The following is a 144,179-nucleotide window of genomic DNA, read 5'->3' as shown; positions in this document are numbered from 1 at the left end:
AGGGAAATCCACTTCCCAAGAAAACAGGACTTGACACAGGTGATTGATTGACTCTGGGCTGTAAATCCTGGGAATCCTGCACTGCTCTGTTGCTTCAGCTTGAGCACTAACCTAGAAATTCAAGTGATTTATGGCAGTTTCCTGCCCAAGGCAGGGACAGGGGCTGAGGAGCCCCTCTCAAAGGAAGCTGGGCTGAATGCAAAGCTGCTGGGGGTGCTGACTTGTTCAGAGCAGATGTTCATAATGCCCCCTCACAGCACTACTGATCCTCAAGCTTTTGTTCACACATCATGTGGTCTTCATGACATTTTTACTTTGTGTTATCTCTTCCTGGAAAACGGAGCTCTAAAAGCCTCTCTTGTTGTAAGCAGCTGCCCTGGGTTACTGTGGAGAGAACCCCTTGAGAAAGAGCAGCGCATGATCTCTGCTCTGGGCAGATGTGAGGGTCCCAAATCTGCGCCTGCTGCCACCACAGCTGTGCTGCAGCTGCTGCCACCAGCATCCAGCACTGCTGTCTGCAGCACACCAAAAGGGACTTGTCAGGTAGGATTGAGTACGGCTCGATTTTAGCTGACAGCAACATCTTGGACAGGCTGAGAGGGTGCTTTGCTTCAAAAATTCCTGTTGAAGAAACTTGCTACTCCCTTCACTACATGTGCAGTCAGTTCTCATGCTTCTATTTCCAGCAGGCAGCTCCCAGTGCCAGCCCAGTGCTGCTGAGCAGAGCCTGCCACCCCACAGAACCAGAGCTGCATAGTCTGCTAGTCAGAGAGGAGCCAAGGCCTGGCTGGCCATGGAAATTGAATTGTTTCATCATGCCTGAAGCATGGAGAGCTCTCTCAAAGGCATGATGTGGGGAAGAAGGCCTCTGCCCCTGGGAATCTCTGGCTGCTGCCTATTCATAAGGAATCTTTCTTCATTTTTCTTTTTTTTTTTTTTTCTTTTAAAAAGGAAAAAACTACAGAGCAGCATATGCATTTCTACAGTATAAATCACAGAACCACAAAAAGGCTGAGGCTGCAGGGGACTTTGGGAGGTCATCCAGCCCAAACCCTTTGCTCAGGCAGGGCCACCTACAGCAGCTCCTGAGAACCATCTCCAAATGACTCTTAAGTATCTCCAGTGAGGAAAACTGTCAGATCAGCCTGGGTGATCTGTGCCAGCATTCAGTCAGCCTTGCAGTAAGGAACTGTTTCCTGGTCTTCACAGGGAGCCTCCTCTGTTTCAGTCTTTGCCCATTGCCTCTGGTCCTAGCACTGGGCACTATGGAAAAGAATCTGGCTCCATCTAATCAGCACCCTGCCTTCAGGTATTAATCTGTATTTATAAGATCCTTTCAAGCCTTCTCTTCTCCAGGCTGAATAGTCACAGTTCTCTCAGCCTTTCTGTGTTGTTTTTGTGGGGATTGTCCCAACAAAGGCAGGAGTGATGCATCTGACTCCATGTTCTCAGAAGGCTAATTTATTACTTTATGGTACTATATTATATATTAAAGAATACTAAACTATACTATACTAAAGAATACAGAAAGGATACTTACTGAATGCTAAAAGGATAACAATGAAAGCTCATGACTCTTTCTAGAGTCTCAACACAGCTTTGCACTAATTGGCCAATGAGTGAAAACAACTCACACCAGAATCCAATGAAACAATCACCTGTGAGTAAACAATCTCCAAACACACTCCACATGAGCAAAACAGAGGAGAAGCAAATGAGATAAGAATTCTTTCCCTTTTCTCTGAAGCCTCTCAGCTTCCCAGGAGAAAAATCCTGGGCGAAGGGATTTTTTCAGAGAATGTGAATGCCACATTTCTGCCTATCAAAAATGCTGCATTGTTTTAGTCATCTTCATGGCCTTTTGTTGGACTCTCTCATTATGTCCATGTTTGGCAGCTCAGCTCTGGATACAACATTGCAGATGTGTCTCAACCAGTGCTCAGTAGAAAAGAAGAGTCACATCTCTCATCCTGCTGGCAGTGCTCTGCCTGAGCAGGCCCAGGACACCATTGTCCTCTCTGTCGCAAGCACACATTGATGGCTCATGTTTAACTTGGTGCCCACCAGGACCCCCCTGTAGTGCACAGGTGATTTCCATCTGTGGTTTCCATGGTGTTTTCCACCAGCTTTGGTGCATGAGGTTGTTCCTACCTTTTGTAGAATAGCTGATCCCATCTTTCAGAAATAAGTCCTTTAAGTAACCTTAAAACAGAGAAGAAACTCAACAAGAGGCAGAAATACATGCCAAAGCGTGGGAATAAATCACTGAGGGCATCCCTGCTGGGGAACTGAGAGTGAGGAGCACAGAGGAAGAGGAGCTGTGTCCCTTTCCCTCCCCTGCCTGGGTCCTTTCCTTGCTCTATTAAGGCTGCAGCCAGACCACACCATCACAAGAAATGACATGAGGTTTGCTCCAGGACAGAAAACTTGAATGTAGTGAAAGTTATTGAGCACCCTTCCACTACTTGCTGGGATTTGCAGGGAGAGAGCTGCCACCAGGCATGCAGCCAGATGGAAAAATCCAGGGAGAGCCATGAATACTGTCATGGCTATTTTTGCCTAGGAAAGTCCCCCTTGGAGCTGACTCTGGTGGAGTTGGGACAGTACAACTTCCCTGTCAGAAAAGGTCTTGCTTTGTCAATAAAATATTTCACAAGTGGTCATCAGTTTACTACATTACCAATTCTGAAGGCATTTTTAATGTGAGAAAAATAGAAACAACTTTTAACTTTCCAGTACTTAGTCATCCAGTGTTGACAGATTAGATGAGTTTATATCATATTTTATTGTGCTGTGTATATGTTATTGCAGTAATCTGGGCTATAAACCATTTGCTTTATCTTGTTTAATGTCCTACATCTTTGGGAGTAGAACTGTCATTTTAGACCAGTCCAGAACATTTCCCATTAGTCTCAGTCCATCCTCTGGGAATGTTAAATGGAGTCATGGGAGAGAGAGGGAAAAGAGCACAGACCCAGTTATAAATATAGGACATTCTTTCTTTCTTTAACTGCGGACTCTTACACAATAAATGATGTCTTCTGAGTCTGGTGTGGTTTATATTGAGCACATATATTGTCAGTAAGAGGAACTCAGGAGTTTTCTGCAGGGATTTCCTCTGCTTTTATTATGATTAAAAGAAATTCACTTACAAATACGCTTAATTGCCTGCTGCCTTGACATAACCTTTGAGAAGAGTGAGGGTTCCTCTTGCTTTCCAATAGCAGAGCATCCCCAGAGACCCTACTACCACGTTTTCCTTCATCTGCAGAGGTGCACTGAAAATTGAGGATAAGAGCTTTCAGAGTCAAGCTATGCTATAAAGAAGTTGAAAGCTGAAGACTAATGAGGTTTAGGGAGAAAACCCTGTGCCTTGGTCCATAGATCTGAAGGCTAAAGAGATCTAAATTTCTTCACTAAGGGGGAAAATTATGCCTGACCTGTCTAGTGACATTATATGATGGAGTGACTGCAGGAGGCAAGAGGGAAGACTGATTGATGCCACCTGCCAAGAGCTCTGTAAGGCCTTTGACACAACATGACATGATTATCTCCAAGTGGAGAGACATGCATTTGATGTGGATAAGGAATTGTCTGGATGGAGGCAGCCAGAGAGTTGTGGTCAATGGCTCCTGTGTCCTGGTAGAGTCTGGTGAGGAGTGGTGTCCCTCAGGGTGTGTCTTGGGACTCTTCCACACCTTCATCAGTGACACAGAAAGGGAAATAGGGTGTGCCTTCAGCAGATTTGCAGGTGACACCAAGCTGAGCAGAGCAGCTGACACAACAGAAGGATGGGATGAACATCCAGATGCACCTGGACAAACCTGGGATGTGGGCCCTCATGAAGAACCTCATGAAGTTCAACAAGTCCAAGTGCAAAGTGCTGCCATCCCAGACACAAGTTCAGACTGGGAGGAGAACTCATTGAGAGCAGTCCTACAGAGAGGTTTTGGGGTTCCTTTCAGGTGAAAAGCTGAACATGACCTGGCAATGTGTGCTGGCAGTCCAGAAAGCCAACAACATCCTGGGCTGCATCCAAAGCACCAAGGGAGGGGATTCTGTCCCTCTCCTCTGCCCTTGTGAGACCTTCCTCTGGACCTGCTCTTACAGCTCCTCAGCACAAGACATGGACCTGTTAGAGCAGGTCCAGAGGAAGGCTGCAGCACCTCCCCTGTGAAGACAGGCTGAGAGAGTTGGGGTTATTCAGCCTGGAGAAGGATCAAGGGAGACCTTATGGTAGCTTTCCAGTATCTAAAGGAAACTACTAAAATGATGGAGGGAAACTCTTTACATGAGCAGATAGAGACATGACAAGGGGAAACAATTTTAAACTTAAAAAGGAGAGATTAGATTGGATTAGATGTTAGGAAAAAAAATGTTTACTGTGAGGCTGATGAGACACTGGATCAGGTTGCCCAGAGCAGTGGGCATCCCTGGAAGTGTTTAAGACCAGGTTGGATGGGGCTCTGAGCCGCCTGGTGTGGTGTCCTTGCCCTTGGCAAAGAGGTTATAAGTAGCTGATCTTTAAGTTTCCTTCCAACCCAAACCATTCTGTGATTGTAGCTGAGCAGGTAAATGAGGCTCACCTGGAGAGGCAGAGGGCCCAGGGATGCCTGAGAGACACAAAGCAGCTGTAATTTCATCAGTTTTCCTCCAATCCAATAAATGCACTGCCTCAGTGGCTTTCTGTAAGTGTTGTACCCCTTGGTCTCCTGCAGAGACTTTTCCCCAGAGCTCTCTTCATGTGCATGCCCTTTCACGCTGTGAAAATGTTGATTTTCCAGGACACCTCCTGCTCAGGAAAGCTCTTTGCCATACCCAGGTATTCTTCTGCAGCATGCCCCTCTCTGGTGAGTGTCTTCATGGAGAGCCAGGCAGACTAAAACTCCCTTCAGATGTCTCCTTTTCCTCCTGATGATCCAGGTATTGAAGGAAGTAGGCTGCGCCTACCCACAACTCACAGGGAAAGAGAGAACAGGCTGAAAAATCTGAAGCTATAGATGAGACAAGGAGAACTGCAGTAGTTAACTGAATACCTCTGGTGACATCTTAAGTGACCCAGAGAGACAGGTCTCCAGAGGCAATTGAAGTGTCTGCTGTCACAAGTGAAACATCTAAGTCTTGAGATGTCTCTTGCATCAAACTTGGATCTCTGGTTCCTCTATGGAGAGGTCAGCTGGTTTCAAGCTACCAGAGAAGCTGCAGCAGCAGACAGTGATCTGCACCAGGAGAGGCTGGGAACAGTGAACAAGGAAAGAAGCAGAGAAGGGGATTGTGCAGAAGACAAAGTTGATAAAGAGAGATGGAAGATCAAAGTGAAAGGACAGAGGGAGGAGGACAGCAAACCAGGGCAAGAGACAAAGAGGCAGATTGGGAGAAAAATGGGAGGAGACTGAAAGAAGATAGAAATTGGGGCAAGAGAGAGGGGTAGGGAAATTAACTGGAAAAGAGTATGAAAAAGTGCTGCCTGAAAAAGGAGATGGAGAAAGGAGGAGAACACAGTGGACCAGAGAAGAAAACAAACAATACTTCCAGAACAGCAAACGTTTCCATGGAAATAAGATGTAATTGGAGAGGGGTATGGACCCTTACTTCTCCCCAAGTTGAATGAATAGAAGGATATTCCCTTCCCAGCAACAGCCCATCAGCAGCAAAAAGATATCTCAGACCAAATCATCATAAATGCTTCTCTTGTTCTCTTGTGCTGCAGGAGAGGCACTGCCTCTCCTGGGAACAAAACAGTCAAAGAAGCCTCTTCGAGACTTGAGAACACATTTCAGCCTCATATTTCTAAGCATCCAAGAAGGAAGGACAGACTGAAATTAAAGCCCCTTCTGCCCTCAGCAGGAACTAACAGACAATTTTTCCTGTAGGGGCTTGGTTTCCTTCTAGCTCCTACACCCAGCTGGCCTCATAGTGGCAGCAGGATGATTACAGTTGATTGAACCCATTGCTATTCTGTGTCAGAGATGGTTTAAGGTCTTGCAATCATTTGACTCAGCAGTTAGGAGGTGAATTACTCCAGAGTGGGATTCCTTGATAGTTTCAGTAGCTTGAATTTTAGTAAGAATCTCTCTTCCGTATGACAGATGCTGTTTCTGTTCTTTGTTCTTGTGAGCAAACCCTTGCCATCTTCTTGCCCCTCCCCTTTCTTTGTAGTCCTGGTCAGAAAGTTGAAGTAAAAACCTCCCTCTCTGGCTCTGGTTGCATTTCTCCAATCCATCCTTGCTACAGTCAAAAGATACAGCATCCCAAAGCTGGTTTCTCTCTATCTAACAAATCTCACACATCAGTCAGGTGTGCCAACCTCCCATCTCCATTTCCTGATGGCTTTATGCCCTTTTGCTCTTCTTCCCTTTGAATTTTTCTGCCAGGTACAGGAACCAAGTCATGGCTGGTACCTGGAGCTTGGTGCCCCAAGCTTGGCAGATCTGTCCTCTTCCCTGTGGTGCCCAGCTCTGTGGCTTGAGGCAGAGCACATCCCTGCAGCACAAGTCAAGAAACATCCTCCACTGTTGATTACCTGGTTAGAACTACACAGCACCAAGAAGTAAAGCAGTGATGGCTACTCACTTCATAGTTCAGACTCTCCCATACCATTTTTTTTTTCAGGCTATCTAATTATGTGTGTTTTCCATTTTCTGAGTTCACTCCCTTCACCCCATGACTGCAGTAGCAGCTTGAGACACACATGAGCGAAGCACATAATTTTCCAGTAAAAGCAATTCCTCCGTTCCATTATCCTCTTTCATACTGCATCATTGTAGTCCAGAAATCCACCTTGCTGACTGTCTTTCTACAGATATCACCCAACTGAGTAGAACCTATAGAAAAAATGTCAGCCTGTCATTTCAGTCTAGTTGAGGAATCAATTAAAATTTGGATGACAGCTGCAAGCAGCAAAGAGCACTGCTCAAAACTCCACCTGCAAACAAGGCTGAGCCAGAGCATGGCCTACGAGTTGTGTGGTTCATTCAGGCCTGGTACAGCAAATTTAGGATGCATAAACATATTGCAGAGCAATAAAGCCTTTAATCCCAAATGCTACTATCAAGAAAGATGGCAAGACAGTGAGGCCACAAAGAAGGAGGGAATTTCAGGATGAAGAATGGGATTGCAATGAGCTACTGCTTTCTTGCTCACTCCCCCAAGTCAGTTAAAACCAAGCAGAAATGCCTACCTGCACAAACACCCTGGAAATCAGGTTTAGCTTTTCAACCCAACTCTCTTATTTGCTGGATCTAGTTTCAGACACTGACAAAATTTCTCAACCATGTTTTCCCTCTCCATCTGTATAATTATTCAGGCTACTAGATGTATGTGGACCTAGTCTTGTAATTATTAATACTTAAACATATTCTCTTCACTATATAGAACTTTTTGAAATTTAAATTTACAATCAGTTTAGATTCGGTGCTTTAAGATGAAAAATCTTAAGTACATTGAAAATTCTATCCTTCCATCTCTCTACAACTACAGTTATGAGGACTGTTTACTGATGGAGATGAATCCACATGCATCCTGGAATGTGCAACAATAGAAATTAAATTAAATACATCTCAAAATAGGTCATTCAGGAAGTGGCCATTATTTTATTTTAAACAGACAAACACCACTGCCCCACCAAAGGCAAGTCAACAACAACCACCTCAAAAATCGAAGTACAACAACAAAAAAAAACAAAAACAAAACCAAACAAGCTACTAAAAAGTTTGCAGATCCTAAATAGAATTCTTTGTTTTGCTGCCAGTTCAGAGTAGCTGGGTGGCAATAACCAGTGCATCCAGCTTGCTGAAACCTACAAAACTAGATCCATTTTCTATGTGAGGACACTGAAGAATACATCAGATTTATAGTGCTTTGAAAGCACACACAGGAGACTTTTAATTACCAAGATATAATTGGTTTCAGAATTTATGTGCAATAAATCCTTCTGCTTGGTTATTTGTTAATAAGTTCTGTTGATAATACTTTGCAGTGCCTTTAGTGCCTCCCCTGTGTGTTGTGGTGATGGAAGTCCAAGTTTTGTGTGTTGGACAGTTGGGGCATCAGTGACCCTGCAAACCTAGGTATGAAAAGGGTGATATCTCATGCTGAGGCCAGAAAATAGTGGGGGGGAGGAGGAGGGGGGCAGTCAGGAAAAGTCCTGCAGCTCTGCACCTCTCTGCTGTGCCATGGTCTGTACAAATGGTGAGGGAAAGGAGCAGGGGTTTCTTATTTTGGGAAGGCACTTGAGTAGGCAGTGTTGGAAACATCCAGCTGTAGGAGGAATGGCTTGTATTTCTGATTTGCTAGTATTTCTACTGCCTAGCAAAGTAGATCTGTAAAACAAGTCCCATTTTTGCACCCCTATATCTGTTCTACCATTTAGGCTGCATGAACTTCTCCAAGCAAGTCCATCTCACAAGCAACGGCTCTCCATGAGCTGCGGCAAGGTGAGTCCATCCCACAAGTCTCTTAACACCTTGGTGTCTCCCAGACACTGATAGTGTGTCCAAGCACACCTGTCCCCTCCCAAAGACATTCTGAACCCCAGGAGAACAAACAGTGCTGTTCGCATGTCACTGAGCCCCCCAGGTGGGGTGAAGAGCACACAGGTCATTCCCTGGCTGCTCTCTCTGTGAGGGTTAGACAGACCCACTATCACAGAACAAAACCATAACAATCACAGGTAATTTCCAGGTGAAGAATGCTGTGGTTCATCGCCATCATTACATCAGCAGGAAACCCCCTTGGGGATCAGACGTGAGCAGAACACAATTAGATGACAAGGAAATCCTTTACCCAAAAAAGGATTTAGTTTAGGGTTGGTTTAAAAAAGAAGGTGCAATGAATTCTAAGGTTACATTCAAGAATGTTTTCCTGAAAGCTGATTCCACAGAGGTTTTGATTATTGTCTGTTACCAAATCACTTCTTATTTGTAACCTTTTATGTCTATAGCATGCCCTTGCCAAATTTAGAGTGGAAGATCACTTATATTTTATAAGAAGATATGACAGGGCAGGCAAAAACTGGATTTTTATGGTGAGCTGCAGCCTTAAAACATTGGAAAATAAATGGATGATAAAACCCTACCACTGCACATCTATCACTGCCACCCAGCCTCGGAAAAGGATCTCACTGCCTTGACATTGTTCCCTGAAGCTCTTTCTCCAAACAGCCCTTTGTACAACAGGAACCATACTCACTGATACAACAGCAAGAATTTGACTTTTCAGAATCTAATTTATGGCTGCCAGTAGTGCTCCGTCACTAGTGAGGGAAGGGAAGGGAAGGGAAGGGAAGGGAAGGGAAGGGAAGGGAAGGGAAGGGAAGGGAAGGGAAGGGAAGGGAAGGGAAGGGAAGGGAAGGGAAGGGAAGGGAAGGGAAGGGAAGGGAAGGGAAGGGAAGGGAAGGGAAGGGAAGGGAAGGGAATCAGCAGAAATTTCATTTTTGCAGAAGGTATATTAGGGAAATAGTCCCTCCAAATAAAACCTGTGAGACCTTATTGGGGTATTATGAAGGACATGCCTCTCTCATTGCCCAGCTGTGTGGGGTCCCTTAGTCTCCTTTGCCCATTCATTTTTAGAGGTGACATATGGCAGCAGTCACAGACTCTCCTTCAGTATCAAATGCTGCTTTTCCTTTCGTCCTAGAGATACATATTTTGAAATTGTTTCCAATATATAAATGAAATGACTGAAATGTCATCTGTCACTTCAGTGTGAATTGGGCTGGAAAGACAGCCTTCAATCACACCAGTGACAATGAAGAGGGAAGGAGGAAGTGCAGAAGGCTCCCATTAAAAGGCCCTCATACCATTCCTTGTAGTGCAGCTTTGCAATACATTTGGAGGTGAGCTGGAGATGAGACAGAAAGGTTCTGACAGGATTTATCTTCAGCCCAGAGAGGAGACAGTCTCAGAGACCTGTTTCTGAGCTGGTAACATGAGAGCCTTGTTGTCATAGGTATGAACATTAGCAATGGCAAAGGCTCACAAGGGCCTAAGCCAGATCCAGTGATCACGTTTTTCAGCTGCACCCACTGACTTCTTCAAACAAAACCTAAGCTACCTCCAATACTTGGTCAAAAGAGGGCACAGGAAGAAGATAAAATGAATCTTGCTTAAGTAAAGTAGAATGTAAAGAAAACAAACTCTGAAAGTTTAGTCAAACAGAAAGGAGAGGGGCTTTTTCTGGACAGTTGTCAAATCCTGAGCCTCTTTCACATCTACAGCAGCAAAGGAATTGCCAGCTGCTCTGACCTGCACCCTGAACCACATCAGTGGGCATCACTCACAGTGTGTGCCTCCAGCACCTGGACCACGCTGATCTGCAGGAAGGTGAAGTTTAATCCTCTGTCTAATGAGCTGAAACAGCAGAGTGCTCAATTTCCTTCAGCCATAATCCAATTTCCACATATGGAATAATCCACTTTGCCTTCAGACAATAATTTTATCCATCAAGGGTGAAAGAATGAAGCAGATCATCACTTTACTGAATGAAACAACCTATTGGTCCCTAAAAAAGCCCATGTCCACGTGTGGCTCTAGCTGTTGGCTGCTAACAGAGAATGACTCTCTGTCACTGTTGCTGTCCTTTAATGCATGTCTGTATTCCTGCTCCACTGTGATGTCACTGTCATGTATTTCCCAGACTCCCTTTTAATCTTATTGTCAAGAAAGAAGTTTGATCACAACCCCCTAAAGTAGATTCTGGCTCCTCACTCAACAGAAATCAGGATGTGGTTTTATCTAGTTTTGCTCAAGACAACTGGCAGAACTTTGTTTACATATTGGCTAAGAAGCTCAGAACCCCCCCGGATGTCTGAGGTTAAGGATGGAGTGAGTCAGTGCTCACAGCTAACAAGATTATTTTATCCACCTGCCGTTCTCAAGGTGCAGACAATGAGAAGACCAGATTACTGTGTGTCCTAGAGTTTATCTACTGCTATGGTATAGAATTTGTACTGTGCATCAGAGACTACTTAGAATAAAATAGAGGCACTCCTGGCCTCCTTTTGCTGAACAGGATAAATCACTAGGGTGTGGGGAGTGATCCAGGACCTTCACAGGACCTGCCAGGACTTTCCCCTTCAGAGAGTGACAATTGTTTTGCAACTTCAAAGAACTGTCTCCAAGAGGCTTTGCTGCAATTGCTACAGCAATTAAGACAAGGAGCTGCACCACAGTTTTCTTTTTGGAAACAAACATAGACACATTTGTGGGGTGTGCTTTAAGGTGTCCAGGGAGAACTACATCTGGACTAGTTCAGGCATTGCTTCTAGTTATCTAGATGTATACTATGGTTTTGAAATCCATGCAATACTTCTCCTTTGTGTATAACAACCTGAGTGCAAGAAATGGGTCGCTGAACTTTGATTAAAATGGAGCATAAAACACATTAAACTTGGTTTGGGGAGCTTTGGCATGAAAGTCTGTCACACAGTTGTTCAGATTCTTGCACCAAGTCTCGGCTGTTGATCAGAAAGTCACTGTGTTATTTTAAAACAGTCAATTGATGTCCTTTGAAGGAAGGGAATGACTCATAAGCTTGGTCTGGGCTCTGATGCTACCTACTATGAATTTTTTTAATATTGAAACAACCCATAAGTTCTAGACAGGATGCCTGGAGATATAGACTGAATCATGAACAGATATACAGAGATATGAGCTGCATATATGTACACATACTGGTATTTTTTCTTCCATAATGCTCATTACTTCAGTATCAAAGCATGCATTTGCTTAGCAGCAATTCAAAGACCTGGAAGATCTTTGAAGGAAGCAGGGAAGAGAAAATTTAAGAAACTCCATTGCTGGAGGACATGGAGAGAGCTGGTAACAGTCACCTACTTCTCACAGGAAGGAGCATGAGGAGAATCATCTTAATAATGAACCTATATAGTTTGCATTTTATATTAGTGAAATTACACTGCAGTTGGAGTAAGTTAACCCTGTCCTGACCCAGTGTTGGTGAGTATGAGCAGTGTGGCACACCAACTTAAATAACAAGTGAGAAAATTCCTCCTCACTCCATTGTGCCTTTTCCTTTTCACACAGGAACCTGGTCCACACAGAGTCAGCTGGTCCCAAAGCAGCAGTGGAGGAAACCCTGGCAAGAGTTGCAAGCTGAAGATTAGATTTAATTGAACGACATTTTGATTTGTAAAGATCACACAGATGGAGAAGCCTGATTTAAAGGAAAGCTAAAGGTCATGCACTACTTAGGCAGCAGTGGAATTTGTCCATCTTGCTAACTCTAAAAATAAACTTTTAAGAATGTAATAAAATTGGACTTAGGACTAGAGGCATTTTGTGTATTTTGAAATGCTTATGTATGAGCCATGTGGGATAGATGTGCCTAATGAAGGGAACAGGGAATTTGCATAGTGATTAAAAACATGGGCATGAACACTGTAAGTCTGCAAGATGGAAACCACATTGCTGTCCCAAGTTCACCTATAAACTAAGAAAATTATTTCACTGCCCCTGATTTGAGACCTCTCAGCACCAGATCTGCAGCAATGTTTGTAACTTTTGTGTTGCAGTGTGTGTTTTTGATTATAATGCAGTTCTAGTAGTCAGTTTTATAATCCTTCCTATTTTGTATTGTTATAGCATATTTTGTTACTAATGGTTGTTCCTTCCTCCCCCTGTGCTGTAGGTTTTGCCCTGGTTGCCATCTCCCCAAAGACCTGCCCTTTTTTTCCTGTTCCTCCTCCCATTGAATGTCAAGCCCTCCCCAAGCCTGCCCCTTTCTCTAGAAACTTCCTTATCAATTTTGTATCCTTCGAAACCCATTGGTTTTTTTAAGTTATTCTTCTCCCCTTATTGGTTTAAACATTGTATTACCAGCCTTGTGTTCCACCCCCAGTTTCTCCCAATTGGCTAAAGATTGAATCCTCCTCTGGGACCTCCCCTGTTTATAAGCTGGTGTGTGCCTTTGATTCAGTGTCTTTCTGTTCCTCACCCTCTGGAGAATAAGCAGCTTTGGAAAACATACGGAAGACCTTGCCCTGTCTCTTGTCCCTGCTCTCAGCACAGTCTATCCCCAATGCAGTCCACCCATGCCATAGAACAGCTGTGCCCTACAGCTGCACCCCAGATTTGACAGCTGTCTGGGGGCGGCCCACTCTTGCTGACGGTGTCGGGAGACAGCTGGGCTGAAGAAATCCAGCACCGCAGCACTTTGAGCAGTGGGTGCATATGATCCAATGACTGACACTGGGAAGAGTTATAGAATCTCATCCATTGACTTCAAAGGGCTTAGGAAAAACCCTTCTCAGCTTTTGTATGATTTTTTCCTCCTAATTGAATTCCATGATAGATAAGATTTGGGATAATGAAAAATCTCAGTCTTCCACCCCCAAAGGACAATATATGACCCTCACATCAGTTTCAATTAGTGTTACCAGGAAAGGCAAATGCTTCTGAAAACCTGGCTCAGGAATACTGATTTCTTTTTAATGGGTAATGACCATGAAAGGGTGGGAATACAGCTGGAGAGCAGACTCAGGGCGCTGCTCAGCTCGTGACTGAGGTGGATGTGCTAAGTCTAGGGAGCCACAAACCCTGGCAAGTTAAGGCAGAGCCCTGAATGAGGAAGCAAAATGTGTGCTTGGCATGCTTTGAAGAAATGTGATTGTTGCTAATTTTAGCTACAGCTGAAAAGGTATATATTGAGCTTTTGGAATTAATAAAATTGGCTTCATGCATCCAAACCATGGAGTCCATGTCTCTATGAATCGCCGTCATGAAAGAGCTCAGAGCTCACATAATTAAAACAGCTCTTTTTCCAAGAGAAATATTTACAAAATTTCTGCAGCTTTTAAGCCATGCATGCATTGAGTGATAGTATGGATATCTCAATTTCTCATGCCTGCTAATCTTGCTTGCCTCCTCCTCAGCCCCAAGATTATTACCAAAGGCACCAATGACACAAGGTTTGGTGGGAGAGTTGCCTGAGCCACCAGGGACCTACCTCCTTGTAGGTCCTGTAGGTGATGAGAAAGGAGGAGAGCTTAAATTCTCACTGTCATGATAAAATACAGAGCAGTCATCACACACAGTACAACCTTTCCTTGAAGGTTATCAATCCAATGTGATATTTTGAGAAGACCAGCTGCTACAGAGAAACCTTAGATAGATTATATCATCAGAACAGACTTCCACCCTAAGGGAGGCATATTGTTACCAGTTGTTTGAGGAAAGAATAGCTTAATGCAAAAATAAATACTCTAAGGCCTTTTAATATACAAGCATGAAGTGAGGCTTCATCCTACAATACTCCAAGTAAACACCAAAGCATTTTCATTCCCTGTGCCCTCCGGTGAGAACTGAGGGCCTCAATTTCCTTGAGAAGCTTAGTGTGCATACAGGGGAAGGTTGCCAGTGTGAGGATGGACATGTGTTCAAAACTGAATTTTGTTTCTGAGAAGCAGAAGGACTTTTGCTACTCAAGTAGGATTTACCCTGATCATGATTTGAAACCCAGAAAGCAAATGCCAGTGAGATAAACTGGCAAGTGCTGTCTTTCAGTGGGACTTGCACACATCACTGTGGGAAGAAGGGTGATATTTTGAGTGGCATAAAACTGCCTACAGGCCTCAAATATACTTCTTTTTCATGACATTATAATTTGTCTAGAACTGTTCAATTCAAGGAGTCACTTCACCATGCATGAGAACAGAGTGGTATAAATCAGGCTGCTTCAGGAGCAGGTCTGATGTGAAACTATGCTTCAGATCTGGGCAACAGAAAAGATGGCTTCTTAAAGCAATTGCAAATACTTAGAAGCTATCCAAAGAAAAAAGAAATTACACTGGTCAGTGTGGGTTTGCTGCATAACTGTCTTATTGCAGGTCTTTCTGTACAGAGCCCAGGCATTCAATGAAATGCAGATGTACCTGAAAACATCTGGCATCTGAGAAGAAACCTGCAGTAATCCAAGGCAGGAGATCAGCCAAGTGGGTCTTCTCTATGACCTGTGACTCTGGACACACAAAGCTCCCTTTCACTGCATCTCATCTTTGCTGTGAACCTCACAAAGACATCAGTCTGGTGGCAAGCAAGAGATTGGAAGGCTTCCAGATTCAGAAATCATGCTTTTCATCCTGCCAGGAGCCAAACACCGTAAAAGCAGGCCCAAAGAAATTATAGCCAAGAGGAAATTCCAATCATCCTTTGGCTATATCTATCAGTTCCTCAGGCTCATAACCCCAACCCTTGTGTGTATGTAACAACTCTAGCTGTCATCTTCCAAATAATTAGCACAGACAGGATTCATGTGTTTTGCTGATTATGGGGACTTGCATTTCATGATAAGCATTTTATAGGCTCTTAGACTTCTAACTAGCAAATTCAGAACTGAATTTAAGTTAATTCAAGACTGAAGGTTCCTTATATAGTCCAATTGTTTTAGGGTCTGTATCTGTCTGATTTTAATACAAATGACTCCCTTTGGATTTGCTCTCAGTGACACTTTTAGTGCCAGAATCACAGCAGACTCTAAGGAATTCAGAGGGTGAACTCCTCATTCTGTTCTGTTAACAGTGTCCCTACAAACACGCAAAAGGAATGTAGAATGGAAAAGTAAGATGCATTCCTGTCTTCACCACTCATTAGTGCTGCTTTGGGGTGAGAATAGCACCTCACTTGTGCTATGCCATAGCAAGGTATGAAGCAATTACCAAAAGAAAGATCTTCTTGTAAAATAGGGCCATCCCATCTCCCTGCTAACAGCTCCCCAAAAATCTCTTCCCGTGGTCTCATTGCTTGGAATCAACTGGCAACCTATTTACTTGGGACTGGCCGCTTAATCCCCTTTTCCCTCTATTCTCCCACCTTTGTTCCTTTCTACACCAGTCATATCCTTCCCTTTCCCTGTCTTTGGTTTCTCCCCCAGCCTATCCCATACCAGGTCTTGTGGAATCCCCAGATGCTCTTCCTCCACATCCTCTCATGTGTCCCATTCCCAGGCAGGATGCCTCTCCCAGCTGTGAGGTGAGCTGGGCAGCTATTTCCCCTGGAAGGGTGTTACCTCCTGCCCATGAAGCTGAGGCTCTCCTGGAACAGCCTCTGCCCTCTCTCTGAGTGGGATATTGTGGTTCCATGGCTTGTCCTTCTGCCTGTGTGTGTGGAGATGAGCCTTCAATCACACAACACAATAGAGTTGTTCCAAAATACATCACATCACACCAAAGAAGATCCCAAGGACAACCCTCTGGCTCTGCATCTGTAGGTGCAACTTTTCTGCATGGCTTTGAATAAAACACTTTCTCAGTCTGTACCATGGGACATAACACACTGGGTGAAGAGGAGGAGGGTGATGATGTTAGGCACTTTTTTAATGGTTGGGAGATACTGCCAAAGACTTGGTTGAGAAAAGGTTTAAAGAGGGGAACACAGAGGGCTGTGCTTCATCTGGACTATGTTAGAAACAAGAAGGGAAGAGAGAAACGCGACTGAGAGAAGGATACTTTGTGGGCACTTGGGACATCCGTATTAATTTAAAGAGCACTGGAAAATCTTGGCTGTATGGAAGTGATTTGCACTCTCTGCATCATGGAATAAGCCTCCATGGGGACATGGGACAGGAGAAGACCAGAACTCTGGACCTGTGCTACCTTGTGCTATCACACATCCTTTATCCCATACTGCACAATTTCCAATACCAGCCTTGCTGCCCTAGAGGGCTGTGGTCTGTCCATCTCCCTCATTTGGGGCATTAAATGCAGATATTGATGCTTGTTTCTTCTTCTCCCTTGAGCCCAAGGTAAAGCACTACTACACTTGCTGAATTCATCACTTCGTGCAAACTACATTTATATGACAGCAAATCTATAAACTTTCCTGTGTCCATTTACTCTGTTGTTCAGCTGTCAAGAAAAGGCAGCCCATCAGGTCCTCGCCAAAGGGCACAGCAGCTGCATCTTTCTCCTGGCTCAGTAGGATCCTCTGCCCTACATGAAGCCAGACACTAGAGCAGAAGACTCCTTGGGGGAAAAAAAAACAAACGCCAAAGCCCGAATTTCTATTCTAATAAATTATTTGGGTTATTCCCTTTCAGTAGTTCATCTTTAACTTTTGATAATCAGTCTGGTTCTCCTTTATATTTCCTGTTTTCCATAAGCCATAAACATGCATAAACAAGGAAAATAAAAGGAATGGAAGAGGAAGATAAGAACAGGTACCAATGTGAGGGAGGGAAAATCTTAGTCTATCTGTGCCTTGTTATCAGTCATGAGATGATGAAAAAACATCACTGTAAAAACAGGCTTTGAGTGTAATATTGTCTTTAAAGGGCAATGGAAATGAAAGCTGCTCCAGAATAGAAATCTGAGATTTCCTAATAGGTTTAGATTGAAAATAGGTCTGGTGGATCTCATATTACACTGAAGATATTTCTGCTCTAGGGGATTCACAATACCCTAGATGATTTTCTAATTTCTGTAGTTGTTGGTCACTTTGGTCTTTCCATACCATAACAGAAGAACACTGGTTTAGTGTTTCAAATTGAGTACAACCAGAAGAAAATAAAGATGATGCTGTTTGTAGAACTGAGTTTTGTTTGAAAATGTTGATTTGAAATATCCATGGGAATGGATTCATTGCAGCAATCTTCCATTAAACTCTAAACTTGATGGTACCTTTGAATTTAGAAGCCATAGGGGGTTCCAAGGCTCACCCCTCTACTATTAGGTATTAGGGTCTGTAACCAAGTATCAGTTCCCAAGTAGTCCCAAATCCTTAAAAACTTCATCCTGGATTTTGGTACCATTCCCAGTTCTATCACAAAAGTTTGGAAATCATGGGCACCCCAGGTTGATTTTCAGACCTTCTGTGTTATCTGAGGTGGATGGAGGAATCTGGAAACTAAGAGGCAATATTCCAATGGGAAAGATCAGCAGCAAATCCAATCAGGCTGAAGTTGATTAACTTGAGCATTACCCTAATATTTACATTTTTTATGAGGCATAACATTGCTGGACCCTGCATTGCTAAATCCATCCTATGCACAGATTGGAGTTATTTGAAACAATTAATTTTAATTAGAATTTAGTAAGCATATCTTCACAATTTTCACAATTTTTCTAGTACCACTTTAAGGAAGATTCTGGCAGGACACTAGATGTTTGGTTGTGGATTGAAAACCAACAGATGTGACCCAGCAGGCTGCTGGTCCCTTTTTCCACTCCTTGTTATCTTGCCCATGTCTCACAGCTCAGCAAAGAAATTCCACATGGATGGAATGAGGCAGAATTTTACTGGTGGCCAAAGCTCTTCTTATGCAGTGAAGACTCAGCGACAGCTTTTTAAAGTCATTTTTTCAGTGAAAGTTTAATATGTAAACATCCTGAAAATTAGTCCTAAGCTAGTGTGAAAAATGAGCCTTAGTCAACCCAAGTGTTAACTTTGGCTTGCTGCAGCATACAAGGGAATAGTTGTAGGCTCCAGTTTTAAACAAAACAATAGAGGAGTCCCCAAACTTTGGCTCTGCTCAGTGTCCTCTTTAGTCCTGGGATTCCCAATCTGCCCATTTTCATGATTAATTTTCTCCACCCACCTCACAGCAGCAGCACTGTCAGGTGTTGGGAGGACGCACATTTGCACAAAGGCTGCCCAGCACTGAAGGATGACAGCCCTTGTCACCTGAGACCAAGCAGGAGGGTGGAGGCTCAGTGGGTTAGGACAGTCAGACCCTTCCCTAAAGCCCTTATGATTAATGAAACAATTTTAGAAGTGTGCAAGCATGTTTTTGTTGTTGTTGTTGTTGTTGTTGCTGGTTTTGATTATTTTTTAGAGGTTTTGGTTCTTTGTACTTCATCTTGGATATGCTATTATGGTGACCCATGAGCAGTGCAGAACCCCCGTGCTAGAACATTCCATTCTTGCCTTCTTCCATCCCCTCCTTGCAACTGCTCATCACAAAAAGCTCATCTCCACACCCACAGGAGGCACAAGGGATGTGGGGGAGTCCCAGTAGCCCAGCCAGGGGCACAAACACCTGCCAGGGCTCTCCAAAAGGAGCTTTGGCTCCATAGATTGGCACCCCTGCTGTGGGCAGCACCTCTCTGAGTCTCCTAATTGATTGAGGAGGGTCTCATGCATGGGAACAACATCTTTGGATTGTGCAAGACTTATTAAGGGGTGCTAAGAGGGGTAACCAAGGCAGGGAAAAGAAAGCATTGCAAGGATTAGGGAAGAACGAGCATTGGAAAATAGATGGATATGGGGATAAAGTGGCTGGTCAAGTGTAAACAGGCTGCTGGACACTGTGCTTGCCTGGCCATGCTCTGTGCCTCATGAATGCTATCTGTCCTGTCTTCTCCATTTCAAAACTCATTGAAACCCCCTTTTTCTGCATGAGAGACTCTCTGCTTGTATATGGGGACAGCTCCAAGTGGAACAGGACCAGGAGCCATGGGATCTCCATGTTGGTGGTGCAGGGGTCAGAGTCTGTGGTCACCAGGGAAACTGGAGCTGGACCAGCCAGGGAGCAGGTGACATGGCCTGGGAGCAGGGGCGTCAGCAAGCCTCTGAGTCAAGACTGGAGACTGAGGCTGGAGAGACCAGGGGAGAGTCTGAGGCTGGAAAGACCAGGGGAGTCCCAGAGAGCTTTCTGTGTGAGCAAACTGGTCTGTGATAACAACTGAACTGGGGCTGTGATCCCAGGGACTGGTGTCTCCAGGTGCCAGCACTGGTGGTTACTGTGTTCATGTGTGCTCTCTGTGTGTCTGGGTGTCCAGGATTTATGTACATGTATAAATATGTGGTGTGTAGGTGTGCCCTGTGTGTGTGTGTGTGTGTGCCTGCAGGGAGTACGTGCTCAGGGATGCTGCTGGGACCTGGGGCACGGAGCTGTGCCAGTGAGACATAAATTTAAGGAATTTAGAGATTTTAGAGGAGCTAAGATTTTAGTTAGAGATAAGCTTTATTGAAGTTAATTAAAATAAATGGGTAGGCCTTGATGAACTTAAGAGTTAGTAGTTAACTAATAATTGATTGCTTGTCAACACAATGTTTGGTTAGCTGGGTTTATAATGAAGAATATAGAAATTGATAAATAGCTTTTAGGAGCTATTTATAAGACAATTGTAGGCCTCCTCTGTTCTGAAACCAATTGAAGACAGGGGATGGGAGTTCTACCAAGGGTTCATTTGTCATACTTGCATTGAAAATGTAGAAAGGTCATAATGAGGAAGACTTCATTTACTTCCTCATTTTGGGACCCCTCTCCATGCAAAGGATCACCAACCCATTTCAAGGAACAAACTGCACATGATTAATGGCTTTTGAACTAATTATCTTACGAAGCAGGGAATGGGATGTACCAAAGTTATGAATATGTAATTGTATTTTGGGTATTCAATACTTGTATAGATAAAAGGCCTCTGTAATCATCTGTAAATTGTGGTGTGCATTTGTGAGCTATCCCACAATAAACTTACACTTTCTAAGTCTAAACTGTTAGAGAATCTTTGTCCGTCACAGTTCGATATCAGTACTAGATCAATATCCATAATTTTTTAATAAATCACCAGACTCTCCTCCCCCTAACTGCTGGAGCCAGCCTCCCCCAGCAGCAGCCACTACCACTGCCATGACACCTCCAGGCACAGATGGGAAGTGATTTCCAACTCTGTCAGCCCAACATCACTGCCTTGGCAGAAAAGGCCAAGGAAAGAAGGAAAAGGAGAGCACAGCTATAAGCCCCAGGATGCTGTAGCAGCTGTATCCATCAGTCCTGAGTCTGTCTGATCTGTGGATTCCATAGTCCCTCTTCCCTTTCTCTCTCCTCCATTTGCATCCCACCAATCTCCTCTCTTCTGAAGGAAGAATGTGTAATTACTCCTCAAATCTAGCCAACGTTTTGCTGCCTCCCTCCTTCCTGCCTTCTCAAACCTAGCCTGTGATCAAATCCACCCACCAAAGTCAAATATCTTTCCAGGGATGAATTTTCACACAATCTTGGGAGCAGTTTTCTAGTTTTGTGGTTGGTGAGAATAAAAAATTAATGTGTTTTTTTTCCGTGTAGAAGCATCAGTCACGCATTGTGTGTACACTAAATTCACAGGGTCATAGAAATTAGAGACTGGAGAGCCCAGGGGAGAGAACTGCTCCAGCTAAGGAGCTGTGCAAAATTGTACTCTGCATTGCATTAAGGTGAGGAAGGTCTTTGCGCATTCCTGAACTGTCATATCATCCTTGTTTTCTTGTCACCTTCTTCCTGAAACACAGGTGTGGGCATTGTCTTTCCCAGAGAAAGTAGCTTATTAATTTTAATGAGCAAGGAAGATGTGTGCTGTTGAGGAACAAGCTCAAATTAAAATATTATTAATATGCAATCAAATATGGGCCTTTCACAGTGACATTTAAAGATCCATGTCCTTATTTTTAGTGAAAACCTGCACTAAACTGGCTTATGATCCATCAACATCCCTGTCTGAGGATCTGACCCAGATTGGATTTATTTGATTCTATTCTCAGGCTATTATATACTCTCCCATTATGGATTGAGCCCTCATGCCAATCAAATGGCATTGGGAAACTTCCAAATGGTTTCAGCTGAGTGGGAATGGCCCTGTTCAGACCATGTGCTTAAGGTCAGTGTCTGCTCTCAGGTATAAATCCAGCAGAATGTCACTGAAATCAATTGAGATATAGCTGATTTATAGAGATGACATTGGCAGTAGCAATTGACTGCCTCCAAGAACCTGTCTGTGGCCTCAGCTCAGCCCTGAGCTCTCAGGATGCTCACACAGGTGCTGAAGTCAATGCACTAGAGGACATGCTGTCTAGTTATCTTCTGACTCTCCTTTGAGCTCTTTTGGTTTAATTTTCTGAAAAAACAGACATTGGGTGCACTGATTCTGGGGTGGAACATCATGATGTGATTGCAAAATTTTTGCTGTAAATTCATTGTCATATGTTTCCCTATCCCTGTGCAAGTGGGAGCAACAAGAAGAAAGTGCCCTCCTTTCCTCTGCCACGTCAGCTGAGGGGCAAAACATCCCTGAATTTCTGTGTGGAAATGGGGACTTGTCCTGTGCTGTGCTGCTCCCACCATCCCACACCCTCATTCTCATCCTCCAGCCCCTGCAGAGATCCTGGAGATGCCCTCAGAAATTCCCTCTCTTGCATGATGCCTCCTCCAGACTTCCCAACATGGAGTGTGACTTTGCTGCTCACCTTGTTCACGTCCTGAATTCACCACCACTTTGTGGATTTAAAAGTTCAGCAAAAGGGCAGCCCCATGAAAAGATTTAGAGGGTTCCTAAGATACAGCTGCAACAAATCTTTTCCTCCCACTCCAAGCAGCAGAGGTCTGGACATAAGAAGAAATGCACAAGGAGGAAGAAAAAACCATTTTCATTAGCAGTGACTTGCTGACAATGTGGTTTCTCTGTCAAAACCTGTGACCTGAATTATCACTGCCTGTGCTGCTGGAGGGTTTATTGGAAAATGGATAGCTTTGCAGGGAAAAGAAATCAGACTGGTGCACATGACATTTTTCAAAACAAAAGGCAAAAAACCACTTCCTTATATTGCATATAAGCGAAGAGGACATGATCAGAATACTCTTGATGAAGAATTGGGCTGCAGAGTCCTTCTGGTCCATGTGAATCACAGGTCAGGGATGTTCCAAACTATCTTTGTGCCCTTTGCAGCTAAAGCCCCCCAAAATGCATTCTCCAACCTGTAGTTATTTAGATGCTGATCGAGTTTCCAATAACCTGAAAGAAAAAAAACAGCATTCAAAGGAATGTCATGGCTGAGGGCCATCCTCACACCATCTCCCATTTTGTATGAACATCATCCCAGCAGACTTCTGCAGCTAGCAGAGGCTTAAGGCTTCTGGCAGTCTGGAGCCCTCACTCAGATGATGTTCCCAAGTCACTGCCAAAATATCAGGGGTGAAGGAACTTCTTAGGCAGCTGTGAGCATGACAGGTGTATCCTGCCCCACCTCTGGATGAATGCACTGCCAGGAGGATAGTGGCTCAGATATACAATCCTTTTGGTGATCTGAAGGACAGACTTGTGTAAACTCCTGCACAAACTCAAACACAAAAACAAGACAACACAGGGTGGCCAGCAAGGCCAAGTGCAAGGTCCTGCGCATGAGTCAAGGCAATCCCAAGCACAGGCACAGGCTGGGAGAAGCATGGATTGAGAGCAGCCCTGAGGAGAAGGGCTTAGGTGTGTTGATTGTTGGAAAGCTTGGTGACCTGGCAATGTGCTCTGGCAGCCCAGGAAACCAACTGTGCCCTGGTCTGCATCCCAAGCAGTGTGGGCAACAGGTCAAGGGAGATTTTCTCCTTCTACTCTGCTCTGGTGAGACCCCACCTTCAGTGCTGCATCCACCTCTGGGGTCCCCAGCAGAAGAAGGGTATGGACTTCTTGGAATGAATCCTGAGGGTGAAGAGCAGGGGCTGAAGCACCTCTGCTATGGATAAAGGCTGATATAGTTGGGGCTGTTCAGCCTGGCTATGAGAAGGCTCTCAAGGGACATTAAAACACCTACCAGTAACTAAAGGAGGCCTACAAGAGAGCTGGAGAGGGACTTTGTCCATGGGTAGATGGAGATAGGACAAGTAGCAATGTCTTTAAACTAAAGGAGAATAGGTTAAATTAGATATTATGAAAAAAATCTTCCCTGTGAGAGTGCTAAGGCACTGGAGCAAGTTGGCCAGAGAAGTTGGGGATGCCCCATCTCTGGAACCTCTGCCATCTTCAGAATATTTATTATTTATGCCAGTACTTCTGCTCATCTTCATTCTTTTCAATGTTGCGGTGGGTTGACTTTGGCTGAACACCAGGTGCCCACTCTATCACTCCCCCTTCTCAGCAGAGGGAAAATAAGATGGAAAATAACTTACAGGTTAAGATAAGGCAATTTATTAAAGCAAAAGAAAAGTTTACATGCACTGAAGCAAAAAGAAAAAAAAAATTGTATTCTCTACTTCCCACCAGCAAGTGATGTTCAGCCACTTCCCAGGAAGCCAGACTTCTGCATGGGTGGCAGTTTTTCCAGACAGCAAATATTGTAAATAACAAAAGCATCCTGTTTGTCCTCCTTTTCTTAGCTTTTATATCAGAACTGATTTTGTATGGTATGGAATATTCCTGTGGTTAATTTGGGTCAACTGGCCTGCTTGTGTCCCTTCCTGGTATCTTGCCCACTCCTAGCCCCTTGATGGGGGATTCTGATGCTGTGCCAGCTCTGCTCTGCAGGAGTCAAACACTGCTGTGTTACCAACACCTTTCCAGCTATCAATGCCCAGCAGAGCTCTGTGAGGGCTGGCAGGGGAAAATGAAGTCAATCTCAGACAGACCCAATAAAAATGCTTTTCTTCCTTCTGACTCCAGAGTTCCTGGATCAGTCAGATTCTCCTTTTTTATAACACTTCTGCAAACATGCGACTAAAGGGGAAGTCAACACCCTGCAGACACAGATGAGATTAGCAGTCAGAGTGGCCCACAAGCCGAGTGCTTGGCTGTCTTTAAGTCATCTGGGATGAACCAGAACTTTGTACCTGTGTTTGTCCCTGGTGAGTATTTTTTGTTTTATTTTTTAAAGAATAATGGGTGGGGTTTTGGCAACAAAATGAGGATCCTAGCCCTAAGTTCTTGCTTTCCTCATAAAGAACAATTCATTCCATCTTTATCAATATGTAAAAGCTCCTAACCAAACATCACCAGTCAGCAGGGGAATACTCAAACCTGCTAAATTTTTCTATAGCAACTTCAGGTTTTGAAAATGTGCACATTACTGTAGAAGCTTTTTCATACTTCTGGTTGGTCCTACATGGTTCAGTGTTGTGCTGTGTAGATATACCCAAGTCATGTCTGAAAGCACCACATCAAATACAGAAAGCAGGCTGATCATATTGATGGAATCTTCCAACCAGACAACCAGTCCTCCTGAAAAGGATAAAGAAGCCAGGGAAGCCTGGCTGCCTCATTCAGGACTATTGCAGTTTCTTTGTGTGCTCCTGCACTGCTCTGCATAAATACCCCTTGACTTACGAGCTTCATTTATTTGCTGAAGTTAATGCAACAGCATGCAGTTACTATGGTGATGTGGGCTCCCTGACTATCTTGGGCTAAATCCATACCCATGTGTGAGTTGGTTCTTGCAGTGCCTGAAGTTTGCTGGCTCTGGAGCACAACCAGACTGGAAGCCAATGAGTAGGAAAGGCTGGGTGATCAGGGAATGTGGATATCACTGACACAGGGACATTGGCTCTGCAGTGGCTATGGACTGTTTGGGTGTCTCCATGTCCCTGCATGCTCCATGTATGGAGGGGACAAGCACAGATGATCTTTAATCTTTATGAAGAAAACAATGACACAGTTTGTGTCTCCCAGCCTTGTTGCTCATGTACTCTGCATGATGTTTTCCTTTTGCCAGGCTCCTGCTTTAGAGACAGGAGATAAGGACAGTTCTGCCTTATTCTCTTGACTGCAAAAGGCAAGACTTCAAAAGTAGGTGGAATTCATGCACTGACAAGGTCCTCAAAGTCTCTGAAATACCTTGAATGTTGTGACACCCTCTGTTTCCAGGGCTTCAGGGCATTTCACAGATGCACAGATCTTTCACTGGTCTTCTGCATAAAGGGCTCAATTTATGATTACTAGAAGCAAGCAGGGAACTTCCAAGAGCTTTAACAATTTCTCTGTGGCTGGGAAAAGGGTGCACTCAATCAAAGCTGTGGTTTGCTGTGAATTACCCACTCAGCTGCTGATGGCGACTGGCTTTACCCTGCAGCTTGTTCGTGTTCCCTGGAGCCTCGGATACCTCTATGCTGCCATGAGGATTTTATCTTGTTCAGCCTTTTCTTCAGGAATAAATCTGTGTCCAGTGGTGTCTCAGTCAGCAGGTTTGTCTGCCTGGTGCAGCTCCCCATGGCACACAAAGTTGTGCTGTAGCATATTCTGGAAAAGAACAAAGTTGCTCAGATGCGCTATAACAAAGATGGTTTCCCTGCTAGGGTGGCACAGAAATGTTTGCTCTGTTGAGAGATTAAAGAACATCTGCAGAGTTTTCTGCTGACAGGAATGTGTCACTTCACAGCTGGCTGTTTGCAGAAGCACCCTGTCATTACCCAAGCACCCTGCCTGCAGCTGTGTGCTGCCCAGGGAAGGAAAGAGAAGTGGGCTCATTGCACAATTCTCCTGGCAGATGACTTACCTGCTGCTTGCAGCACTAATCAGTGTCAGAACAACAGGGACTACCAGGCTGGAAACATATTTATGGGTAGATTTTGCACTGTCTGTAGATGCAGAAATTTTGGTAAAATTAAGGGGAAAAAAGAAAAGGGGGGGGGGAAGGAAAACTCAGGGATAAAGGGCATTTATTTGCTTAAGAAGCTGGGAATCTTAAAGCTCCCATTTTCTTAAGTAACTTTAAAAAACACAACTGAGATCCATGGATGTATTTGAGCTCTTTATCTATGGAGGGTTATATCTTTGGATGTTCTCTCTGTTGCCACTGAGTCTGAAGCTCTTCAGGTGGTCTCCAGCACCTGATGCAGAGAGAGGAGGGGGCTGTGAGCTGCAGAGATAGTTCTTCATGGAGACTTATGAGGCTGACAAAATGCCCATCCATGGATATTGTGAAGAAGGAGAATGAGTGTCTCAAGCTGTTTTGATGCCTTGAGAGGCTACCTGAACAGAGGCTAGAAAGTGTTAAAGGAATAAAGTAGGTATTTATTTAAAAGATCTTCAAAGGATACACCTTGGGCAGTACAAGAGTCCAGCCAAGGCTATATCCAAGATGGACCCCAGGTCATGAGTTTCACACTTTTATAAGTTTTGGTCCATTTACATATGGGGTTAATTGTCCAAGTACAGCTTCAGGTTATGAGGTACATTCTCCCAGATTTCTCTCTTCAATTTGCTGTTTATACTTTTTGGGCCTGAAGCTGAAATGGTGTCCTTGGTTCTCAGGCTGGAAAAGGATTGTTTTGTCTGACAAAACTGTGAAGAGAACTTGCTAAGACTTTATATGAAGTTCAGAGTTCTATACTAATACAGTACAGAATCTGCAAAATATGAAAGCTGAAACTTAAGGCATCAGTTTCAAAGGTCTTTCCTGGAGATGGCAGAACCATGAAAAAGTGGAAAGACTGCAAAAAGAGAGGTTTCAACATATCAAGTTCTGTAGCAACATCAAGGCAACAACTTTAGAATAAATTTGCAGATTGTTTTAACCAGTCTACAGTAGCACAGCTATCATGCAACAACAAGCCCACTGGGACAGGCACTGATGCATCTGAGGTTTCAGCTCTGTCACACCTCTGCGTTTTGAAGAGAACTGTCTCCCATGAAACTTCCCTTTGCAGAGGACAGAACTGACCCAGCTGGGTAACATGCCATACTCCCTCACACAGGCTTTCCTCTTAGCCTTCCTTGTTTTGTTTTTCTTGTAAGGAAAGAATTATTTTAATGTCATTTAAGCTGAAGGAATCTGGTTGCTGTTACTGTGCACTGTAATTCTGCTGCCCTTCTGGCACAGCACAGCCCTTCCCTCTCCATGGCAGCCAAAGGAAAAGGAGAGGGGAATGAGATCTGGGCTACACTGAGGTGATTATTTTAAAAAGCTCATTGAACAGATCATTTGGCAGTACAGATGTCAGCTGCCATTAAAATTGAAAACGAATTTGCTCTTGTCTCTAGCCCACAGCAGTGGGTTTTACCTCATTGAAATGTACTCCAGGTAACTGCCCCACTCAGGATGTACTTCCAACCCTGCAGTTTGGGAGTTACAGCTCTGTTTGACTCCTTAGGTAAACAAGACAGTAAACTCTTCCCCAAAATAAATAGGAAGCAGAAGACTTGATCTCAAAGATAAAAAACTTCCTGTGTAACCACTCAATGCCTCTCCCCTTATCTCTGTATGTCCACATTGTCTCTGTATGATGTCCATACCACCAACACACTGAGTGGGGTAGGTGTGGTTTTTGTGCTCACTGGTCAGTTCAACTCACCGCACTTCATAGCCATGACAGTCAGTAATTAAATGGAAATGCTCTTTTTTTTAAGGTGTAGGAACTAGATTACAGCTAGCAAGAAAAGCAATTAAAACCCAGATGCAGGCAGTTGTAAGGCTTTTCAAGGGTGTGATGCCAGAGAAACTAAGGTCAGAGTCAGCGAAGGCTTAGATGCTGGCAGGCATTATGTACGCCATAGGAGAGGTGCTTCATCCCTCAAACCATCTTGGTGGCCTCCTCTGGACTTGCTCCAACAGATCAATGCTCTTCCTCTGCAGGGGCCCCCAGAGCTGGATGCAGTGCTTATGAGTGTGAATATAGGATCCTTAAGTTATTCTTAGGGTAATATAACTTCATTTGTACAGAATTTTAAAAGTTTCTCTTATATGAGAGAATCACAAAACAAGGTTGGAAAAGATGTCCAAGATCAAGGTCAGGAGGGTAAATAGTGGCTGTAAGGCCAGCAGGAGCCTTTGTAGTCATCTCTGCTGAACTCCTGCATGGGGTACAGCAGCGTTTCCTCAGTGCTCCCCACGTCAAGCACACGGCTCCTGCCTGAGCATGAGTCCTTTAAAAGGGCACAGAACCAGCCTGAACTCTCAGTCTTGGGTAAAGATATCAAAGGATGGATAGCACCACACTGCCCTAAAGGAGGAGATGTTTGAGGAGGAGCTTGGATTTGGCCTGGAAAATCTCTCATCCCACTGCTCTCATGTCCCAGCTGGGACTAACACCCTCTAGGCCCAAAAATTGGCCTGGTTGCTGCCTCAGAGGGCAGATATTGGGCCTTGAGCTTGTTCAGAATTAAGCTGTTAGCTGATGTCTCTTAGATTTTCCACACATCACAAACCTCAGCCCTAAGGAGCCAATCCTCCTGGAGGAGCCTGTTCAAAGAGGTGGTGTCCATCCCTCAGCACTGTTCCAGAGGTGGTCTCCATCCTGCAGCACAGCAGAGGGGCAGCAGCTCATGGCCCCCTCTCACAGCTGCAAGGAGCTGAGTGTCTGTGAGGGTCACTGTCAGCATCAAAGGTGGGACAAAACCTCCTTGGTGCTCACTTTGACCTTCTGGTGAAGCTTTGTTCTCCTTTATCTGAAAAGTCTTCAAGTCTCACTGAGGTTAAACCCAGCATTCAAAGATGCTTAAGCACTGAGTGAAATATGAATCAGGACCCACCCTCTGTCCCAAAGGCAGGTTTAGCTGGCAGCACACCTCCCCTCTTTGTGCTGTTCATTCATTGGCCTTGTTGTGATGAACTTTCACCTAACAAATGTATTTAGATTCACTTTTCAGACACTGTCTCTCATTGGATACTGGCAACCTGGACCTGTACATGGAGGTATAAGGCAAGTTGTAACTCCAAAATATCCCACACCTGCATAAGGAATCATGCAAAAAGATTGGTTAAAGGTGAATTCAAGAGCTCCAACGCAAAATCTGTTTGGGCTGCAGATGTGTGAGGCACTTAGAACCTTTGTGCTTTTTCTGGTTTCTGCTTCTTGACTTCTAACTGAGCATCTGAAGCCTCTCCTTAGATCTTCAATGTGCTGTGATCTGCAGGCACAGAGCCCTGCCTGCTCCATGGGAACTCCCTGCAGGGCTACCAGTCAGCCCACATGGCTCCCAAATGCACCTCATTGCAAGAGATCCTCATTGATTTTAACAATGCAAAATTCAAACCAGGTGAATCATTCCCAAATCTCCAAATCAATGTTAAAATAGCATTCAATATTGTAATAAATTTTGGAATATTTTGAGTTGCATTCTGGTTGCTGAACCTTCAGGGTGCATTCAGTACATGTTCCTAGCAAAATTAGTGTATATATAAATTAAAATACAATTAAAATACATTTACATTATATTTAAGTATTACTATATAAACATTTAAGCACATAAATGCTAATATAATTCATCAAAGCTAGAAATATTATTTAGAAATACTATTTTTCTAAATGCTAAGATATTCCTTTGCCTTTTTTTTTCCTGTGATAGTGTTAATTTTCTTTATAGCAGCTCATATGGCATTGCTGTGTTTTGGATTTGTTCTGAAAGCCAATGTTTTCATTGCTGCTGAGCAGAGCTGACACAGAGTCCAGGGCTTTTCTGCTCCCCACCCCATCTCACCCCACCCCACCCCATCCCACCCCACCAGCAAGGAGGCTGGGGGGGAACAAGGAGTTGGGAGGGGACACAGCAGAGACAGCTGACCCCACAACAAGGGATATTGCAGACCATTTGGGGTCACACTCAGTGTGCAAAGCTGGGGGAGAAGAAGGAAAAAGGTACATTCAGAGTGATGGTGTTTTTCTTCCCAGGTATGCAGATGGATCCCAGATTTCCCAGGGATGGCTGAACACCTGCCTGCCTCAAGTGGGGAATGAATTCCTTTGCTTGGGCATGCAGTTTTTGCTTTACCTGAGCAAAACTGTTGAGTTAAACTGTTTTTAACTCAACCCACGAATCTTCTCACTTTTACCCTTCCCCTTCTCTCCCCTATCCCACATGAGGGGATGAGCTGACTATCAGGGTTAAACCACAACACCCTCAAAAAAGCTATTTCCAGAAATGGGGGATTTCAGTGAAACAGCAACACTTCTGTGCACTGTGTTTGCTCAAATAGTGACAGTGATTTTTCTCCCCTTCAGATTTTGTTAGGGATGAAGCCTTAGCACAGATCAGTTTTAGAATTGCCACACAAATATTGCTTGTTACGTCCATAATTTGAATGCTGGGTATTCAGAAATGACAATTCAGCTTTCTAAAACTGAGCACTAAAAAGTAAAAGCTATTTCCAAAAGTCCATGAATAACTTGCTTATGCAATAACATCCCCAAATCCAGTGTCAGAGTTAAACTTTGAATTCCACAGACTTTAACTTGCAGAAACAGACACAGCCTCTGAATATGCTACCTTGGGAGATGAAGATCCATCTGAAAAAGTCAATAAATTTGAAAAATAACTCTCATAAAAACTAATGTGATTTATGTAAGCACATTAAGGGGAAAATACCCTGAACAGTTGGTTTAAGTGCTTAGACTTCTTTAACTTAATATTTCCATATAGTTACATTGTAAGTTTAGATTATTTTTTTGTCACTTCATACTCTTCTTTGTTAAATTTCAGAAACAAATCAAGGTACTGGCACAAAGAAATTAAGCAGCAAAGATGCCTCCAAAGAGTGCTTGATTGTTCCCACATGAAGTAATGATGCTTTCTACAAATTGCCCTAATCCTCAAGGAAGCATCATTCCAATTGTCACAGGGTTGTTTGTATGATTGTCTGTGAACAGACAATCATCAAAATTTTCTGATATAAAAAGGAGAAAAATAAGTGAAGAAATGAACAAACTACATTTATTTTTTTAAAGCAGGATTACATTAGCTAAGTAAAGATTAGTTTCAAAATGCCAGACATGGTTTGAATTCTTAGTGAATTGTTTCATGTTTTTAACACTTTCACATTTATCTCACAAGATTTTCACTTTTGCCTAGACTTTACTACCCCTGCAATGATCCACCACTAAAAATACTCAGTTTATCTGGAGCTCTCAAACTGGCTTCTGTGCTGTTTTTTAACTAGAGCTTCCAAAGATCTTGAAAATTATTATTTAAACCAGCACAACACATTGTGTCATCCTTCTCAAACCAATGCAAGCTCACATTATATTGATTTAACTGAAGTTGATTCCTACCAACTAAAACTAAATGGATACAAATCACTTTTAGAGCAATGTGGAGCTGCAGGGGAGTGGTGTGATCTCACCTGCACATCTCAGCTCACTGACTGCAATACTGTACAGCAAAATTCAACAAGAAAATTCTTTTTTGGGGGGAATTTCTCCTCTGCTGCAATTCATTCTTCCTGTCCCAAAGAAAATGGTAAGAGCAAGTGCTAAGACAAAGTAATAAATGACATCATGAATTTGCTTTCATTATCTGTATCAGACCAGTTTATGGGTAAAGAGGAGGTTGATATTCAGATGACAGAGCAAGTGTCAGCTGAAACTTGGCTCTAGGATGGCCTGAACATCTGTGGGGACACAGAGCTAAGTAAAAATGGCAACACTTGTCCAAAAGTTCATTTTAGACAAAGTTCATTTGTTCATTTTCCTGGAAGTATCTGCAATCAGAGCTAGTAAGTGAATGGGGGGAAGAACACAGGGATGGAGAGACAATGGGCAAAACAGAGGGATGCGAAAAGACAGATGGGGATAGGACTCACCTGAACTGCTCCTGCAGCTTGTGGTGGAAGACTTCCATAAGGAACAGCAGGATTCTCTTGGGAAAACTTCTTACTTCTCCCAGCCAGAAAGACTGGAAGATCCCCCTCAGCCCTACATGCCACCCATGCAAGTGGGCAATATATAAACATATCAATCATATGTATCATGTGAGAACATTCCAACCAGCCTTTCTTAACACAGACATAAGATGCTGGAGAAAGGCCTTTCATTACACTTCTTTCCTTCAGACCTAATAAGCCACAATGGATTGATGGTCACACTGGGAGGAGCAGGGAAGGGAGGCGGGACTGAAGGAGGAGCGCAGGAGGCGGGAGGAGCCGACAGGAAAAGGCGGGGTCAGGGGAAAGGAAGGGGTTGGGAGGAGGGAGGAAGGGGTTTGGTAGCGGGAAAAAAAAGGGATTACGGGGAGGAGAAGGGGGTTTTCCCACCGTGGCGCCTCGTGGTCCCCTCCATCTTGGGCTCCATAGGAGCTGTCTTGAGTGGGGACCTTGAAGCGAATTTTAGAGTTTAACTTGGGGGACTTAACAATGCAGAAAGTGGGAGCAGGGGAAGAAAGGGGCACGGGAGAATCTGCAGGCATCCGGGCCCTTGGACGTCTGCAGCGGGGAGATTGGCAATCTTGAGAGGGGCCAGGAAGATGGGGAGAATCCTGCCCGCTGTGGCCGGGGGCTGCCCGCCTCAGGATGCCAGGTTTTCTGAGGGTGGAGGGAGAGGTGTGCGGGGTAGGAACACGGGGTAGGGACGAACTGGGGACCGAACTGGAACTAGGACAACTTGGAGCTGAATTTAAAGCTCGGGGGTGCTCTCCCTGTTCTTTTATCTTTTTCTTCTTTAACACAGAAGTAATCTGTGCCACCCCATTTAGGTGTTCGGCCAAATCGACTCTTTTTGTGATCGAAATTTCCTCTGACCTGGCCGAATTAGCTAATTTACCTGAGACCTCCTCCCAAAAACGGAGGTCTCTGCAACAGTCAGGGGAAGCGTCTTTGAACTGGCAGAAGACCCACCGAATCAAACTTTTCAACTCCTTTTTCTTAATTGAAACTTCCCCCCAACCAAAATTCCCCCAACGCCAACCAAAGCTTCCTTCTGCACAGCAGACAGTCTCGCACCCATGACTGCGGTCTTAAGAAGCTGTGCAAGCCTCGTGACACCCGCAAATTAAAACGGAAACAAAAAGAGAGAAGAACAACGAAACAGGGAGTAGGAGGAAGAAAAGGTTTCCTGCCCGGACCCCCGTCAGAAAGAGACATACGTCAAAAGAAAAAAAACCAAATTCCACTGCCCCAAAGTTACGACGGTGGGCACCCGCCGCCCCAAAGTTACGATGGCGGGGGGCTGAGTTAAAAGACGGGGGGTGAAAAAAAGGAAACTCACCAAACCAGGTGGGAATGAAGGGAATGTCTGGGTGTCACGGGTCGTGCTGTGCGGACTGCTCCCGGGTGCAGGAGGTGGTCAGTCCAATCCTCTGGAGTGCAACCCCCAGCGACCAGGGGTCTGCTGCAACGGAGGTGCTGCCACGCCCAATGGAGCTGTGCAGCTCTGAACTGCAGGTCCGGCGTAGTCCAAGGACTGTAAAAACCACGCGTTGGGCGCCAACAGCTGCCACGGTGCATGAAAGTCTGAGCCCAGCTTGGCCACAGAAAGGCACCTTGGTAGCCTAGGTGTGACAGCCACGTGGCTGCTCAGCCCTGGCTCCCGACAGGAGGCAGGTGGGGTGTATGGCTGCCTAAGGCACTCTCCCTCGCGGCGTGGTGGGGAATGCAGCAAGTTGTTAGACAGGCAAGACAAACGCAGCAGCAAAGCACAGGCATGAAGGCAAGGAGGCAGGGAGGTCTCCGCAGCAGGTTATTCAGAAGGGAAAGAAAGCTGCAAGGAACTGCCCGAAGAGGGCGGGGACTGCACAAGGTTTTAAAGGGTCCCAAAAGGGAGGATCAACCTGCCCCCGGGCAAATGAACATACAGAAAGAAATAATTGATATAATGAAACAATGAACAGGGGACTAATTGGGGAGGGGAAACAACTTCTGATTCAATCACTTTCTGCTCTGAGTAGAAGGTTCTAGGGAAGAGGTGTGGGCAGAAAGTGACGGACATGGCAGTTACTAGGGAAACATAGGAGGGGTTTGGGAGACACTATGACAACAGAGGAGGGGATAACAGATTGACATAAAAACTGATACAAGGGTAGCGGGAGTTGCCTAGACACCCGTGGATTGACAGATAACTGAGGGGGAAAAGCGGGAAGGGAGCCCTAGGCAGAACCATCATAATAACAGAACGGGGGAAACCGAACCTACCAACTAAATCTAACATTAATATCAAAATATAACTTGAATATTAAACTTGTGCAAAATACAACAGTGAACAGAAAAACAGCCGCACCACAACAGTCAACACCCCAACACTTAACACACTTTGTACAAATTAAGGGGAACCTGCTGAGATACACAAATGTTTTGGCATTTGTTGGAGAGAGTATGTAATTCTTAGCATGTCTTATTAAAGTGACAGACAGAAAAAGCTATCAAGAATGGACTCATTGCTTTCTGCTGTATATCTTGACAGATGTAAGAATTTATTTAACAATAAAACACCTGGCAGCTGTCTGGCAGGGCTAGGGGCTGTGCCTGGTACAAGTAGATACAGCTGAATGGCTAATGTTGGAAACCAAGCTGGATGGAAGGAGCTGAAACCTGTGATGCAGCAATGCTTTTTAGTATCAGAAAAAGGGGAAATAGTTGTGGAACAAAAATATCAAGATCAATAGTTACATAATCTGCTCTTTTTCCAGGGGACCATAATTATTAAGGCATTTTCTCATCTGAGCCACATGCAACTCATTAAAAAGGTACAATCAATAGCAAGTACAGACTGTGGACAGCATAAGCGTTGAAATCCAGCTCTATCTCCCTCACGAGCTTTTCAGTGAGCTGCCCCTGTGTGCACCCCCAGCACTTGAGAGTGAGTCCTCTCATACATAGGCAATAACACCATGCATCTGCTGGAGATCTGCAAAGCCTCATCAGTGTGATGTGCAGAGGAGAATGCCAAGGAAATGATTCAAACCTGGGAAAATGCCTCAGTCCAAAAGTCAGACTCATCTTGCCTAAATACAGAGGTCTATAATGCAGGCTGTGATAGGAGAGGTAGCCAGTACAGGGTTCCTTGACTGTTGCTAGAGAGAAATAGGAATGCTGTGAGGGACATTTATCCAGTCTGGTTTAAAGATTCACTCTGGGCTGAGATGAGCTTCACTGTGAAAGGGGTCATTGCTCCAAGCTGACTCCATGGGGATGGTGACTAGTGCTGTACAGCCATCTGTTGGGTAGAAGTGCACATCTGGCCAGATACATCCATGTGAGAGACCGGAAAAGTTCCATCTCCTTAATTTGTCAGAAGCAGATCACAGTGCTAACATATCAAGGAGACCTTCATGTAAAGACAGTTTTGTTTCCAATGGGCATTGTTAACAGCAGACAGAAAGGGAATTAACAGGCATAGGCTGAGGCCAGATACATGCAAGGAAAATACAAAATGAAGGGCTTTGTACAATGAATGAAAGAAGCCACTGCCCAGCAGTAGAAGAGGTGGCTTCTTGATCTCTGGGAGCCTCCAATGTCTTTATGAAACATCAGAGCTCCAGTTCTACTTAATGTGGGTTAAATGAATAAACCTATTAACCTGAATAAAACTGTGGTGCTCTATAAATCAGACCAGATCAGATTACTTCAGAATGTCTGGCTGGTGTCTGTTGTAAATTTGTTTTAAAACCTGCATACTTTTCTATATCTAACAGTCTTCCCCTCTGTTCTGCAGGGGAAATAAATAAACACATAGAAATACAGTAGGTTCTTTCATCTTTAGAAGAGAGATAATCCTTTTCAAAATTAACTGCATTCTACACAGTCAGGGCAGAGAGCACAAGGATTTCATCTGCAAAGGCAAGAACAATTTTGCAAGCCAAACAGAATAAGTCACCTGAGCTTCTGCCCCCAGAATCAATGGTTCTTCAGTCTTGTACTTACTCCAAGTGACAAATGTAGGTTAGAGGGGTTGGGTTTGCTCAGCCCCCTCCAGGTGGTACTGGTGTCCATAACCACCTGGCTTCAGAGATAACGAGAAATATTTGCCCTGAGCTCTGCATTGCTGGCTCAGTTTAGATCTCAGAGAATTCAGTAGAACATGTTCTATTGCCTCACATGAACTGCTGCCAGCTCCTCTGACTCCTTTGTGAAGCAGAGTTAGAGCATCACAGGGGCAGCTGGGAGGTGATGCTTGCACTGTGCTATGTCCTCATGTCTTTACATGTGTTGTTTCTTGCTTTGCACGTTTTCCTTGCTGTAAAACAAGAAATAGTTTTGTGGGAACATGAAGCTACTATTCTTTATATAAGGAAGTGTGGGTCTAATGTATTAAGGCAGGTTATTTTCTCAAACAGGAAACCATACAATATATTTGTTGGGAATGCATCAAGACCATATGCAAACTTCAGAGAATTTGTTCATCCTTGCATCTTTTTGACTTTTGATATGATGGTTACCAACATTATTTTAATTTACAGCCTGAATACCTTCACCTGCACATGATACTCTTTTCTCCTTCATCTGCTATACATCCTCCCTTCCCTGACATTTACTTCCCTATCAATCAACAGCAACAGAATCCCACTTCAGCTTTCTTTTTACAAGGTTGAGCAAATCTCATTCGCCCGTTTCAGGGCTGCATCCTGCCAGCAGCTTAAAGTCATCATGTACATCACAATTTTTCTCCTCCTACACTGGAAGCAAGCAAAGAGCTCTTACCCCAAGGCAGATTGTTTTCTAAATTTCTAAGGGTGAGGTTCACTCAGTTACCTTGCCCTAAAGGACATCTTGACAGCTCCCTCAAATGTGCTGACTGTTTTCCAGCAGTTAATCTCTCAGCCAGGTAACTCCTTCCGCACAAATCTTGGAGAGAGTTTCCAATATGAATGTTTCCATGGTTCTGTTCTTCTAGATTTACTCTAAGAAATCACACTGTATTAAGATTAGATTAATTGCTGTCTGGTTTTCTAAATCTTTTTTTATTTCCTATTTCTTAGAGGTAGGCTGTACTCTGAATGCAGCACCTGTCTGGTTTACACTAAGATAATTTTCAAGTCTTTGAAATCTTTTGTCCAGGTCTCTTATCTAACCATTAAATTCCTTAGTTTACACAACTTCACTCTTCTGCCATCAGGGAAGTGTACTCCAAAGTGACCTGTGATGACAAGATTTTCTCTAAACATTGCTTTGTTAATATCAGATCTAAAACATCATTGCAGGTGACTTAGTGTTGCTTTAGTGAAGCATTCTACTAGCTTTTGCACACAGAAATAATGTGACATAGGTATTTTCTAGGCAACATCTGGGGAATTGATTTCTAAACATTTTGAGTTTTTTTTTCTTTAGCAGCATGTCTCAGTTCAGGTCTGTCCTGAACTGAGCTTCAAACTGTGGGTTAACAGCAGAATTTCAGAATTATCCTTGCACAAGCACTCACCATCCCTCCTTGGAGGGATTCTGCTCATACCATTTATCCCTTCCCAGCCTATCTCAGTAGCTGGAATGGACTGAAAAGTTATTTTAACCTATATATCTGGCAAGAAAGCAAAAACACACAAACTTTTCTATCATACCTCTGTTACTATATTGCTTTTCTACCATTCAAAATAAATGCCTATCCATACTGAATTAAGCTGTGTAACATCTGCCAGGTGTGCCTCAGTGTTCTATTCACAATTTTCCCTGGGGATGAAGTCCACCTGCAATTGCCATTTTTGTGTTATTTGTGTTTAAGTGAATACAGAATGTACAGCCCCTGGTATGTGTGTGATGTCCTTTGAGGAAAAGAATTTGAGAACTGCATGGTGGCACAGCTCGTGTGCTTCTGTGACATTCAGGAGAGATGAAACTGTTAGCTGGTGCTGATCAGACAAGCACATAAGCCTGACTTTTAAAAGGTTCATCTGTGTTACTATATTTATTTTGTTGGAGCCACAGAAAACTGCGTTCTTGTCAAACTGTGTCTTTAACAGGCTTTGCTTGCCATTCTTCTTGTGGGCTGGAAACTCAAACAGAAGCCTAATAAACACTTCAACCTAATCAACAACATTTATTTTCTGGGTCTAATTTCACCTTCTGGTTTATTCCTGACTGTCCTGGGGACAAGTGAAATGAAATAAAATTACATTATGCTAATAACTTCCCAATCACTTAATGCACATATTTTTAAGCCTGTGCTTGGGAATAGATGGTACTCAAGGCATTGTGAGATCCAGATGGCCAAAGGTAAATTAGGTTTATTTTACTTCTGTGATGTTCTGTAGGTGACATCTGAACTGCAAAGAAGGGTCATTTGTATTGGAGAGATTGAATGTGCTACATGTTCAATCTGTGAAACACACCAAGTACACATGGCTGCCTCTCTTTACCATGGGGTCACTTACCTTTATCCTCATTTTAGGTGCTTATGCCATTTCTTTCTTCTGCAGTAAAATATTTATGGAAAATTGGTTTTATATTGTTTTAATCTTCCTTTATCCTGACAGAGGTAGAATCATAGAATCATTAAGGTTGGAAAAGACCTCTGGGATCATCAAGCCCAACCTTTGACCCTGACTAAGCCATAGCATGAAGTGCCATATTAACTTGTTTCTTGAACACTTTCAAAGATGGTGATTCCACCCCTACCTGAGTTATGTTTTTTTTTTCTATTTTCATATCCCATCAGTGCCTTTTAAATTTTTTTATAAGTGTTTATTATTCCTCTCAGGCTTTATACTGTCCTTATAGCAAAACTTGTATTTATCCAAGAGTACAAAAGCAAAGAAGTATTTCAAAGCACAGAGAGATTTTTATGTGAGTTTTTGGAAGATCCAGATTTTCTGAATATTTCTAAAAAAACAGCTTTTGGTGTTTACTGTGTATTTTTATATGCTGCAATACTGAAAGGTTTCTCTGACTTTCACAGACATTTATTGAGAGCAGATTATACCAAATCACAACATTTACCCATAGCCAATGCTCTGATATACAGCACTAATGAGTCCTGGCAGGTAAAAACACATCTTTGTGTAATAGTTTGGCCTCACAAGAAATCTTCCTGTGGTGTCACAGCTGTCTCTGATGTGTGCCTGCACCCTGGTCCTGCAAAGCAGAGGCTGACACCACTGACTGTGTGTCAGTACCACTGAGTTCTTGCAACTCCTCATCATTTGAATTCCAAGAGCAAGTAGGGAGCGATGCTGTTTATTTTTCTTTTCTCTTTGCTCTTAATGCACCTTGGTGCCAAAGCCTGACCATGTGAAGCGTGGAGGCTGAGGATGTGATCTAAAAGCCTGCTTTAAGCCTGTACTCTTATCACTTGTTTTTAGAAGACTCTGGAGCAGGGAAGGCTGTTACAGTTCTGTGACATCTGTCAGAAGTGTGGGGCGTAGTTTGCAAAAAAAAAAGAAACCAGCAAGAAGACCAAGCCAAACATGATAAAGCTGTGCGTCACTCATGGCAAAGTCTACACCAAATAGCCACCAAATAGCCCTATCAAGTTTATTAGCACAGTGTTTGAAGTGCTACTATTGCAAGTTATACAAAATAAGGGCAGTGACTCTTACACAATTGAATACAGAACACGATGTACCTCTTCAGTGGAGGTAAGGTAGGTATACATATATCACCTGTCAAATGTACATAGACCATCTGTATCTTCTGCCAGTTAGAACAAATAAATTGTGCACAGTCCATCTGTGGTCAATCTTCTTAAATTCATATCTATAAAGTTTGGAAGTATTTATTCTCTTTCACATCTAGTCATACTGATCAACAGGTGTGTTCTGTATGGTGTAAAATAAATACAAATCATTATCCAATATAATTATATAGATTACCACTTTTAAAGGGAACCACCTGTGTGGAGCTTGGTCCTGCCCTGGGAGCATAACCAGCAAGGTCAGTAATCAGTCCTGCCCTGTTCACTGAGACAGGAACTATCCAATGGCATTTTGGCCAGAGCAAAGAACAGTCCCATTCAACAGAATGAGTGGGAGAAGCTGGGGATGGGGCACTAGCTGGCCACACTCCTGGATCCTCTCCTCTTTCCTCCCACTGGGAACACAGTGCAGTGCTTAGCACATCTTTTAGAGCAAGTCAACCCTTTTTGAACGACAATTTATTTACATAGGCGAGGAGAAATAGCTTCTTGGCAACTGTGTACATGCCAAATGCTGATTTTCTATTTTAACTTCTAGACACAATGGCAATTGGCTTGTTTGAAAGATGATGGATTATGAACTGAAGAGAGAGCTAATGAGGGGGGAGCAAACATGAGCCCAGATTCGCACTTCCCCAGTGCACTGCCTCAATTTACAGCTTGGTGAAACCCTTGAAATTGGGTTTGGGCCCAAGAAGCCTTTGAAATAACCAAACCAATTTATTTTTAGCTACAAATATGGAGTAACTTTAAAATAGAAACGAAAAGCTGGACAATCCAGGAAAACAAGGCAGAGTGTGGGAACCAGTCAGTAAGGTTGAAACCCAGGCTGCCTATGAGCATCTGCAGGGTAGATGCCTCCTCCCTTTCCTGCTGCAAGCAGTCAGGAGGGGACAAGAAATTAAATTCGTAAAAGGTTGTTATTCACCAGCAATTAGCTTTGCCTATTAAAACTGTCAAGAATTACTCAGATGGTGTTCCTAGCACAATATTTAACTGGAGGTTGGCAAAAAAATATTCCAGCCATCCTTCAAAAAATAACCCAAAGACAACATGGCTCCTTCTCCAGCACCATCTAGGTCCATCCCTTTTGGAGTCTTAGAGCAAACAAATCACAGCTCCTCTACCTCTACCTTGGGATGAGGCTTCTTAAGATGGGAGAGCCGTAGTTCTGCCCACATTTGTTTTAGCATTGTGTAACAGGAAAAAATTTCTGCAATTTCTTCATTTCTCCTCTGTTCTGATCAGTGCTGGTGATAATGGTTTCCTTGTTATGGCTTGTAGACTCCAGCATGCTGCTGTGTTGAGCATAGGAGGGCTCAAATCTAACTCTTAAATAAAAAAGGTTCCAGCACAGCATGTTTGTAAAATATCTACTGACAAGTCAAAAAGTGTTCCACATGGCCTGTAAAACATATGTTAAAAATTATGCATCATAGACCAACTTTAAATTATTCATTTTTAATTCCTTCAGCCTTGAAGGGCCTTTAAACATTGACTACTGAGAAACAATCCTGCCACTGAGGGAACAGCTATAAAATAAAAAACTGGCTACTTAAAAATATAGAGAAAAATGCTTTAGCTAGTCACAGTTTCTGAATTTTAAAACATGAACAAAGGTCTGGATCCCCACTTGGTAAAAGCTGATACAGGTCCTTTGAAGTCTGCACAACTATCCCCTATCAGCAGTTGAAAGCCCTGGCCCGGACTTTAGAATAGATATAGTTTTCTACATAAGATGACAAGCAAGATTTGCATGGTTAGCTCAAACTATTCTATATTCACTGAGCTGTTGAGGAAATACTGTCTGTGAAATAAATCCTGGATTCTTTCCCAAAACCATCTAAATGACACTTGCTAGTGAAATGCTACAGCATACATGAGGGGATCAGATCCAGCACACTGGGCTGGACCCTGCTGTAATTCCAGTGGCATTATCAGAGAGCACTTGTTACCTTCACGCTCCTTGGGGTGCAGCAGGGAAATTGAGAGCATCTAAAGGAATTAAGTGAGTGTAACACTGATATAAAAAGGAGAAATAGGCTCCACACCTGCTGTTTCATGTGGATTTGGTCTTGTTCTCTGCTCTTGGCTCAGACAGGTGCTGGCAGAGACCTGTGGATCTTCTCCATGCTCTGCACTCTCCATGCTACATCCCTGTCACTGTATCATGCCTCCCTGTGGCATCTCTGGGGCAAACACACTCCTCTTCTGCCTTGCTTTACAGAAAGGAGCCTTTCTGAGCAAACCCAGCCACTGCAGAGCTCTCCCCCATATCTCCTCCTTGCAACTTGTGACCCTGGTAGGTGTGGCTGGCAGGATGCACCATATCCTCTCTTGTGTGCTCCAGAGAAATGGTGCAGAGATGGGGCTGAAAACACAGAAAAAAAACAAAACAAAACAAAACATCTCTTACTCCCTTTCTTCAGTCACAGAATCATAGAATAGTTTAGGTTGGAAGAGATCTTACAGATCATCTCATTTCAACCTCCCTGCCATGGTCAGGGTTACCTTCCAATATCCCAGGTTGCTCAAAGCCCCATCCAGCCTGGCCTTGAACAGTGCCAGGGATGGGGCATCCACAACTTCTCTGGGCAGCCTGTGCCTATGTCAACTTGATTAACTATTAATAATTAGGACATTCTTGGCTGCTGGGTTAAGCTTTCCTTGATACAACCTAGTGAAGTTTTATATGTTGTATGATGATAAATCAGCTGTTTTACTAGATTAATTCTTTTTTTTCTGTTGAACTCATGGACAGACCAGGTGTGGTACAACAGGCAGTGAAATGCAGAGTGCTCAGACTCTTCTTTCTCATCACTTTCTCACTCCCTCCCTCCGCCCAGAAATGCTTGGCAGAAATCCCCAAACCTGATGCACAACCCTATTACTGGTGAGCTGTTCCCCAGAGATTCTTTTTTGTAAACAGTCCCAGTCACTCACTATTATTGTGAAGCAAATGAAGCACCAAATTCAACCAATTTGCCTGAAAGTAGGAGAGCATCAAGGCAAAAAGGTAACAGAGACACTAACAGATGATCAAATTGGAGCTCCTCATCCCACCTCCGGCAAAGTGTCAAGCAGCTCCTGGGAAAAAGCACCGAAGAGTTATTTAATAGACTGTTTCCACCACACAGTAATTCCTTGTATTGATACATTCCTCGTAAAAGAAGACTAATGTGCTTTTTTTTTCTTTTTTTTAATGCACATTACTGTATATTAAACCCTGTTTATGAAGGATATAACACTATGCTGCTGTTCAGGATGCAGAGGCAGGATTTAGTGATGGGGTGAGTCCCTTGAAGGGCTTGTTTGGGCTTATGCTCCCTGAGCAGAAAGCTCAGGCTGTCACAGGTGCTCTCACCGCATGCAAATGCCTGCACAGCACAGTACATGATGTGACACTGGTCTAAATCCACACTCAGCCTTTTACTAACACAACTCTATGGAAACAAGCTCAGTGGTGATTGATGAATTACAGCTCCTACATAGCACGTTACAGTTTCCACTGGAAGTACCTGGTGCTGGATTTAATAACCCAACAATGTGGGCAGTTTCAGTAAGTAGATTAATCACCTGTAAACTCATCTGCTTCACTAAGGGAGTTGTGCACTGGCTGTCCAGTGTTACAGAACATGTTTTTCAGAGCTAAGGAATGCATTCTCCCCTCTGATATGTGCTGTGCCTGTTCACTGTGCATATTCGCCTGCCTACGGTAGGGTGGAGGAGAGAAGATCAGAGATCATTTGCTTCTTTGGAGGTGCTATAATCCCCCCACTTCTAGTCATGGCCCCAGTCTTTACACATCTCATGGCTCCAGCCTTTACACATCAACACTAAAAAAGCCAGCATTATGTTGTTAAATAGTTTTAGCAGACACTTTATCACTTCAATGTATCTGCCTAGGGAATTCTTTAATGGTGCTGCTTTCTTTTTAATTCTACAGTTTTTTATAGGCACCTTAAAAATGTCTGATGTTGGACAGAAAAAAGAGGGCTGAAGTACCTCTCCTATAAAAACAGGCTAAGGGTGGGCATTGTTCAGCCCAGAGAAGAGAAGTCACAGGGGAGACCTTATAGCACCTTTCAGGATCTACAAGATCACGATCTACAAGGGGCTGCAAGAAAGCTGGAAATGGTTCTGTTTGTTTGTTTGTTTTCCCAAGGGAATGTAGTACTACGACAAGGGGGAACGGCTTTAAAATGAAAGAGAGTAGGTTAAATTAGATATTTGGAAGACCTTCTTTCTTGTGAGGGTGATGAGACACGGGACCAGGTTGCCCAGACCAGGTGCAGATGACCCACTCAACAAAGTGTTCAAGCCCAGGCTGGATGGAGCTCTGAGCAACCTGGTCTAACACAAGGTGTCCTGTCCATAGTAGGGGGGTCCAAACCAGATTATCTTTAAGGTCCCTTCCAACCTAAACCATTCTATGACTCTGTGAATATCGATATGCACTATTTTTATTAGCAATGCCACATAGATTTTCTGCCCTAAGAAGCGCCAAATTTCTTTCAATTTTCGCTGCTGCGATCACCTTTGGGGTCACGCAGCCCAATTCCAGACACAGCAGTTTGGTGAACACACACACACACACACACACACACACACACACACACAATTCCTCGGAGGTGACTCTCTAGGGAGGACCCGACCAGAGCCGGATTTCATCCCGAGGGCGCTGGGGGTGAGTCCGGGTTCGCATCGCAGCTCTCCGGGGCACAGCCCTGCTCCGGGGGAGGCGATGGGAGGGGAATGGGGGTGAGATGGGGGCGATGGGGGCAGAGATGGGGGACCGGGGGTGCTTGGGGAGTGAGGTGGGGTTGATGAGGAAGGTGAGATGGGACAGTGATGGGGGATGCTTGGTGAGTTAGATGGGGTTGATGGGGGGATGAGATGGGGGCAATAGGGGGAGTGATGGGGAGGGTGCTTGGGGAGTGGGGGGGTTGATGAGGGCGGATGAAATGGGAGCGATGGGGGCAGTGATGGGGGGGTGCCTGGGCAGTGAGATTGATGGGGGTTGATGAGGAGGCTGAGATGGGGGTGCTGGGGTGATGAGGGTGATGAGGGGGGTGGTGGGGGTGGTGGGGGTAGGGGGGGTCCGCCCCTCCCGGCCCGGCCCCGAGGAGGAGCCGGCGGGGCCCCGCGCCGTCCACGTGGCCGAGGGCGCGCTATATGAGCGGGCGGGAAGCGCCGGGGAGGGAGCGAGGGGAGGGACGGGGCGCCCGGAGCGGCCCGCCAGACAGACGGACAGACACACAGAGACAGCGCGACACACAGACAGCGCGGCGGCAGCAGCGACCGCAGCGACTGCCCGTCCGTCCGTCCCGCCGGCCATGGGGCTCGGCCGCCCGCCGGCCCCCCTCAGCCCGCCGTGAGTACCGCGGGACCCCGTCCCTCTCTCCCGTCCTTCCTCGCCGCTCACCTGCAAATCCCCGCTGCTGCAGAAGGCGCGGTGGGAGCCTCCCCGCCTCCTGACTCCTCACTCGGCTGTTGAGTTGTTGGGGTTTTTGAAAAAAATTATTTCTGCGATTTAGAAGCAGGGGCGGCCCCGGCGCTGCTCGCAGCATCCCCCGGCACTCCGGAGCGGGGAGGCTTCTCCCCATCCATCCGGGCGGGATTTCCCCACTGGAGGGAGGCAGAGGGGAGGCGGCGGGTGCCGGGGTGGGCTCCGGAGGAAGGGGCCGCCTTCGGGCGATGCTCGGGGGGCGACAGCGCCGGGAACCCCCCTCCAGCTGCCCCACGGACCGGTCCTGCCCAGCGCCGCCGCCGGGAGGGAGCTGCGGGAGGGACCGGCCCCGCGCCCCGGCTGTGCTGGGTTATTCCCTCCCCTGGGTAGGCTGTGTGCCGGAGGAGTAAAGCCGGTGTTACTCCGTTAGAGGGCAAAAGGCAGACGAGCTGTCTTAGGTATCCGCTCGCACGTTCCTCCTTGCAGTATGAATTTCTAGAGGAGCATAAATAACTACTCTTCGAGGTCAGCCGTTTGCTTTTATTGTACTTGGTATATTTATCTCACTAGCGAACATCTATCCCAGGTCCTTAGTGTGATTGTGTGCAGTCTTGGCACAAATGAAAACAAGCCAATAAAAAAATAAAAGCCTTGATGTATATTTACTGATTTGAGGCACACAAGATTTTCCAACTCTTTGTAACGGTTGGACTTGTATGTATCCAATATACTGAAATAACTCTTTCATGCAATTGTAAGTCTGAATTATATATTTGTCTGCTGGGCACATATGTTGAAGGAAAAACCTCCTTAATTATGGATCTTTCAGAGAGATTGGAAGGGTGACAAAGCCCTTGTAATCTTTTGGGTCAATTTTCATAAGCTCCAAAACCTCTCTTTGAAAAGGAAATTAAATTTCAGTGTACAAAAGAGACAGGAGATTCAAGGATATAAAAAAAGAGTCTCTTATTCTACTTTGATCTTGTCCTCAGGAGTTCATTTACTTTAGTGCTCTTCAGTGACACAAGTTAAAATGAAGAGTTGCCTTTAACTGGAGTCTTCCTGCCTCTTGGCATTTCGGGAGGTACTCAATTAGCAGCACACTTCTCCCGTATATTATTTACGCAGCTTCAGCTGGAGGGGTGGCTCTGTGTGAAGCATCTGCTTGGAAACACTTGGCTTGTTACACCCACAGCATCCTGTGCCACCCACGCCAGCCAGCACCTTCCCCAGGACAGTGTGTTCAGCCCTCCTCAATTTTTCAGTCCCAGTCTAAAGCTGGCAGTACTCTGCCCGCTGTGCTCAGTGCCTCGACAGAGCTGCTCTGGTGTCAGAAGTTGGCGTGGCCCTGGGCTCCCTTTCCTGCTTTCAGCAGAGGCAGGATGTTATCTGCAGGGCACGGCTCTGCTCAAGGTCCTTTCTGGACCTATCTGGGATCCTGACAGTTTCTAATCTGCTTGAGCACATGTCCAGTGGGGTGAAGGAGGGAATGGTTGGATGTGAATGAAAAGAATGAATTTGTTTATTAGTTAATAGCATGTGTTTTCTTGATTATCCTGGAAACAAAAAAGCCCCAGCACAGATCTGTGGTCAGCTTGGTGTTCTGTTCCTCTGCTGATTTCTCATTTCATTTACTCTGTTTTGGAGCTGCTATAGAGTAACATTTCTATGTCAGGAGATTTAAGTCCTGTGCCTCACCAAAGTCCCAGTCTATGGTTTTGCCAAACCAGCTTTTAAGTTACCACTAAGTTTTTAAACTACAGTTCTGCTAATGCACATTTGTTTTACCTTTTTGCTCAGTAGTGTGTAGAAGCATTGTCTCTGAAAGTGCAAAAGAAGGGAGAAATTGTATTACTTATTCTTTTGGCTCAGTCGGTTGGTGCACAATCTGATTCTGCAGGGGAGACAGCGAGTTGCCCTGTTTGTATGAATTTGTCACACATCTGTGCCAGAAACAAACTTGAGAACTTCTTGACAGTTTTTCTTCCAAACTTGATTATACTGCTAATGGTAACAGCCTCTCAGTTGAGGAAGGTTGCTTTTCAAACTAAACATAATTTTATGTAAGACTTGGTATGTGCTTATCAATTTTCTTTTTTTGTTTATGTAAAACTGGAAGCAGCTTGAGAGGAAATTAAGGTCATGCAGATGGCAGTTCCATCTTCTAGGTTATAAAAGCATCTTTTATGTCAAGTGAGTTGCAAATGCTGCCATTAAATGATAGCAGAAATAAATTTTTACTTAGAACATCTTTTGCACCTATTTTCAAAAGTGTAGTGAAGCAGAAACCTGCTTTTAAAAAGCAAAGGAGAGAGAGCAAACTCAGCTCCACAGCATATTTCAAGTGCTGTTAATCCCACCACCTGGTGGAGCTTTGCATGGCTCTGGCTGAGAGAACTCTGAAAAGGATGCATTTTTTTTCCTGTTTCAACACTGTCACATGCCACATGTAGTTTCTTCAACTTTTTTTTCTTTTTCATAGCAGACTTAATTAATTTTCTATTGTTCTGTACCTTTTATACTTTGCAGAAGGCAGCATAGGGCTATTGGTGTGTCATCTGAAGCAGCAGATAGATGAACTGGTGAAGTAAGGGGAAAAGTTCTCACCTACAAGCAGTTCTTAAGTTAAATAATTATTTTTGATAACCAGCCCCTCTGCCAAGATACTCTGGTGGAACCTTTCAGTGCAAGCCCTGTTAGTTTTGTACTAATGATTTTTACATTTTTATATAAATATTACTATAAAATTTTTATTTGCTATAAAATACTTGCTAAACAGCCTGTGTTCAGTCAGGCTTGCAAGGAGCAGAGAGGCAGATATATTTTGAACTGATCTGACATTCCTGATAAAGGTTATTAAAACATGGGAATGAGTTCCAGGAATTAAGGTGAAGTATGGCAGAGATACTTCACCCCCTCTGCTGCAGTCTCACCTGACTGCATCAAAGCCTGTCTGTGATGTTTATGGTGTGCCTCCTAACTGATAAATGAAAATCTAACTCACAGGTGTGCAAGCTGAAAGTAAACTCTGGGGTTATCTGTCAGCTCACAATTCAGAGGAATTGCTTACAACAGGGAGAAAGCTCCTTGACCCATACAGACATTTCCTGTGCAGGACATGCAGCCTTGCAGGCAAAATGCTGTTGTAAATGTTTGTATTGTTCCTTTGCCACAGTGCCTGTGGCAGCAGCCAGCAGACCAGGGGAGGCCATGGCTGGCCTAGGGATGTGACAGCTCCCATCTGCCTCTCTGCTCCTGGCAGGAATGGGGGTCCTGGTGGGATGGACAGCTGCCTTTGCAGCCCATCCAGAGCATGTCTGCATCCCTCTCTGGGCCAGTTTGGGATTCACTGCCCAGCAGGCATCTGCTCTGTATCACCCAGCGTGTGCCTGCTCCAGGGACTGGGATCTCCTACCAGGCTTCAGGAACCTTGGCTTCTCAGCTGTAGGCTCTTAGTGCTGTTTGAACTGCCCTGGGCTAGCTGTCCTTGTCTTCTGACACCTGGTGTTGTATTTGAGACTTCAGGAGGGTGGGTTTGATGTCCAACACACCTGAAATGTGTTTGGCAACTGAATTGACCCTGTGGGAGCTGTGTGAGTTTTCTGGGCACACACTTCTATCTTATGAAATAGATAACCTTATCAGCATAAGTGGTCTCTGTTCAGGATGTATGTCTGTTAGTTGTTTAAAGTTGTTTCTTCTCTTGACTCCTGTTGTCCTGATAACTGCTCTGGCACTAATTAGCAGCAGCCACAGAGGAGCTGCTGTCACCCTTCTGGTCACCTTTCCCACTCTTACCCAAACTGCTCTTCCACTGGTGCCAAGTGTCCCATGCTCGGGTTTGTAAGTAGCAGTTGCTTTGTGTAAAATGTCCTATAAAACTTTTAAACCTCTTTTAAGTCAGGGTTGCACAGCCCCCTGAAGCTGTGAAACAGCTGTGGAATGTGGAAAATGGGGGTCCTGGACAGGCAGGGAGCTCTTTTTAAAAGAAACTCACGCATAGTATTGGTAGAAGCTTGCTCTGAAGCATGAGATAAGATTAGGAATGTCATCAATTGTAAAGACTGTAGTAATTGTTAAAATGCAGTTCTGGGGGAAAGGAGGGTGGAAAGCAATTCGTTCCTGGCTTTGTTTCACTTTGAAGTGCCTGTGATTAAGTTGCTTCATCTGGACTGACGTGCACGTCCCTCCTTGGGGAGAGGAAGATTTGTGTCCTGTGTAGGAGATGACCAAACCTTTGAGCAGACAGGAGTTGTGCTATTTCAGGAAACCTGTTAACCTCATCAAGCCACATCTGTTTCTCTGGGCCAGTCCCATAGCTATTTCTGCCAAGCAATTGCAAGGTGTCCTAGAATGCAAAAGAGACACAACATAAGTGGTTGAAACCTGCACCTTGTGGCAAATGTTTGAAGTGTAGCTGTCTTACTCTGAGGACATCATCTCAACAGAACTTTTTTTGGTTTGTTTTTTTATAGTAACTTTTCAGGTTTTCAATGCAGGCTCAGCACTCTGTAGCTTTCCATCCCAAAAGATTTGAGAGGAGGACAAGGAGGAATGGGTGACAGGTTAGAGCTCACAGGGTCCAAGCACAACATTTGCCACCTTGCTGGTGCCTGACAGAGGACTGCTGCTGGATGGAGGTGACCACACATACTCCTGGTGTCCCCAAAGCTCCTGCAGTGGATTCCTTAGCCATCCTTTTGGAGGATTGTTCTGCAGAGTAAAAACTGGCACAGTGACACTGAGATATTAAGTCTGATGCAATTTTAAAATGTCTCTGGACTATATAATTGCTGCTGACATTTTTCCAGGAGCCATGGAGTTCTGTATTTTTTTTTATTTTTGTTTTTAGGACTTTGGTACACCAAAACAAAACAAAGGTTTTTCCTTTTAAAGGACACTGCCTTTTTTCTAGAGGCTGGATCTTCAATGAGGGACTTAATCTTACTTATCTGAAATACTTTGTGTGCTGACACATCACAGTGTTGTACCAGCTCGAAAAAGAAATCTAATTCTATCAAATCTGCCAGCTCAGTTAATATGACCCTGCCAGGGAAGCAGAAGGCATCACCTCCAGTTCTTTTAGGAAGGTATCAGATTCCCACTGCCAGCTCAAATTCAAAGCACAGTGCTTGTGGCCAGGTTTGGATTTAAAAAAATATAATTCTAAGGTACTTCTTGCATCCTGACATGCAAAACCAGAGATAAAATTGGAAGATGTCATCTGAATATTTGGGTTGAAACAGCAGTTTGAATCATACAGTCCTTTGGGAATAATCCTGAAGCAGAGGCCTGTGTTACTCCACCCTGAGACTTCTAAAACTCCTGTGTAAAGAGCATGGTGTAGGGCTACTAGCAACTTAATCAGAGCTGACCTGACAGTTTTTGTCTCTTTTTGACACTCTGGAGTGCATCCAGAGCTGCCAGGGTGTGATAAGGACACCCATGCCTGTATCTTAAATTCCTTTAGCCTAGTGGGAGGTGGTGATGCCTTCTCTGGAACCTGCAGCCTGCATTACTGCAAGACTTTGGCTGTAAATGCTTTTGCTCTGTGCACCTAATCCTTCTTTTACTAGAGCTTCTCTTAAATCAGTTTGTGCAAATTATCCAACTTAGATTTTTTTTTTTGGTGACAACACTGAGAAAAATACTCATTTACATTGAATTGAAGCAATTTTTAGTTAAGCAAAGGCAGGTCAAAATAATTATGCTTTTGAGAAAGTGGTGCATTGCTACTTTTAGATACTTTGTCTTAATTCCAAGTCCATTTCAAACCTCTCAGGTAGTCAAAATCACTCATTTTGAAAGGACCTAGTTTGCCTTCTGATATGTCAGAATGATTCCTCTGAATTTGATGTGACCTGCATTGTCACAGTTTGTCAGCCAATGGCAATACTGATGTTATAGCTGAATCTGGAGTTTTGTTTCTTTTCTCTTTGAAACTATTTTTGTAGTGAAGTTATTATTCTTTGGAAGGTTTACCCTGTTTTTCTCTTCAGGGACAGTTCTATATATTTCAAGTAAGAAAAGGATCTCTCCTGTTGCTCAGTCTAGTGCTTATTAGAAGAATTAGAACTCTTCCTTCTTGATCTCTCTTCTCTTTTCAGCTCCTGTATCCTCTGCTTTCCCCCTTCAGTTAAAATCTGCCTTTATGGAGAAGCATTGACTTTATGATCAGGTCTCCTGTGGCTTCACTCTGCCTGCTAAAACAGATCTGCTGCTCTTCTCAAGCAGCTGGCTTGATTCTAGCCTAAAAATTTAACCTGGGAAGTGAAAATGAACTTCTGCTTGCCCACTATCAGATGTTCAGCTTCATCCTTCAGACTCTAATACTGAGGGCTGCCTGATATCTCCAGGGGATCAAGCAGCAGCACTGGTGAGAGCACAAAGCAGGTAGAAACTAAATTTGCAGGCAGGACATTGAGGCATGTACAGCAGCTGAGAATGCCACAGCCACTGGAACTGTGCAAGTTATCACGGAATCATGGAACGTCCTTGCTTGGAAGAGACCCACAGGGATCACTGAGCTGGCCCTGTGCAGGACATCCCAAGAATCCCACCCTGTGCCTGAGAGTGTTGTCCAAATGCTCCTCGAGCTCTGTTGGTGTTGCAATCAGTGCCCTGGGGAGCCTGTTCCAGTGCCCAGCCACCCTCTGGGGGCAGAACCTTGTCCTGGTGTCCAACGTGCACCTCCCCTGATGCAGCTTCAGGCCATTCATTTGAGTGCTGTCACTGATCACCTGAGAGGAGAGATCAGTGCCTGCCCCTCCTCTTCCTCTTGTGAGGAAGCTGTAAAATTGCAGTGAGGTCCCCTCAAGGCTGAGCAAACCAAGTGACCTCAGCTGCTCCTCTTGGCCACCCCTCAAGGTCCTTCACTGCTTCACAGCTCTCCTTTGGACACTTCCTAATATTTTTCTATCTTTCTTGTGTTATGTTGCTGTTGTGATGAAGTTCTCTCTGTGCTCTGGGGATTGTGCTGTAATGGCAACACAGAAATACAAGGGAGAACTGCATTACCCTTTGTAAAATGTCAGGAGTTAAACAGACTCTTGCAAAAACTTCCCTTGCTTAGAAAGGCAATATTGAAATGTAAACTGGCTCTTACAAAATATCATATGGAAACCAAAATTGTCTTTTCTGGTGCTAAGAGGAAGAAAACAATTTGGGAGGGCAGTGTGAGGATGCTTTATGAGTTTGGTAAAAGGCAAACCTTTCTCTTGGGCTCCCAGAAATGCCTATGGTTGGTTTGCTGGTGCAAGTGGGGACTCTGCAGTGGATTCATGGAGAAAATCTGGGCAGGGGACACAGCTGTGGGGTCAGGATATGGCTTTGCTTCAAGATTGCAGCTGTAGGCAACAAGATGTCAGCTCCACCAAGGTTATTCTGATGTCTGCCATGTGGTGATGTAGAGTGCCCATGGAAGTACCAAGTGTGTATGAGATACTGAGAGCTTCTTCAGAGCTTCAGGAGAGTTTTTCCTAGTTTCATCTCCATTTCTCTCCTTCCTGAGTAGGTACTGAAATGTTCTTTAGTCCTGCTTTTCAGGATTTTTCCCTGTCATGCTAACCCCCCAGACAGCAGCTAAACCCCGCACAGCCACTCTCTCACATTCCCTGCAGTGGGAGAGAACTGGAAGGGTAAAAGTTGAAAAACTCATGGGTTGAGACAAATTTAATATGTAAAGCATGAGTTGCACATGGCCAGTAAAGCAAACTGAGGAATTAATTCATCACTTCCATGGGCAGGCAGCTGTTCAGCCATCCCCAGGAAAGCAGGGTGATTTTTTTTTTTATTATCCCACATAATGGTGAATGAGAAGGTAAATTCCATCATTCTCAATGTGCCTTCCTTTCTTCTGCTCCCATCTTTGTATGCTGACCATGATGCTGTATGCTATGATAACCTGGGGTCAGCTGTCCTGCCTGTGCCTCTTTCAGTTCTTGTTTGCCCCCAGCCTCCTCGCTGGTGGGCTGGGCTGAGGAGCAGAAAAGGCCTTGGCTTTGTGTGAGCTCTGCTCAGCAATCATGAAAACATGCCTGTGTTATCAACAGTGCACCCAGCGCAAATCTAAAACACAGCCCCATACCAGCTACTGTGGAGAAAATTAACTATTCCAGCCAAAACCAGCAGAGTTCTTTTCCACATACTTCTTCTCATCCACCCTTTCTCCTCAAATTCTCCTTGTTTGGAGAAAGCAGGCTGTTCTTGCAGCTTCAACCAACCCCCTTCCCTCCCAGGCTTTGTTCTCTGTGTGCCAGGATCAGAGTGAACCAAGACAGCAGGAGAGCCAGGGAGGCTTCAAGTTTGCATCTGAGGACAAGTGTGTGGTGTTGTAGGACACGCTTATGGCTGAGAACTTGGAGTGAAGGCCTGCCCCCTCTCAGCTCCCTGCTCCAGACTTTCTGGCTGCAATGCACAGTATTTCAGTTTCCTGGAGGTTCAGTCCAGCCTGTAAAGTGGTTGGAGATTCCAGTAAAGATGTCAACACTGCCCTTTTGACCAACAGCTTGGTTTTTGAACTACGAAAGTAAAGGGAAATCTACCACATGGAGAAAAGAGCTTTAGAGAAGGGATTCACTCTCTGCCACTCCATTGAGAGGTGCAATCATCAAAGATGTGCAAAAGCACAGCTGATGCAATATAAGTCATGTATATATCTGTTTTGTTTACTACAATGGGGTTATCACCATAGTGCTACAAGGATTATGCATTTTGGTGTCTTATCCATGTGGCTGTTCATGAACTTTTTTTGCTTGCCTGGATCCTAAGACCTTACAGAGAAACACAGTGTCATTGGCTCACTGTGGCTGTCACAGCAGATTTTCTGTTAAAAAGTAAGCAAAAGTAAATATGCAAAAGTAAAAACTGCTTCAGACCTGGAGTTAGAGAGAACAAGCCTGTATTGTGGTGGTAGGATGTGGGAAAGAGCAGCAGCTTCACAACTTTGTGATAGACCTAGGAGGATGCTGGAGCACAGCTGTCCTGCTTCCTGCTGTTAAATCCATCTCCAGTTCAAAGACAAGGTTGTTGTGTGGGACAGTGTGTTAAATGCTGTGTACAAGTTCATGTAGATGATGCCAATGGCTCTTCCCTCATCCCACAGCATTGTGAGACCTTTGTATGCCCATTGCAGAAGGCCACCAGATTTGTCTGGAACAATTTGACATAATGCTCACAATTCAGACAGTTAATTACACCAACAAAACTTGTGTGCTAATGCTCAGGTAAGACACTGATTTGTGTTTCTCCAAAAGCTCTGTTACTCTGTTGTATAGAACACCAAATGCTTCAAACAGAAATTACCTCAAGCAACTGCATAACTGGTTGTGAGGCCAAAGAGCAGAGGAGCAGGAGATGGAAACTGGCTGTTGAAAAAGACAAGGTTATTGAAAAACAAACAGCAAGTGCAGAAGTGGCTGAAACACTTGAAAGTAGCAGTGAAACAAAGGAGTTTAGGATAAGCTGCTTCTCCCCAAGGCCAGAGTCTCCTGTTGATACTGAGTTGAGCGTTGGCAGAGGATGTTGCTATGGGATTGCAATTCATTTTGGAGTGTTTTTAATAAAGGAAAATGACAGAGGCCTGTATTGAAAAGAATCAATAGGTTGGAATTACCAATCAGACTCCTTTGGAGGGGAATGTCTCTGTTTCACAGAGCACCAGAAGAAGCTGCTTGTTTCTTCCTCTGTTGCCACCTGACCCACTGCTGCTGTAGGTTAGTGGCTCATTTGCTGAATTTTGTTCCTGCTGTCTTAGGAGGATGCACACTTTTCCTTTGCCTGTAAGTGGTCTGGATGAAGAATTCTATCATAGAGTCAATTAAGTTGGAAAAGATGTCTAAGTTCATCAAGTCCAACCATCAAACTAGCATCAACATCATGTTCACCATTAAACCATGTCCTCAAGTGCCACATCCACAAGTTTTTTCAACAGTTGCAAGGATGGTGACTCCACCACTCCCCTGGGCAGCCAGTCCAATGCTTTACAACCCATTTAATGGAAAAAAAAAGTCCCAATGTTAAATTTAACCTGATGCAACTTGAGGCCATTTCCTCTCATGTTGTCACTTTTTACTTGGGAGAAGAGACCAACCTCCACCTGGCTACAACCTCCTTTCAGGTAGTTGTAGAGAGAGGGAGGGTGTCCCCCACCCCTCCTTTTCTCCAGGTTAAACACCCCCATCTCCCTCAACAGGTACTCATAGGACTTGTATTCCAGCCCCTTCACCAGCCATATACAGCTAAAACTCTACCCGATTAAGACAGGAGTGCTCAGTGTGGCTACACTGTCTGTACTGTTCCTTGGAGAAAAGCTTCCCACACTCCAGTGACAGTAGCCCTTTATCCCCTTGGCTTAAAATACCCAAGTCCTGTCTGTGGTGACTTGTCATCACACTAATTGAGAAACAATCCTAAGAAATTTGCCCCATTTTCAAGTTACTATCTTGGAAAAAGGACAGTTGTCTTGTGGGAACATCTGGACCAAGAGTTATATCTTAGTGCAGCAGAAGGCAGTCCTTAGATCCTGCTCAGGCAAGCTGTCAGAGACACACCCAACTTTTCTTTTTTTGTGCGTGCTTGTGAATTTTTAAAGAGGCATTTCTCAGAATGTCTTTTTTTCTGACTTATCTTACCCCACACAAAACTAGAAGTCCTTTGTATTGTATGAAATAAACCCACCAGGCACAGCTACATTTTAGAAAATATCTTTTCATTAAGGTGTAACTCTCCCCTGCCTTGCTCTCAGAGCCACTAGCCTCACATTTGGCATGTCTCTGAACCTGGAAAATATGAGTCTGGGTGTTGTCTGCCAGTACAAGTTTTACACCTTTACTGTCTTGCTTGGAAATTTAGTGGCTCTGATAGGGAGAAGATATCAGTGAGGAGCTTCTCATGGAAGAGACTGGAGCTGAAGCAAGATCCCAAGGGAACTTGATGCGCTTGCTGTGGGAGCCTCAGGCTTGCTTGGCAGAGGGGCACACCCTGAGGGTGGGATCACCAGGGTGGCATTTAACCCTTCCCACTCCTGTTACAAGGGTGAAACTTGGTGCCATTGGGGCTGGTGCCACCTGCTGTGCTGCTGACACCCTCCTCACTTAAACACTGAGATGTGGCACACTGCCCCCTGTGCCCAAGGGTTAAGTTCAGGGCAAAACTGGGAGAGATTTTCTTGTTTTGAAACGTATCTCTTTCACAGTCCCTCATCTCTACAAAGGGAACCCATCCAAATTTGCCTTTGTTACTCTTGTACCTGATCAGACTTCAGCTGACAACTCTAGTTCTTGGAGCTGGAAATTCTGTTATTAGGGCACCGAGATTTTTCTGAATATTAAAAATCTCTTGCTTTTATAGCTGTCAGAACCAATCTTTCAGATCTCCCCCTCCAGCTGCTGTGCTCTCTTGTGAGCTGATTGCTACTCCCGGGCAGGTAAGTGTCAGCATTTTTGTGCCTGGCACCAACAATATTGACTTCCAAGGAAAGGAGGGTGTTTCTGCATCTCAGATCTAGTCCTGTGTTTTGTTTATGATAACTCTCTTCTGTCAGGAAAAAATGCTGCATAACACTTTGCCCTGTCTCCAAAAGAGAGTAGGGTCGTGCTCAGTAACCTTGAGTGTGGACTTGTCGTGTCTGGTGAGCTCATTAGAGCTTGATCTGCTCATTACCTGGGGACTGTTGAAGGCAAGACCAAAGTATTTCAGAAGTCAGCGAGGGCAGCATGCTTCCCTCTGAGTGAGCATGGGAATGTTGTTCAGCACATGTATTTGAATTGATTGCTGAAGCTGACATCTGCTTACTGAGGTTTACAAAGCTTGTGGCTTCTCATAGTCTGTAAAACACATGGCATTTGTATGAACAGGCTTGTCAGTGATAGTTCCCTTACCCAAAGCCAACAGGACTCTCCCATCTGTGTAGCAGAGCCCTCTCCTTAGAGCCATCAGTCATCACTGTCTGAAAGTCTAGCTGAAAGTGAGTAAAAACAAAATTTTATTTCTTGCTTTTCCCTTCCCCAAGGAAATTCTTTCACTGGTGTGACAGCCCTTCCCAGTCTACTTATAGCTCCTATTGGATTTCAACTTCCTGTCCGAAATTGCTGGGATGTGAGATAGTTAACAAGATACTGTTCCTGAAAGGACGCAGGACAAGGGATCCTTGTTAACAGTACATGCTGAAAGATTTCAAACCTGATGAGTGATCTTTAGGGCGTGCAGCAGGCACCCAGAGAGTGTCTTGGGTGTTGAGAGAGTTAAAATTGGTTTGGATTTTTTTCAGAAGGTGCAGAACAAAGCCACAGCGCTGGCATTATCATGGAACATGTCCTTCAGCTTGCCCAGTTGGCTATTTTAGGAGGCATTAAGTGATGTAAACATCATGGCAGAGAGACTGAAACACTTGTTGTGGTTTAACCCCAGCCAGCAACTAAACACCACTCTCCCACTCCCCCACCAGAGACTGGGGGGAGAATTGGAAGGTAAGAGCTGGAAAACTCATGGGCTGTGATAAGGACAGTTTAATAGGGAGAGTGAAAGCCAAGCACACAAACAAAACAAGGAAGTGATTTCCTGCTTCCCACGGCCAGGCAAGTGTTCAGCCATCCCCAGGAGAGCAGGGCCCTGTCACAGGTAATGGTGACTTCTGGAGACAATTGACGTCACCCCAAATGTCCCCCCTTCCTCCTTGTCCCCCCACTTGATACACTGGGCATGATGTCACATGGTCTGGAATATCCCTCTTGTCACTTGGGGTCACCTGTCCTGGCTGTGTCCCCTCCCAGCTTCCCATGGACTCCCCAAAACACAGCCCCACACTGGCCCAAATCAGCCACCACTCCACAGCAAATGGAGCAGTGCTTGTGCAGGTTCATGGGTAACTTCATAGTTCCCCATCACTTGTGGGATTTGTAGCTTTATCTAAACAGCATGGAGATTTGTCACTTGGCTTCTCTCACCAGGATTCTCTAGGTGCCCACTGAAAACCCCTATGCTAGCAGGGTGCACCACACCAGGGTGAATGGCAAAAGTTCCTTTTGGTTTAGCTGGACAGAGGTGAACTTTTCATTAAGGTGGTGAAAAGGTGGTTCCTGAGTTTACCTAAAAATAAACAAGGTGCTGTCTGGCATGGTTATATTTTCATTGCTTGACCTATCAAGGAGACAGTGGCATGGAAAGGACACAAGTAACTTTCAGATGACATTGCATTAATTTGTAGCAATGCTGGAATTTCTGTTGAGATGCTTCCTACGGATGTTGAAGGCATCCAGCAAAGGCTCTCCTTGTTCTTTCCTTTGATATATGCCCAGAACCAGAGACAGATGCTGTAAAATAGGGTAATTAAATGTGTTGATTTCTTGTAAAAATGGTTACTGTAGTTCATTTCATAGTTTGGGGGTAAGGAGGATCTTTAAACGTATCTTCACTCTGCTTGTGTAATTTGAAGGTGGCCTTTTTTCTCCTTTTTTTGGTGTCAGTTTGTGGAGTTTTTTTGGGTTGGGTTTTGTTTTTTTCTTTTTAAAGCACAAGGTTTATTTAAGAACTTTGTAGACAAAAATGCTTTGCAATGCCAAAAATCTTCTGCAGTGTGTTCAGAGCAGGACTTTCTTTGCTCTTCAGCTCAGAGTGCTTTAGACAGAATGGGAGAAGGACATGAAAGAGAATTGTGTTGTACTTAGCAGAATTAGAATAAGCCCACAAGCACATGGTTTGTACTTTTTAATTCCAAGAGCCTGAATCTGATCTCACTCCTACTAATCTCTGAAGGGATTATTCCTGATTTACACCATCCTGAATGAAATCAGAATCTGGCCCTGAAAGCCTGTTTGTACTTCAGACATTGTCTCAAGGCAGCTGACCTGCAAATATGAAAAGGAGACCTCAGTTCCTGTGGGTTAACTGTTTAAATTTGTCAAGCTAAGTCAACTACAGCTTGTTTAGCAGGGAAATGGAACTGCAAAACCTCAGGCTAGAACCCATTTACCTCTGTTGGACTAATGGGAGGTAATCAGAGGATCCTCTTTGGTGCAACACCGTGCTCTGCATTTGCATGGCATCTTTCATCTGAGGATATTAAATAACTACTTCATTGCACTTCTGGAAGCTGTTCAGCCAGACAAATCTCTCTAATGACCTGCCACGACTCTGGTTGCTAGCAGTGAAGCAAAAATAAGTTAGTACATTGAGTCTCTGGTCATGAGTGGCATCTGTAAGAAGAGGTCTGCAACCTAGAACAGTGTGAAGCTGTTAGCTGAAAATACTGGAGTTTCTGGAAAAAAGGCTATGTCGTACTTAGCTGCTGAGAAGAAAATTGATTTTTATTAGCACAAGTTCAGTTAGTGTTCACTGAGACAGGTACCAAAAGCAAATGTACAGTTTCAGGGTGGGAAAGCACAGGTTGCCTTTAAGTCATCATGCCAACTTCTTTATGGCCCCAAATGAATATTTTTTTGTTCGTGTTTTGGTTGTCTACATGCTCATTTTTAAGGCTGTGTTTACACTGAGATTAGGGGAAAGTTGGAAACACCTTTTCGTGGGGCTGCTCTAAAGGAAGCTGGTATATTATTATACACCTGTGGATAGTCTCCAATGAACAGATCATGTTTGTCATTCTGCAAAGCACAGTTTTGGTTGGTGACACATTTGCACAGGGTTTGAACATACTAAATGCAGCCATACAGTGGGAACCAGATGGGCAGCCTCATGCAATGGCCCACCTATTTCCTTTTAGATTTTGTTTTTGAATTCTGTTATCAGCTCAGATTTCTTACTAGCTGTCTCTTTGCCATGTTGATTTGAGATGCTCCAAGCTTTAGACTACAGCAGTTAGATGACTGGAGGGTGCCTACATCCCATGATTCACCCAGCACGATGGAAAAAACACTAAACCTCTGGGACACTTAGCAAAAAGGCTCAGTATAGGAAGATTTTGCTCACCCTGGTTCAGTCATCACATGCAAACATCTGCTCCTGCTCTGGAGTTGAGCTCCTTTTTCCTTTCCAACCTGAAAGCATGGTTATGACATTAAATATATTGAACCAAATTTGACATGCACAGTTATTTGTCTGGAAAATACCCTTAATTTTTCTTGCAATAAGTAAGAAAGGCTGCTTCTTCCTCAAAGGTGTATTTAGTTTGTTGCTAGTCACTCCAAGTTGTTAGCCCTAGCTGATGTAAGCCCTGCCTGTCTGTCAGCAGAGACTGGAGGAGCTAATGGCTATTCCTGGAGGTGAGACTTCATTGATTCAAGCTGAAACAGTTGGTGAGCAATGCTCTGAGGAGTTGGCATTAGAATAAAAACCCCTGATGGCTTTGTGTCTATAGTTCATATGAGTAACCCAGAAAACTCTGTAGTGAGATCTCTGCATTTTTCCGTTTTCCATAAAATAGTGATCATCATCTCAGGTCCACATCTCTCCACTTTTCTGTATTTACCTGATATAAACCAGAGGAAGTGCCATGGAAGGAAATGTGGGATTTGCTGGGGGAATGAGAACTGGTTAATCCCACACTTCAGCAAAGCTCTCCCTTCCTTCAATCCTGTCTCTGCAGAAATGTGTGCATCAACCTGGGCCCTCTTCAGTGAAAAAGAGTGATACTGGACCTTCCTTTGAAGCTTTTGCTGTTTGACTGAATCAAATTCTCTAAAAATTCTCTCCATCTATATATCTGCTATAGGCTAAGAGACATTTTTCCCTGTTTGTCTCTGCTCTCAGCTGGTCCCACAAAGTCTGTTGCCACAGCAGATGTAAAGGTGGAGAAATTTTAAAATACACCACAAAGCAGATATAAAGTCTACTGTCTTGCTGAACTGGTTAATGTTGCTTAGCTGACATTTCTGCAGTGTAGGAAAAGCTGCATATTACTGGCCAAGCACTTTGTAATTTTCTGTTATTTCTAAAATGGATGCCAGCAATTGGAAATATTGAGTAATTTTTAATTGAAGGGATATGATCAGTGGGTGATTAGTTTTTGGAGTGCCTTGGATGTGTGCTATGTTGTAGAGAGAAGCCATCTGGAGCAGGGCTGTGGTTTAGCTGCTGCAATGAGTACCCACGGACTGCAGTGCCAAAATGACCAGGTTTATTACATCGATGAAGATCTTGAGTAATTAAATTCATTTTCACAGATCTAAATGAACTAAAATGAGAACATAATTTGGCCTGAAGTTTTAGTTTGATGCTCTCAATTATTAAACCAAGGATCATCGATGCATTTTCTACTATGCTTAAAATAACCCAGCCACAGCAAATCAGGCTGTTGAGTTCCTTCCTCTGCCTGCAGCTTTTACCAAATTTACCATGGGCAAGATTTCACCACATTTTGCCTGGATGGCCAGCGTGACTTCATTGGATGCTTCTTGTATTTGCTGCTCCTCTGACCTGCAAGCATCACACTCTGCCTCTGACCCTGGGGATAAGCTGGCAGGGGTGAAGAATCCTAGAACCACAGAATGAGTTGTGTTGGAAAGGACCTTTAGAAACCATCTAGTCCCACCCCCTGCAAGGTGCAGGGGCACCTTCCACTAGATCAGGTTGCTCAGAGCCCTGTCTGTGCTGATCTTGAGGGTTTCCAGGTGTGGAGCACCCACCACTGCTCTGGGTTGCAGGAATGCTCTCACTGCTGGGGATTGCTGGGCAGAGTCCCACCATAAATCTGTGTTAGTCACAAAGCTTGCAGCTCACATTGCTGCAGGGTACCTGTAGCAGCCCTGGGTGTGTGGCCAAGCTTGTAGCTGCTGGGCTTAATTACTCCAAAATGAAGACTGATTTGTGATACCACACCAAAGTTAATCCTCCCTCTTCCTGAAATTTTCATTGCACAGTCTTTTTGCTGAAGTCTGATCAGTCATGGTGATGTACAGCCCTGAAACTTGAATCCCAAGTGCTGCCCTGTATTCAGTGTATCAAGGGGTGTTTGGAGCAGTGAGGGTTACTGGAGGAAGTGGCTGGAAGAAAAAAAAACAAACAACCTTCGAGAATGCTTTGATCTGAAATCAAATATCTGCACCAAGGAGGCAGTGTATTTTAGGAAGAGGGCACAGGCTGCATGTAAGTAGATGCATTCTATTTGATGTGCTGAGATCAAGGTGTTGGAGTCTTTAACTGCTCATCTGGCCATCTTATCTTGTGTTTTCCCTCTTAATTTTTCCCTTGTGTTTTAAAATTGTTTTTCCCACTTGTTCTGTGAAACATTCTTATGCAAAGCCAAGTCTCCTGCAACTCAAGCAAGCTTGTTTGTAGCACCACAAGAGCAAAGAGGTGTCAGAGTCTTGGTTTTGCATAACAACACATCATTTATTTCCTTTTTTTTTCTTCCCAAGCTTGTTATTAAATGAGCAGTACTTTAATGAAGCATTTAATGGAGAAAAAACAAAACAACTTCTATATCCTCTAGATTGTTCCCAAATTCCTGAATGAAAAATTATTTAGAGATTAAAACCCTTGCTGTTTCCTGTGTCACTGCAAAGCAATAATGAGCAGAACTTGAAAAGCTCTTCTCTCTCCTGGTTTGGAGTACCAGCCTCTATCACAGCATCAAACAGCCATGCCAGCACTTTTTCATGGCACCAGCTGATTAAGTTTCATAGCAGATTCTCCCCCAATTTAATGCTGCTAATGACTATGTGAATGAAACTCACAATATAAGCACAAGTTTGAAATCTCAGCTTCAGCATTGGAGCTTAAACAATCTGTACAGGAAGAGGCTGTTGAAAATGTAAGCATCAGTTTAAAATTGTCGAGTTTTCCAGTTTTCATTGCAATTTCCCCAAAGCCACACAATCCACAGCAGACTCAGGAATAAATTGCAGGAATTGGGTTCTTGCTGTAAGCAGGGACAAGTGGCATGCCCTGAGCACTGGCACATGATGAAAAAGCCAGTGGTCTCTCTCTCAGCAAGATGTGAGTCACTTGGGTAATTCCTGTTTTAAACAGCAGAACTGGATTCATGCTTCAAGCAGCCTCAGACAGCCAAAGAGGAATAAACTTCAGGTTAAAACCTTGTGTTTTGTGTCATTACCTTCTTCTCCATCCTTTTTGCCCCTCAGTGACAGTGTGTCAGAGGGTTACAATGGGAAGGGGAGCTTTGCTGCGTGTGGGAATAATAAAAACCAGCCAGGTCTACAGTAAGAGGTCCCAATCTGCAACAAGAGAAATAGAGCACTTGTCTTGCCTTCTGATGTACAGGAAAGAAAAACAGAGGCAGGTTCAGATGGAATTTTAACTAAATGGTTTAGGTTTTGCAAATTGCAGCCCTGTAGCCTTTCATGTGCTGGATGAGAAGAATGAGTGGCTCATTTACTGTGAGGGCTGTGAGACACTGGAACAGGCTGCCCAGAGAAGCTGTGGATGTCACATTCCTGGAAGAGTTCAAGGCCAGGTTGGATGGGGCTGTGACTAACTCACTCTAATGGAAGGTGTCCCTGCCTATGGCAGGGGTTTGGAACAAGAAGATCTCAAAGGTCCCTTCCACCCTAAGCCATTCTGTGATTAATCTTGGTACATAGCAGACGTGGTTACAGCAGTGATTGACAGTGTGCTGAGAGTAGATGTCCCTCAGCAGGATTTGCTGTCACCATGGCAAAGATGTGGGGCGCTGTTGGAGGCATTATCCAAGTGAGATGCTGCTGCCTGCCTGCCAGGAAACAGAGGTGAGACCCAGCCACGGTGACCCTTGAGCAGAGAAGGGTGCAGAGTGAATCAGCTGCAGGAGTGAATCAACCCAGGTGCACAGCAGGGCCCCATGGGATGGGAGTTTGGAGAGCTGCCAGGCCCAAAGTAACTGCAAAGGTGTTTTTTCCCTTTTTTTTTTCCCTTTTAAGCAGAAAATTCCTTGGTGGCCTGAGGAATTTCTGCTGCCCAGGCAGGTCCATCAGCTGAGGCGCTGTAGAGTCTGCAGGGACTCTGGTGACCACTCAGAGATGTTCTTCTCCTACTGTCCTTGTCATGCAGTGATGGAGAGTGGAGGGAGCTGCCACCATGGAACTCCTCTTCTCTGGCAGGATGGAGCCTGTCACTCTTTTGTCTCTGTCTCCTCTTGGTCCCAGTGCTGGGAAGGGGGGGTTGAAATGTGGCAATTGTACCGATGCCAGGGAAGGTGGTTTTAGGTTTTCAGGGCTTCCTGAACATTCCAGCTCCAGTACATTTTGTTCCCAGACATGTCTTTATTCTTCATTTCTGAGGCTTTTCAGGCAAGGCTGTGCAGAGCACTGTCCTCCTGGGTTGGTGAGGACACAAAGGGACAAGAGAAAGCTGTCAATTGGAGCCAGTGCTCAGAGAAGCCAGGAAAACAAGCAGCTAGGAAAAACACCTGGCTTCTGGGACTTATTTCCTTAAGAAGCAAAGTGGAGAGCAAAAACATGTGGGATGACTAAGATAGGAAGGAAAACCATGCTCATGTTTGGTGACAAGCCCTGCCTTTCAGCACTAAGGGTAGGGCTTGGTTTCTCCATCTTGCTTCAGGGCTATGTGGGCACATGTGTGGCTCTCATGGACAAGACTCCCACTCCTTCCGCCCCTTCTCCTCACTGCTGGCTGACAGAGCCACTGGCAGGATCAGTACTGGGAATAATACCCTGCTGCCACCCCATAATGTAAAAACAACCTTGCGGGAACAAGTCTCGGAGGAAATTGGATCTTCATTTTCTTTTAAGAGTACTCCAGTCTCTCTCAATCAGGAGAAGACTGCTCTCCTTACGAAATGGAAGGCAGTGAGTGCATGGAGGACAAGGTTGTCCCGGTTTAGGGCAAATTTGGGAGAAAACCTCCAAAGGGGGCCCCTCCAGAAAGCAAACCCACACGGCCCAATCGGGTCGGGAAGGATTCCTCGGAGAGAAGTGGAAAGAACCTGTTTATTTAACAGGCACAGCACCCCCAGTACACAAAATGAGCAATACTGGATGACACCACCCTTTCACTGCTCTGAAAAAGATGACAAATTCAGAAAGTCTCTCCTGGGGGTGGTCGCTCTGTTCTCAGTCCCTCCGGCACTGGGGCAGCTGCTGCAGCCACAAGGTGCAAACTCTCAGCGTTCCCAGGTCCCAGTCCAGAACAGGCTTGAGTAGGTCTAAAAAAAGGAAAGAAAAACAGTTCAGGGAAAAATTTGGACTGCCTAGCTAAACTAGCCAACAAGCAGAAGCAAAAAGCAGGAGCAAGAGCAAAAGCAAGAGCAAAAAGCAAAAGCAGGGCTGTGTACTGCCCAGTCTGTGTCCCACTGACTGTGGGGGAGTGAGCAGGCTGATAACAAAACAAAACTTCACTTTTCAGAGCCAGTCTTGAAGGCACAGAACATAATATCCAGCATAAACAGAACACAGGAATGGGGATACAAGCATCATAACGTCACCCTAGGACGAAGGTGAAAACAGCTCATATTCCTTATGGAACAAGGAGAGTTTTTCTGTGCTAGAGCTTCCTTGGAGTGCACATACTCCAGAGTGCAGATGTTGGTACATCTGACAGAGTACAAGCATCTGCAAAGCATCTGCTCCTGTCAGACCTGGTAATCTCTCCTCCTTTTATGGGTCACAATGAGAAATAGGTACTTTAACATGTCATTTGTCTCGTTTAGAGGAGGCATTGGAAAAATAGGCTCTGGAGGTGGGACTTCCTCTGTGCTGACAGATAAGGAAGCCTTGGTGACTTGCTGGGGCATTGAGGGGTGATGTGAGATCAGCTGGGTCCTGCCCCAGCACAGCTGGGAGTGAGATCCTATTAACCTCTTAGCTGGGGATGCAAGGGCCAGAGGGCAGAGGCTGGGGTGTCTAAATGAGGGAGCTGATGCTGGGTCTGTGGTTGCCTTCTTCTGTGGAGAATGGAAGCACCAAGGTAGTGCCCATCCAGTAACCTGAGGGGAGACTTTCAGAGCCCAAACAGCACTGAGTTGTCTGCACCTTAATGAAAGTCACTGAGGGCCATGCTGCCTTGCTTCTTTTATGTCATTAGAAGAACCCAAACCAAAAAAAAGCCATATATATAGGTTTATATATATATGTATTTATTTTTTTATATACATATATATATGTGTGTGTGTATGTGTGTCTGTATGTTGTCTTTTGAAAAATATCTAACATGTAGGTGTTCCTTTTAGACAAAAGTGGAAGAGATGAAGAAGCTTCCTTATGGTCCAAAATGAACAGGATCTGCTCCTCTTTCTGTTGGAAGAAAAAAAAAAAACACTGGCCTGGTTGACTGAGATGTGTCCTGCAGAACTGAGGAGCCAGACTGTTTTCCATAAAACCTGAACAAATGAAACAGAGTCAAAATCCAAATACTCAATTGTGCTTAGATCTGTGGCTCAGCTGAAAGCTGCTTGGTGCCTTCCTGCTGCCTACACCCCCTGTACACAACCATGGATAGGTGGTCCAGACTGACCCCATCCCAAGTGCCCACATGTGCAGTGAGTGAACCCCTTTCAAAGTGTTTTTTATCCCTATGAGGAAGCAACTTTCTCAAGTATTTATTATTTTGCCATGTTCCCCGACTGAAAGGATGATATGAGCCCTGTGCACAGGGCAAATGTTAGGGTGTTCATTTTTTTTCTCAAATGGAAGAATAGCAACATTCAACTTCCAGTGGAGTGGTGATGCTTCATCAGAGTCTCGTTGACCCTGAAGCTTGCACTGTGCTGTAGTTTTGAGTAAACCAGGAGAGCAGGGTTTCTGATACACCAGGTGCTGTGTCTCATGTTTGGGCTGTACTGCTGCTTCCACAGGGCTAAGGAGGAAATGGCTCTTCCTGTCTGAAAGAGCCTTTCATAACGTTCTGCTGGTCTTTTGGAATACCAGCTGCTGGTGGCAACCCGAGGATGGAATTTGCCCTGTACAACCATCTGAACAGTTGTAATTTCAGTGGTAATTTCCCTTTGTTCACACTGCTCAAATGCACTTTTCTGATGGTTTGTAGCAGAGGATTCATTAGCTCCTTTTCCAGCAGGACAGCTCTGCTGTGCGTGCAAGTCAGTGTTGATATTATAACACATTTGTCTTCAATTTGATAGCCCATTGCTCTTACACATGTTCACTGTCATTGCAAAAGTGTGCTTTTTGTTGGCTTTTCTCAGGAAAGGATGAGGGGATGCAGAAGTAAAATTTGTTTAGTAGAGAAACATTCTTTCTCTTCTCTGTTAACAGCTAAGTATGTAAAAGAATAAAGCCAAAAATACTGGTCAATCATAGACGAGTAAAAGGAGCAATGCTTTGCAAATGCAGCTGAGGGATGTGAAAACACGATTCACTTTGAGAAGATTTTGTATTGTAATTCTGCATCACACCTCTGGCTCTCAGCACTCTGCTGTCTGTCTCTCTGTGTGTTCAACTCATAATATTCTGATTATTTGTCACTAACTGGGCAGCTGCAGCCTTAGCTATGATGTGATCTGAAATCCCCTGAGGCACCAAAATACTTGACGACAAGGAAAGATGTTGCGAAAAAGCACATGATTTTTGTGCTAAATAGCACATGATATAGGTGGAAAATCTGACCACAGGAAACCCAGATATCTGCTAGAGGCACTATTTTCTTAATTATCTAATTATAGATACTTAAGGAAGTTGTGTTAAAAAGAAACAAAACTAAGTTGTGGGCAGTACTTTTGAGGTCTAACATAACTGTTATGGATGATCCTTAGATTTTCAGATGCTTCCAGGAAAAAAAAAAGCAAAGAATCCTGTACTGTATGCCATTTTGGCATGTTAATTATTTTATTTTATTTTATTTTATTTTATTTTATTTTATTTTATTTTATTTTATTTTATTTTATTTATTTTTTTCTAACTCTAGAAGCTTTGCATCAAAAGTTGCATTTCAGGTTGGGGAGTACTAAGTCTGTTTCGGAATGATGCTTTCCTTATTTGCAAGGTTTTCTCTGAACCTTTTATGAATATTTGACTTTGCAGAAACCCCCAAATTGCCATCCACCACGTGCAGCTTTGCTCTGAGGTGCCTCTGGTGCTCTGGGTGCCCTTTCTCAGTGCCAGGTCTCGGGGAGTCACAACTTCCCAGCACAAAGCACTTGCCCTGTAGTTCTGCTTTTGCTTTGTTATATTCCAATTTTTTTAACCTTTTTTCCCCCCTCTGACCTGCTGCTGCTGACCTTGCTGAACCTCTGTCCTGATCTGTATCTTATGCCACCCTGAAATATCATACACAGGAAGCATCTGGCTGTTCCCCTGCTGTATGGGGCATTCTTTCAGCGGATTATCTCTGTTTCATTCTGCTTCGTTCTGGCACAAAGCCTGCAGAAGTCATTTGACAGACCTAAGCTCTCTGCAGATCCAGATCATCCATCTCTCAGCACTCCTGAGGCTCCCGTGGTTCCCGCCGTGTCCACTTGCTCGGAGCTGGCTGCCCTGGGGACAGGGACATTTGTCAGGTTTGCTTTTTTCCCCTTCTCATTGCTTTGCCAGTCACACCCCCTAGGAAAGGAACTGCAAGTTGCTAGGAGAAGGTGAAGCAAAATGTGCTCAACTTTGAGAAGTGAAGTGTGTGATGGAGATGGGATTTTTAAACATCCACTGGGAATATTCCTGGTGGCAAGGGGTGGGGGGGGCTTCTGCACTTGCAGTTTTCCCATTGAGAGGGGAGTTAGCTTTGGTTTTGCAGGTGCAAGAGGAAACAACTGTCTATTGCTTCCTTCCGATTTTACACTGGCTTTTCCTTTTTTAAAATAAATTTGGCTCAACTTTGCACAGCCCTGGCAGGTACCCAACCCCTGTCGTGTTTCTTTGTTGAGTCAACAATAAATCCAGCCAGAGGAGAGCAGCTTAATGGTCTGTAGTAATCATCCATCCAAAATCCTGGCTAAAATCTTCATTTCTTCAACCTGTGTAGCTCCTTTCCTCCCAAAGGGGAACCATTTGGTGTGTGGTGGGTTGCCAGAGGGTCCTTGTTGTGCCTTGGTGTGTGTTCAAGGCTAGGTTGGGTGAGGCTTAGAACAACCTGGTCTCATGGAAAGTGTCCCTGCTCACAGCAGGGTTCTGGAACTGGGTGATCTTTAAGTGTCCTTCCACCCCAAACCACTCTGTTTGTCATGAGTAGTGCATTAAATGGCTGGGACCCCTGGGATCCCCACATCCTTGGTGAAGTATGTGCCTAACATGTCCCCTTTGGGAAAATCAGGAGAACCTTCAATTGGGATGTAATACCTTTTCCCAGGCTAAAATATAATCTGCTCAGTTCCAGATAAATGGGTTTCACTTTGATGCTGCAGGTTTTAGTCTTGTGCGTTATTGCTGTGTTGATAAGATTAATGATGTTGTCATGGTCATCTTAATGGTGTTTCACTAAAGTGCCTCCTTTTCAGGTTGGGTAGCAATGTGGGAATTTCTCCCTTCATGTTTTAATATTTTTTTTCTAACTTTCCTATTAGCAGGATAAGCATTGAAGTGTGATTCCCAATGCTGAGACCAGAAGGTCTATTCAAAGAATTCAAAACCTCATGGTTCCTGAGGGCCTACTGAGGGATATTTAATATTTGGGACTGCACCAAGCCCCTCAGAATACAGCTGCAAGGAACAAAAGCCTCTGAGAGATGTACTTATTCATTACTGTGTACAGTCATACATTATAAAGTTTAATGCTTGCTTGCAGACTGGGTGACAGGGACTCCATTTGCGCTGTGTTTGCCTCTTAATCATTACCATAATTGCTTCTACATCATCTCTAAAAGGCAGATTAAGTCCAAGCACGACAAAACCTCCCATGGTATTGCTGCTGAGATCTGCCCAATAAAAGCAGCACTGGGTTTATTTTAAATCTTTTTTTTTTTTTTTGAGGCAAGGTTCTTATTTACCTATTATCAAACCATGCAATTACTTAAAGACGTTATTCTTCTGCTCAATGATGAAATAAACCCCAAAGTCTCACCAGTGAGGTCACCCAGGTACCTGCAGATGAGGTGCCTGGGCTTAGCAGCAGTTTTAGGCTTAGCAGCAGTTTTAGTAGGTGCAGCTGATGCAGTGCCCTGGAAGCAGCATCCATTACCAAGATGATTTTGGCTGTGGCAGTTTCCAGCCAGGCTGCATGGCATGCTGGTGGCTGTGCTGCTCTCAGCATCATGGAAATCCTGGAGTGAGTGGTAACTCTGGTCAGCACACGAGCAGAAGCAGGGCAGACATCCTGACAGAGACCAGACAGTGCTGCTTGGTTCACAGCACAGTCCTTACAGTGAACTGCAAGAATTCATTTTCCCTTTCAGGGCCCCCGAGCTTGAGTTTCAAAATGAGAACCATATTTTGAGCTCTTTGTTCCGGCAGAAAATCAGCTCCTCTTTCCTGCTGAAACTCTCAGTGCTGCAAAGGTGTAAAAATAAGCCAGGCTCTGGCTCATGCCTTAAATTGAGCGTTTTGTGTTTGCCAGATTGGCTCTTTTGGTGGTGCCCCGTGCAGGCTGTGGCTGAGCAGGGGAGGTCCCACAGTCCTGTCCCACTGTGCTGAGAGTGCTGCTCTCACTGCCTACAGCTTCTTCAGCTCATTTCATGTGAGATGTCTCTCTTCCAAGTGAGTAAACCACAGATGCAACTTTCTGCAAAATTACCAACTTTAACAGAGCACTGATGGCTCCCTGCGAGGTCTCCTCCTCCGCTCCCACTGGGCTGCTGCTTTTCTGAAGGCAAATTAAACAGATCTATTCCAGTCTGACTGAAGCCATTGAGTTACTTAAACAGATTGACCTGACTTGGGCTTATCAATTTCTTTAATGAGGTGTCCTCTGCAACTTCTGCTTGGCTTTTCTCCATCCTTCTCATTAAAAAATTTATTTTAGAATCTCTTTGTTCCAGGTGGAGTCATTGCCAAATAGTTGCCTGCGCGTATGCCTGACCCTTAGCCCCTAATAATGCTTTAATTTTCATTTTTAAATCTAGCAAAGGCACTGGGAAATCACCCTGCTTAAAAATGTAGCATTTTGAAAGTGTTTTAACTCTTAAGTGAGGAGCAGCAGTGAAGGGGTACTTCTTCACTCCTGGCTCCATGGAAATAACCTTGCATAACAGCAAGAGTTTCAAGATTAAAATGCTGGTTTTTGTAGCCTGGGTGAGATGTCTCTTTATGGTCACCTTTTAAAACAACAACAGTGACAGATTCCACTCAGGCTGGAGGAATAACAACTTCCCATTGAAACTTCTTTATGAAATTGAATCTTCAGGATCAAATGGTGGATATCTGAAAGGTTTACCCAAATTGTAGGTAAAAAAAATAAATAATTGTTGACATATAGAAAAACTGGTGTGCTTCTTTGGGATGACTGTGCATCAAAACCAGTTGGATTAATCCAGATTTACTCCAATAAAACTGTACTCTGTCCTTGAGCATCTCTCCCTGAGCATGTCTTTCTTGATGCTGTTGGTCCTTCCCCTAAAGCTGTTGAATTGGCTGATGTTAGGAGATTGTTTTGGTCTTTTTTCTTGAGCCATTAAGGTCATTTATGTATTGTACATCAGTCAAGGCCAGATCCTCCACAAGCATGAAGTCACACCTGTTTGAAGGCCTTCCTCAGGCTACAAGGAGAGTGCCTGTTTTGTGCTCCTGATCCTTCAGCTCAAACCTTCACCCAAAAGTACCTCCCAAGTTCTTCCTCCTCTCCAAAAAAAATAACAAGCAGTGATGACTGTCTTCTTTCAAGTCACAGATGATTAATCCTTCAGGTGTAAGCCTGAGCAGAGCCCTCAGAGGTGGGAAGGGAGGATGTTCTTCAGTCTTCTCAACAAAACTGACTTTCTGCAAAAGCCCATCTCATCCATGTGTGTTTGGCACAACACGTACAGTGTGGGAGCTCTGAGGAAGCACAGGCAGAGGGAGGGAAATGAGTGATTTTTGGGAGCCTGTTGTATGCAGCCATGAGGTACAGGGCAAATGCTCACTCTGTAAAGGTGCAGGGACATCACACCAGGTACCTCTGGGAATATTACCACTGCTACTGCTTTGGTTTTGTTTCTTTTACGACAAAGTCTCTGTAGAGTTTAGGTGCCAGCGTGGGAAGAGGGCTGCTGACCAGGCGGGGTTAGATGCCCAAGTTTGCAGTCAGGCATCCTCTTGTTGTTGTCTCTCTGACTCTTTTCCTGAGCAGAGACCAGAGTTCCATCTGAGCTGATGTTTAGCAGGATCTGGTTTTACCTTCATCTTCTGCATGTTCTGTCTATACTCAGTGGGGCCAGGTTCCCAACTCCACTGAAGTGTTTTGTTCTTTCATCCTGGTAGAAATAAATCCAATTTCATGCAAAGTTGCTGCAGAAGAAAAACCTTCTGCTCTGGCTCATAAACCATCTCTGGTCCAGTCCCACCTGCTTCAGACACCCAGCCTTGCTGCTAACAGTATTTCCATCTCAGATGCACAGTTAGAAGAGCAGGGCAGGGAAACCCAAGATATATATTGCAAAATAGATTCCTTCTATGTAGAAATACATCTAATTCCAGACAGAGAGGAGCAGGAGTGTGTGGCTGTGGGCCTGGATGAGTGGGATGCAGGGCAGTGGGGACAGCCCTGTGGCATTAGTGGGGACGCTGTTTGAGATCCCAGCAGGGTGCTCCAGCCTCCTGGCTGCAGAGCTCAGTCACAGGGTTTATTACTGACTGCTGTTGGATTTTTATAAAACTGATTCAGCAGAGCATTGGTATCTGAACTGTTTAAGGGAGTGGGGAATGATGCTGTGGTTACAAAGTTAGGTGTGTGTGTCTTGCTGAGCTGGTATTAATGTAGAGAAAACAAACAGGTGTTTCCTGGCTTGAGTGTGGGGCCAGCATGTGCAACCTGATTAGATATAGGATGTTTCAGTTCTGAGTGCCTCACTTAAGATACCTCAACACACAAGTTAATAAAAAAATAAGAGCACTCAACCAGAAGAGCAGAGCCTTAATGGCACTGAACCATATACAGCACTCATTTCCAGAGGGTTTTCCAAGGTGTGCTGTCCAAGCAGTTGGATAATGAATGTTAAGATGTCCAGAGGACCATGTATATTGGATTTGCAGACAGTATTGTTGAGCTGTGGTCAGACTGAGCACAGATAGACCCCTTCTGACTCAAATAATCATGTAGCACTCTGCATGGAAGCTGCAAGAGTTTAGAGAAGGTGTTCTTTTTGTGTCCTGTGTGTGCCCAGTGGGCCTGATCCTGCATTCCTGTGCTGGTTCTGAGAAACTGTTCATTAAAATCAAAGAGGTTTTTGACTGACTAAGGAGTTCAGACTGTATTGCTGTGGATTTTAGTTCCTGCCATTCATTTTCCTTTGATTATCAGTACAATGCTTTATTTTTGCACAGTGTAATATTTTATTAAAGGCATATTTGTAGCTAATAACATTTATGAAGAGGCTGCTTTGACTGAAACTGCATCTGAATGTCACTTGAATAATGAATGGGAATACCATATATCCATTAAAATTTGAACAATGATAACTGTATGTGTGTTAGAGTCCCCTTTTTGATGGATATGGCCAGCAGCCATTAAAATACAGTGAGAATTCTTGTTCACAGTCCCACAGTGGCTGATAATAACACTCTTGATAAGAATTTGCAGCTCAAGACACCAATTTTACAAAAGGGATTTATTGCAGCTAACAGCAGCTCTGAAGATTAAAATGTAACCATCATTCAGTTCTACTTTTATTTTATTATTTTTTAATACTTATTTTTTTAAGTATGTAAAGAAAGGATTTTACTTCCCCATCACTCTATGGAGTTGGTTTCCTGCTGGCCCTTATTAAAAGTTACTCACTTTTTGAATATAAAATGTTAGCCAATATCCCCACTGGTTTAAAAGAAAAAAACCCAAAACTTTTCATCCTATTTTTAACACAGAGGGCTTGTGGAATTTAGAAATAGATGTGGCCTACTGGGTCATCTAGTCAATTTTCTACAGCCCTCCATTATTTCTTGCAAGCCTTCATGTCTCTGGGCTTTTTAATGTTTATAGATGCATTGCTGCTACAGCTGTTCTCCAGCTCAGGGATGTGTGGATGTCACTGCGCTCTAACAAGGACACTCACATGGCACTTTGAAGTTGGAGGAAAATAGGGAAAAATCTTCTTAATAGAATCTATCCCAGAAAGTGACTTTGCTTAGCTTACAGTTAATATAGGGTGCTTCAAAAAATGTATTAACTGTAGAGTCTTGTAACTGTTTTCTTGGACCTACAAAGCTGATGCAAGAGGCAGTGTAGTACAGTGGCTGAGAAGACTGACAGATTTATATTCTGCTTTTTGACCTTCAAAAAGTCCCTTAATCGAGCTTTTCCTTTTCCCCCTCGTCCCTTCTGCCGAGCAGGGTTTATCTGAGCAGAAAGTGCTTACTAAGCACCAATTGAACACCTGCTGTGCCAGGACCCTTGGCTTTATCTCTCAAGCCTGGTCAAATGCAAAATAATAAGTTGGTCTTCTGAAGAAATAGGTTGTTGAAAGAATCATGTAGGCTTGGGTTTTTGACTGGCACAAAAAACTGGATTTCTTAAGGATTTGGCAAGCTGAGTTTAGCTTTTCTCCTATAATTATGGATGTAGTTTGTTGATTTTGCTGATTCTTTACCTCCACTCCTGTGTTGGGTCTGATCTGGCAGCAGGAGCTGAAAGGCTCACATCCTTGTGCATTAAACAGGATGCAGTGCCTAATTATTATCTTGATTAAATTTGGTGATTAAGTGATCTGTAATTATGTGTAAGCTCAGACATCCCAAGATATTGCTCAAAGCCATGGTGACTGATCATCTGGTCAGGGTTGGGGTGGCACTGCTTTGATTAAATCTTACTTTGAGGAGAAAATGGTTCACATCTCTGCAAGCACTTAAAGCTCTGTGGAGTTTTGCTGCATTTCTCTTTGCTGAGCAATATGTGAAAGTACATCCAGTGCAAGTCTAGATAGGTAATAAATGTCAAGAAAGTATCTACAGAAGGATGTATTTGTAAAATATATTAATGGCTCCTTGTTTAATTTAAGAAGACAGAAAAATACCACATTCCTGATAAATTTCTGAAGTACAAAAAACCATGAGAAAACAAATATATGCCAGCATCATAACTTCCTCTTGATGACTAAAGCTATGGCATTTTTAAAGCCAGGGATGAAGCAATTTTAGGCATGATTCAGTTGAAATCTCTGCCTTTCTCTGTCCTCTTGGAATAAACCACCCATGCATTTTAAATTTTGCTCCTTTCATATGCCATGGGATATTGATAAAAATGATAATAATAAAAAAAGCAATGCCCCTTATAGCAAAGAAAAGGCAGTCTGGTAGTCAAATGTTTTGCAAGCTTGGTGCAGCTTGGACTGAAAACTGGAATATCACCCAGTAATAAGTTTGTGGAGATGAAATCCACTTGGATAAAAAGTACAGAGCTATGCAACTTGACAGGCTGAGTCCTAAAGGGCAGCAGTCTTGGATCCAGTAGTCTCTCTCATTTTGAATAATTGCTGTGCAACACAGAATCAAACATTTATTGCTGAGTAGAGGTGCATTTGCTCTCCCTGCTGATCCTCTATCAGCAAATGTGCAGGACGATTTTATTACCAGGACTGCAGTTCACACAAACTGTTTGCTTTAGAGAATTAAATAAACCCAGACAAAGGACAGTCAATACTGTTGTTTTACCTTCTTGCATTTGAATGCTGCCTCCTGGATGGTTCAATAGCAAGCTGGAAGACAGAGGGATTCTGTGGAATGATTCATGTGAAGAAATTTACCTTTGAGGAAAAGCCACAAGAGCACCAAAATCAAGGGGTTACTTTGCTGTAGACAAATTCAGAGTATCACCTTCATCTGAGCAGGCTGCTGTGATTGATGACTAGTGGGAATTTGGTTGACTGGAGAAATCTTGGCTAAAAAATTTGTTTCCAAACTGGAATGGCCAAGCAGTGGCAAAGCTTTGATTTTGCTGCCAATGCAGCATTTGAAGAGTGAAACCATATTTGTGGCTGTGTTTGAAAGAGCTTCTAGGAGACATTTGAACCCATGCCATGAATTTTTGAGCTAGGAGCATTTTTCAGTGCAAGGGAAAATGATATCTCAGAGCAGCCCTTGCCTGGGAAGGGGCTGTGCTCAGTCTTCCCTTTGGGCAAAGCCTTTCCTGAGACCAGTATCTCTTCAGTGCAATTAAAAATAAAGGAAATAAAGGCATCTGGTGTCTGGCTTGTAGTGATGACAGCACATTGCAGGGCTGTGGAGGGACTTTAGGAGCCATTTAAAGTGCCAACTAATGCCTTATTGGTTTTTCTACTGTATTTGTGCGGTGTTGACTATCCCTTGCTAGGACCAAATTAGACTAAGCAGAGTTGGAAAGGTCTTTGGTCTTCTCCTTTTTATGAGCTTTGTGACCACAGCAGGGCTAAGGCATCCCAAGTCTTGTTGTCTTGATAAACCCCTGAGAACTCCATTCAGAGATGCAGATCCCACACAGCACCCTGGACTCTCACACCTTGTAACTGCTTGCATTCAGACACAGGCTGGTGTTCTCTCCTCCAGCTCTGAGTTTTGTACAGTGAAAAGTCAAAGCAAAAGAAAAGCACTATAAAATATATCTTGGATGTGACTGATAGCACCTCATGGAAGCAAGAGTAAATACTGAAATGCTGATTTATCTTTCAAAGACCAGCACCTGGGCTTTTTATGAGATTTGGACTGAGGAATATAAACACTGGGTGACAGCCACAGTAGGACTGACTATTCAGGCTGTGCCTCCAGCCTATCCAGTCATTAAGAGCCAGCACAGAGCAGTGCAGAGGAGCTATTAGGACACTGCAGGAAATCCTCAGCTGTTGCAGATCTGTTTGTGGGGCAGGGATGAGATCTCCTAGGGCTCAGTCCCAGCCAGGGTGTTCTGGGGTGTTCATCCTCTGCAGGGTTCAGGATCAATCCTTCAGCCCCATGGAGCACAAACATCGCAGGCATGGGATGAAAGCCATCGTGGACCATTTTCTGTGTCTAACCCTGGGTTTGTAGCAACAGGTTTTGTCCTGAGCAAAGATAGGTGGCAGGAGATGTGTCTTCTCAGCACTCTTGAGAGCAATCTGGCAGAAGAGTCTTTACCAAAATTTTCTTTGTAATCATTTGTGAGATAAATAAACTGCAGGCATCACACACAGCCAAATGAAATGGAAGCTGTGGCAAAGCTGGCCAAGGGGACTTTCTCCTTCAAAAACTTTTGGAAGTCTGGGTGACCCAGACTTCCAAGACAAAATATTTGGCAAGTGAGCTCAAACTGAAGAAATTCTCTTATTCACTCAAAAGCTCATGCTTCTTGCCAGCCCAGTAATGTGCTGTTGGGACAGGTAGAAAGGGCTGCTTTCCAAAAATAAGCAGATCTTATGCAACAAGCTTAGTTTTATTAATAAGTAAAAAACGGATGTACTATTCATTATCTGCTTCCAAATCCAAGTAGACAGTCATCCCTGATGATTACTGATTATTTTTTTATTCTTACACAGAGAAATGTTTGAGGAAAGGCAGAACTCAGTCTTTAAAATTCTTTTGATTCCACATTGGAGCTTGTTAATTGATGAAAGATGTTCCATGTGTTACTTGTCCATGTGAAACTTTTCTGTTGGCTTTGTGATCTGAGCTAGGTCTGACAAGTTGCATCAAGAGTCCTTCACAGGACACTCCCTCCAGCAAGAGTAATCCCTTCTTGCAGGACCTGCTTCTGGAGTTCTCACTGAAGTGAGTGGACTTGATGTGGATAGACAGCAGTTGTCTCTATTCTGTTATTTTGGGGGTTTTGTCCTGATTCTGTTGAATATAGGAGCTGTCCTGCTTGTAATGTCCACTGTTATAAAAGAGGAGCAATACTAAAATTCATCCTTAATTGTTCGTAAAAAGGGATTTTGGATAAAACAGCTGGTGGAAATTATTTGAAAGACTCAGCTGGCTTTGTGTGAAGTTGGAGCAGGCTCAAAATACACTGACAAGTCCAGCAGTGAAAAAAATCTCTGTTGTCAGCTGATGTTTCTCCTTCCCCTGTACTCTGGGCTGTTCTCACTGTCTCTCCTTAGGCACTGAATTTCAGTGTCTAAATTGGGAGCCCAGTAAATGAGAATGCAAGTCTGTTGGGTTTGCATGGCAGGGTTTTGGCAGGGGGGGGACTACAGGGGTGGCTTCTGTGAGAAGCTTCTGGAAGCTTCCCCCCATGTCCAGCTGAGCCAGTGCCAAGTGGCTCCAAAATGGACCAAACCCATCTGCAACGCTGGTAGTGCCTCTGGGATAATGTGCCTAAGAAGAGGGAAAAGTTCTTCTAAGCAGCAGCCAGAGGAGGGAGGGAGGGTAAGAGAGCAGCAGCTCTGCACACTCTGAGGTCACTGGCTCCTGGAGGGGTCCCACACTGGGGCAGCTCCTGCAGCCCATGGAAGGACTCACACTGGAGGAGCCTGTGGAGGTTTGTTTCCATGAGGAGGAAGGAGCAGCAGAGACAATGTGAACTGAGCACAGCCCACATTCCCTGTCTCCCTGCGCTGCTGGTGGGGTAGGAAGAGAAATCAGGAGTGAAGTTGAGTCTCAGAATAAGGGAGGAATGGAGGGAAGATGTTTTAAGATTTGGTTTGATTTCTCATTGTCCTGTTCTGATTGCCAAGTTGAGTCTGTTTTGCTTGTGATGGTAACTGGTGAGTGATCTCTCCCTGTCCTTATCTCAGCCCACAAGTTTTTCACTATTTTTCTCCCCTGTCCAGCTTAGGAGGGCAGTGACAGAGGGGGGCACCTGGTATCCAGCCAGGGTCAGCCCAGCACAGTGAGGCTCCCCACATTTCCAGTGTCAGGAGTGCATCTCTGCACCGTGATCACTCAGGGGAAGAATGTAGCTCCAAAATTACAATCAAGTGTGCATTGAAAGCATGAGACTCAGGCTTCTGTCTCAGAGATGGGCTGGAACTGCACATCCTGGCTCTTATCCTGGGTGCTCGTGAGGAGTGACTCAAGAACTTGAACACCTCCATTCACCTGCTGCACCATCACAAGGATATTTAAATTACCCTCTGCAGGAGTATTGCTCTCTGCATAAGGGACCTGCTGTTCACATCATACTGAAATATCACCCAGATTCGTGTGTTTGCAACCCCAGGGACCTAAAGGAGATTGTGCAAATGTGTGCATGTGGCTTCTCTGACCCAGAGAAAGGCAGTATGTGGAATTTGGGCTTGTATGCCTACATGGACATCCATAGCTAGAAGAAAACAAGTAAGAAACAAGTTGTTAATATATGCCTGTGTCACACTCAGAAATGCTCTTGAGGTGGGTGTCTGGCAATAGCATGGAGTCTCCTAGATAGATGCAGGTGGAGGCAGCAGATAACTGTGGTGGCTGTGCCAGGCAGAGCAGCTCCTGCTGCCAGAGCCCAGCATGGAGCCCTGTGGCTCCTTTGTAGGCATCACCATGGACCATGGAATCACAGCCAGGGAACCAGCTGGTAGCTCTCTGCCTGCAGCTTTCTTTATCCCATAAACAGTTCCAAATGCTGCCCCCTGCTCCTTGCTTTTTAACAGATGACATTGAAGGGCTTTCACCTTTTTCCCCCCCAGTTTTTTTTTTAAAGTTCTCCCTGCTTCATCATGTCATGGGTGACACCCCTGACACCTGACCACTGACTTCTGCACCAGCAAGATTTTCATGGAATCACAGAGGCATTAAGATTGGAAAAGACCTCCAAGATTATCAGGGGCAGATGTCTCTTTTCTTGTCTAAAAACCAGTCTGTGGCAGGGCTGCCTACAGCCCCCTCCTCCCATTGCGGGCACCAATTCCTGACCCACCCCAGGTGGCTGCTCCATTCTCCTGCTGGAGGCACCAGGGACGGGGCACATCCTGACCCTGGGAACTGCCTCCCTGCTCAGCTGCCCTTGCCAAGCAGTGCTGCAATCCGGGCTCAGTTCCTGAAGCAAAGAGCAGCTGAAGCAGCTCAGTGTTCCCCTCTCCAGAGACCAGCTGCTCTCACCTGGCGCCTCGCAGCTAATCATAGTGACAGCAGCCATTGTTTATTTCCCTCCATCCTTGTCTTCCTTGTTTTATGGAAAATTAGAGCAGGCAGGCAAGCCATACATCAGCCTATAAATGCTGTGGAGTCTTTTGGCTTTGTGCTAAATAATTGTGCATTTTATTGCTATTTACACATTTATTTTCCGAGGCAATAAAATACAAACTGCAGTCCTCAAGACTTTATATTTTGCATCTGTATCGCAGCAGCCGCACAGGCAGCATGCAACCTGCTGCCATAAATTCACTTTCTTATTTTAGTAGGTCTAACATTTATTTATAATTAATGTCAGAGACCTTACACAGGAATGCCAATTATTGTTTTTTTCTTTTTTTTAAGAAAAAGAAATTACTTTTTTCTTATTACTGCCATAGCAGCACAGTCAAATTGCAGAGGCTAATCTTGTTCACAACAGTGGAAGAAAAAGCTCTTAAAAACTGAGTTGGTGGTACAGTTATAAGAAGCACCATGTAGTCCCTTAACTCTGGAGTTTGTATATATGGAAATTATTGTATGGGGGGCAGGGGACAGTAATTCACATTAGCAGCTCTGCTGGTGTCAGTGTGGGAATAGGAAAGATCTCCAGCAGGAGCCGTTGTAACCAGTGCAAAATGAGAGCCTTTGCAAGTGGCAAGGGGGCTCAGTGTCCCAGGGCAGCTGGGGCTGGGGGCACCCAGGGTCTCAGGGGGACCCCCAGACTCCATTGCTGTGATGGAGGAGTGGCTGCTGTGCCTGCAGCTTTGCGCTGCCAGCAGTGCCCGTGGGGTGCAGCACTTACCGTACAATGGGTGTCCATGGAACTCAGCTGCACTTGCCACAATCACATGCACAAGGATGTGAATTGGACAAAGGAAGCCTTGAAATACATTTTTATGGCTTGAATCCCCCATTACCTGCTTAGTGCTAAGAGATCTACCCATGCATTTGTGAACTCAATGGCCCTTATCAGTCGCCTTTGCACAGCTGGTGCTTCTCCTTCAGTCCAGCTATGCCAGGAAATCTGCTGAGGGAGGCATCAGACTTGGCAAAGAGTGATGGGAACAGCAGCCAGCTCCATCTTAAACTAATTTTTACCCCTGGCAGGGATGGCTGCCTAACAAGTGTTCAGAGGCTGAAACACAGCCCTGAAAAAGCTGCAGGTTGGAGGTGTGAAGGGGCTGCAGAGGGCAAAGTAAGGAGTCTGCTGCTGCACCAGCTTCCCATTCCTGATGATTTACTGTCAAAATGCTGAGCAGCTCTGGGAGAGGGAAGAAGTGGAGTTAGGAGCAGAGTTGGGAGCCAGGGATGGATGTTACATTTCTACCTCAAGCTCTGGAATGGTGAGAATAAGATGGATGCCTGCACGTTCACTCACCCCTTCCACATCTGCAAAGCACAGCTGGCACCAGCATGTCTCGTGTGTGGTGGTATTTGGGGGGATTACCAAAATAAAAGGGGTTATTGTGGGGGTTGAATAACCTGCTTGCTTTGTGCCACCTTGCCCTCCAAAGGGTTCTCCTCCCACAGCAAGTGAACCTGAGTGGGTCAGGAAATAAAACCAGAGGTGATCAGTCCATTCTGTGACGCCTTCCCAAGGAGCTCCATAAACAGTAAGGGAGCCTGTGTCAGCTGGGAGGGGTGTGATCTCTGCATGAATGTGGCCAGAAATGCTGTCAGAGCAAAGCTGATGTTGCTCAACTGTGTGATTCAGTCTGAGGAACAGCAAACCAGCCCTGAAGGATTCTGCTCTGCCTGCCTGGGGGCACTGAGTGGCAACAGTTGTGGAAAACAGCGAGGTGTGGGTTCTCTGGAAACTCATACCCAAAACATCTCATGTGGAGTACCACAGATGGAAGCAGAGAGTGCTTTGGCTGTTACTTGTTTGTCATTGCACAGCCACAAATGCCACCTAAATTCTGTCACTTCAATTCTGACCTTTTTGTTTTGTTTTGTTTTTTGGGGGTTTTATTGTTGATTTTTTGGTTTTTTGTCTAGCACTATTAGGATTTTTCCTTCTTTGCTTGCTCATCAGGAAGATAATTCTATTTTCATTATTTTCATTTCTTAATTAGCTTGGTATTTCTTCACTCATTCAAAGATGTCTGGCCAAATTAAATTAACGTGCAGCACTTGTCAAGCCAAAGGATTTGCACACCAGGGCTAGACAGCCTGGGGACAGGAGAAATGTGCTCTCACAGGGCTGTACTGTGTGGGCTTGGGGCAGGTATCACCCACAGGAACCTCACCTGCACACCTCACACAGGGGGGATGTTGCTGACAGGCATCTGGGCATGAAGGAGCTTTATTCTTGCCCAGCAGCGCTGGTGGGGCTGCAAAAACTTCTTGATTTGCTCTGTCTGCTGTGACAGTGCTGGGGAGCCTGGCCACCAAATGTGCAGCTCACCTCCATGGGTTTTGTAAAGTTGTTTCTGAAAGCAAATTCTGTTTTTATTCTGCTTGTGTTGAACAAGTTGAGCTGTGAATCATGTTTCACCCCATGGATGCTATTCCAGACCCAGCCCTACTTTTGAGTTGGAGAAGGCACCAAACACATGCAAGGGCCTGCAGGAATGGGACAAGAGATAATGGTTTTAAACTAAAAGTGTTTAGATTCAGACTAAGGAAGATATAAGGAAGACATTTTTGTGAGGAGGCTGGTGAAACACTGGCACAGGTTGTTGAGAGAGGCTGTAGATGCCCCATCCCTGGAAACATTCAAGGTTGGGTTGGATGGGGCTCTGAGGAAGCTGATCTTGTTGAAGATGTCCCTGCTCATTGCAGTGCAGTTGGACTAGATGACCTTTAAAGGTCCTTTGGAACCCAAACCATCCCATGATTCCAATAAAAGCTGTGGGGAGGAAGAGGGGCCATGTCTCTCTCATTTTTTATCCTTTGCCATAGAAGAGGGGTTTTATCTAATGGGAGGTTCGTTTGGTTCACATCAGCAGAAGTTTGGACATCCCTGTGTGCCTGCTGTCCTCCTTGCAGGCAGCAGCATGACCCACATAGGGGTTAATTCCACAGTAAGCCCTGTCAGCAGGTCAGTAAACCTGCTCCCACCCCTTCCTGCTCCCTGCTAATCCAGGCAAATCCTCTTTCCCTGTACCTTCTCCTGTTTCTTCCATCACCTTGAAGTAAAAAGGTAAGGATGAAGCAAAGGAAGGAAAGTTGTGGAAACACACTTTAGCCATTTTGGTAGGTGCATGAGAGCAAAATCAGCCTCCCTGGAGTGCAGCCTGGCCCCTGCTGTCTCTGTGGGCTCTGTGCAGGTGTCTGTGTGCAGTCTGACCCCTCTACCTGCTCCTCCCCCAGGACTGCCTGGACCATGGCATCCCAGGGCTTCCCCAGCACAGAGTCATGTCCTGTAAATAAGGCTGAGCTTATTTCCCAGGCTGCCTGTATCTAAAATCAGGGGGACATTTCCTTCTGGGTTCATTTAGATTGGAGAAAAGGAGGCTGAGTGGAGACTTTCTCTACAGCTCCCTGAAAGGAGGTGATAACCTGGTGGGGTCAGTCTCTTCACCCACGTAACAAGAGATAGAGTGAGAAGGAGCAGCCCCACACTGTACCAGGGCATGTTTAGAGGCTTGTTTAGATTGGATATTAAGAATTTTTTTTTTACCACAAAAGCTGTTGAGCATTGGAACAGGCTGCCCAGGGAAGTAAGGAAACCACCATCCCTGAAAATATTCAAACAACATATGGATGTGGCACCTGGGGACATGGTTTAGTGATGACTTGGTGGTGCTGCATTAACTGTCAGACTCTGTGATCTCAGAGGTCTTTTCCAACCCAAGTGATTCTGTGATTCTTGCCCTCTGCACTGCTATGATACAAGCCAGGGTGCAGCTTCAGCTCATAGACTCTGCAGGGGATGATGCTCTGAGGTGATCCCAAAGAGTTTGGTTTTTATTCAGGACTGAGAGGATGGCAGCACAGTGTTTCATCTGCAGGCTGGGCTTCTTTCAGTTTCTGCTTTCAGTCCCTTAAGAATGTTAAATAAGAGTTTGCGGAAACACATTTTTTGCTGCTGTCTAATGATCTGGTAGTGACAACAAACCAAGAGAGGCAAGAGAACTTCCTGTGCTGGTTGTTTCTGGAGAAGGAGTTAAAAAGTCCTCTATTAGTTATGTGTGACTGATTGGTACTGCTTTGCATGGGAGGAAACCTCTCAGCACCTCACCCAGCTGAGCGTCCCACGAGTCTATGAACAAATGTCCAGGACTGAAGCCAAACTGTCTCAGTTTCGGGTGTCAGCCAGGAGCTGCACCTCTCCAAGGGGCTCTGAGGGGTGAGCAGTCTTGTCCTTGGCTGCAGTTCTGGCTGGTAGCTCCGTGAGCAGAAATGACTGCAGGTATTTGTAAAACTCAGGAAAGATCACTTTGCCTCCACTGTGAGCCTCACTGCCCTGCCTCTCTGCACTGTCCTCACTGAGGAGATGAGAGATGCACCAGATCTGCTATGCACATCAACCAGGGCTGGGGCAATGAAATTCAAAGCAAGAAATACAGGAGGCTGCAAAATGAGAACAATTTCCATCAGCTGCAAGTTTGGAAACACCCTGGCAGCAGTGATGCTGGGAACTGGAAACTTGGAAACTTCGTCTTTCACACAAAGATCTAGCAATCCACCATGGGACAGCAACCCCTGGTATCCATTCTCTTCTCCTGAGGGTGGAAACTCCCCAGCAACAGCAATTACCAAGTACTGGATCATCCCCCTGTAGCTGAGTGTGACAGCACTTCTGGGGCTGGGAAGTCACATCTCATTTTAGAGGAAATTAAAAACAATGGTGCCCTTCAGCCAAAGCATCTCCTCCATAAGTCATAGGTCAGTTCTCCTCTGGGAATGTCTAAATTCTGTTTGGAATGACTTCCCTTTGGATGCTGTCATTATTTTTCAGCATTCACTTTTTATTTTTGAACAAGAAAGGCGTGGTATAAAAAGAGTAAAAACTCGTATTACCCTGTTTAAAACCAAGCCAAGCAGAACAGTGTATTTCTCGGATTTTCTTGATATACATTTCCTTGCAAATCTTAGAGAGATTTTAATTAAAAGTTTCTTTTCCCTTTCCTTCATAAAGGCAAAAGACAAATAAAAATCTTGTAGCTGCCACTTTTAAAGCAAGCTTTTGGAAACAAATTGGTGTCTCATTTAAGAGAAAACCCAAAATCCCAGGGCTCTACTGCCTGTGGTCAATGGGGACTGTTAGTTTTTAACAGTGTGCCCATTAAAACTTTCCAGGAGCTTTATTTCTAGAGCAAGTGGTGACATTTTCATAAACTCCAGTTTTAAAGTTACCATGAAATTTTTCATTGGAGTGAGAGCAGGATCCCACATGCATTGCAATAGTCATACGCACAAAACCGTGCAGTCCCAAAGGAAGGTTTCCCTGTCCCACTGAAAACGGAGGGATGGTTTAGGTGGGGAAAGGATATTGCAGTGAATGTGGGATCCTGTTCTCAGTGTTTGAATGGGAGGTGTGATCTTGAACCCAAGGACAGAATTTAGCTTTTGATGTTGCCCTGCTGTGGGCTTTGTGCTGACAAAGGGCTCTTACAATTATAGTCACTTCAGGACAGTGACACTGAGGCTAAAGCTGAGGTTTCTGACCAGCCCATGTAGAACTGGTGTTTGTCTTTTGTTGATGCACAAGAGGAAGTTCTTGGTTTTCTAATGTGTCACTAACTGGAAAGTATTACTGGGGAAGAATCAGCAGCTGGGGCTTCCCCACTCTGAAGGAAAGGAAGAAAACTCCTCAGTAAACAGGACCCCAAAGGACAGAGATCTCCCCTCTGCTTCTCTTTGTCATAGGTAAAAGGATAAATTCAGGGTGATGTTTCTACAGCATCTGGCCTGCTGCAGATTGATTTCTAGATAGAATGCTGGCAGCACTGCAGAGAGCAAGACCAAAGCAATATTGAATTGGTCGCCACTTTCTTGTGGGAAAATTCCTCCTTTTACAAAATCAATTATACCATTTTAGAATTGAAAATTAAGTTCTAAATTAAGTGAAGCTTCCTCTGCTAATTATTTCTGTATGGCTAAGTGATACTTTGAATTTCTCTTTGAATTAGGAAGCCCTTAAATATTCAATGTTGCTGGTTACCTTAGTAGACTCCCTGTTTATGTTTTAGCCATCCAAGTAAGACAAGTGGAAAAGATGCCATAGCTGTGTGCGTGCCTATGTGTGTTTCTCCAACATTCAATTATCAGCATCCAAAACCTCAGTATTACCATTTTTAATGCAGTTCAGGATGCCCAGCTGAGTGCTGTATGTGCAGCTCTGATATATGCAAATCCATTTTGCATGCAGCTCTTGACATATTTTCATATTCAGGATTATGGGAAGCTTTTTGTGTGCCACTTTGATGTATGCTAATCTTTGTTTTTCTAAAAACACTTTTAAAAAGTCCAGACAGATAGACAATATTTCTTCTTCACTGAAACCCCGTGTTTTTTCTGTACCCAGGCTCCCATACGTTTCAGAGCAAAGCTTCCACCTGTGTCATGCTGAAGGGCCATATCCCTGTGCCCTGCTCTGGGCAGCTCCTTGTATCCATCAGGTATCAGAGACAAGCTGAGATCTAGCAGTCCTCTGGATGAAAGGCAGCCTGAATCCTTCATTTCTTCCTTGACTGTCACCTCTGTTGTAGATGCAGAGCAAAAGCTGGAATGGGAACCTCACACACAGAGGCTGGGTGATGCCTGGGCTGGTGGCAAGAGCACACAGTGCAGCTGGATCCAAATAGGTCAAGTACACCTATTAGGGACATAAATGATCAATCAATTAAAGTGGTTGCCTAATGGCTTTGTATTCTGCCCTGTAACACAGGATATGAGTTATCAAATGTGTTACTTATATCTCTAATATATTTTATTGTATTATTTATGGATTTCTTGTAAACTTTCTGTGGCTGCCAGACTTACCATAGTGCGCACAGCAAGACAAAAAACTTGGAAGTATTATTTTGTTCTTGCAAGGATTGCAGTGGGTGCCAGGTCCGGACTATGCACAGATGCTAAAACACCTCTGAATTTAATTGTGGGTAGTTTGACACCTTTGTAGCACCATAAAGACTAAATATAAATCCCAGGTTAATGAATGAGAAAATCCCTGTGGTGTCATTAAATCTTCTCCAGAGCGAGCTCAGTGTGCCCAATGAATAAATGTTTAATGCAGTGCTGTGTCAGATGGAGCCATCGACTGGGAGAGAAATGCTCTTGCTTTAACAGGATCCCATCAGCTGAGCTCCACTCAACAGCCCCACAGTGCCAGCAGCTGCTGGATATTGCTTCAGGGCAGGAATCTCAGCAAGGAGAGTCAGAGCTGCTCACATGGCACAGAAACATTTCTCCTAGATTTTCCTGGAGTTTTGGGATTATTGACAATATCATCAATGTTATCATCATTACCATCTAATCTTTCTTAGCATTCCGAATTGTAATGCCATGACATCCCCTGCAGTGCATTAATCACTTTCTTAATATCAGGAATTAATGTTTCTCACAACACATCCTTTGAAGTCACAAACAACTGTATTTATAGCCGCATACGTTTCCCTGCTGCTATAGCCAAGGAGCAGCTTGGTGAATATTTTTGAGCTGGATTCTCACTGATGGTGTAGCACAACACCTGTAGTTGGGTTCCATTTTGTACTGGGATTGCATGGCCAGGTTTTGGGATTGGGGTTGGGGCTACAGGGTTGGCTTCTGTGAGAAGCTGCCAGAAGCTGCCCCCATGTTCAGCATGGGCACCTGGCACCCAGACAGGGTCAACCCACTACACACCTTTAGTTCAGAGTATTCTACAGTCTTAAATAATCTTATAGCCTCCCCTGTAATCCTATAAAATTAAAACAAATGCAGCTACAGGATTCACTTTTCAGTAGTTTTAGTTTGCATCTGTTTCTACTACTGCTGCTATTGTTAACCAGTCACTGTGTACTTGAATTACATGGAAGTAGTTTTCTTACTGTCTTTGATGAATAAGCAAGACTTTAAAAACAATCCATAGTCATCCCAACATTAAGCTAAAAGTAAAAAGGAGAGGTGATTTTATTTTCCTTTCTCAGATAAGGAGTAAAAGGAGTGCTTTGTATTTGGACAGTGATGGTGGTGGTGGTGTTTTTGTTTTATTTTGAATTTCAAAATGTTTTGCTTTCCTTTAATTACCAAAAGTTACACATTTTCGAGAAAAAAACTTTTGCAAAATGAAAAGTAGATTTCTTCATTTAAAATGTCAAAGATCCTTCTTTTTGAAAATTTCTTAATACAGCAAATCAAAATGAAAAATATATTTAATCTTGGCAAACTGATTTGAAACAAGACAGAAATAAAAATAATTGTGCTTGAGAAACTCCTTACCAGCTCCAATTCTAGACTTGTCATATCATGAACCACTTAAAAATTCTTCTAGATGCAAACACACATAGGTGTCCTGGAAATCCGTTTGATAACTCTTCTTTTCCAAGCACAGAGTAACAGAACTTTGATCACAGCCTACAAATCACTGAATGGCATGGGAAGGATGGGGAAGCACCTGGGCAGTCTGTCCACCATGGACTTTGCTATCAAAGTTTGTCAACAGGAATCAAACAGCAATTTTAATGTGTCCAGTTGTCTGCTTGGATGTTTTTAAAGAACTCTTTGAAGTAGAGCAATTCATAGACATAGAGTGAATAAATTTTAGTGAGTGAGTGAATTTTAGTTTAGGATTTTCACCACAGAGTTATTCTTTTCATTGTCCTACCTTTGGACTCTTGGCATGCAGTCCAAAAAAATCCCATCCCAACCCACGGTGAATATTGGCCACAGAAAAGTTCTCATCCAGCAGGTTAAACCTATGTGTCTGTCCAGCATTGCAAACTACAGGATAAGGAAGGAAAGGAATATTTTTTAAAAACTTATAACAATATATTTGCTATTTAAAACATCAATGTGTCTGTGGGAGAGGGGATTTGGAATACATAAAAGAAAATGAAGTAGCCCCAGGGAAGCAGAGGTGCCATTTTCTGATTAATGGAGTGTGTGCAAAGAGGTAGGGCTCCTCCAAAATCACTATCTAGCAAGAACAGGGGCTGTGGAAGACATTCTGACCAGCAGCTCATTTTTCCACTATTGTTTTTCAACACATCCCTGGTTGACCTGGCAGACTCCAACCTCTTGGCCATAAATGCCACTGTTCACACAACTTGGCTGGACAGTTCTGTCATTCCAATGCTCCTATTTTGTCCTGAAAATACTTGAACAGAGGATTGAGCCAGAGGAATGGACCATAAACAGGTCAGCAGTAGAGCTGCATGTTAGGTTTGAATTCATCAACAAATTCAGGCCTTTCCCTGGCCTGTCCCAGTTTATCTCATGGTTGTTTCCTGGTATGAGGATAAGGCTGAGTGTTCCCTTGGCACGGCAATGACCTGGAAAACTTAAGACCAAGCTCCCACTGGCAAGCTGTGGTGCATTACCAGTGTGCTTTTCTTCAGTGAACCTGGCATGATACCAAGCCTGGCTGCAGTAACAAAAGGCCATTATATCAACAGTGACTTACTCACATTATGGTTCCCCGTGGAAATAAATTGATCAGGAGTTTATCTCCATGGTCCCAGACATTCATGTGTTTCTGAGTGATAAGTGATAGCCAGGAGAATGCCATCCTTGCAGAGCTGGTGCCACCAGTGGAGGAAGCTGGGCTCTTCCCACCCTTTCCCTTCACCACAAACTCTCCTTTCACCTTCTCCCTCAAGGCTAGAAGTCAGGAGATGATGGTGGGGGACATAATGTTTATCAAATAGGAGGAATTTATTGGGATCATAGAATGGATTATCAGCATTTTTTATTCTTAGAGTCGCAGATTCACAGAATCATAGAATTGGAGTTTGGGCTGGAAAGGACCCTTTAAGATAATCTAGTTCAATGGGGCCCCTCTGCCATGGGCAGGGACATCTTCAACCAGATAATTTTGTTCAGAGTCCCATCCGACCTGGTCTCCAACGCTTTCAGGGATGGGCATCTGGCACCCTTCTGGGAAACCTGTTCCAGTGTTCCACCACTCTCACTGTAAAAAAATTCTACCTTGTATCTGGTATAAATCTTCCATCTTTTATTGATTTTGCCTTATCTTGTCACTTCAGGCTCTACTAAAGAATCTCTCCCTACCTTTCTTAAGGCCCCTTTAAGCACTGGGAAACTGCTCTGAGGTTTCCCCAGAGGCTTCTCTTTTCCAGGCTGAGCAAACCCAGATGTCTCAGCCTGTTCTTCATAGGAGAGGTCCTTCTCCTCAGATCTGCTCTCAATCTTTTCATCCTGTGTTGATACCTGGGGTTGCCCTTGTTGAACCTCATGAAGGAGATTTTGGAGCCAAATAATCTTTTGTGGCATTTGCAGTCCCATTCAAAACAAAATTTCCTACTTGGCCTGAAGTCATGAGTACACAGTGTAGCCCATGGAGGACAGCACAGTTAGTCCTGGATATTAACAGTGTGATTTCTCCAGCCTTTGCAGGAGTGAACTCTTGGAATGCAAGGGAGGAGGATGTGGTGGATGAAGAAATGTCTTCACCATGGTGGGAGGTGGCAGGGATTTCAGACAGTTCTCCACACCCAAGGATAAGAGCAGACTCGTGATCTTTTCAAGCCAGATCCTCCAGCTCTTTCTTCAAACACTGTGAGGGAGTTTTCAATTCCAGACCACTCAGCAACAAGCCTGATAAAGTCTGCCAAGATAAATACTTATTTTGAGGCAGCAGAATGAAAATTCCCCACCCAAGTTTCTTTTGGTCTCATACATACCTAGCACAAAGAGGTGCTTGCTTACCCTGACCTCACAGACCTGTTGTGCATGTAGGTAGGATGGGCTGTGTCAGAGTACCAACTCTGAGTACCAACCAAAGGAGATTTCCTTTGGACCTGGCCAGCCCCAGCCTGCTGCCAAACTGCCCACTGATAAGGCACAAGTGGGTAATGATTTTTTTTCAGATCACTGGCACCTAAAATGCTGTTCAGGTTATGCTCCATAAACTATCTCCAGTTTTTCTTCTATTCACTGTGATGGATGAAACTCTGCCCAATAGCTGGCTTCACACTCAAGAAGCACAGAGGAGCTGCTGCATTCAAATTTTTCTGAAGCCACTTTTTCTCATGGCTTAAATGCTCCTGAATGCTTTTGTTTTCCAGGCAGTGTTGATACCATTAGTTTGAGGTGCTTGGAGTGGACATTTTAATAAATCTGAGAGCAATATACCAACTATCTTTCCTGATTTCAATGCTGCCATGCCATTTGACAGTGGCAATCAAACAGATTTATGCCTCTCAGCATGGTCAGTGATGGGGCAGAAGAGTTACAGATCATTTTCTCCCTGATTAAATGGCAGGTGAGACTTGGGTCTGCCTTTCTGTCTGTGGGCACACAGGACAGCAGCACACATGCCATCTCTGTGGGGATGTAATGAGGGACAGGAGAAAAGAGCCAGTGAGCTCTGGGAGACAAAACACAATCTGATTTTAATTAATCATAGAATGGTTTGTGTTGGGGGGGACTTTAGAGATTATCTGTTTTCACCCCCCCTCTGTTGTGGGCAGGGACATCTTCCACTAGACCAGGCTGCTCAGGACCCCAGTCAGACTGGCCTTGGACACTTCCAGGGATGAGGAATTATATGGAATCCATAATGTGATGGAGTGAGGGATGGATGGATGTGGATGGAAGGGAAAGGGAAAGGGAAAGGGAAAGGGAAAGGGAAAGGGAAAGGGAAAGGGAAAGGGAAAGGGAAGGAAAGGAAGGAAGATGTTGCACCTTGTGCTTTTCCAAAATTGTGTCACGTGGTGGCTTTTGGTGCCCCATAGGGGCAGGGCTCAGCTTTGCCTGCCAGAGCATGGAACAGGCTGAAGTGGCAGAGGCTGTGCTGGGGCACAGGCAGCACCCCTTCATGTCTCCATGAGGCTTCGGAGCTTGGTGGGACTGACCTGCTGGAGCTGAGGACATGGAGCAGAGGTCTGACCTGTGCTCAGCTCTGACTGCCTGCCAGGCTATCCTGTAATTCACATTCTGTCTCACAGAGCAAGAGCTCAGAGGTCTCTGGTGAGGTGTCAGACCAAGGAAATGTTCCTTTCTAAATGTCAGCCAGCTCTGGTCAGGGGAGGCAGGCAGTGATGAGCCTGGGCAAGGCAGACAAGCCTGGTTTGGAGCGAAACAGTTCCCTCCATTGTTTCCCTCCAGGCCTTAGCACAGACTTGGGGTGTGAATTTATGTGTGTTTTTCCAGCTTTTTGTTGTCCTAGAACGAGATTTTTCATGGCTGCTCTGGGCCCTTGTGGGTTCAGTAAGGCAAGATTTAACCTCCCAGGCCAGGGCTTTGAGACCAAGGGTTGCTGAAGTAGTTGCTCACAAGAAGTGTGGACAGGAAAAAAGTCCTGAAATGGCAGGAAGGATGCTTAGGGACATACTGTCGGTGTTGTCAAATTTATAACATTATAGCTGTCAGTGACTTTGCTGAGAAACTACTTAATCTCTGTAGGTTTTACAGGGCAGGAATCTGAGCTGTGTTTCTGAAAATGTGCACTTGCAGTTCTGCTGCTGAGGCCTTTCTAGCACAGCACATCCTCTTGAAGCCAAAATTGCAGCAAGTCTTGAACTTACTCCTCCAAGGGTAGAGTTTCCAGCTGTAAAATACTGTGGGATGTCCAGAGGTTGTGTGATGGCCACCATCAGTCATGAGAGAGCTGCAGCAGGTCACACTGTCCTTTCCCTTACAGGGCAGGTGGATATGTGAGGTTTGACTCTAAAGGGTTTTGGGACCTTTGAGCAGTTCAAGCCCTGCATGGAGCTCTGGCAATGTCTCTGTGCTGGGATGCTGCTGTTCCCTGCTGCTGCCTTTGTGCTCTTCTGCCTGACACAGTGGCTGGAAAGTGCTGGCAACTTCAAACTAGAGAGTGCATTTCACACCAGGGTCTTACTGTGAGTTACAGACCAGAAAAGCTGGATCCTGAACCACCAGCATCTAACACAGGCTGACAAAGATCTCACCATGGTGCTAGTACAAAGCACTTCTTTGCTAGGAAAGTGGGCATCAAAAAAGGGCCAAAGACCAATGTACTGGGACATTTACAGTGTGGGGGGATGAGTAGTAGTAGTATGGTGATTTTTTTTCTCAATTTTTTTCATTATTATTTTCTTCATGCATTTTGTCTAAGGCCCACCCATTAAAAGAAATACAAAAAAAAAACAACCATTACACAATGGTTATTATTAACCATTAACATTAATATTGTGTGGCTGACCACACAGATGTTGTGTAATACCCAAATGCCCTTCCCCTGCACCCCATGAGCTGTTCTATGCCCAAGGCAGCAGCATAAATCAGTCCCAAAGGCAGAGTTGACTCACCTGGGTGAGTTTCATGCCTGAGGCTGAGGCTGTGCAGGGCCAGCCCTGGGAGGGATGCAGGCAGGGTGTCCTTTCTTTGATTCTTGTTTCAGGTTCCCACCTGCCCTTGTGCCCCCAGGCACCTTTGGGCTGGTGTAGTTGATGCTCCTGGGATGGGCCTGGGAGCAGCTCAGCAGGGCATTATTTAGGTTCCCCTTTTCTTCCTGTGCTCCTTTGTGGGTGTGCAGATGAGCTTTTGTTTAAGAACCTGACAAGTGGAGTGAGAATACATTCCATTTGTAGGTGGATTTGTAAAAAGAAAATATTTCCTTAGGGTGTTAAGAATTGCTTTGTATTAGTCCATTGAACCGATGGGTTTTTTTCTTTGTATCACAATTGATTGATCCTGGTATTTTTTACAACAGAAGATTAAGCTCGACACTCACAACCATTTAATCACCCTGGACCCAATTCTACACTCAGGACAGAGTTTGGAGGAACCTGTCTCTTCTTCTGAACCTGCCTCTCTGCTCTTCCTGGGCCATGACCCTCTGCATTTTCCCTGCCCTGCCCATCACTGGATATTATCAGCATGAATAAACTGCCCTGGGGTGCACAGAGGTGCCTCACATGGGGACAATGATGTGGTTAAAGGAGGAGGGAGTAGGCAAAGGTAGCAGGCAAAATCCAGCCCAGAAATAAAACCTTAAGCACCCAATCACTTAAGGTAGCTTAACCTGCCGCGTGCCTGGGCTGAGCTGGATCTCTGAGCACAGGCACAGCTGCAGGCAGGCAGTGCTGAGCTCTTTTATCTCTCAGGGAACTGTAGCTGGGAGAGGGCTGGGCACTAAATCTCCCTACCTTGAGTCCCCAGAAATTGTTTCTGGGTCTGAGGCCAAAATAGCCTGTTCAGAGATGTGCTAATGCTGAGGTCATGCCAGGGATGGTGATAAGGACTGTGGCTGGTGTCATGCTACTTGAGATGGCTTAATTTAACTATCACAAGTAGTATCCAGAAGTGAAACATTCCCAGCAGCTGGGGTTGGCATCCCTGCATGGTTTCCCACACCAGTCCCTGACCTTCCACTTCCCACTACATTGGTGAATCCTTTGCAATTATTTATGCATCTTGTGTGAGCAGAGGGAGGGAGACAGACACAGGGCTAGGCTGAGATGTGGTACAAGATGTTGTGAAGAATAAAAGTAATGATATCTGGGTTGGATCTTCTGGGTGTTTTAAGAAAGAAAAAGAAACCAGCTCCAAGTGATACTGAACTCAAAAAAAAAGTTTTACATTAATTTCAGTTATCATTTTCTTCAGGCCCTAAATCAAATATATAGTCCCTGGAGCCTTTCTGTCAGCATATATATATACATTTATATATATATATGTGTGTGTGTGTGTGTGTGTGTGTAGTGTGTATATATTTTTATATATTTTCTATCATAAGTATCTATAGGAAGCATGGACATTCAGAGGAAAGAGGAAACTGTAAGTAGTAAGAATTAAAATAGAGTATCCAGTGTTCATATCCACAAGGAAAAAGGGCCTTTGGAACTCTGGTTTCTTACCTTCCCATCATATGCTAAAAAACACAGGATGATTAGGAATTTGAAGACATTGTAGCCCATTGTGTAAACACTGGTTTGGGTTTCTTCCTCCTGGAGTTGTAAATTTAACCTTAGCTGAGTTACAATAAATAAATAAATAAACCTGGCAAAATGGGTGCTTGTTTTGGAGGTCAGGACTGTTTTATCATCTCTACTCCATTTTACAGCCTTTTCCAAGAAAGGCTGGATAATCCCTCTCCCTTCTCCTGTCCAAAGCCCAGAGCAGAGCAGGAGCTGTGTTTGCAGACGCTGCCTTGGCCCAGCGCTGACAGCAGTGGGGGGCTGACCCGCCAGTGTTACAGCTCTTGAATTATCCACTCCATAAATGGAAAATCAATTTGCTTCTGGGATTGGGCATGTTTTCGGGGTTGTTAGAGGCTGTGTTTTTGTTTAGACTCACAACCACATCCAGGCTGGAAAGCAAATGTGTTTGGAGCTGTTCTGCAGCACAGAAAGGAGCTGGCGTGGATGGGGCTGGGCACTGGGGCTGTTCTCTGAGCTCCCTTTCTCACTCTCCAAGGCACAGTGGCAGCATCCCCATCACATCCCTGAAGTTTCAGGGATTCCTGAATTTTAGCTGGGAATACTTCAGAAGATTTCTGGTTAGTATAAAAACTTCCCTCTGCAACATTAAAGTGAATGCAGGATGGCTCCCTGATGTACTGGTGCAAGGAGCCCAAGCAGATGGGGTTAATACAGCCCTTTGTTATCCTGCCTGACCCACTTGTCAGCCCTTGAGCTCCTATAAATGCACGTGGAGGGGCCAGACTTAAAATAAATCTCGAGGCATTTGGCAAACAGCAGCTAATTGAAGGGCACACGCTGCCCATCATGTGCTGGGGAGGAGAAGCCTGGGGCAAAGGCTTAAAAACGAGGTCTGAGGTTCCTGTTCTCAGAACTGGCTGTGTGGGACTCTGTAAATATTTACACAGCACCTCTAAAATCCAAGCTGTTTCCAAGGTGGTGAAGTGGTTTGGCCTGGGGCAGCTCCTGGCAGATGCCAGGAGAGGAGCCACAGGAAAGCTGGGGATGCTGCAGCTGCGCTTCCCTCCTGTCTGGATAAACAGCACATTTGGGTGAGGCAGTGAGGGGGGGTCCTGCCTCAATGCCACGCACAGAAATGGGTTAAAATAGTGAGGTTTCATGGTAACAGTTGCAGTTCTGCTGGCTCTTTGCTGGGCTGAAGCCTGCAGCTGAGCAGTGAATGAGGCTTCTCTCCCTGGGCTTTCATTTGTTCATAAGTTGCACATATTCTGACATGGTTGCTTCTCTGAATTTTTTTTTTTCCTACCCTTCTTAAAAAAAAACAAAACAACAAAACAAAGAGTGTTATTTAAGCAATGGCACTTTTGGGACTTTTTGTAAACATCTGAAGTTTTATAAACAAACGTGTTTTTCTTCCCACAAAACAATGCATTCCCAATGCAACAATGCTGTCCCACAATGGCATTCCCACAAAACACTGTGGGATGAAGGGATTCATTTTATGACTTTTGAAAACTTGTTTAAATCACTGCTGCCAGGAGGGGAAGGGGGAGCAGCTCTGGGCCCCTCTGTACCTCCAAAGCAGCTTGGTGCCTCTTTGCCTAGGCTGGGGTCAAGCTGCTACCAGCTACCTTTCCTGGACAGAAAAAAGAGCAATTTTCCATGTGAAACAAAGGCCATTTATACTTTGATTTCCCCTGTTTGTCCCAGGACATATGAGCTGTTTTTTCTTGGCTTTCTCTAATCTCAAATCCAATCCCAGTAGTTAAGAAATTAAACTGGCTGGGGAAAGAAAGAGAACTGATTCTTCTTCCTCCCCATCCTGCTCCTCCTCCTTTGCCGGGTGCTTCTGCTCAGCTGCTCTGAGTTTTGAATACTTTGCTGCCTATCTTGTGGCTATCAAGGTCAGCCTGAAGGAGGAAGGGGAGTTGTTGTCATTCAAATAGCTACAAACTGAAACACAAATAAGGCCAGAGCAGAGCCAGAAGGGTGATTAATACAAAGAGACTCTGTCCACTGGTCGATGCTCTGCCCTTTCCAAAATTTCACCCTCACACTCCTCAGTGTGCAAATACCAGAGCAGAGCTTGAAACCAGGGCTGCGGTTTCAAGGGCTCTGACCTGATCAGAAGTTCTGGGATGGGGAGGGAAAAGCAGAGAGATTAGGTTGGGAGGAATGAAAAAAAAAATCTGACCATTTTCCTTTCTTTTTTTGTCTGTGTGTCCCTAGGTTACAAACTTCTCTCCATGGCTTAAATGGACATTGGAGCATGGCCCTCTGATGGAATGTACAACCCCAGATGATCTGATCCTTCAAGAACTAAATTCCAAGAAAAAGAATACAATCCTTTCTACAATTTGCTTGTTTTAATGTATGGCTTGCTCTCACACACAAAACCTGAGTTTTAATTTCTGTATGCAGAAAGACAAGGGTCTGCCTTCAGTAAACCCTCACCAGGAGAGGTTTAGCCACAGGACACAGAGAGGTGGAAGGAACTTGGAAGCACTGTGAGAAGGTGAAAGGAAATACCCAGCTTGTCCTTTTTTAAGCCGATCTGGGGAAGATGAAGCTTCTCCCTTATGGCTGGAAGTAGTGGAGTCAGTCAGTTCAGCCTGGGGCTGGGGTGGTGACTGGCAGGGACCTGCTGCAGCTTTTCCTGTTTGCCTTAAGTGGGACCCTGTGCTGCTCTCAGCCAGTGCTGGGGGTGGAACCCCAGGGGCAAAGATGGTTGTGGTGAGGAGGAGGAATGTGAAAGTGTTCACCTTCGCCTTCCTGCTGATCACAGTGACATCCTTCCTGCTGAACTACACTCACCAGGTGACCTCCACCACCTGGGACCCCCGACATCTCGTGGTGCAGTTCTCAGAGCACGTCCAGAAGCTCTTCAAGTACCCCAGGAGACCCTGCAGCTGCCACACGTGCATTTCAGAGCTGGGACGTTCCCTCTGGTTCGACCAGAGATTTAACTCAACTATGCAACCTTTCCTGACCTCACACAATGCCTTGATCCCAGAAGACAGCTACAGGTGGTGGCTGGTAAGTGGGGATGTGGGTACAGGCCAGGCTTTGGGTGGCAGTGGTGGTGTCAGGCTTCCAGAGGTGCCAGGCACATAGAAAGAGATGTTTTCTGCCCAAGGCATTTGCTGTCTCAGCTGACAAGGCAGAGGTGGAAGGAGTCGGTGTTTGTGCTGCTGTCTAGCTCGGAGGGGCTTGGAGTGCACATTCACTTGCTCCAAGCAGAGAAGTCCCTGACAGAGTTATGTGGTAGATCCAGAATTTGCAAATGTCAGCCCTGTCATTTTCTCCCTTCTCTTTCAAAGACCAGACTTTGTAACCCCTCTATTTGTGCTTCACATGGGCTTTTTGCCATTCACCAAGGTGGATAATCAAACTAATTGTGAAGTGTGTGATTCCCCCAGGGGTTCTCCCTACCATAAGATATGTAAATAATTAGCAGGATTAAATGGGAAATTATTTATTCCATGCCTATGAGAACATTCTCTGTTGTGGCTGATGGTGTAAAACTGGTCCAGAAAACTCATGGGTGGCTGTGGGTCACTGGGAAGGAGTAGCCCCAGGTAGATCCTTGAGCAGGGTGGTCCAGCTACCCCTTGAAGCCTGATCCAAGAATCATGAAAGCAAGTGGATGCCTTGTTCATAAAGCACAGAAGGGAAAAAGATACATACTGTTGTTTTGCTTAACAAAAGCCCCTTTTATTTTCTCTTGAAACAAGACATCAGTTGTTTGATTTATTCCTGGCTGCGCTGCTGAGGTGCTAAAGTGCAGGTTCTGCTGCAGCAACCCCAGTGAAATCACAGTTTCTTTGCACTTGTTTTCCCTCTCTTCTGGAAAAATAGTCCCTTGTGCCTTTCTTTAAACCCACAACAGCCTGCAACTTGGTGTCCTGCAGCAAGCACAACCCTTGTTGTGGAATTCTGGGCTTTCAGGCCTTCTCTGGCATCCTGAGGGGGCCTCTCCAGCAGGCACCCACTATTGCAGTGGGGGTATTTGGGTTTTAGGGGGGATGTGGGAATGAGACTGTATCAGATTTATCACTTCTCACTCCACTGGCTGTTGCATTTAGTGTTGAAAAATAAATCCCACTGAACTCTGCCACCTTTAATTGTTGTGTAAATGATATCATTGCTTTATGATGAGGCCCTCCTTTTTACAATGAGTCTCAAGTACTCCAGGTGCTGTATCTTTTCACCTGTCCCTTGGCCATGACTTTGATTTCCCATTGATTGTGATTTTTCTTGCAGCTTCCAGACACTTTTCTTTCTGGTCCCCATGTTTACTGTCTGGGCTTTGCTGGGGCATTGAGCAGGGAAGGTGGCAAGCTCAGGTCCTTGTCCTTGTCCTTGCCCTGCCTTGAGGTTTCACCAGGGAGCTGGGCTGATCTGACCACTGGCAATTTTCAAAGGAGTGGACACAGCCCAGATTGAGCTCAGTAATGAGAGGATGAGGTTACTCATGGACACCATGAGCAAAGCCACTCTGCATTCTGCACTCAGAACTCACTGATTTAAGCATGAGGTTTGACTGCATTCTCTCTTAGGAAAAAAATTAAAAAGTTTGGGACTCAGTACAGAAGTCTGAATATGTAATGCTCCTTCTTGTAGTGAAACAGGGGAAAAAAAAGAAGCAGTGCTTCCCCAACTCACAGAATCAGTTAGGTTGGAAAAGACCTCTGAGATCATCGAGTCCAACCTGTGACTGACCACCACCTTGTCAACCAGACCAGAGTATCAAGTGCCACATCCAGTCTTTCCTTAAACACCCCAGGGATGGTAACTCCACCTCCTCCCTGGGCAGCCCATCCAATGTCTAATCACTCCTCCTGTGAGGAAATTCCTTCAAATGTCCAACTTAAACTTTCCAACTATAGTTTTAGACTGTGTCCTCTCAACCTGTTGCCAATTCCATGGAAGAAGAGACTGACCCCCACCTGGCCACAACCTCCTTTCAGGTGATTCTAGAGGGTGACAAGGTCACTCCTGAGCCTCCTTTTCTCCAGGCTAAACAACCCCAGCTCCCTCAGCCTCAGTCACCTCACAGGACTTGTGCTCCAGACCCTTCACCACCTTTGTTGCCTTTCCTGGACTTGCTCCAGCACCTCAATGTCCTTCTTGGAGTGGCTCAGAACCGGACACAGCACTCCATGTGTGCCCTCACCAGTGTGTTCAACCAGTTCAGCTCAAGCTGAAACAGATTCTTTCAGAGGAGGTTTGTTTCTTTTTCAGCAGAATGAAAAAAGCAGATTTTCAGAACAGCCAAAAGTCTCCCCTCCCCATCCTGAACAAAAGCTGTTCATTAATTTTCAGGGCTGTCTCACCATCTTCTAGTGTTTTCATTCTTTTATTATTCAGATCATGTTCAAAGGGAATACACCACTTCAGAATACAAAATCAAAGCAATTTTTTTCAGATGGTAAAAATAAATCTTCTAAGATTCCTAGACTTTTTCAATCTTCAACCTGGATGTGTGAAATATTTTGATGTCCCACATAACTGCATTGTCTATTGGAAGTTTTTACTCACTGAAAATCTTTGCCCTAATGTGTAGTAGATGAAGAAAGTGCCCTGACTCCTCTGAAAGGTGGTTTTGGGTAAACCCCAGGCATGATGTGGCCTCACCTCCTCATTGCAGCTGGTTCCTTATGTGCATGTTGCTTTGGGTAAGCTTTTCCAAGACAGTGTCATTTCTTCAGTAAATAATTCCCAGGTGCATCCTGAGGGCAACTCCCTTTTCACTGTTCATTTTTAGGCTCATCTTCAAAGCAATTCTGAGATTTTGGCCAGTCTTTAAGAAAACATTGCTCATGGCCATGCTTCACTCTTGTGTGTTCTGCCAGCTTAGTAATTTGTGACTTTTTGCTATATTTGTACATAAAAAGGAGGTATGAGGAAACCGGAGATTGCTCCAACTTCTTTTTGGGGTGGGAGGGGGATGACTGTGTGTTCACTCTCAGGAGCTGATTTCAGACCATAGGGTGGTTTTGTTGAGCTGTAATTTTGTTGAGCTGAGGCTCTGAGATGCACTGGAGCTCTTCGTTGCATGGCTTTGACTTCCCTCCCATGGGGAGACCCGTGTGATGTGCCGCCCTAAAAGCAGGCACAGCCCTTGCCTGTCCACCAGACTCAGCCTGCCCTCCCTCCCCCTTAACCCTGTGCTGTAGATGTGAATGAGTGTTGCTCATCCCAATAGTCCTGCAGCATTAGGATCCCTCCAGTACTAGGACAGTGAGGAGGATTTCAGAGTTAATTACCAGTATTGGAGACAAAGGGACATTTGGGACCAAAGAATGGGGTGGTTTCCCTTGCTTGCAGCCCTTCCCATGGCTGCCAGGCTGCTTCATGGATTATTTGGAGAATATATAGTTTGAACACTTTCAGCCTGGTAAGATGTGACCTTTAGAAGGAAATATTCCTGCTTGCTCTGAATAAAAGTGTTTGTGTATACTGGATTTGGTGCTTCACCTGTGCAGGTGGGAAGGAGCAGGGGGAAGGAGGTCAGTGCCACCATCCCTGCAGTGGCTCATCCTGCTGCATGGGGCAGGGCTGCTCCAGAGAAGGCCCCTGAAAATGTTCCTGACTTTCCTTTGTTCATGGAAACAAGGGGGATGTTGTCAGAATTGTTCTCTGCTTCTCATTTGCTTAAATATACGCAGCTGATAAGCTGTCCCTTCATTATCAGGTAGCAAATAAGGGCCCAAATTCTCCCACGTACACCCCTGCAGCTGCTCTGTTCTTTTTGTGACTTGAAGTTGGATTGGAATCCTCTACTCTCAGGGAGGATCTAGGCATTAATAACACTTCAGGCTGTGAACATTTTGTTAGAAATTCCTTCCTCCCTCCCTCCCTCCCTTTTCTCCCTCTCACCCTTCCTGCCTCCCACATCCTCCCTCTCTCTTTCTCCTCTGCCTTCTCTCATCTGATGCTCAGGCACTGTGAGAGTGTTTTTACAAGGTGGCACCTGGTGTTACATGGTACATTCCTTTCTGTTTATGTTTTCTTTCTCACCTCCCTGAGCTGGTTCACCTGCAAGCTTTTCATTGTTTTACCATGACACAAATGTTGTGGATATTCTCACTAAATTTCTCATTAAATTTCACGAAATGTTCTCACTAAATCTCCTAACCCATATATAAGGAAACATGGCAAGAATTGCATGCTGTGACAAAGCACAGCATTTATTTATAGTTTTTTTGTTTTGTTCTAAGGGCTGGATACATTGTTCTTAGTGGTCAGAAAGTGTGAAAAATAGATCAGAACCTGCTGTTCTAAGCCCAAATGTTGAGGTTGATGGATTGAAGTTGTGATAAGTAAATTTAGGCTCAGAGTTTCCTGGCAATCTTCTCTGTAGCGCATTGTTCATAAACTATCATGTTGTAAGAACTTTTATCTCAAGTCTTAAAATGTTTGAGGATTTTGCATTTTCTTTGGAAGAAAGCTCAGATCTTGGGGCCATGTTATTAGTGTATCAAAAAGAAAATACTAGTTTAAACTCATTGTGTTTGTAGGAAAAATGTAACATATGGCTTAAAAATTTGCTTTCAGTGGGTGAACAAAGGGGCATCCCCACCCAACACGTGCTGGGGAAGTTGGGGCAGCTGCACTGATTTTTAAGGCAGCAGCAGAGCTGCTTGGCACCTGAGTCATGCATTTTGAATGCTCTCTGAGGAAAACATGTCCAAATACTTTGATCACCAGAAGTTTCCTTTGCATCTGGGATGCTGTCTGTGACACTTGGAAAGCAATACAGAGGGCTCAGCACTTTGAAGGTAGCATGCAGCTACCAGATCACTGCAGAAGGGGGTACCAAATCCCAAATCCAGGCCAGGCTCCAGGCTCTGGTCCCAGTCCCACCCAGCCCCACCTGTAGCTGAGCTGCTTGGTTGTAAGTGTGACATTTAGACCAGCTTTGGACATACGGGAAGAACCTGACCCTGGGCCACCTCTCAGCCTCAGTGGCAGCCCCCACATAAGTCCAGCTGGGCTGGAGCTGCTCCTCCTGTGGTGAGGACAGATGGATGTGGAGGTGGTCCAAGCTCACAGGTCTCTCTCAGCACAAGGGTCAGAATAGTGTAGGGGTGACCCATACCAACCACAGAAGTCAGAAATTGTACAACTCAGCATATTATTGTGTGATATTTGCAGAATATATGCATGTATATATTTGAGAATGTAAATTTTTTGACTACACAGATCAATAAACAAAGCCCAAACTCTTGACAGTTCCTCTATTCTTCCCCTTCAACTCTTAGATGCATAGTAATTGAAGGACATTAAATATAACAAGAAAAAAGCCATATTTTCCAGACCAAAGAGGCATTTTTTAAAATTGATGGTTTCCTTTTGGGCTCTCCTTGAGTCTGTAGAACAGAGATTACCTGGATTTGCCCACCTGACTCTTGCTAGGATTAATCTTGTAGATGGAAAGTGTTGTGCATGAGTATTAATGCCTCCAAACTGCAGCAGTGAGGCAATTAGTAGCTGGGCAAAAGAGATTCTTATGGGGCTTTATTTGCTCTTTATCTTTGAAAAACAGTTAAAAAGAATTAGAAAAGCCACAAAGCCCATTATTGCTACCCCAGCTTGCCCCAGGCTGCCTCACCAGTGCTGCCACAGCCACAGCTGTACCTGTCTGTCCACCATGAGGGTTCTGCCTTGCACCATCGTCTGTCTGCATCTACATCACACCCATGATTGCAGGCTGATCTATTCCACCTGCCAGTAATTTGGGGTTTTGAAGCTGTGCTTAATAAACTGCCAGACTTGGCTGTGGGTGCAGGATGCACACCAGGAGAGCTTTCCTTGGAGGTTCTCCTGACTCCTTTGAGGCCCCAAGATAAGAAGGAAGTGGATGGAGCAAGTCCAGAGCAGGCCAGGAAGATACCTGGAAAACCTTTCTTGTAAAGGCAGACTGAGATAATTGGAGTTGTTGAATCTGACAAAGAGAAGGCTCTGGGGAAACTTTATTGCCAGCTTTCAGTGTCTAAAGATACTGAGAGGAGATATTGAAAGGATAAAGATATTGAAAGGAGAGCTGGACAGGGACTTTTCACAAGGGCATGTAGTGATAGGACAAGAGGGAATGGCTTTAACCTGGGAGAGGACAGGTTTAAGATTAGCTATTAGGAATAAATTCTTTCCTTTGAGGATGGTGAGGCACTGGCACAGGTTGCCCAAAGAAGTGGATGCCCCATCCCTGGTGGTTTGTGGTTTTCAAGGCCAGGTTGGATGGGGCTTGGAGCAACCTGGTCTGGTGGGACCTGTTCCTGCTCATGGTACAGGTATTGGAATGAGTTTATCTCCAAGGCCTCTTCCAACACAAACCATTCTGTGATCCATGACTGTAGCTGTGTCCTCACCACTCACAGCCATTAGCTCTGGGCAGCCTTGGCTGAATTCACACTCTCCCTTTGCACCCCCTTAGCCAAGTTTTGGGTATTGCTGCTTGGTAGTGCTGTCACTGTGCTGGTCTTGGAGAGCCCAGTGAAATCTCCTGAGAAGTTTAAAAGCAGCAAATCCCTTGTCATCCTCAGTGGGAGAGTGCACAGTGATGAGGAGGGAACAACAGGATCTTCCTTGGAGAGCCATTCATGGATGAATAAAGGGAGTGCATGAACTTTGAGGGTTCTTTTTTTTTTTTTTTTTTTTTGCTTGCTTTTTTAAAATGAGAAGATGTAAAACCGGCTAGTTCACTTCTGTGTGTGAAATGGGGAGTTTCTAAGGCTGGGAAATGATTAAGGAAAATTCTCAATATGAACTCCCAAATACAGTTTATAACGACCTAAGGTGGTGGAGAGTTGACTCTCAAGTGACACACAAATATCTTATGGAGGGAAGCTGGACTGTGGAGTGATATTTTATATGGGACACAAGATGGGTTAAAGATGCTTTGTGATCTTGGACAAAAAGTCGAACTGCTTCTTTAGACACACATATTACTTGCACAGACTTCTGAGAAAAGCAGCCACTTCACTCAGGACACAGGGGTCAAGTATTTCAGTGTAGTTAAGGCTACCTGTAGCAGCTATAACCATACACATATCCCTGTCACACATCTACAGCACCTGAAGGGAGAATGCTGTCCTAGCAAAGCCACATGGCACTGCTGTGGCTCTGCTTTGCATGACATGGACAGACTTTCACTCTGTGCTTTTGTTGATTTCCTTTTGGGAAAGGCCAAACTGGTGGGAGCTTGATAAGGAAGAGAAAAAAGGAAAAAAAAAGAAAAGACAACAATACTTAAAAAAAAAGAACAAAAATTGGGTGGGGAAAAATAAACTATAATCAGCTTGTAATTGTAATGCTATTAGTGTGGTCTTCTTTCAATAAGCCAAGCAAACATTGTGCAATAAGGAACTGGCTGCATGTACATTTATAAGCTGAATATGCCTTGGAGTTAATTAGCTTTTTTGCTTCCTCTTCTCTGTTCTGCTGAAATGTCAAAGAGTAACCAGTGTTGATAGAAGATTAGGCCTGAAACGTGTATTTCAAACAGATAATCATTGGGAAATAAAACAGAGCACTTGAAATGAGGTAAGGACAGATGTCTCATTGTATGGATGCTCAGCACACACTGCAATAAGGTCATCACTGTATTTGAGGTCACTGAGAGAATTTCTAGCATTAGTAATGGTCTTTCCCATCGAAGTTGTGTACAACAGAGGGATTGTAAGACAATGGTGTCCTGCTTTCAGGTGTTGGTTCCCATGTTTCAGCTTGGGGTGCAGTAGCATTAATCTGGACAGAAGCATAAAAGAATGGTGGATGCCTGAGCTGTGTAAATGGAGGTGCCTATCCAGGATGTTTCTTACTATCTTAATGTAGCAAAAATGCATCGCTACTCCAGGTCTTTCCTTTTTCTGATGCTGCCAGTCTGGACAAAAGAAAATGTAACTTAAAAAGGGCACTCAGGTACTTGGAATTTTCTGAAAATTGCCTTCCTGTTATTGAATTTTCTCAGGCTAAATCAGTTCAAGAATAAGGTTTTGGTGGGTTTCCCTTTCGTTTCTTAAAGACATTTAAGAGTCAGCTCATCTTTACAGAGAAAGAGAGTATAGATGCTATATGCGAATGTGTTCAAATTACTCAAAATAAGTTCCTTTTTCAAAAAAGATTGTATTTTACTACATTATACACCTGTACTAGACTCTGTGACGTCTATGAAGTCTCAAATTATTTTGAGGACTACAAATTTTCTATCATTGTTTTTCTCATTCAAAGTAAGATGAGGTTAGATTCTATTCATAAAGAACACACAGGAGTTTAGATATGTGGCCATATGTTTGTTGGATCACACACAAATTTAGAACATGACCTTTTTTATTTATATAATTGAGCCTTGCACTGAGTAGTGACATACACAGTCATAATTACAGTGCTTGTCTGGTCATCCTAATTACTTTGCATCCTAATCACCTTGTGCAGTCCACATACAAGTATATAGATTAGGAAGGATTAGTGGGAAGGTTAAGTCTGTGTATTTCTTTGTCTTCTTTCTTTCAAGTTCTCAATGTCATCTTCCTGCTCTGGGCTCTGGAGACCTGTTGTTTGTTTCAGTGCAAATAAGGTCCTGCAAAAAACACAGAATTTAAACAAAAATTACAGTGCTGCACCTGTTTGTATCTGTGTGAGAGAGGGAGAGAGCAGGACAAATTAACTGTTCCTGGTGCAGTCAAGGGAAACAGATTGGAAACTAAAGCCAGGTTAGCCCAGGCTGTTCCTGAAGTCGTGGGAAAAGGTGCTTCTCTCCCTCCCTGTCTTTCCATGCCCTGGGCTGGCAGAGCAAGACAGAGCCTTTTTGGCTTTGTGCTGGAGCTGTTCTCCTTTTGTGAGCTTGGAAGCATGTGGCACCACAAGGGTGAGCAATGCTGTGTGTGAACATGCCAGCACTGCCAACCTCTTCAGTAAATCTCAGAGAGCTGAGCCCCAGAAGGGGAATGTCTGACCATCACCTGCCCTGCACCTTGCCTGTGCTTTCCTAATCCAGCCATTGTTTCCACCATGCACCACAGAGCTGCTACAGAACAGTTCCCCTCCATGGCAACAGACACAATGACCAAATCCGGGTGGTTTTCTTCATCCTGGAGGTTTTTTTAGATGATTATACATCTCCAGCCCTCAGGGCTAGCTCTAGTAGAGTTTCTTATTTGCATGAGCAGCTGGTTCCTCCACAGTTCACTTCCCATCTCCCTCTCCCACTTCTGGCATATGCCAAAATTTGTGGCAGGGATATCGGCCACTTCTGTCTTCCATCAGCTCCCCTGAGGCTTTTCTGTCATTTATAGGAGAGTTAAAAGAAATCTTACACATATCTTAACAGAAAATACCTGACCCAGAGTGGGTTTAGGCTTACAGAACACCAGAGGAACATTTATTCTGCCAAGGCCAGCCCCAGGGAAAATACTTGATCTGTTCTGTCATGGCTAGATAGAGGAAGTGTGGGAATCTGATGAGGAGGAGGAGGAGAAAAAGGAAGCCAAGTTTGAAAAGTTAAGGAGTTTTTCACTTGATTTTTCTCACACTTTGGCTCCCAACACGAAGCCTTGTACTGCAGAAGGCAGTATCTGTGGGTAGCTGCAGGATTGCTCTTTGAGGAGACGTTTCAAAGCCATCCCTAGCTCACGGAAAAGCTGCCTGTGTTGGTAACCTGGAGTGCTTTTTCTCCCTAACAGAAGCTGCAGGGAGAGAAAGCTCCAAAGAGCTTGAATGACACTCTGGCAGAGCTGTTTGGGGTGATCCCTGGGGACGGGGACCCTCTGCAGGAGCATGGCTCTGACTCCTGCCGGCGCTGCGCCGTCGTGGGCAACTCGGGCAACCTGCGGCAGTCCCAGTACGGCCACGACATCGACTCCCACGACTTCGTGCTCAGGTGAGAGGAAACACTCAGCCACAGCTGCCTTTGCTGGCTAAAATTCACTAGTAATAGGGGGAACAAGTGAGTAAACAAGGTTTCAGGGTCTGTCTAGTGAAACCTAGTACTTAAGTCTAAGTTTCAGGGGCATCAACTATGTATGTTGGAGATACCACCTCGTGTTTTAGCTTGGATGAAAAAACATTAATAGATATTGATGGTGTAGCTTGTTCTGCACAGTCCATAATTGCCTGTGTTAAAAAATATAGGAGACAAAAAGATTTGCACTTATGAGTAAGAGTTCAAGTATTTCTGCAGCCAGTGCTCACAAGTAAGTGATCTTTTAGACATTTAGCTGACTGTATTAGATTTGACTTTCTTGCACTAGTTCATTCTTAAGCAGTGGTAGGATGGGGAAGCCAAAGACACTTTTCAGTGGACAGGAGTCACCTATTTGGCTGCAGGTAATTCATAAAGGCTGGCATTTTTTCTCCCTTTTGAGGCAGCAAGTTTGGCTATTTTGTTCCACTGAAAGGCAAGCAGGAGCTAGGTAAGCAGAGCTTATCAGCCTGAGGGCAGCCAAAATACCTGGACTAAGTTCATCTCTAACGTGTCATCTGCAATTGGGATATACTCCAATTACAAGGCCAGCTCATGTGATGGTGTTCACAGGGGTTCTTAGATGAGGGAAGAGACGAGAATGTTGACTCTATGTTTCAGAAGGCTTGATTTATTATTTTATGACATACATTGCATTAAAACTATACTAAAAGAATAGAAGAAAAAGTTTCATCAGAAGGCTAGCTAAGAATAGAAAAGAATGAATAACAAAGGTTTGTGGCTCAGACAGAGAGCTGAGCTAGCTGGGCTGCGATTGGCCATTAATTACAAACATCTAACATGAGCCAATCACAGATCCACCTGTTGCATTCCACAGCAGCGGATAACCATTGTTTACATTTTGTTCTTGAAGCCTTTCAGCTTCTCAAGAAGAAAAAATCCTAAAAGAAGGATTTTTTATAAAAGTTGTCTGCGACAAGCTCACCCAAATTTTTTCACTTGAAACAAACTCAGGATGATTTTTTTCTTTCGCACCACAGCTGCCAGCACAGTACAATTTGGAGAGCAGTAAAGGGCAGGAAGGGAGGGATTGCTCTTGAAATGACACATGTGGGATTATTCTCTCAAAGCAACAAGAGCCTTAGTAGGAAGCTGTGCCCTGAAGTCAAGAACAAATCAACAAAAGGTCAACACTGTTTGAACTCTTAAGCCACCTTGGCTTCTGATGTGGCTTGAGCATGGCGGAGTCTTCAGATGACACCTACATCTTCACAAATCATATCAGGAGTTGCTTCCTTCAGTTGCATGTCTTGCTCCCTGCCAAAAGTACCTCCCCAAAGGCAGAGGCACCAGCCTGGTCTTCAGATCCATGAAGGGAAAGGGAGAGCCCTCTACATTATTCCTACAGGTTGTAAATGTGGGACAGCTGCAAATATGGGAAGCTATGGTGCTTAACTCTGTGTCCTTCCATATGGAGACAGCCCCATTCCTGTGTGGACTTTCTTATATTGCCTGTCTTACATTTCCAGACCCCGGCAGAAAAGACCTTGCTGGACACAAAAGCTGGTAGTGATAACTAAACAGTAACACACCCAGGTGCATGTTTCTGCTCCAAGGCCTTGCTCATCCCATAGCCAGCCATCCCTGGCAAGGGCAAAACTCTGGGTGACTTAGTGAACCTTGCAGTCTCAGATTTATATATCAGCAATCTTAAGCCAGATCTGAAAGGACTACACAAGGTTTTAGGATTCGCTGAGGGAATTTGTGCAGAGAAGGTGATCCCTCTATGCATCAAACACAAAATCTCTGACCTGAAGTTCACTTCCACATACTTTGGCAATACAGCCAAGTGCAGGAGAGAGCCAAGAAGTCTAAGGGGGCACCTTTCCTTCCAAATAGCCCACTTTTATTTGTATAACTATCTGCTTTCCAACAGAAGGAATTTCCAACAGAAGGTATTTCCTTCCAACAGAAGGACCTGCTTGGTCCTTCCTGCTGAGCCTGGTGTGAGCTCTGCCTTTTGCTGTATGGCACTGACAGCCCCACCATGGTGGCAGGAAAGGTGCATGGACCCAAGGGCAGGCTGTAAGATAACCAACATGTCACCCTTGCTTTTGTCTTGATGGAAAGAAGGAAAGATCCATATTTGATACCTTTGACTGACTAATCTCAAGGCAAAACACAGAAAGTCCTGTGCTTTTCCAGTGTTCTTACACAGTATGGTGTGGGTCTCTGGCAGGGAAGGCAGTAGAAGGGAGCTCAGTAACAAATCCACGAGCTGGCAGGATATTCTAACTACACTAATAACTCCCTTGAAGGGAGTTAGAAGAAACTTAAGTAATTCACCTGGGGGAGAGCTGCAATAACACAGCCTGGCATAGACTTGATAAACAGATTTTGCCTCTCCTGTTATCATTAACCAGGGCAGCATGTTGTCTGGCAATGTATGATGCTCCTCATTACCTCGTCAGCTACATCCTTCCTTGTCCTCCCTGTGCTTCTGCCAGGAGCTGAGATAATGTTTTTGCAGGAAAAAAAAAGACAAAACATTTTGCTCAGAGACAACTGAGGGGTTTCTCCATGGTTGTGCACAGCACTATGAATTCATGCAAGTTGCTTCAGGGATCTCTAATGTGCACTGTGCTGCACCACAGAAATATGCAAATCTCTGCCACTGAGGAGCTGAAGCATCAGGGAGAGAATTGCTGATGTGTTCCCAGATTGACTTTCAGAAGTGAACACAGGCATAGAGGCATTTCTGCAGTCCTGAGTTCAGAAATCCCCTCTCTGTTCCCTGTATGGGCCACTCATTTAAGAGTTGGACTCAATGATCCTTGTGGATCCCTTCCAACTCAGAAAATCCCTTGATTCTGGGAATCTGTGATACATCCAGCATAAGGTAGGGTAGCCCTGTTTGGCCAACACATCTTAACTGAGCCCTGGAGGCTCTGGGCAGATTTCCATGCACTGACCCCAGGGTTACCTAAAGCACCCCATGTGTGTGCAGAGTGACCCTGAGTATCTGTTGGATTTGGAGTACATACTGCGAAGTAAAAGTAAGGTTTGAGTAAATGAAGGGTCAGCAGCAGGTCCTGTATCTGTCACTGTCTCTATGTCTATTTGGCACTGACTTTTGTGCCTTTTTTTGGGAGAACCATAATGAGTATTTGCTGCTTCTCATCACACATAGCATAGTCTATTACCTTTACCCTAGACATACAAATACACCTGGATGAATAAGGGGGAAATGGAACTGCAAGAAGTCAAGCTGATCTACTTCAGGGCAGTGTTTTTCTCACCAGCTAGAGGATGCAGCTTTAGGATGAAGTGAGATGTGTCCTCATGGACTCACCACTCTTTTGATGACTGTAAAGGGAACATAGGGATGTGCTCAGAGATACACTTGGTACACTCCTGTTCAGTCCAAGGAATTCCACACTAAAGCTGAGCTTTCATTTACTGTTCAGTCACATGGGTTATGATCATTCCAGCTTGCCTGAGGACCCCTGCACCTCTCAGGGCTGTCTGAAGACCCTGCATATAGCACTCCTTTTAGCCATGGGAGCATATTTCTGACCTCAAACAAATGACTTGGTGAAAACTCACATATACTTGTGCTTACCTAACTCCTCTTCTGTCTCAATTGTTATTTTTGGGCTGCAGAATGAACCGTGCCCCCACTGCTGGCTATGAATCAGATGTTGGGAGCAAGACCACTCACCACTTTGTTTATCCTGAGAGCTACAGAGAGCTGGCAGCAAATGTGAGCATGATCCTGATCCCGTTCAAAACCCTGGATCTGCGCTGGGTGGTCACTGCTCTCACCACAGGCACCATCAACTTGTGAGTAAGGGCAGGCGCAAGGGGTGGGAGCTCCGTATTTCGTGTTGCTGTAGGAGATTGTAGCCTATGTGGGGCAAATCCCTGCTTCTGGTAAGGCCTAGGGGTGCTTTACAGACCCTCACAATTCAGAGTTCAGCCCTAAACACTTGGTTTCTAGGAAAAGCTTAATGTTATGGTGCAATTGTTGGGGCAAGGATTGAGATCCAGTCCTTTACGTCCCCAGTGGTCTCAGAGAAATGAAAAGGGGAGTTTTTGCTGGTGGAGGTGACCAGTTTGGTGAGAAGGCTTGTGAGCTTTGGTGTTCAGTGCCTCATTTTGGGCTTTTCTGCTTATCCTTCCTCCTCTCTGGTTCCTTGGAGTCAGTTCACTTGCAGAAGAGGATGAGGAGGCAGAGAGGGCTGTACAGGCTGCTCACCTGAGGCAGGGAGCAGATGCAGACTGCAGTACTTGGTGCCCCATCAGAGGATGAGCTCCCCTGGACAGGCTGGTCAGGAATTTGGTCTGTCTTTCCTGGTGGAATGTGACTGTGAACTGTGCAGAGGAAACAATGTTTTATGTGTCACCTGCATGTCTTAGCCTTAAATTCAGGAGTTCTACTTGGCCATAATGTGGCACTCTGGAATTTATTCTCCAGTTCTTTCCTGAGTGCTGTCAGAAGTAAAGGTTGTCTCCTGCTAGATTTATGGCAGCACCAGAATTAGAAATGTGATCAAAATGCATGTTTCTTCTGGAAGCCTGCTAGCAGATTCTTTTCCTCCCTCTAAGCTGGCTTTTCCTAATCCAGAGAATGAAATACGTGACATTTGTGCTGTGTGTGAGGTTATCTGCTGGATGTGAAACCACAGCCCTGCAGGGGTTGCTTGGTGACACTCTGCTACACACAGGCAGCAAGAACAGATCAGATTGCTTTACTCCAGAGGGAAATAGTTCAAGACATTTAAACTTTTTTCCCAATTTCAAAGTCTCAGAATATTTAAACTTGGGAAAGTGTGTCTTGGGCTTGCTGACTGGGCATAAGACCCACTTCACAATTTTAAGACTCTTTGATGGAAAAACAAATGAAGATTTATTTCTTCTCTTCATTTCCTTTTCTCTCTTTGTAGATACATTTTAGATGGTGTGGGTCTCTGGCAGGGAAGGCAGTAAAAGGGAGCTCAGTAACAAATTTTCATTTATTATTAAGATTCCCTTAACTTGTAAAAAATCTGTGTTAGCTTCCTTTTACCTTTTTTATCACCAGCATTTAATACATACAATCATAAACTGGCTTGAAAAAAATCCACCTTCAAGACACACTCATAACTTGGAAAAATCAGTACACTTGGAAAAGTATACCCCTCACTACAAGTCACTGGGGTGCTGATGCCTGTCCAGAGAGGGGTCATGGAACTGGGGAAGGGTCTGCAGGACCCTTGATGAGGAGCAGCTGAGGGAGCTGGGGGTGCTCAGCTTGGACAAAAGGATGCTCAGGGGGGTCCTTACCATTCTCTACAGCTCCCTGACAGGAGCTGTAGCCAGGTGGGGGTCGGTCTCTTCTCTCAGGTAACAAGAGACAGGAAAAGAGAAAATGCCTCAAGTTTCACCAGAGGAGGTTTAGATTGAATATCAAAACCAATTTCTTCACCAGAAGAGTTGTCTAGCACTGGAGCATGGGAGTGGTGGTGTCACCATCCCTGAAAGGATTTAAAACACGTATAGGTGTGCCTCTTAGGGACATGGTTTAGTGATGACTTGGCACTGGTGGGTTAACTTCTGTACTCAATGATCTTAGAGGTCTTTCCAACCTAAATGATTCTATTGTTCTATAATTTACATGGGCATATGTTTTTCGGGCAGGTCCAGTGCCTGTCCCTGCCCCAGGAGAAAGCTCTTGGTGCTTCTGAGCTCTGAGCCCTGCACTGATTTCAAGTGAGCCCTTAGCCTGTTAGGGAGATATAACTGACCACAATGCAGTCACAGCACATGAAAGGGAAAACACCTTTGCTCAATAAATTACAGGATATATTATATATTTATAATTAGATTGTATACATGGGCTTGGTAAGCATCTGGTATAAATTAGTGTGCAATTATTTAACCACATGAAAGAAACACCACTATTTTAAGATGTTTGCCATAGTCAGAACAGAGAAATTGCATAATTAATAAGCTGGAATAATAAAAGCAGAAAATCATAAGCATACAAATCATAGCAATGTACATAGCATAATTTTAGCCTTGTAGCATTAACCTACGAGCCTGCATTAAACACACAGTGTCAGATAATGGGTATAAGGAAATTGTTGAGTGCACATTTTTAAAGGGGAGAAAGTATGAAATAAAAATAAAACACATTTGAAAGTCAGTATTTTAGAAAGGAGGAAGTACTTATCTCCTTACCCTGGTCTGCTTGGGCATTGTTCCACGTGCACAGCCTGCGCAGTGTCAGCTGGGTTTAGGCTAACAAGAACCCAAGTGTACTCATAGCTAAAAAAGATAAGCATCCTCTATTGGTTAGACTTTTACACAGTCTTTAATTTTTTGTATTTCAGCCAAATGAAAGAATTTCCTATAACTCAAAACCTGTGAGTTAAATATATTCTTCTCTTAGTATTACCATAATTCTTGCAATTTTTTATGATTCAAAACAAAAGCCAAACTTCAGAATGCCTTAATATTAACTTCAATTGACAGCTGAGTGATTCCCCAGACATTCTCAGTCCCATTTGACTGATGTATTTCCATCTAAAAACATCTCTCTAAGACTAAGCATTGTTCCAGAAAAGACTAAGAAATGCCTTTTCAGGGATGGGAAACTTTCAGGCTCTCAGGAACCATATATTTACCCTGGCTGCCTTCACTTGCAAGTCTTTTAGGAATCTGTGTGGTGAAAAAACTCCACTTTGCTTGCAAGAACAGTTACTGTATTCCTCAAAAGTTACTGTATTCCTCAAAATGTTACACATCTTGGGTCAAGGGTTCAGTAAATGTTTTCTACAATTAAATTAATGTTTTGTACAGGGTCAATGACAGATTCCACTGGAGCCCTGCAAGGTGGCTCATGGAAGATGTTTCCCAGGTGATGTTTCACTGCCTGCAGCCACCTTCATGGCAGGTGTCACTGTCCCACTCCTGTTGGTACCTCCTGGGTCACTCATTCCCTGGCTGCCCTGCAGCCCAGGGTTTACATGAGCATCAGAGCAGAGGTCTTAATCAGTGTGCCAATATTTTCTGTGTCATTTTATGAAATTCTGCAGTCACGTGACAGCAGGACTTGGGTATTCTGAAACAATGAAGTAGCCCTTGGTTAAAATGACTAATATGTCACCTGCAAGAGCTCCAGCAGTCTCCTGGTTAGATCAGAGATGTCCACAAGTACTGTCATGAACACTGCATACTCATCTCTTTGGTCTCCTACTGTGTCTATCCATGACATACAACCCTCTTGTTTCTTCCACATCATCTTTTTAGAAAAGTTTAACTGTTTATTTATATGATATTAAGGAGATTCTGCCAGCAAAGAAGCCATTTTTGTCTTCATGAGCAAGCACAAAAAGGGCATGGGATCACCAAGACTGTGTTTACTGGTTTGCTGATCAAGGCCAGGCATGGGCTGCAACTGCAAGGGAATATTTGCTGAGTCCAGACTGAGAAGTCTGCATGAGTGTCCCTTTCCCCACCAGCATCACCTCCTAAGAGCATTGGAACCACCCTCTCCTCTCTCACTGCCTCCAGCCCAGAGCACAGAAGAACATTGCCTGGTCATCGCTGGTTTGGGGAGATTAGACTAAGTTTTAAAAGTGGTGATGTTCCCTGGTTCAAAGACAATAAAACCTTGATGACAGGAACCTTGTCACCAAAAACCAAGTGAAAACATTGAGACTGAACTAATGGAAAGTGATTTGGTGATTTACCACAACCCATCTAACAAATGTGCAGGAGGATATGTTTTGGGATATACTGCAATTACAGGGCCAGCTCACCCGAATTTTTTCACTTGAAACAAACTCAGGATAGTTTTTTTCTTACAGCACTCGTGATGAGCTGTGCAATGCCAGCACACACTGTGCATGAGATATGGAGAATAAAAGTTTTTTTCATTTTCAAGATGTGACTCATGATTTCAACCCAGTCATAAGGTGAAACTTGGAAGTTTTATGCTGGAAACTGCAGGAACCCTTCAGCATGACCCTGGGGAGGAGGGAAAGAGCTCTCTGAGAGGGGCTGTGTACTGGGAATGCCCGAGTTCCATATAACCACAGAACTGGTGAGCTCTGCTGCCACCGGCTCTGAAAATCATGTGGTAGCTCCGAGTATTAGGAGAGGAAAAGTCTCCCCCTGGTGGGAGAAGGTTTTTCTGCCATGAAATTAAATGGAAAGTCTTTCCCATCATCAAAGAGCAAAGACTGCAACAATAATAATCCAAGAATTAGAAGTCTTGAGCTCCACATAGTATTGACTCTACAGTACAGTCTCAACTAACTCTTCTGTGTCCTATTGTCAATAATTAACTTGAATATTTAAGAATGGAATAGTTTCCTGTAAAATTGCTTCAGTGACAGCTCAGGTTTTTTCCTGCTGTGTTACTTAATTGCAGCTTCATTTTACAACAACTTCTTGAATTTACTGCTTTAGAATAATTTGAATTTTCACTGTACGTGAAGAATATTCTTTGTTTGGAATTACATGAAAATACTAATAAGTTGGGCTTTTGTTTATCATGGTGCTGTCTTTCTTTTTTTCTTTAACAGCACATATGTTCCAGTTCCAAGGAAAATCAAAGTCAAAAAAGAAAAGGTAAGCAGTGCTGGTTTGGGGATTTGTTCTGCTAATTTATTTGTAGGTCTTTTGTCTGTTTGGGAGACTGCAAGCAAGCCCTTGACATTCATAAAAAGTTGCAGCCAAAATACAGACACTTTAAAAGGCTCAGCTAAGCTAAAGATTTGGCTCCTGTGGGCCTTTTAGGCCATAGATCAACCACTAAATAACTGTGGTTGGAAAGAAATTGCTTTTGTGGCTATGCCATTGCATGAGCTCTGTTCTGAAGGCTGCATCACTTCCTCTGGTGCTGCTCAGGAACATTAAAAGTGCAGCATTGTCCTCCACAGTAACTGCTCTGTTCCTACCCATTGCAGCCATTTGTATGTAATGATACTGGTGAGAGACTTCAGAGGTTTTCTTGAATAGTTTTAATATTTGAACACCAAGGGTGTTCCTGCCTGCCAGGTCAGTTCCTTGTAATAAGGAGCTAAGTGAACTGAACAAATAAAGCTGTGTGTTTTCAGGTCAGTGGAGAATTCTGGTGGTAGGCCCTTAGCCCACAGCTGCAGTAATTACCTGTACCCAATTAAACAAGCTTGGAGGCTGAGCTCAGGCCAAGCCCAGCAAGGTTTTACTCCAGGTGTGTTACAGCTCTCACAGGCAATGCTCAAGCACAGTTGGTATGAGAGCACAGACAGGGACAGGCTGGAGGCAGGATTTGCCATGGGGCAGGATGTTAATTTCCATGGAGGAACTTCAGCCCCTGTGCAAAGACTTCTGTTGTTGTAGCTGCATGGTTTGAGGCTTTAACCCAGGCAGGCTCTTCCTATAACCAGGAAGAACCTCTGGCTTCCAGAGAAACAAAGGTCTCATTCTCTCAGCCTTTGGAGAGACTGATTTCCAAAGTGCAGCTGTCTAGTCCATCAAGGGCTGTTAAAGTGTGACATTAGTTCCAGAACATTAAAATTACAAATTAAGGCACACACCTTTCATTCAAGAAGCCAGGTTTTTCCAAGCCTTCAGGTGAGACCCTGAGCTAGTATCAGTTTATTTTCCTTTGCTTCAAACCATGGACCTCTAGGGTGCAATAAATAATCCCTTAGCTCATCCTGACCTGTTGTGAGGTACAGGATAACCTCTGCAAGACCCCTGTGAGAAGCAGCAGGGCAGGTTGTTAAACTCTCAGCACAGCTGAGTGGCAGCAGCCCAGGGTATGGTGATGTGCAGCAGCTTCCTGAGCATGAGAGGAGAAGCCTGTGTTTCTTCCCACACTGTGCAATGCAAAGCAGCCTGTGAGAAGAGATTACACACAGATGCAATATCAGCAATTAACCTCTGACTTTGTAAAAGGAAAAGCCTTGCAGCTAACCACATACCACTGAAATGCTGTCACTCTAATTACGAACACAGCGTGGAGGGAAAAGTCTCTGTTTGCCTCATTCAGGGGAGGGGTTCAAACCAAGGGCTCCTACCAGTCCTTGGATTTACTATACTCTCAGGTCTTATCTTAAGTGCTCGTCTCTGGGAGATGACCTTTGTGAGATAAGCAAATGCATTTTATGTCTTGTAAGAAAAAAAAAAAACATACAGCATAGAAAAATGGCGCGTTTGAAAAACAGGATAAAATAAGCATACATGACCTGATAGGCCTCCTGATAGTTGCATTTGGCCTGTGGTTTCCTTAAATCTATACCTGTAGAGATACCAAGAAATGGCTGGCACACTGTGCAGAAGAGGCAGTTGTTGTTATGTTCCCACTCAAACTGATGGGAGCTGATGGTCTTAGAGGTCTTTCCCAACCTGAATTAATCCATGGTTCTGTAAAACGTGTCATGGCATCTCATGTTTGCCTTGTTCAGGACTCCAACTCCCCAGAGCTCACCTGCAGGGTGCTGCAGGGAGAGTTGAATGGCCAATACCTAATTTCCATCTCACATGTGCCATTTCATTCCCATTGGTTTCAGTAGGAATCTCCAGGATTTACATTACTGTAAGCAGGAGGGATATCAAGACCAAGGAAGGGCTATTGATATGTAATTGCACATGGGAAATATTCCTGAATGCACTTAATATGGGACTTATTTTTGCCTTTTATTTGCCTTCAAGGAATTACTATTATTCCTTTCTTATCCAGTCCCCTACCCCAGTGTCCTTTAGGAATTATGTGCTACCTTTGTTTTTTCCCCAGGGTATTTTACTAATGAGTCTTTCTCTCCAATTTTGCCTAGATCCTGGTTTATAATCCAGCTTTTATGAAATACATCTATGAAAACTGGCTGGAGCATCATGGGAGATACCCCTCCACAGGCCTTCTGTCTTTGATGTTTGCTCTCCATGTATGTGATGAGGTAAAGTCTGTATGTGGATATATGGATAAAAATCAGGACATTTCACACTGAAGAGCCAGGAATAACCCCTGGCCACTCACTCAGCCTTTGTTTCCCCCTCTCCACCTTCTCTTCAGACATGTGCAGACTCCTCAGAAGCACGCAGACATGCTCCAGTGCCAGTGATGGGTTTTTTTAATGTCAGCAAATCGTGGGGTTTATTGATGTACTCCAGGAGAATATAATTAAACATAAACAGCGATTCCAGCTGGTATCAAAAGACATCTAAACGTGAATGGTATCTGTGCCCATCTTGCTAGTGAAAGTTTGAATTATGTTTTGTCACCTATTTTTAAATTCAGGCTTGTGGGTTTATACTGTAGGTTATAGTAAGTCCTTTGCTCCAGCAGTCACTTGGGGAAATTCCCTGCTTTGAGTGATGTGAGGTGCTCCAAGGTGACTGGAGACTCAGCTAGTTAGAGTAAGGCCAGGTCAGCTCTACAAAGTCCTGCAAGTATGGGCTTGTCAGAATGGGACATCAAAGTCACTTTGCTGGCAAAATTCCTGTTCTGGACACACATCTGCTGCTGACAGTTTTGCTTGGACAGGTGATGGAAATACTCCTAAAGATACTGGAAGAAATTCTATCATAGTCACAGCAGATTGGCTGGAGCCTGTTTTCTGGTAAGCAGGCAATGAACAGGGCTCTGACATTTCCAAAAACAACTTAGAAATAGCTCATATTTGAATGAACCTGGTTGTGGTTGATTTAGGGAGCTGGTTTGGGGCTATGACCTGTTCTAATCTAGTCAGACATACCACCACTCTCAGTTTAAATAAATCAGTGGTGATGTTTGGATGTTACCATCAGAGGAGACAGGCATAGCCATCAGCAAACAAGCCTCTGGGAGAGGAGAGGCTGTAGCTGGGTGCACAAGCAAAGAACATAAAATCCATCTTTCTCTGAAGTAACTGCAAATATCATATGGTCAAGTATATAAGTGTGGTCACCATGGGTCATTATTTGGAAGACCAGGACCAATCCAAATTTTTTTTCATTTTTTGTGGCTTAAATCAGCTGAAGAGGAGATTCCCATCCCAAGCCACAGATCTCCTGAGGTCAGTCATGCTTAAGGGATAGGAATGCATTTTCTTATTGATAAACAAGAATTAATGGATAGAAATCTCCTTTTCCCTCTGAGTTGAGGTCTGGTGGTGTCTCAGCATAGCTTAGGATGTCACATGCCCTGGGTAGGCCTTGGCCTGTTTCTCTGTGGTCCTGTCATGCAGCAGAAGATCTCGAGATGCCCCTGAACACCTCAGGTGCTGCTGCCTGTAAATACACTGAGAAGAAGGAGTTTCTTCAGCACTTCAGATGAAGAGCAATTGCTTTCTAGTCCATAACACTAGTTCTCCCTTCCCTCCTAGGTGAATGTGTATGGCTTTGGAGCAGACAGCAAAGGACACTGGCACCATTACTGGGAAAACAACACTTCAGGTGGGGCTTTCCGGAAGACCGGCGTCCACGATGGGGATTTTGAGTTCAATATAACTTTGACTCTTGCCTCCATTGAGAAAATAAAATTTTTCAAGGGCAGATGACCCTGGCCATGGGGACAAGTGGGGGCTGCAATTTCCAGCATGCAGCAGAACAAAACTCAGTGCAGATGATCTGGGCACCAGCCAGGTTTGAATGCGTGGATCTGCATTGGTGAGTTTGGAGCATCTCACGCCACAGGGACGAGGCCAAGGCTTCCAAGCTGCACATGATTTCCCATCCTGGGATGGCTGGGAGCTGCCAATCAGCTGGAATAAATTAATCTCTGCTTAGGCTCTATGGCTCAATTCTTGAATTACTGATGAAAGATCTGCCTGTTGCAATTAGAGGAAGCGTGAGCACAGGAACTGCTGTCTGTGTGTCTGTTCTCTCCTCGAGCAAGGCAGCAGATCCTTGAAGAAGAGTGAAAATGACTTCTGGGACTTGAAATCTGCCAAGGCAGCTGTGAACATCATAGTAAGGATTACCTCAAAGAAATGAATTCACTTCTGCTGTTGATCTTCTTTTTGAACCACCTCTTCTCTGTTCTCTTATTACTTCTGTTTTCATGCTGTATTAAGGAAAACCATGATGAAGTTGCCTGGAGGAGTAAATATTTCAGCCATTGCCTCATTTTGCATTGATAGTGTCTAGAAAATATGAATCAAATCATCTCATGTATTATTTAATATTGCTTCCTACACAGCCATAATGATGGAGAAAATAATACTGAAAGCTCCAGGAAAAAAATGGCCTTTTTAGCCACTTGTTTGTCTCATTTGGTTATATGTAATTTTTGGGGTTTTCGGGGTATTTTGGTGGAAAATACTCTGGACTGTTTTTTTTTTTTTATTATTATTTAATCAGTTTAAAATTGGAAAGTGGACTTTCTTCAAGTCATTTATATGTGCCTTTTATAATTGTGCAACAAATGTGATTTTTTTTTTAACATGACAAACCCTAAATTCAGAATTTTTATAAAAGGGGAAAAATTAACCAAAGTTTAGCTTCTGTCTGGTATGCTTTTGTAGTCAAAACCAATAATAACAACTCCTATATTGTATTTGAACAAACACAAACAAAACAATTTTTGAAGGTAGCTTTTACCTTTTTTTATGGGAAAATATTCAGAAGTCCCAAGGAAAAATTTCTTCTTAATTTTTTTACAAGTTTAAAAATGCAGTATCTCTTTACAAGGTCTCTATTCAAAATAGAAAAAAAAATCATGGTTTGGAATTTAACTCATTATACACTAAGAATCTTTTGCTCTGTAGCAGCACCTACAAAGACACCATCTGTCCAAGCTGATCTTAGAGCATGAGACAGATTTCAAAATCATGTACATCTCTGGAGAAATGAGTATATTGATGTCAGTACCCCCAGGCAGTGAGAGGAGGGGAGTTACAGTGGAGGTTTTATACTCACAGATTTTTGCTGGAATCAATGCATTAGAGCTTCAAGGACAGATAAAGCATAAATCCAAGTTCAGTCGGTGAAGAACAGAAAACTGTGGTCTTTTCTTCTCAATATGATGAAAACAGGACTCATGGATTATGGATCCACTTTCAGCCTTGGTGAAACCAGAGGAGTTCTTGCCACAGACTTCGAGGGATTTTGATCAGGCTTGGGGAAAATGGCATATTTAATTTTTAATGTATCACATTGGTTGGAGTTTCTGGCAAAAAAAATCATCATTTAAATGTCCTCCCTTCTGTGCACCAGTTGTCCAAGCAGAATGTCCAAGCAGATGAGTTTCTGAGCCAGTGAAAGCCCTTCAACAGTGATGAGCTTCATCCAAGATGTATCCCCTTGTCTTTCTGCACCAGCTGGTACCAGTGAGGTGCCCTCCAAGGCAGCAGCACATGGCACAGTGTCCTGGGCACAGTGTCCTGGGCACAGTGGCATGGGCACTGGAATTTTGGGCCACAGTACCCCTCACCAACATGAATTGCTTTACCCACGTGAGTATTACTGGACTTGTGGCTCATAAAGAGCCAAGAATGCCAAATGTCTGTGTGGGAATTGAGCTCCCTCAGCTCATGTGACCCTTCATTGCAGCAATATGGAAAGGGCAGGATTTTCAAATCCTCAGATCCTCGTGATGAGACCCGTTCACAATCCTCATGTCAAGAAGCCATTTCCCAGCATGAACTGACCTGGATGTCACAGGCACAGCAGATTTGATGGGCTCACTGTCTTCTACAAGTCCTTTGTGAGAGAAGGAAGCATTACTGCCTGAACCATGTTTGTTTGCTTTAAGGATTCCAGCTTGTTTAAATTGCTGTTAATCAATATGGCTCTTGTGAGATGCTGCAGTGATACAAACAAAGCAAGTTTAAGAGGTAAAAGACTACGTGTAAGATGCCAGTCAGAGCTTCACAGTGTGGCTGGATTTTGGAGCTTCAAGTACTTTTCTTTTTTTCCTCATGGACAAATATTAGTAATTCAGAAACATTGACTGCTCTTTCAGTCATTTTTAGAAAGACTTGGAAGAAAACTCATGGTGGTTAAATCCCCTTGATGTTTTGTTGGTTTTTGTCTGTTTTTTTTTTTTTTAATCACAGGGGTCAATTTGGAATCAAAAACAGTGGAAAAAGAAGCCAGCTATATTCTAGCCTGTGTCGTTTGAAAGTTTCCTTTTTCTCTTCTAATAAAATTTCCATTTCCCCCTGAACATTCTGCCTCTGACAGCACATATAAAACCTCATGGCTCATACATGCAGATAGATTTAGTGTCTTCATCATGGAACAAGCTGCAATTCCCATTTAATTTTGTTGCCAACAGCAAGCAGTAACTGTGTACCACTGATGTCCATTTTTCAGAATGTAGGGAGAGCAGAGAGTGGATCTCTCCAGGTGCAGGATGAGGAATAGTCTGTGCCATCACCTTTCCATTCCAGGGGAACTTTTTCCAGAGTCCTTTAGGCAGCTGACTGTTGTGTAGGATTCTTGTCTCAGTTTCTCCACAATTTTGCTGCTCTTTCAATTGCCTTCAGAATCAGGAGATACCAACAGATGATGCTGAGGGAAGAATTAATTCCTGCTGGCATTGTTGAAGACTGTTTTCCTGTTAGAAACTTCTTGGGTTTATTTAGTTTAAAAGAATCAAGGAAAACATTTAACAACATGTCAAGGCTTCAAACTCTTGGACTGTATTTGCCACCACTGCAAAATCTCTGAAGCACTCCTTGAGTGTGTGTTATGTTTTTTACCGAAGCCAAATCTCTTGAGCACTTTTTCCTCCCATGTCCAGGTTTTCTTTGTACTTTTCTCTGACTACACAATCAATTATGATTTTTTTTCTCTAATGGTGGGAGTTTCACACAATCATTTGTTGACATTTTATTTATTTAATTTTTCAGTATGATATGAATCCAAATAAATCTTTTTATTGTAATCAAATCAAAGTGTTTCTGTGCACACTTCTTTTTCCACAGTATTTCATTAACTCCTAGAACCTCCTCTGTCACATAACAGTGTAATGAAGCTTATTCCACTTCCTCACACCCATCTACTTGGACTCAGTGATCTTAGTGGTCTTTTCCAGCCTTTAGGAGTCTGTGATTCCTTGGGTGACATTGGCATGTTTCAGGCTGCTTGTGGTCATCACACTGCTCCCATGGCAGCTCCAGGCCTCTCTGGAGAAAAGAAATTGAACTTAATATGCATGTGGTCTCCTGATGGATCTATGTTCTATTTAAGGGATAAACAAGGGAATATAATGCAGACTCAGAAATCAGTGACTTGAGAAGAAATTCAATTTGTGTGACCTGGCTGAGATCTGAGGACCCACCCCAGGTCCCTGTTTTCAGGGTCACACAGGCACTGCAGTCGTGGCTGGCTGAGCTGTCCATTAGGAGAGCCCCTCCAGGAGATGGATCCCTGTGGCCAGGTGTCCCCTCAGCAGGTCACACCCACATCTGCATGACCATGGCATGTGGAAACACCACCTTGGCTGTTTCTCATGGACCTCGTCACCTGCTCACTCTCCTTATCTGTCCTTTCCTTTTCCTTGTTCAAGGGACTGAGTAGGGTAGATTGTCTGGCAGGGATGCAAGGTGCCCTTTGACATGGAGCCATCCTGGTGGAAGGAGCTCAGGGAGTCACCAGAGGTCAGCTCAGGGAGCTCCTGTTCAGACACAGACAGGGTGAGTTGGTCACTGTAGGAGCTGCTGTCTAGTGTGACCTTCAGAGGATCAGGTTCTCTTGACACTTTGCTTTTCAACCCAGGCTCTAGACATGCTGCATCACCAAGATATTAATGGATACAGCCCAGCCAGAATCACACTTGTTGAAAATAGGTGGGAAGTAGAGACACACAGGCCTGAGGAGCTATTCCATCACTTCAGGTGCAGGGGAGATGCAAAGCGTTTGCTCCTCTGTTATCGTCAGCAAAGCAAAATAACACCAAGGAACAGCTTTCCTAGAACTCATTTTGTATTTTGCTTCACGTCCACTCACAAGAGGTGCAATGCAATGCAGCTTCCAGATCTGAAATTATTTTGTCAGGAAAGTAATTTGCATAAAATTACAATCTGGAAACCACTTGAGACGAGTAAGACATGCGGCAAAAACAACAGCAGCATGCAGACAGATGGACCAGCCACAGGCCTTGGACAGAGGACTTTGCTTATACCATCAAATGAAGAACAAAAGGACCCACAGGGGATCTGTATGGCTTCAGTCCATGGCATGGGTTCCTTTGATGGCTCACAGTCAGAATAGCAATTAAACCCAACGAATGAAAAGGCAAAGGAGTCCCTTGCCACCCTTAAAAATCTGATTTCCCTTGTCTTTTCTATAGAATTTGAGGGAGTTGATCTCATTACATTTATTGTCTCCAGGCAATATGAAATAAAATAGGATTCACACTGTGAAAAGTTCTTCATGGTCAGGTACTTGTATGCAGAGGCAAATTTCTGTGTTTTCAGTTAAATTTTCTCCTGTAGGAAATTTACTGTGTTGGTCTACTCCTTAGTTTGTAGTTTCTAAGGTAACCTTTGGCTGGCAGAATGTAAATATATCCTTGTGGGAGTTTGTCTGTCCCCCTGACATTAACAGTGCTACTAAGACAGGACATTTTCCATAATAGTTTCCACATAATCAGAGACTCCAGAGTTACACAGCCACTGCCAGCTGGCCCCTCTGTCCACCCAGATCAGTGAGGAGAGCCTGCTAAGCTGTGCCACCAACACTGCATCCTGCAGCACCCCCAGGGATGCCCCAAATCAAGGAGCCCCTTCTGGCCTTTTGTCTGTGCATTTTTGGGTTCCTCTCCTTGCTGTACTGGGGCTGGCCCCAAAGAGCTGCCACCCCCCAGGGAAGCTGCACATTGCTCCCCCAGCCCCACCCCAACCCCACAGTCTGGGGCTGGGGTGTGAATGGACTGGCCATACTTGAGCTGTGCTTTGAAGTGGTTTTTTCAGTGGTTTTAGGGGTTTGCAGCCACATCCCATGGTCAGCCTGTGCAAAGACCAGAGTGGGTTTCACATGGTACAGAATAGCAGAGTGATTTCGTAGCATCAGTCACAGAACCAATCACAGAATCATTGGGTCCTGGGGTGGCTTTATGATGCTGAATTGTATCCCCATTCATCCCCAGAAATCAGTTTTGTGCCTTTAAAACTAGATCCAAGAGAGAAGTGGGGGATAAAGAAAAGTGATTTTTTTTTGCTGCTGCATTCAAAAACACAGAGATGGTTGGATAGAATGGTTGGCTTGGAAGGGACCTTCAAGATCATCCAGTTCCAGCCCTGCTGCCAGGGACACCTTCCACTAGACCAGGCTGCTCTGAGATCCATCCAGCCTGGCCTTGAACATATCCAGGGATGGGGCATCCACAGCTTCTTGGGGCAGCCTGTGCCAGTGCCTCACCACCCTCACTGTAAATAATTTCTTAATCTAAATCTCTGGTCTGTTAATTTAAAACTGTTCCCCCTTGTCCCAGCACCATTTCAGTTCCTCTTTCTCCTTTAAATGTGGAAGGATTCAGGTATCAGAGGGTGGGGAAGTGTGAGCAAGTTCCCCAAGATGCCGATGAGGCACAGAGCTCCTGCCTGCAGAGGTGGAGCCACAGGAAAAAGGTGTGGGAGAAACTGATAACTGATGCTTCTTCACTGGGGACACCAAAGAGTTGGCTGCAAGGAGAAATTCTGCAAGCTGGCAGGCCCTGTTATCTGAGGGTTTGATTTGAATAGGTAGGTAAGGAAATAGAAATAAACAGATTTAAAGGTGAAGACAGGGTACATAAAAATAGGACAAATGGATCTTTTGGAGAACCTTTTGAAGAAAAGTAGATAGTAAATAGTTTTACCCATTTGTTTGGTTCATCAATGTAGGTGGGCCAGGAGTGAATTAGGCTGGTGATGCTTTTGGGCACAAATGTGATTTGACCCTGGCCAGCAGCCAAGCACCCACACAGCCCCTCACTCACTCACTCACTCACTCACTCACTCACTCACTCACTCACTCACTCACTCACTCACTCACTCACTCACTCACTCACTCACTCACTCTCTCTCTCTCTCTCTCTCTCTCTCCTCTCTCACTCTCTCTCACTCTCACTCTCTCTCACTCTCTCACTCTCACTCACTCACTCCCCACAGCCACCAAACCAATGAACAGCACTCTATGGGTGTAGGAATAAAACTAACTCCATTCCAGGCAGATTAAAATAAAGTAGATATTGGAAGAATCTTGTGGATTCCAGGGGATCTCTGGAAGTCTGCAAACATGTATTGCCAACAACACCTGAAATAAATCTAGGTCAAATTTACACCTAACTACCTCAATTGCTGGATGCTTCTCATTACCCATCCATTCCAGAAATATCCCACTGGAATCAGGTGAGATTAATACTCACCACTAGCAGTAAAGACAGCAAACTAGCTGAAAAAACTACAAGCTGCTTCAGGAGGAATGCACCCGGGGCATTGGTGGCTCTTCACTTCTTGTTACTTGTCAGAGCTGGAGTAAAATTTTAGACCAAAAGCCAGGGGCAGTGAGAAATCTCTGTTATGTGGCTGTGGGAATGGTGTTTGCTTCCTTCCTTGAAGGTGGGTGCCATTCCACCTCTCTGTGGTGGTTTCCTGTGGGCCAAGGGAGTGTCACTGCTTGTCACCAGTTGCAAGTTTTGCAACGTGGCTTTACAGCTTAGCACAGAGATCCAGCAGATGCACACAAATGAAGCCAGAACACTGTTTTTTCTTTCCTATAATAAGCAAAGGAATGGGAAACATCAGCATGCACACAGATTAATGGGCCTTTGAGCAGTGAGATGTGATTAACTCATTTTAGTCAACACAGCACCTCATTAGCTCTTTCATTAATGGTTACAACTAATATCTGATTGGTGTCTGTTTTGCCAGTAATGAGTTCTCCATCCTAACAGAGTAGTTTGCCACCGTGTGACAGAAAGGAAGAGGGAAGGATCTTGCTAATCACCGTGCTGAGGGGGCACTTTGCCATCAGGGTCTGACCCAGCTGTCCTCCCACGCCCCCCTTACTGGCCCTGGCACCCTGGCACAGGCAAACGTGCCCTGTGCCAAGTGCACCCAGCCAGGCAAAGGGAGAAACCCCAATTCTGGCTCCCTAAATCAGCCCAAGCTGTGTCAGAAGTGGGACAGCCTTGGAGGGACTGTCCCCCTGCCCAGGCTAAGGGGTACCAGGGGCAGCCAGGGACAGGAGATGCACAGTGGTGGGAGAAGAAACACTGGACAGAGATAGAAGCAGCTGCTGCTCTCACAAGCAGTATTCAGTGCACCGATTTGTTTTCTAATAGATTTTTCTAAGAGACTTTAATTATTTCCCCACTAGAGCGTGCTCTTTTCCCGCTCCCATGAGTTATCCATGGCTTCTGGAGCACTCTCGGAGCAGTGTCACACCACAGGCTCAGAGCATGCTCCCTCCTGACACTGCTGTCTTCACAGCTGTAAGGTTTGGGATTTATTTGCTGAATCTATTTTGGCCTTTGGGTAATAACTAAATGCAAAAGCCCACAGGCCATGAGGGAGATCCCTAAGGGTTTCTATCAGTGCTGCTTTCTGTGCAGTTTTGCTTTCTGTTTGAAAGGGGACAGCACTCCCAGATATGTTGTGGATTTTTATTTTTACTGACCCTATAGAAGTGCTCATCACTGAAAAAAAAAAGAAATAAAAAAATTCTTCCCTTGTAACCTAATTTCCTGATAAGGAACACATATTTGGGAGTCCTGCCTATGTTGTAGTGGTACAAAACTTTTATTTGGGGATGTAAAAGGCTTTAGTTATAGCAGACAAAATGTCCTTTGTGGACCATAAAGGCAACTCAGTTATTTCTAGAAGGACTTTTATGTTATGCTACCAATACCATCAGCTTGTGTAGTTTTGGATTTATTTGTTCTCAGCTGTAGTACCAAATGTTAAATGAGGCACAGATATATTGTAAAAAACAATCAATGCTGCAAATTAATTATCTGGGTTCAATGAAAACAGAAGGTCGATCTGGCTGCTGGCTGCCAGCAGTGTGTGAGCTCTTTGCCCAGTGCTTTCTTCATGATAATGGAAAGCACAATAAGGCTCATCTACCAGCTCCAGACATCCTTCCAGGAACAGCCAACTATTCATTCCTGTGGCTACATCAACACTGCTGAGACTTAATTTTCAGGAGCTGGTCTCACCCACAGTGCTGAGGACGAGTTCTCTCCAGCTGACTGATTAGCACCTAACCCTGCATCTCCTGTAGCCCCAAGTACTGTCCCTGTTACCTAAAATAATGTTATTCCTAAAACTCACACATTTTAAGTAAAAGTATATGAGATAATGTAAGAGTACTGCAGCAGCACCATCAGGATGGGATTCCTGTGACATGAAGCTGAATGTTTTCACTGTGTCCCCAGAGGTGGCAGGAAGGGAATGCTGGACATTGCAAAGGGTGACCTGGCAGCTGGCACTTAGGACGTGTGTTCTGAGATGTGTTCATATATGTAGATATATAAGCATAAAAGTAGGATGCAATAAGATAGATCATATCCCATTCTTGTGACCAAGGGCATGGAGTATGACTGCACAGCTAAACCTCACTGTCTTAAAAATACTGGATGGCTTCATCTCTGCTGTGTTTGGGAACAGTTCTTGGCTGATGCTATGTCCCAGCCCAAGCCTGGACACAGTCTATGGGGGGATGAATAGCCATGAGCTAAAACAGTGCCAGGAAACACACTATGGACTAAATAGCATTGATGATATCAGGTCCTGGTTGGTCCCTCACCTGAATGTGTGCCCTGAGCCTTCTTTTCTACCATATGAGCAAACACTGTATAAAAAGGCCAAGAAATGCTGTCTGGCTTTGAGTTCTTTCCCTTCTGTAAAGGGGAGGTGAAGATGGCTGTGACACATTCATTTCTGTAGATCAAATGGAGCAGAAGCAACAATGGGCTCACATTGCAGCTTGGGAGGTTCAGGCTGGACATGAGGCAGGAGCTCCTTCTCACCAGGAGGGTGAGAAGGAAACAGGTCAGCCAGGACAAGAAATGGGACCTCTGTCCCTGGAGGACATCAGGGCATGGCTAGATGAAACCATGGCTGGTCTCATACAGAACTGTGGATTCCCTCTTGGGTCAGACACCTCCCAAGAGTCCTTTCAGCTGAGGTTTCTAGAAAGAAAAAACACTGATTGAAGAGTGTTTTTCTGTTGATGTGCAAGGCTGTGGTTTTGGGGTTATGGCGGTGGGCTACTCCAGGAGGGGAATGGCTCTGGTGAGCCAGCTGATGTTGCAGAGTTTGGAACAAAAGACAGAAAAATTCCTTTAAACTCATCAGGAAAGTGTCTCTGTCATCCAGATTATTTGGGGAGAGGCTCTATTTTACAGGAAGGATAGAGAGATTACTGTGCTTACAGCAACAAATGTTGGCCTCACAACTGGCACAGAACAACTTTAGTTCTTTGTGTTTCAAGTATTCACTTCCTTTGATAGCAGCGTCCTTCAGACCCCCCATTCCTGTGCAGTCCTGCAGCACAGCAATACTTGGCCATGTTCTCATGGATGTAGATCATCTCCTTCCAGAGGTCAAACCTGCATCAATTTACACCAGGCAGCATGATTTCCATTAGTCCCAGAAGAAATAAAAAATAATTAAAAATTCCAAATTTGTAATCACCTGTACCCTCTCCTTGAATTTAATTTCTGGATCTGGAGTTTTGGGAATGCCACATGGCATTTATAGATATGCCATACTTGGTATCCATTCCATTCAGGTCTTTCAGTTTGTCTTTTGTCAAACCTCTGCCTGGAGCTCAGCACAGGAAGATCTGGGCCTTGACCAGACAGTTTTGATCTGCTCAGCAGCCATGAAAAAGAAAGCCTGGCAAAACTTGTCTGTCAGTCAAATGTTTTCCTGTACCTCAACAGGTTCCTAAAAATCCTGTCACTTAATGGCATGCAGCAGGGCCACAGGTTGTCACCAAAGTGACGTGACATGGTGAGTCCTTGTTGCTGCAGCAAAAGTGTTTAGTGTCTTCATAATGGTGTCTTCCTCACTACCAGATGTACAAACACAGAAAAAAATTATTCCTATCCCCAAGATACACAGGCTATGTAAATATTTAATATAGCTACCATGCTACAAAGAATAATGAAGAAATGGAATTAATGACTGTATAATTTTCAAAATTATCTTAAACCTTATTTTTACAAAGTGGATTATATAGAAATATGCATATATTTACACAACAAAAATCTAGCTATCCTTGGAGCCTTTTAATTTTTTTAATGTATTGTCCAAATCTTTTTTTCCTGCCTCCAAATTTTTAGGAGTTGTGGAGTAAGCTTGAAAGCCAGAGAAAAGAGTAAAAAGCATCTGTATCTACAATGTAGCAATAGGTTCTGGAACAAAGTGAAAATTTTCCTTGGAAAAAATTAATAACTTTAAGTTATTATTTAATAAGTTATTAAATCCCATTCTGTTTTGAAAAAAATCTTCATCTGTTTTTGAAAAAACCCTCATCTCATGGCTGCTTTAAGCATGAGGTTAACAGATTTCATCTACAATAATTTATTCCATAGGTCAGTCATTAACCGTTATCCAGGCCACGACTCCAAAATTTACCCTGACTGGACTTGTCATGCTCACAGTTATAAACTGCTGGACCTGATGACCAACATCCATCCCTGAGGAAGTTCTCACCCCTCAGCACCAGCCCTGCTGCTGAGCATTGACACCAACCACTCCACTGACATCAGCCCAAAGCTGCTTGGGCACTGAAGTTGGTCTGATCCCATTGTGGCCTGAATCCAGTTTAGGACATGACACAGAGGCTGCAGGAGCCGCCAGGAGATCTTTCCATTGTTTTCAGTGGGTTTGGATGAGAACTGCAGGTGATGTCCATGTCCCAAACCTTTAGCACAGCTCACATCCACCCAGCTGGCTGCAATCAGATCCATGTTCCAGGCGCTGCCTCCTGGGAATGGCCCCCACACCAGGCCAGCAAGTGTGCAAACAACCAAGCAGAAAGGACAGCTGTGGGGCAGGGTTTTAGTCTGTGTTTTATGTATCACTGTGGACCCAGCCTGAGCCAGCTCAAAGCCAGATCTCACCAGAGCACTCTGCAGCAGAGGAAATGCCACCCTGCCAGGGGCAGGCGGAGCCATCCCCATTTTCTTTGCCATCTCCTCACTGTTCCTCCCCACTGCCAAGCAGGTGTTGGCCACCCACTGTTAGCTTTGACTCAGAGTGGGTTTGGCACTTCTCCTTTACCAGCAAGAGAGATGGCAATCAAAGCCCATGCATGTTTTCCTTTCCGCTTGGTGGTAGGACTGGAACAATGGAAAGTGATTTATGCTGGAAAAGAGCTGTAAAAAGAAAATGATGCCACGAATGCAGTCTCTACCAAAATGGGAATGGGCAAGGGAAGGGAGTTCACACACACAGATCAGTAAAGTAACTTGTTCTGGTTCAAAGCTCCATTGAGTTCTGGTTCCTGATACTGTGTAAAGGACAGAAATGTCATTTCATGGCTCATTCATTTCCTATGGAAACAACTACTTCTCTTGGAAAACTGTAAGTTCATTTCATAGCACAGTTGTCTGTGGAAAGACATCTCTGAACTGGTCCAGGGAATGGAGAGAGAGAAAGCTCAAGTGCCCCTATTCTACCCAGCCCCATTAAGTCCATGGCTGATACCAGCCTGCCATCAGGAGGTGACAGGTCCATCAGCCCTTCCCATATATTTTCCTCCCCATCATCACCAGCACAATCGGTTCAGAGAGGAGCAGGCAGCAAGCCCATCAGGGGGTCCTGCTGAGTCAGCCCTCTGTTCTGCCTGATTTTGGGTTATTTCTGACCTTGGTGAGACAGGAGGTGGTGAGCTGACAGCTCCTGCTCCGTTCCTCATGCCCTGCTCCATGCAGTAGCCTCAGGAAAGGCTCTGGCTCATCATTGTTATTGATCCACGTCACAGTAGTTGTAATTGCAGAGATGGGAATAACAATTAAAGCAGTGGAAACAGTGTTGGCTGTGGGGGTTTCCAGAGGAGGAGCATCTCCCATGCAGGAGTGGGCAGAGGTGGTCCAGAGACTGCGTGGTCAGGAGCAGCACACTCGGTCTCTGATTCCCACTTTGCAAACCTGGATGGAAGCCACACCATTCTCCTCTACCCACACCTGATCACTTGTGCATCCACCTCATTTCTCCTGGCCTGAGGATAAGCAGGCCACTTGAACTCTTGAGGGCTGTTCAAAATCCTGGAAGGCAGAACTGAACATCTCTGATGGGCACACAACATTTGGACAAGGGACCCCACTCATGCAGGACATACAGAATATTCCACTAACCTTGAGATGATCTGCATAGTCCATGGGTCCTGCTGCTCTGTGCTGGACAAGAGAGCTCAGCATCCTAAGGTCTGCCCTTTTAAGGAATAATTAAGCAAATTTTAAGCCAGAACAGTTTGACAGAACAAGAACAGACTAGGATCTCAACTGTTTAGAGCTAACAAAGCAGGATTTAACACAGTAGTCTTACTGAACAACAAAAAAAATTGCTTTACAGAAGCTGGTAGAGCTCCAGCCTCACTGATACTTATTTTTTCCCCTTTCCATCCAAGCTACAGCTTGTGCAAGAGAGCAAGACTGCACTGGTGCAACTGTGGGGAGAAAAGGAGAGAGGTAAAAAGAGGGAGTGAGACCTGTCACAGCCATCTTTTATGAAAAATCCTTTTCTTAGGATTTTTCCTCCTGAGAAGCTGAGAGGCTTCAGGAACAAAATGTAAACAATGATTATCTGCTGCTGTGGAATGCAACAGGTGGATCTGTGATTGGTCTCATGCAGTTGTTTCTAATTAATGGCCAATCACAGTCCAGCTGGCTCGGAGTCTGTCCGAGACATCAACCTTTGTTATCATTCTTTCTTTTTCTATTCTTAGCTAGCCTTCTGATGAAGTCCTTTCTTCTATTCTTTTAGTATCGTTTTAATACAATATATATCATAAAATAATAAATCAAGCCTTCTGAAACATGGAATCAAATCCTCGTCTCTTCCCTCATCCTGAGACCCCTGTGAACCCCGTCACAGAGACCTGTCCCTTCCAGCAGCCAGGAGATGCCAGACTGGCTCTCCCATTTTGTGTCTCCAGGAAGGGGCTGTGCAGATGCACAACCACATCACAAGAGCAAACAGCAGCAGCCCTGCTTATGGGGACGAGCCCATATCTCCTTTTATGTTTTCCCCTGGGAAATCCATACTGATGTATGAGCTGCTCTGGAGGGACTGTCCCACACAGTTATAGGAACCAGCAATAACCAATAAACACAATTAGCAGATTGCATCATCCTGCTTCTGGCAGAGAAACATCCCCAGTTCTTCATGATCTTTTACTAGGAGGGTAAACAAGGACACGTGACATGTCCAGCTTCATTTATTGTGTCGCTGTCTGCATTTCAGTCCTGAGCCCAGTCTGTTCTCTGCTGGCAGCTAATGAAATCCCAAAGTGGGCTTGTTCTGATTTTTCCCACCCCTCCCATCGCTCCCATTTCTGCTTTCTGAGATGTTCTGAAAATAATTCTGTTAGCAGGAAAATAAACAGAACATTACTCTTGATGGCATTCAATTGTATTTTCTCTTTCCCTGATGTCAGGCCCTGGCAGAGCGGGGTAAAGAGGAACTCAGGGCCATCAGAAAAGCTTTTCTGGCACAGAGTAGAAACCTGCATGCTGCCAAACCCTTTGCTATTGTTCAGTGTGCACCCTGCTGTTTGTTTGGGACCTGGAAAAGAAAGTCTTACTGTGAAATTTAAAGTGAAAAATATTAAAGCTGAGCATTGCAAAGGCAGGTCAAGCAGCAGAATGAGCTGGTCCAGCAAATGGGCATTTTTGCCTTCTGTGACAGCTAATGGTGAGAGACAACAGTTTGGATTTTTTAATGGCTATTGTTTTTGGCTTATAGATGAGGAGTTTTAAAAGAGAATGAGCAGAAGTAAGAGAGAACACAAACCAGACTTAGATCTGTTCAGACTCCATTCACAGGGCATCCTTTATCCCCAGAGACACAGCTCTGCCCTCCTTGGTCTGGCATTCACTTTCAGCCTGATGGGCCCCTGACATCCTGCCCATTCTGCAGGCCTGTGTCCATCTCTGCTGATGGTGCTGGGTGCTTCTGTTTATTTCTCCACACTTACAGTCTCAGAGTGAAGCAGGGATTGGGGCGTCACAGGCTCAGTTCTTTGCCAGAGTTATTTAAGCACAAGCTGTGTTAGTTAAAAATGCAGCTATTAAATTTTGGAAGCACTTCCTCTGCACCGCATGGCAAAGCTGCCCCTCTTCAAGGACTCATCTCCAGGAGTTTCCTCCCACCCCTGCAGGACCTCGGGATGCTCTCTCAGGCAGCAGAAGGGAGAGCCAGCAGCTGAGGAGGCTGAGCTGAGCCCTTGATGGCAGCGAGTGCTGCCCCCTCCCTTCTCAGGCCTGCCTCCAGATGGCAAACAGCATGTGCTGAGTGAAACCCGGTGACAGGCTGCAGGGACAAGTGACAACATCAACACTGACAGCAGGGAGAGATAGTGCCTGAGGCAACACTCCACACTGAATGCAGCTGGCTGGGGGCAGGAGGGAAAACAAGATGCTTCAGGTGGAGGAAGGCATCTGAAATCACCTGTTTTCCTCACAGATGAGCATCAGCCTATTCTCCATCCTGCCAGGCGTGTTGCTCTGCTTTCACTGATTGTTCCTGAAAGGGCTGAGTCTCCACTTTCCCTTCCAGGCCAGAGTTTTCCCTGGGAGCATAAGCCTGGCCACAGAGTCACAGACCAAAGCTGCCCCAGCATCCCATCCTGCAGGGACATCCTGAAGCAGATGCCTGAGGCTGTGCACACACGGCAAGTCAGTGATTCCTTCTCTTCTCTCCCAACTTCTGGCAGCTGACACTCCAAAGAAGAGGTTATACTTCAATCCACCCTGTCCTACACGGATTTTTTGGGCTGTTTGACACACTTTGAGAGGCACTGCATGTGTTGAAAGGGATCTGAACCCTTCCCATCAAGAGAGGGCAGTGCTGTCCTCACTCACAGCCCAGGCACACCTGTGCCAAGGAGAGATAAAGTGCATTAGAAATTATTGCACTGGCACAACTCTGTGTTTTGGTCTCCCAGCCAGCCAACTGAGGAGCTCTGGGCATTACAAAAGCCAGGAGTTAATCAGTAACTCAGATGTTTATCACCTACATGTTTAACTATTTTTTTCCTCCCTTGCAATACCTGCTGGTTTGGGTTATTTTGCCTTCTTTAATGAGTAACTACTGGGAAGGGGATTAAATACACCTGTTCTCTCAACATATTATGACTTTAGATGGTGGCCATTTTGACTGTAAGCAGCTGTATCCCACAATCATTGACACATAGAAAGGAAAATTTGAGTGCTTCTAGCAAAAGGAAAAAAAAACAATCAGCCCCTTCAGTACACACTGTGTCTAGTCTGGCATGCTCCCAGTCCTGTGCTGTTCTGCAGGCATCTCCAGGCACACCCCAGTATGATTTACTCCTTATATGCTGTCTCAGCATCTTCTGTTGTCCTTTCCTTTCCACCTGCTCACTCAGAACCACAGAAACATTTGGAGAAATGAAATCTCTGAAAGTTTTGTAACCCATGAATCTTCTGCTCTCTGCCAGTGCTCGCTGGGAGAGGAGCAAGGAGGTGAACAAGTTTTTGCTGCACAGTGAATTTTGGATTAGGACTTTCTATGGCTTTGCCATTGCTACCTGTGTAGATGAGGGAAGCCAACAACTGCCTGCTGAGGCAATGTGCTCCATGAGCACTGCAGGGCTAAACCAGCTGAGCATGAAGGGTTTTGGCATCTGTGAAAGTACAGAAAGGCAGCCCTGAGCATAAATATGCACTTTTAAGGCAATTTTTCCTCCACAAAGGATGGCCTGATCTCTCTGTGCCCCTTCCCACCCCATCACTTTGATTCCTTCTTGTCTTGCACTTCTCCCAGGTCTTCAGTGTTTGGTTGTTTTTCTCTCTCTCTTTCTTCAAAATACAGCTTTTAAAGCAGCTGTTAAAAAAGTTCATGGTGTCAAAGCTTTGTTCATAATCCACTCTTCTCACTACTGATAACAACTTGCAATAATCCAAGTTCAACTCTGCTTTGCCCACCAGAAGTGCTGCAGCTGCTTTCCTTAACTCACCTCCAGCATCCTCGTGGGGCTGTCTGTCCCAGAGCCTCGGCTCTCCCACATTGCCTCCAGCAGAGAAACAGGCTGTGAACATGGGAGAAACAGGGCCTGAGCTCACTCAAAATAAAGCTGGGGGCATATGATTGAATGAAGGCACAGTGCTTCTGCAGTACACACTCCTGGTGATGCTGACAGAGCCTGAAAGCTCACAGCTGGATGCCAACAGCCCAGGCAGCTTTTAAAGGAGTGGTACTGAGAAAGGAAGGATTGATGGACATATTCTTCCTGTAAACTGGAAAAGTCTAAGCACAGAAATCCAGAAACAACAAATCCAGAACTGTGCAGGGCAAATTTCATGGTTGCTTTCGAGAGAAGAGACACTCTTGACCTGGCAATGATGTTACTTGCTTCCTAGCATTGATTCTGAAATCCCCTTTTCTCTTTCCAGCCTACATTAAACACTTATTAAAGCCACCTATTGCAAAAACAGCCCTAGGTTCATAGTACTATTTATTAAGCTGCCTTAAAAGCCCCAGCTCCCTAGAGAGATAAAAGAGAACAATATTTTTGTCTTACCAATTTTTTATTAACTCTTTCAGCTATATGCAGTGAGATGAAAGAGGCAAAAGGAGTAAGCAAGAGGTAGAGATCTCACCAAAAAAAAAAAGGATCAGTAATTTTCCATTTTCCTTTTGCTGGAGATGGAGTAGTAGCTTGGTCACAAAGAACAGAACAATCCAGAGCAAGCAGAGGCCCATGCTCTGCAGCATGAACAGAAATCAACCTCTACAGAACATGCCAAGAGAACCTGTGACCACAGTGAGAGGCTAATAGTGCTGCATAGATTGGTTTTCCACAGCAGATCTCTTGTTGAGCACTAAACTGCCATATAAAGTCCTTGTCAGGCTGGAGAGCTTTGGTCTTACAGAGCACAAGCTTCCCATGAAAATCAGAGTCATGCCTAGATACAAAGTTTTTTTGCCATTTTCTTTAAGGCTCCAGACAATCAAGAGAATCAACCTTCTACAGTGCAAGGTAAAGTACTTTACAGTGTAAATTACTGGATTTCCTGCCGAGGCATTGTCCAGGTGTCAAATGCAGTATGGGCTCTCAAAGTGTTAAACCTTAAAATCTTTGCTGCCCCCATTTCACATAGTTACCTACAAATCTGAATTTATGGTGGTGAGACACAACAGTGAGTGCATACACATTTATCTCAAGTGCAGTATTTCACACGCCATTGAGAGCCCCCCAGAGCTCCTCACACAGCTCAAATGTGTTTGCTCATTACAAACCCACGGGGAACCTCCCTGAGATGAGACATCCAGGCCTGAATTGCTCAGGGGCTGAACACCATATTGCCTATTCAGTGATTGTTAACAAGGAAGTAGTAAGTTTTTACATTTCTATCTACATTCAGTTCCTCCTTGTGCAACCAATTTCTCTTTTCTGCTCAGTTGCTGATGCATCATCATCCCTGGTGGGTGCCTTCAGCCAAGTGGCTGCAGGTGAGAGAAGCACACAGGGGCTGCAGGCTGGACTGGAGGTACCAGAAGGGTTGGATGGCTGCACCAGATAAGGTGCAAGACAGAAAATTCCCATAGCTGCCCAATAATTTCCCACTAAGTTTTCCAGAGCAGATGTCTGCCAGATCCTGTCTTCTTTTTCTGCCCCTGTCAACGTGAGGATTGAAGTGCTCGAGATGGTATTTCATGTTTGGGTTCAAATTATTATTATTATTTCTTATCTATATTACAATCTCACAAGTAGTGAGTTCTACTGCATTCTACTAACAAGCTACAAAATGGCTATCCTTCTTTTCAAGGTCTTTTAAGGCTAAACTATCCAATTAAGAAATGACACCTAAATTACTTTTACTTTTAACCCAATAACCAATCATTCATTCCCCACAATGCAGACTTTTCTGTCTAATTACAAAATACCACCCGAACCTGCAAAGAAGGTGAAGAAGAAGGACCAGACACTGTCCTAAACCTACATCTTAGCTTTATAGATATAACTATATTCTAAAACCTTTACGTTTCCCATGATGTGATATTACATACTTCCACTCAAACTACCCACCCATAATCCCAGTTCTACCATTCCATTTTAGAAGCCTTCTCCATGACCCCAGGTCAAATATGGTGTTCTCTTGAGGGTCTGTGCCTTTCAGCACAGCAAGTTCAAAATTCTCAGCATCCAGGGCTCCAACAGATGTCCTTACGCTGTAACCTCTTCTGAAATCCTCTGACACACAGTGTTCATTGCAGAGCCAGGTGTTATAGGCACCTACCACCTGTGAACCAGGAAAGGTAATTTTCTCTGTTTGGAAAGCTGTTCTGCAATTTGCCTTGCCTCAGGACAGATACTCTTTTTATCTGCATTGCAAGAGGTGGCCTTATCTTTCAGAAGCATATCAATATCTTCACATGGAAATAAATCACACCCAGACCTGCAGTCAAGGGATGTGAGCAGAAGCATTTTCATTACTGCAGATCTTAATTCTCAAAAAAAACCAAACCACCAAACAAAAAAACAAAACAAAACAAAAAAACTAAGGGAAAAGGGAGGATGAAAAACAATAGCTCATCAGAGGCAATGGCATGCTCAGAGCACACACAGGTCAAAACATGCCAGGCAGCTCTATTCTTCTTCTAGCACTGAGCTCAGGAACATCACATGGAAGGTGAATGTCCCAGGAAAAGGTATCACTCACTCCTCTGAGACGTGAGGGACGTGCTTGCAGGGATGTGATGCTAGAGAATTGGTTGCTGATTCACTACCGGGATTTTTGTCTGAGTTAAAATTTTACTTTACTTTCCCAACTCTACACGGCCCAGCCTGGAACTCACCAAACCTAGCAAGGTTTATAACCTGCTAAACTTCAGCTTTGTCTGCAGTTTTCTCCTTGCTTCCTCTCCTGTGCTACTAATCATTGCTTTATTTCTGGAAAGTGGAAGACAGACATGGGAAAAAGTGACCAATCAAGCAATAATATTTGAGTTCTGACCAATGCCAGACACAAAACTTCCTGTGTGCTTACATGTACAAGGATTTAGAGTCCAAGAGCAGGAGACTGGAAGTGACTGCTCATTAAAATCATCTTGCAGGTATTTCTCAGTCTAATTTTTTTCCTCTCTCCCAGATCAGACACTCAAAAGATCCAAGGCATCACCAGGATTTAGTTTTATTTAAGCCAGAGTGGAATCTCAGTGGAAATTCAGCATCAGTCTTGCCTTGGACTCTGGGCACAGCTGGAAAGGCCAAAGAGAATTTTAGCATTTGTGCCTACACCAGCTCCTGTGCCTGGGCAGGAGCTCTCAGACTGCCCTGCACCTTCAGTGTAGCTTTCACCACCATTGCCAATCTGGGAGCTGCACAAGGGGGGTTTGCAACACACAAACACACCCAGGCACAAACAACAGCACACTGCAGTTTCACAGGAGGTTTCTGAGTTCATTGTTTCTCTTCAAGTATCAGTAAAACCAAAAACTGAGACCCAAAGGATGAAAATTTGGAGTCTTCAGGTCATGTCCTCCATGACAGCTCTCCATATTCTCAGGTGCCTTTCACCTCCTCTGATATTGGTTCTTTGTCTTGATAAAACAATGTCTATCTAATAATGTCTGACTCTTCCCACCACTGCTAAATGGTTTCCATGAATCTTGGCAGCCTTTTCTGTTTTAAAACACCCTGTATTTCCCTGAGCTTGTGTGGGAAACATGTCAGCCTCCAAAATAGCTTCCAGCACTCAAGGAGAGGAAGGAAAAGAGGTGAACTTCACCCTGCCTTGTGTCTGTGGGAAGAATGAAGTCATCAGATTTGATGACTCACCTTGCTCCTCCACGCAAGGTGAGACATTGTTTTGTCATCAAGGGTGGCTACAAAGAAAAATCTTGATTTACACATCAGCTTCCTCATACCAGAACCATGCCTGTGTTCTGTGTGGTGCCCATGTGCTGATACTCAAACAGCACAGCATGCCCCATCTCAGAGCTAAAAGATAAAGAGAGTCAGGATTATTCAAGACATAAACTCTTTTTAAGTCACTTCTGAAAATCCTATCCTTGAAGTCTGCAGCCTGGGGTCAGGAGAAAAAAAAAATCAGTCTAAGAATATGACAAAGAAGAGCAGAGGTGATGACCTTAAGGAAATGAGTGTGGACCAGGATATAAATCTCTCAGTCACACACAGATTGTACAGATGCCAAGAGCATCACCCTTCACAGACAGACGTAGCAGCAATCTCTCCTTTTTGCTGCCATTTATAGTATCAAAAAACCCAACCAACAAAACAAAAACAAACAAATAAAAACCAAACAAAAATCCAAAACCAAACTGAACAACCAAACCAAACCAAACCAAACAAACCCCAAACAAAAACAACTCCACCTTGTATTTAATGGTGAACACTCCTGCTAATAGAAGCCAAGATTGGACCTGCCCAGGATTTGAGTGGGAAATCCCTGCTGTGGGTTCACAACGAAGAATGAGAGTTGATCACTTAGTAGAAAAGCAGTAGAGCAAAACTGAAATGTTCTGTTTGGTACCATCTTCACAGAACAGCAAGAAGAAGGTAATGGTGATGTGAACCCCCCTGCAAACTGTTCTTCCTGACAGGACATCACTGGGAAGAGGGCCTTGCATTAGCAGCAGGGAGACTGAGTATGGCAGAGGAGTGAAGGATTTATGAAGAGCCTGAGGAATTATTAACACACTGTAGATTTGATGTTAGGATTTTAAGGGTTCTCTGAGATTGGGATGGATCAGCTGTGGTGCCCCGTATGAAGAAAAGACTGTTTTGGCTTCTCCAAGATTTGAGTATGCTCCATCCCCAAACAAATCACAATGAAATTATTGGCATTCCAGACATGGATCATGAAGATGTGTCTGTTCTCACATGCCCAGCTCTATGTTTTTGTGTGCTGAAAGGACAACAGGATGAAACTCATGTTGTCACCACTTGTCCTGCACTAAAAATCTTTTTTACTGAAAATAGATCTTGTGTGAGTTGGGATTGGACCAGATTAGCTGAGTGACTGGATGTTAGTGCAATTGAAAAATGTCAATATAAAACAGAATAGCAGACAGTGGAGTTCTGTCTGAAACTTAAGTTTTCCTTTTGCACTAAAAGTGCTCAAACACATAATGGAAGCACCAACTTGAAGAACTACTAAACTCAGTAAAGCCCAGGATGAATCATATAAATTCAGATATTGGCATAAAACTTTTCTTTCAGCAACTGATTTCTGATGAGCTCATCAGTCATTAAATGTTTTCTTTCCTTTTGTTTCCTCACTTAAGGGCTGCAGGGCTGAGCTCAGACAAACCCTGACCAGACAAACCCTGCCAAAGCTGGAACCAGCAGGTGAGCTGGAAACTGGTGTCAGGAACATCACTGTTACACAGCAGTGTGATTTCTTTAAAATATGCAAGTCATTCCAGGGTAAATTATGCCTGAAAAAGGTTTGCTAGAGAGGAAAACACTTAGCCAGGTTCTAGAGAGCATTGCTCTGTGTTAGCACTGCCGACACTGTTTCTGGATCCAGATTTTCCCAAGACAGCTGCAGTCTCAATGCCACCCAGCTCCTCACAAAGTACTTTACTCCTACCCCGTCCTCCAAAAAGTCCTTCCAAAAGGAGAGAGCTAGGAAGGTCTTTCAGAGGTTATCTAGCTGAGGTGTCTTCCATGTATTGCCTGTTTCACTGCCATGCATTTGAGAAATGTACTCCTAATCTGTGGCAGAAATCAGGAAATGTTGGGATGCAAAGTTCCACACAGGTAGACTGTGGTCCTTCAAAGGACCTGTGAATATGGAGGAGCAGATGCTTCAGGGAATTTCCATGTGAATTCACAGCAGGCACAATGTCATAAGAAATATTGTTTACTGTGATTTTGTCGTTTTTGTGAAAACAAAACATGCAGCAAATGGGCTAGGAGAGCACTATTCAAATATTTCAGAAATACAAAGCTTCCCCAGTGGTAGTTGTTACAAGCCTGATCTTTCTGTAATGTAAATACTCTCTGGGAGGATAGAAGATATAAAATATGGCCCCAAGGCTCAGTTTGCACCGAGAGTCCAATCTAGGATTAATTACAGTGCACCTGTAAATTGAATTTCAGAGACAGACAGAGAAATGTTTAACCTCCAGTGTAAGGCAAGCTGCAAGTTACCTGCACTAGATGTTATCTAGGAAATAAATCTAGCCTACACCAGGCTTTCTCACAAGTTTTCTGGCAGCCATCCTATTTTCATCCCTCCTAAGAGCTCCACACAAAGAAATTGAAAAGTCAAATGAGGAGAAGCAGAAATCCTCTTTCCCCACCTTTTTTGCAGGTTTGCCTTCCTATGCAGGCTCTTGGAACCCCCACAGCTCGGTCCTACTCTGCACCAGCGGGTGGATTCCACCACTGCCTCTGTATGGAGCCTCCTGCTGTGCCCAGATGTGACAGAACAAGTCCCTTCTGTGGACACCATGCAGGGCACTGAAAATGATCCTGTGATACAAAATCCTGGGGGTTTTGCCATCCCTGTCAAAACTCCAAGAAACTTCAAGAGCATTTAGCTCCCTGCAGTGAGGCAAGAACGCAATACCTTACCCAGATTTTCGTGAAATATGTTGCACAAAAGTAAATCCCTAGAAGACATTTCAGATCTTCCTTTCAGGTGTTTAATTTTCTATCAGACCTTACAGGATTTATTTGCCAAGAGCAAGTCTTTTCAATTCAGTATAATGTTCTCTTCAGGCTCCAGCTCCTTGGTCTCCTACCCAGGGAACTCTGTCTCACCATTTTTCCCATTAAAAGTAGGTTGGGCCTCACCTGCTGAGGGCTGGGCTGTTCCCTGCAGGATCCCAAGTGCATTCCTGAAATAGTTGTTGGGTGGAAACTTCTCCTGGGGT

At 44.3% G+C, this 144,179-nt stretch overlaps 1 protein-coding gene across 1 annotated transcript; it reads left to right on the top strand.

Moving 5' to 3' along the window:
* Window positions 1-45,137: 45,137 nt before the first annotated feature.
* On the top strand, window positions 45,138-123,191 carry ST3GAL1 (ST3 beta-galactoside alpha-2,3-sialyltransferase 1). Its single transcript, XM_030965770.1, has 7 exons — window positions 45,138-45,322; window positions 97,491-98,297; window positions 107,948-108,144; window positions 111,850-112,029; window positions 116,760-116,805; window positions 118,998-119,117; window positions 120,525-123,191. The coding sequence occupies exons 2-7, from the start codon at window positions 97,986-97,988 to the stop codon at window positions 120,696-120,698; spliced, it is 1,029 nt and encodes a 342-aa protein (XP_030821630.1). The 5' UTR covers window positions 45,138-45,322; window positions 97,491-97,985; the 3' UTR covers window positions 120,699-123,191.
* Window positions 123,192-144,179: the final 20,988 nt, after the last annotated feature.

The sequence above is a fragment of the Camarhynchus parvulus genome, chromosome 2 (assembly GCF_901933205.1).
Source record: "Camarhynchus parvulus chromosome 2, STF_HiC, whole genome shotgun sequence".
Taxonomy (NCBI): domain Eukaryota; kingdom Metazoa; phylum Chordata; class Aves; order Passeriformes; family Thraupidae; genus Camarhynchus; species Camarhynchus parvulus.
The sequence above is the reverse complement of the archived record's forward strand: the minus strand, read 5'-3'. Positions and strand labels throughout refer to the sequence as shown.

Excerpts from the sequence above, each read along its gene's own strand:
- ST3GAL1 (XM_030965770.1), top strand. The coding sequence starts at position 97,986 with ATGGTTGTGGTGAGGAGGAGGAATGTGAAAGTGTTCACCTTCGCCTTC. Across the intron at positions 98,298-107,947 it reads ACAGCTACAGGTGGTGGCTG|AAGCTGCAGGGAGAGAAAGC; the intron begins GTAAGTGGGGAT and ends TCTCCCTAACAG. Across the intron at positions 119,118-120,524 it reads CTCTCCATGTATGTGATGAG|GTGAATGTGTATGGCTTTGG; the intron begins GTAAAGTCTGTA and ends CTTCCCTCCTAG.